This window comes from Nothobranchius furzeri, chromosome 1 (genome assembly GCF_043380555.1).
Source record: "Nothobranchius furzeri strain GRZ-AD chromosome 1, NfurGRZ-RIMD1, whole genome shotgun sequence".
In the NCBI taxonomy this organism is placed as follows: Eukaryota; Metazoa; Chordata; class Actinopteri; order Cyprinodontiformes; family Nothobranchiidae; genus Nothobranchius; species Nothobranchius furzeri.
In genome coordinates this window covers 57305710-57446929 of record NC_091741.1, presented here as the reverse complement: position 1 = coordinate 57446929, position 141220 = coordinate 57305710, and the positions used below count along the sequence as shown (strand labels likewise).

General features: G+C 41.2%; 11 protein-coding genes, 1 long non-coding RNA gene, 1 other non-coding gene and 1 pseudogene across 27 annotated transcripts in view; 9 read left to right on the top strand and 5 right to left on the bottom strand.

Moving 5' to 3' along the window:
- Positions 1–23076, bottom strand: part of sbf1 (SET binding factor 1) — a 94459-nt gene extending 71383 nt beyond the window's left edge. For 6 of the 10 annotated variants that reach the window (XM_015955938.3, XM_070549173.1, XM_070549166.1 and 3 more), the window contains exon 1: positions 22836–23076. In XM_015955938.3, coding sequence (XP_015811424.3) covers positions 22836–22890 — 55 coding nt within the window. In that variant the 5' untranslated portion in view covers positions 22891–23076. The remainder of the gene's footprint in view (positions 1–22835) is intronic. The other 4 variants (XM_070549177.1, XM_070549179.1, XM_070549185.1 and 1 more) reach the window with 1 other exon arrangement.
- Positions 23077–34049: 10973 nt separating this feature from the next.
- On the top strand, positions 34050–42766 carry adm2a (adrenomedullin 2a). The gene is made up of 3 exons (XM_015956016.3): positions 34050–34131; positions 34366–34614; positions 42208–42766. Exons 2-3 carry the CDS (start codon positions 34517–34519, stop codon positions 42614–42616), a joined length of 507 nt encoding a protein of 168 aa, XP_015811502.1. The 5' UTR covers positions 34050–34131; positions 34366–34516; the 3' UTR covers positions 42617–42766.
- Positions 42767–63033: 20267 nt separating this feature from the next.
- Positions 63034–63667, top strand: LOC107383423 (uncharacterized). Its single transcript, XM_070549158.1, has one exon. The coding sequence runs from the start codon at positions 63178–63180 to the stop codon at positions 63580–63582; it is 405 nt and encodes a 134-aa protein (XP_070405259.1). The 5' UTR covers positions 63034–63177; the 3' UTR covers positions 63583–63667.
- A 249-nt stretch (positions 63668–63916) lies between these two features.
- LOC139068832 (E3 ubiquitin-protein ligase TRIM21-like) lies at positions 63917–64779 on the top strand. The gene has a single exon (XM_070549150.1). The coding sequence runs from the start codon at positions 64015–64017 to the stop codon at positions 64651–64653; it is 639 nt and encodes a 212-aa protein (XP_070405251.1). The 5' UTR covers positions 63917–64014; the 3' UTR covers positions 64654–64779.
- Positions 64780–68663: 3884 nt separating this feature from the next.
- Positions 68664–77372, top strand: LOC107383431 (uncharacterized). Of its 4 annotated transcripts, none has more exons than XM_054739563.2 (15): positions 68664–68746; positions 69491–69557; positions 69853–69928; positions 70010–70081; positions 70336–70431; positions 70503–70723; positions 70794–70956; positions 71030–71191; positions 71394–71522; positions 71865–71969; positions 72136–72269; positions 72340–72433; positions 72662–72910; positions 73008–73142; positions 77251–77372. In XM_054739563.2, the coding sequence occupies exons 2-14, from the start codon at positions 69532–69534 to the stop codon at positions 73098–73100; spliced, it is 1620 nt and encodes a 539-aa protein (XP_054595538.2). In that variant the 5' UTR covers positions 68664–68746; positions 69491–69531; the 3' UTR covers positions 73101–73142; positions 77251–77372. The 4 variants fall into 4 exon arrangements, with proteins under 4 accessions (XP_054595538.2, XP_054595539.2, XP_054595540.2 ...); XM_054739564.2 differs by lacking the exon at positions 68664–68746 and adding an exon at positions 68856–68970 and having other exon boundaries at positions 71033–71191; XM_054739565.2 differs by lacking the exon at positions 68664–68746 and adding an exon at positions 68856–68970 and having other exon boundaries at positions 73021–73142.
- Positions 77373–78408: 1036 nt separating this feature from the next.
- Positions 78409–80738, bottom strand: LOC107383453 (E3 ubiquitin-protein ligase TRIM21-like; annotated as a pseudogene).
- A 7363-nt stretch (positions 80739–88101) lies between these two features.
- On the bottom strand, positions 88102–89789 carry LOC107383460 (uncharacterized). 2 transcript variants are annotated; one of them, XM_015956088.3, is made up of 3 exons: positions 89517–89789; positions 89149–89214; positions 88102–89059 (listed from the first exon to the last, which is right to left on the bottom strand). In XM_015956088.3, the coding sequence occupies exons 1-3, from the start codon at positions 89617–89619 to the stop codon at positions 88566–88568; spliced, it is 663 nt and encodes a 220-aa protein (XP_015811574.3). In that variant the 5' UTR covers positions 89620–89789; the 3' UTR covers positions 88102–88565. The 2 variants fall into 2 exon arrangements, with proteins under 2 accessions (XP_015811574.3, XP_054595541.2); XM_054739566.2 differs by having other exon boundaries at positions 89149–89211.
- Positions 89790–91074: 1285 nt separating this feature from the next.
- Positions 91075–104540, bottom strand: glt8d2 (glycosyltransferase 8 domain containing 2). The gene is made up of 11 exons (XM_054739567.2): positions 104405–104540; positions 98666–98709; positions 97686–97775; positions 97352–97553; positions 97158–97275; positions 96999–97083; positions 96708–96820; positions 96341–96483; positions 92817–92840; positions 91545–91657; positions 91075–91333 (listed from the first exon to the last, which is right to left on the bottom strand). Exons 2-11 carry the CDS (start codon positions 98682–98684, stop codon positions 91155–91157), a joined length of 1086 nt encoding a protein of 361 aa, XP_054595542.2. The 5' UTR covers positions 98685–98709; positions 104405–104540; the 3' UTR covers positions 91075–91154.
- A 794-nt stretch (positions 104541–105334) lies between these two features.
- ankrd16 (ankyrin repeat domain 16) lies at positions 105335–109522 on the top strand. The gene is made up of 7 exons (XM_015956124.3): positions 105335–105796; positions 106516–106736; positions 106838–106880; positions 107021–107129; positions 107208–107369; positions 108561–108639; positions 109014–109522. The coding sequence occupies exons 1-7, from the start codon at positions 105471–105473 to the stop codon at positions 109175–109177; spliced, it is 1104 nt and encodes a 367-aa protein (XP_015811610.3). The 5' UTR covers positions 105335–105470; the 3' UTR covers positions 109178–109522.
- On the top strand, positions 105928–106015 carry trnay-gua (transfer RNA tyrosine (anticodon GUA)). The gene is given in 2 exon segments: positions 105928–105964; positions 105980–106015. It is a non-coding gene; the product is annotated as a tRNA-Tyr (tRNA).
- A 310-nt stretch (positions 109523–109832) lies between the features above and the next one.
- gdi2 (GDP dissociation inhibitor 2) lies at positions 109833–122020 on the top strand. Its single transcript, XM_015956113.3, has 10 exons — positions 109833–109989; positions 117708–117815; positions 118051–118150; positions 118468–118602; positions 118685–118883; positions 118973–119104; positions 119553–119652; positions 119849–120020; positions 120684–120883; positions 121074–122020. The coding sequence occupies exons 1-10, from the start codon at positions 109945–109947 to the stop codon at positions 121224–121226; spliced, it is 1344 nt and encodes a 447-aa protein (XP_015811599.1). The 5' UTR covers positions 109833–109944; the 3' UTR covers positions 121227–122020.
- Positions 114207–115412, bottom strand: LOC139068838 (uncharacterized). The gene is made up of 2 exons (XR_011520091.1): positions 115185–115412; positions 114207–114455 (listed from the first exon to the last, which is right to left on the bottom strand). It is a non-coding gene; the product is annotated as an uncharacterized lncRNA (long non-coding RNA).
- A 289-nt stretch (positions 122021–122309) lies between the features above and the next one.
- asb13a.1 (ankyrin repeat and SOCS box containing 13a, tandem duplicate 1) lies at positions 122310–125634 on the top strand. The gene is made up of 6 exons (XM_015954447.3): positions 122310–122483; positions 123191–123378; positions 123499–123655; positions 124592–124726; positions 124823–125014; positions 125115–125634. The coding sequence occupies exons 1-6, from the start codon at positions 122441–122443 to the stop codon at positions 125306–125308; spliced, it is 909 nt and encodes a 302-aa protein (XP_015809933.2). The 5' UTR covers positions 122310–122440; the 3' UTR covers positions 125309–125634.
- Positions 125635–126275: 641 nt separating this feature from the next.
- Positions 126276–130360, top strand: LOC129162974 (ankyrin repeat and SOCS box protein 13). 2 transcript variants are annotated; one of them, XM_070549134.1, is made up of 7 exons: positions 126276–126444; positions 127222–127409; positions 127588–127744; positions 127835–127969; positions 128858–128935; positions 129227–129418; positions 129749–130360. In XM_070549134.1, the coding sequence occupies exons 1-7, from the start codon at positions 126408–126410 to the stop codon at positions 129874–129876; spliced, it is 915 nt and encodes a 304-aa protein (XP_070405235.1). In that variant the 5' UTR covers positions 126276–126407; the 3' UTR covers positions 129877–130360. The 2 variants fall into 2 exon arrangements, with proteins under 2 accessions (XP_070405235.1, XP_054595545.2); XM_054739570.2 differs by lacking the exon at positions 128858–128935 and having other exon boundaries at positions 126280–126444.
- The last annotated feature ends 10860 nt before the right edge of the window (positions 130361–141220 follow it).

Sequence of the window (141220 nt, the reverse complement as noted above, 5' to 3'; positions counted from 1 at the left end):
TCCTTTTAGTTGACACCAAATCCACCTTATCCAAATCTCCCAGTTTTTACCTTACAGTTGATGCCTCCGCTGTTTTTCCTTCCCTGTAGGTTAAGAGTCTGGGTGTCATCCTTGATACCACTCTTTCATTTCAATCCCACATCAATAGCGTCACTCGATATGCCTACTTTCACCTGCGCAATATTAATAGCCTTCGCCCCTCTCTCACGCCCCACTCTGCTTCCATACTTGTTCACAGTCTTGTCACCTCAAGAATCGACTACTGCAATTCACTCCTATTTGGTTTACCGTAAAAATCCATCCATAAGCTCCAGCTGGTCCAGAATTCTGTTGCACACATCTCTAAAACCCCTGTGAGTCACCAAATCAGCCCTGTCCTGCAATATCTTCACTGGCTTCCTGTTAAACAATGCACAGATTTCAAAATCCTTCTCCTCACATCTAAAGCTATCCATAAACATTCTCCCCCATACCTGTCTGACCTCATTCACATTATCTCTCCCATCAGTTCCCTCAGATCATCATCCTCTATCACTCTCTCTGTCCCACCTTTCCATCTCAGCACTATGGGGAGCAGAGCCTTCAGCAGCTCTGCTCCCCGTCTCTGGAATTCTCTCCCTCAAGCCATCCGTAACTCTGACTCACTCTCCTCCTTTAAATCTAGACTCAAAACCTACCTGTTTCAGACTGCATACTGCTAGTGTCACCTTTTCCATCTTCATTGATTTTATTATCTAGTTTGTATTTGTAGGCTTCTGTGTGTGATTTATGCTGTTTTTAACTTGGTTTCTTTGTTGTTATTTTATTGTTGTAAAGTGTCCTTGTGTCCCTTGAAAAGGCGCTTTTAAATAAAATGCATTATTATTATTATTATTATTATTAAATCGAGAGCTTCACATTCCAGCTCAGCTCTCTCTCCACCATGACAGACCAAAACAATGCCTGCATCACTGCAGGTGCTGCACCAATCTGCTTATCGATCTTACACTTTATATATCCCTCACTAGTAGTGAACAAGACCCCGAGATACTTAAACTTCTCTGCTTGAGGCAGGACCTCATCCCTGACCTGGAGAAGGTATTCTACCCTTTTCCGATTCAAGACTATGGCCTCAGATTTAGAGGAGCTGATTCTCATCCCAGCTGCTTCACACTCGGCTGTGAACAGCTCCAGCAAAAGCTGGACATCACGATCTGATGAAGCCAACAGGACATCATCTGCCAAAAGCAGAAACCCCCAAAACAGATCCCCTCAAGACCTTGGCTGCGCCTAGTAATAATGTCCATAAAAGTTATGGACAGAATCTGTGACAAAGGGCAGATTTGGCAGAGTCCAACTTTCACCAGAAACAAGTCAGACTTACTGCCGGCAACACAGACCAAGCTCTGACACCGGTCATACAGGGACCTAACACTAAAGCCAGTATCAAGTGGCCTGGTACGGTTCAACACCTTCTCTAAATCTACAAAACACATGTAGTTGGGCGAACTCCCACACACCCTGCAGGACCCCCCTAAGGGTATGAAGCTGGTGTGTCTTTGTCTCCTGTTTTGTAACTCCACCATATGAACAAAGGTGTTAGAACAGCAGAGGTTTCATATTGCACAGCCCTCAAAACTCTGCTAAATCTAACTAAAGATTATTGGTAAATGCACAAACAGTAAAAAGGTATAGGAAAAGGTTTTATCTGGGATAGAACTTTCTATGCATAAATCATCATAAATTAATTGTGCTACTGATCTTTTTACAGCAATTGTCTTTGAACTACAAATATTAAATCTCATGCAAAAGACAAGACAACATTTGTAAGGATGTTGCCACAAAAACCAAAACTGAGCAAACAAGCTTAGCTATTCAGGTTGATGAGAGCAGTTTTCAGGTTATTCTGCATTAAGATGTTGATTACCTTAAACAATTATTTCAAAGTACTTTGTGTGTGAGAATGTGACACAAGTGAAGCATCCTTTCAGTGATAAGAAAACAGTCAGACCTGTTATGTAACAAGATGACTTGATAGCATCAGTTTCATTTAAGGCAAAGTGTTGAACCAAAACCTGACAACTGTAGCCTCAGTTCGGTCTTTCGGCTGGCCTGGACTCTAAATTATTGTTTGCACTGGCCTCATCCAGAGAAGATGGGCTTTTCTTAATTAAAATGCTATAATGGACTTAAAGATGTGAGGAGTAGAACGCAGAACAGTTTAACACAGAGAAATAAAATGTGAGAGATTATTTTAAAAACATAATAAGGTAACCTCGCTACCATCGTAAGTTATGATTGCCTTCATGAAGCAAGTTACTGCTGGTGAAAAGTATGATCCCACCTTCTCTTACACACATTTGAATTTTATTTTATGGCAGTATGATGATCCTTAAACCTTAAATTTAAAGTTAATCTCATATAAATTGCAGCTCAAACATATTACACCAAGTACAGACAGAACAGGCACCTGCAAGGCTAACCCCGGTTTCACACTGAAAGCATCAGCGGCGCGGAACGTCACTGTTTCCAATACAATCCATTATAGTCTATGGACTGTTTCAAACAAGCAGCGATGTCACAATTTCCAGGCGCGTCCCAGAAGCGCAGCGCCGCTAAAGATAGGCTCGGGTTCTATTTTTGCCGCAAGCTTCTGGGACACATCAATTTCCGCAGTTAATACAAAGCTAGACAGGAAATCACACACTGTTTCAGTGTAAAATCCCTGGTAATTTTCTAAATAAAAGTACTGCAGTGATGCCGTTTCAAATATATGAAGCTTACGTGTAATCCAACGACTTATTTACTCACAGAATTAGTCGGAGGAAAGGAACAACACCGTATATGACATCAAACATCCATCCATCCATTTTCATCTGCTTATTCGGAGTCGGGTCGCAGGGGCAGTAGCCGAGAGGCCCAGACTTCCCTCTCCCCAGCCACTTGGGCCAGCTCCTCTGGGGAAATCCCAAGGCGTTCCCTGGCCAGGTGAGAGACACAGTCCCTTCAACGTGTCCTGGGTCTACCTTTAGGCATCCTACCAGTTGGACGTGCCTGGAAAACCTCACCAGGGAGGCATCCAGGAGGCATCCTGACCAGATGCCCGAGCCACCTCAACTGATATAAAATGTGATTTCCTTTTTTTTTTTTGGTTTAATGGCGGACTGCATAAACAAACCGTGACCTGAAGTCTAGAGGGATCTTGTGATTTAGCAAGTCCAGCGAAGAGCACAACTAGGAAGCCCGGTGTGAAAAGGGCCGCTGCAGTTTTGTGACACTGATGCTTACAGTGTGAAACTGGGGTTAAAGAATAGACAAAAGTTAACAAAGATGGATATGAAAAATATTTTAAAACAGCAGTCAAACTTTCCAGCAGGGAACTACCAACAAAAGGCAACATGAGGTGATCATTTATTGTTTGTCCTCCATCAGGTCAGACAGGATGTTTGCCTTCATCAAATAAAAGCTTACAGGTTAAAGGTTTTCTTTCAAGTGCTGGGTAACAGCTGGGTACTATGTGTGGCCCATAATATGCAAGCCGAATAAAGATAAGATAGTTTTCAGTTACAATTATGCTGTAATTTCCCTTATACTGGACTTGGTACAGAATCAATTCATTTTAATTTAGGCCTGTATGTACAATCTGGTCTAATTTATCTATTTGGGTGGCTGGCTCAGGAGTTAGGGATTTGACCTGTTGTCTGTTTCGAGGCTTCATTAAACACACGCACCTCAGTCTGAATCTACAGGGACACACAGTTTGTTGCAGCTGAATGAAAGGTGGCATTTTCTGAAAAGGAATAATGCGAGCGTTGGATTTTTAAAGCTGAAATGGCAAATCTGGAAAACAAATTAGCTAAAAACATTTTTTCATGTCTCTTAACATTCTAAAATAGGAGAGCTATAAATACATTAGAGATAAAAAAAAATGTTAAAAAAATGTAAACAGTGGTTCTCTCGCATTTGTCTAAAAACCTGTGCCAATAACATTCTTCAGACTAAAAGCAACTATTGCAGCATCTGGTTGTCGGTCTCGCTGAACCGCCACACTTCCCTAGGTCCTCCACTCATTTCACACTCACGCATTTAGCAACAGAAAACCCACTGGTGTGGTTCTCAGCTCAATGAGAGGAGGAGAAACAGTCAGCTGCTACTAGGGCTGCAACAAACGATTATTTGGATAATCGATGAATCGGATGGGATCTCGACACGATTAATCGATTAATCGGATTACATAGGGACATTTTTAAAAACTGCTAGGGAAACGTTATTTTTCTCCTTCCTTCAATTTATTAAACACATTATTAGAAAACAGTTCAATAGCAGAAAAACAACATGCCATCACCTAAATTGTCTTATAAGGTGTATAGACAGAGACCCTAAGCTACACCTATCTGTGACCTAAAATGCTTGGTCCAAGTTAAACAGCTTAAGGGCAATTCTCATCTGTTTTGTTTGATCTCATCTGTAGACATTTATTATAATTGGGGATGTCAAACAACTAATTTTTAAATGTAATCAAACATAGGCTGTGAATTAATCAAAATTAATCACTATTTCCAAAAATGACTGAAAAATACCAAATAAAACAAAAGTAAATGAATGCCATCCTCCTTGCGATGATGCCCTGGGCAACTGCCATAAAGTCACATCAAGAAATGCTGCTGATCATTCCAATGATCCCAAATAGACTCACATTAGGCCACATGAAAGCAACTGAACCCAAAAATATATTAACCAGTATATAACTACACTCTCACACAACACGCCTGCAGCAACAGTTAGGACTCCTCCCTCCCTTTTAAAAGCGTTTTCGCTTCTGAGGACATTGTGGTTGTAAAGCCACATGTTAGTAGTCTGGCCCCGGTGTGATCAACTAGTTTCTGCGGGAATGTGATGGTGGAACCGGTTCGGAGCAGCGCGAGTCCCCCCGCCTATCTAATAGCGTCGCGATTACAATTTTATAGACTTTTTTTAACGAGCTTAGGGCATGTCTAGCCTGTGTGATAATCCGGGGCTTGGGTGAATCACTTTTGAAAAGTTTTTAACTTACCCGGACACCGAGCTCTCTCCTTCCTCTCTGATGATTCTGACATGCTTGCGTTTAAGATGCTGCATCATCACCGTAGTATCCCCGTGCCATGCTAAGTCTGACCTACAAACGTTGCATGTCTTCGCCTGATTTAACTGAAAATGCTCCCAAACTTTAGAAGTTTTTACTTTTTTGGGGTCTCGCTGCTTCTGCCATGTTCCTCTTACAAACACCTGCCGGCTCTCCACCGGTCTGCGCGCAACGGCGGGCGGGAGGGGGCTTTTGGAAGAGTTGCGCAACACAACGAATCGATGACGCAATTCGTTGCCAACGCTTTTAGTAATCGATTTTCATCGAATTTATCGATTCGTTGTTGCAGCCCTAGCTGCTACCGCTTCAACTTAAGGCCAAACTACAAGAGTTCCAAAAAGAAAAACATTTGAAATCACAGACAACAAGACGTTTGGACGTAGAAAAATGCGACATGTGTTTGGCAATATCTTGTTTCCTATGGCATTGCAGATTTCCAGTTCCACTAGAAGCATCTTAAGCCTGATTTATACTTCTCCGTCTGTGTCGGTGCAGAGACACACAATGCCATAATGCGCCGGCGCAAGGGCCGTCCAACAGGCTCACAGAGGGTGATGGAGACATGCCCAAATTTTTAAACATCTGTCAAAAGTGACAGAGACCGCAAGCTTGTGATTGGTCAGAACACCGCTTTCTGTATATTCGTCACCAGCACCACGGTAGCTCCATTAAAAAGTAAACAGATATTTAGCAGCAGACCCAGAAAAGATTTAAGAACGCATGGCGAAAAAAGTCGGAAAAAATAACATTTATTCACCCGTGAGTGAAGGAGTACAAAATACGAAGCAAACGTGGAAGGAAATGATTGTAAATGTGGCTTTAGAGGTGGCGACGGCATGAAGAGGTGGAGGAGAATAAAGGACAAATTTGTCCGTGTTACAAAGTCTCTAAAATATATAAAGACCTTACTAAATACCAGGAAAATACACCATCGGGGTGCGGATTCATGAGTGTTATGGTGGCAGAATACCTCAGAAAAGCGCTACGCCCTCTGTTGTCCTCGCAGGGAATTGCTTTGCAACACTCCACTGCCTTAACAGAAGTTCAAATGTGAAAACCTTTCCGACACTCCGTGTGCGTCTCTCCGTTGCAGAGCTCACTGGGAAGTTAAAATCCAGCTTTAGGGATAGGGATGGTTACAGCTAATGGTGCATTCGCTTACTCCTCAGAACTCAAAAATTCCAATTTCTGATTGGGAAAAATCAACTGTTTGAAAATGAACGACAAAAGGAATGAAAATACACAGGAAATTTAGTTCACTGCAAAGATTTTGCTTCAGTTTAATTTGCAGTATTTAATACTACAAGGACCCACCCATCACACGATTTGTCCAGAGGGGAAAAGAGGAATAGTACATGGAGCTGGGTTTTAGTTTGTGAAACACAAACTCTTAACTTTTTCAACAGAATTGCTCGTAGCGGAGTATTAACTAGCATAGCAAACCAGAGCAGAAAAAACAGGAACCACATTTCTCACCTGTTGAGGTCGCCTTCAAAATAAAACGTTAACCCTATAGTTTACTATTCAAACCCTTACAATATGTTGGAGGTAATTTGGCCACTCTGGCTATCCGTAGAAGTTTTCTGATTACACAGGAGAAGGAGGGGTTTGGCTCGTCTCTCTGCACAAACAGGATGGAAAAACAGTACTCAGTTGACATTGAACGTCCCCAAATATTCAAAAACCAGGACGCCAAATGCCAAGTGTAGAGCAGCACATTTACCCAGAGGCTCTCAGATTGAGCCAACTTGTGAGAATGCATGTAATAACCGCTTAAAGATGGAGCAACATGTTGCTAGCATAGCGGCTAATCGCTAGCATTGCAGTTTGACCAGTTATATCGATATAAAGATATAATGTCATCTTGTATCTTGTTTAAAAATTATATCGATATTTTAAAAATATCAATGTATCGCCTAGCCCTAAGCACCGGTATCAATTCCTAGGTACCGGGAATTGGTACTGAATAGATTCAAATGTGAAAGATACCCATCCCTACTTAGGGAAGATATCTGAGTGCTACGTGACTGTCGAGTGTTTGCTTTCAAAACCTAGTTTGTTTGCAGATTCGCCATAACAGCTTTAAATACAAACTTGATATTTTTTCCCCCCACCTGAAGGGTTGTAAAATAGATTATTCCATTAATAGACAGAGGATTTGATAGAATATTTCAATGTTAAAATACTCAAAAGCTGCAGCTCTAGTTGCGGGTTCCAACCTAGGCTCGGTCTGTGTCAGTTGTGTATTGGGGCAGCAGTAGCTCAGGAGCTTGAGCAAGTTGTCCAGTAATTGGAAGGTTGCAGGTTTGATCCCAGCTCTGGTCAGAGAATTCTGCTGCTGTGTCCTTGGGCAAGACACTTAACCCATCTCGCCCGATGGTGGTGGTCGGGGAAACCGGTGGCCGTGATTGTGAGGAAGCCTCACTTCTATCTGTGTGGCCCAGGAGCTTTGGCAACAATGTAGCTTGTGTGTGTGAATGAGTAAATGTAGAAAGGACTGGGCAATAAAATTAAAAGATAAGAAAACTTTTCATTCATAGATATATGAAAACAGGTCGAAAGGCCTTGTACAGAAACAGCCAGACTGACCCGCTGCTAACAGCTAATGTTAGTGTAGTTTTAGCCTGCTGCAGGTAACAGGTTACATGGCTGGTAAAAATAAAAAAAATGAGCTCCCCCTACAGAACAAAGAGACGGAAGACACAGCGAATGACAGAGTGGACAATAAGGAACTGAACAGTTCAGCTGTTTGGACATAGCATAGCATAGCATAGCATAGTTTTTTTATATAGCACATTTAAAATGCAGCATGGGAGCTGCCCAAAGTGCTGCACAGGCTAAAACAAAACACAACCATTACAAGGAGCTAAAACAAAGGATAAAAATCTCAATCAAAAGCAGATAAAACATGATGAATACTAAGAACACATTAAAACAATGATACAACAAAACACTAAAACGAGTCACTGTCTAAAAGCCAAAGTGTAAAAGTGGGTCTTTAAACGAGATTTAAAAACCGCCAGAGATGGAGCCTGCCGAACTCCAATGGGCAATGAGTTCCATAGCTTTGGGGCAGCATGGACAAATGCTCGATCCCCCCGTGACTTGAGTCTCATCCGCGGCGTGTACAGCAGCAAAAGGTCAGCCGACCTCAACGTGCGGGTGGGCACATATGGAGTAAATTTGGCTAGTAGCTTGTAGCTACGCCACTAGTAAACAAGTGAGGGAAATGTTAGCAATATAGAAGTCTAGTTAACAGCAACTGCAATTTATTTCATTTTAAGCAGTAACAAGAAGTTAGAGGGACATTCCTGCCACAGCTGGAAAGCCAAGAAAGCACTAAAAGAAAAAACACAGCAGGTGCTCAAATTTCAAAGAATGTCCAACCAAGCGGGATTCTAGACAGAAGATGAGTGAGTGAGTCCTAGTGAGCTTGATCAGACATCCCTCAGCAGACAGAAAATCAAGACCCATCCCATGTGGCAGGATCTTAATGTGCTAAAATGTGTAAAACAGGGATTTCAACCCCTGTGTCTGATTTTCTGTCATGCGAGTGTTACGCTTATTTTCCAATCATGAAACCAGTCCTTTATCTGATGAAGACATCGGTGCTTGACGAAAAAGAAGACAGTAATTTGATAAAGCCAAATAACCGTAAAATCTTTTGCTACCTGATTACCAAGACATGACATGGTGTGCTTCATGGATCCCAGATAAAAAACAATCAGCTGTGATAAGGTCTCAGACCACAGTGATGTCAGAAATGGTGACAGCATGGAGGGACATTAGGCAGTTTTGGCTTGCTTTTAGAACCACCTAATGTCCGTTTAGTAGAACCGAAAGCAAAACTTATCTCCTCGCTGTCCATTCGTCTTTTTAGCACCTCAATCTGAGGGCTAAAATGTCTCCCCAGCCTTCTTTAGTGTCTACAGGGGCAGTCCATCAATCAATTAAACAATGCAGCTGTGTTCATGATCTAAAACATGCAGGACATGTACTGGAAGCAGACTGCTGCGCCAGGTATGTCAGATCAATTTCCTTCTAAGTCCAACTAGGGTTGTCACAGTGTGAAAACTTAACCTCACGGTTATTGTGACCAAAATTACCACGGTTTTCGGTATTATCGCTGTATTTTTTTAACGTGCTACATTTTCACACAATTAAATAAACCCTGTATGTCAGGAAATATTGTCCTCAGTTTGTGTCTAAATTTTGCCTAAAATGTGTTATTTTGTAATTATATTGTTTATTTGTTTACATTTTTTCCCTCTAGTCTTTAAAATACCAATATTTGCCCATAACTTCATATTTATTGTCTATTTGATGTCATCATTTAAAAATATTAGATCAGATGATACTCAGTACTCAAGTAGCCTTCTAATCAGATACTTTTTTTTACCCTTACTTGAGTAATAAACCCTATATCAGGAAAATATTGTCCTCGGTTTGTGTCCTTCCAGTGAGCTTTGCAGATTTGGGAAAATGTCATCAGGCAGTAATCATTGTTAAATTCATAATTATTCTCGGAGAGAGACCAACTCTTATCTGCCCCTAGGAGCCCCGTAATACATAGCGTCATTTCAATATGGGGGTGTCCGAGACACGGTTTATATGCAGGTAGCGGCGCTGCAGCTGCTTTATATAGCGACTTGTTGCATTCTCCCTCAAACCAAATCCTCGGATCACGCATTTTAGCTAAAACGCTAACGTTAGCTTGCCTTGCGTTGACTGTAGAGTTGTGGGTGATGGTCACGCAGATGTGTCATGAGATTTGAAGCGTTGCTGCCTTTCACAGACACGTTTTCTGCACGTGCTGCAAACAGGATAGCCGTCTTCTATCAACTGTCCCTGGGCATTCTTCAAATATCTAAAATATGCCCGTACTTCCCACTTTGTCTTCTTTGAGGGATAATGAATGTCCTCCTGAGCGCTGCCGTCTCCTCCTTTGGCCATTATTTCAGCTTTAGCTTCATGAAAGTTTTGGTCGTAAACAACAAAGCGCGCATGTGCCGCCAGCTACTTCAGCAGATGATACAGTGGCTGATAAGGGTCATCGCGCCTACACCGCAGCCACGGTAACCCACCGAGATAATATAGTTTTTTTTAAAACAAGACGGTTATTATTATTGTCAACTTTTTTTTACCGGGGTTTACCGCTACACCGGTTACCGTGAAAACCCTAAGTCCAACAGACTGGACCAGCACTCTGAAGTTGCACATGTGGTATTCTGGCAACAGAGAGCAGTGGGGTCTGAGTGACATTTCATTAACCCTGTAAAGGGTCACCTTAGCCCATACTGGCTCAAGAAAATTATGAAAAGTTGCAAAGTATCTCTTTAATTCTGTTATAATTTTTTTTAAACATGATGAAAAGTATTATCATTTGATATTGAATGAAACGATTAATATGCTGTCCAAAATGCATCATTTTCAATGTTCTCCTATTTCAAAGGGAAAGGTTCACAAAGAGGCTCAGACCAATGATCCACCCTGTGCCACCCTGACAAAGGCAAAGAAATCACTAGGTAGCTTTTACAAGACAGCCCCACTCCCTCTTTCATCTTTTATTCTTCTATCACAAACTGTAAATGTTTAAGAGCTACTAGCTGTCCACCATCAATGGTGTGGAAGACACCATGGGTATTTCTCAATGCCAAGGAATCTTGCCTTGATGTCTTGGTCCCGCCCCGGTTGCCTAGGAGATACGTCATCAGGAGCCGCCAAGACGTGTACCAATGTTCATGTTCTACCAAGGCGTTTGTTCTCTGTTTGTTAGCCGTTTAGCTAGCTGAGCAAGGATACACGGGAGGTGTTTTGTAGTCTAACCTTGGTCAAAAATTACTCAGAATACACCACGGTATTTTCAAAAGGATCAAAACCCGCCAGCTACTTCGGGGGCAAAGTTTAAAAGTACGTCAACTAATTAAAAATGTTTTTTTTTAGATTCATAGACGTTATCTATGGTTGGTTAGTTGCTTATTAGTTGCAGCTCCGGTGGCTAGCGGGTAGTAACTCACTTATATATTTAATTTAACAATTATATACACAATTTAAAAAGTAAAAGGCTTGTTATATATTTATACTGAAACTAATAAGTATAAAATATAATGTTATCTCCCATGTCACATGACCACCGTGGAAGACGTGGTCAAGTGATGCAAGTCTGTTCCATTTAACAGTTTACTTTGGCCATGGAAGGACAGTGTCCTTGTAAGTAAAGCACCTGAGCTCGCAAGACATCGCTTCGCAAGGCCAGGCGCCTTGACATTGAGAAACAGTCCATGGCATGGTGGAAACTTCACTAAATCATCTTCTCACAGTCCAGCAAGCTAGTAAGGACATATCTCTGTCTACTTGCAGGTTGTTTACCTTTGGAGACAGTTTAGTTCATCAGGACATACAGTAACATTTCAGTTCATATATTATAACTCTTGCAAAGTCCTGCCTGACTGGTGTTAAAATCAATACAGGGAGATCTTTAAGGCAAGGCTGCAATAACCAGCAGTGTAACTAGGGACAGTAAAGATTAAAAAGGGGTAGTCCTGCTGAAAGGAAGAACTGAGTTTAGTACATGTGCACCACCACTGCTGATGAACACACACACACACACACACACACACACACACACACACACACACACACACACACACACACACACACACACACACACACACCTACGAGTGACGTTGGATACAGGAACTAAACCGGTCATGTGACCACTGAAAAGGGCAGAGTTGAAAAACAAGCACTGTGCATCTCATGCTCTTGCTGCTGAACCGAACCACAGTTTCTCCAAACCACTGAGACACGATATTGAGCTTTCTCCATAGCAACAGAAAGCAGCTGGGGCTACAGACCTCAGTTTTGTTTCATGTTTTAAATCAAAGTTACGCACACTTTTGCAAGTTTGAAAAAAATATATATATTTAAAGATACTTTTTGCAAGCTCACTTCACTTCTCTGAAAAAATAGTTGCTCACCTTTTATAAAACAAGAATATAAATTGCATAATGCTGTACATTTAATTAATATTCCTAAATGCAATGATATTGGTGCATCGGTAGGTCCATCCTGATTCAACTTGAGCCTTGCAGTTACACCTGTTAAAAAGTACAATATAGTGAAACTCTACTTTTAACAAAAAGTAAGAACAGCATTAAAAAATGTTTTACAAATATGTAACAAGTTGAAAAGACATTTGGGTAAAAGGCACACGGTGACATCACTAAACCAAAGGTTGCCACCACACCCTGATGACGTCCTTTCTGCTGTCCAGAATCAGACATTGTGCATTTCTTGCACCGACTTGTGTATTGTTACATAAACATGGACAGAGAAGTGGTTTGGTAATGTGAGGCCGTATGAGGCCCTCTGGGATACAAAGCAGTTTCACATTGAGGCCCCTGAACTGGGTCAGGAGAAACACACAACATGGATTAATGCTGCCTAAAACCTATGGAGCTCTTCTATATTTCAACAAGCAGCAGTTGACTTTTAGCACGACATCAACTTGGTATCAAATGATGAAAAATATGATAATGTCAGCTATAATTATGAGTTAGTTCATGTTCTAAACAGACTGGCTGAGCAACACCGCCATTTAGGAGGCAAACAAAGAGTCAAAAAAGCTCCATCTGGCAACCGCCATCACCCTGGAGACAATGTGGGACATTTCTTTGTGCTAAAGCTCTTCAGCAAACTCACATCCTTCCTCTAAATCTAATGCAGCCCCCCTCACCGACCCAACTCAAGAAGAAAAGGGCTTTCCAGGAGAGGAAAAGGCCTTAGAACTGCACGGCAGCTGGAGGAAACACTTTATATAATTTTAAATTTACTCCGTTTTGAACTTCAATTTAAAAAATAAAATGTCACAGAATGTCTCCCATTTGTTACCCTAGGAGGCCATTTTAGTCTGAGTCAACAAACTCCATAAAGGTGGATCTGCCAAATCTTGCAAAACACAGACTATGGAATTCTACTTTCACAAAGCAGGGTTTCTAAATCAAGCATCAAGGATACATCTCAACCATCGTGTCATGTTAACTAAAACCACCACAACAGACAGGTTGGCTTTGCCGTCTCTGGGTACGCCTGGATGGATGGGATGTCCTGTAAGCTAAGAGATAAATATGCTTGATTCAGTCAGTTTCATCATAATTTAAGTAGAAAAAGCCCACATGCTGAGATATTAACTGGATTAGAAACACATCTACCAACTCACTCATGGCTTTATGCCTTTTGTAGACGCTTTTATCCAAAGCAACTTACAGATTAACTTAATATGCAGGTTCTTGGGCTGTGGGAGGAAACATCATCCAGAGAAAACCCACACATGCATTGAGAGAACACACAAACTACCCAGAAAGGTTGCAGTCGAGATTTGAACCTGCTATGAGCCTAGCAGGTCTCCAGCTTAAAGATGCAAAGTGCACCTCTGCTCTGTGCACTACAGGAAACAGAAGCTATGTGTAAATATTATATTTTAGTTCCCTATGCAAAATGCTTCATTAGTTATCACTTCACCCAATCATTCCACTTTCCTCTTAAATCACTCAGACTATGTGACAATGTAAAAGAAATTACAAAAGGCCCCATTACTGCTACACACTTACAGGAAGTTACATCAGCAAGCTGATTGGCTTGTTCATGATAAATGAGCTGCACTTTTATAATGTCTTTCAGAGTCAGAGGACTCCGAAGCACATTACACTACAGTGTGTTTACTCAGATGGTTCTATGATGCTCCCTGAAGGTAGAACGTCTGTGTTCATCCATGTTCAGTATCCAGAGAACTCTATAGGGGATTATTGATCTATCTGGCATTGATTGAAAACAGGGCTGCTCGATTATGGCAAAAATGATAAATCACAATTATTTTGAATGAAATTGAGATCTCGATTAAGTTGATTTTTTAAATTAATGTTGATTTCATTTATTTGGTCATAAAATTGCACAGGGCAAAATTAAAGAAAAAAAATGCCTAAAACAAGATGATCACAAAACAACTGCTGATTCCTAGTATATAAAAGTAGCCAATACACTTGCTCATAGTTTATGACCTAAAGAGTTTAGACAGAGGTTTAACCTACTTAACCTTACCTGATACAGATCAAAATACCCAACCAATATCATGAAAATACTGACAACTAGGGATGTAAGAAAATATCGATATGGCAATATATCGTGATTTTTTTCCAGCAATATTATATCGATATTCAAAAGCCGTGTATCGGAAATATTGATATGGCAATATAATGTGATATTTTTTTCCTGCGATTATTACAACGATATTCAAAAGCCGTGTATCTAATTTCTGAAAGAATTTACATGCAAACATTTGTGTATTTTCTTTTCGTTTTGTGCAATTCCATCGCCACCCGCTAGTTGGCAGCAGTGTGCAACGGGTTTTGTTTCCACCATTGAAATGTAAATCCCTCCATCATGGTTCAGATACCTCATGTTAAACATGTTACGTATCAGTTTGGACTGTTTATTGAACATTCTTACAATAAATTCAGTAAAAAAACATTGCTTGTAACGTCTGACTGAATGTATTGCAATATATCGTGATATGTCGTATCGTCTCCCCTGTATCGTGATATGTATCGTATCGCCAGAATTTCAACAATACACATCCCTACTGACAACAGGAGTTATACAGTGCATTTATAATATAAAACAAATAGAAACATATAAACGTCTATATTTTAGTGAAGTTCACAAAATGCTATTTAGTCCTGGTGCTGTAGGAGAGTGTAGAGATTTAATTATTATTTATCAGTGTGAGGAACTTATTTCAAAACTTTTTATTTACATGTCCCATCAGTTAATGTAAAATTGCCCAAGGCATTTTGTGCCACCTCTCTCCCTGCTTTGACAGCAATTGGAGGTGCGCTGCAACACACACAAACAAACACACACACTCCTGGTCTTGCTGCAAGGGGCTGCGTGTGCAGTACAGCGTGTGCCCATTTTGCCATTTTTTAGTGGCTCAGGAGTCTGTGGGTACAGTGTGTGTGTGACTCACTCCGGATCTGTGACCCATTTAATTCACCACTGACGCCTAGTGTTTTGCTAACCTGCAGGAAATATCAACAACAGTTACCCAGAAAGTAGCTAAGCTAACTAGAAATTTTTCTAGGTTGTTCATTTGGTACTTTTAGGGGGGGGGAAAAGTCAAGATGGGGGTCTGAGAAGTGGTTAGAAATAGTTGCTAAGTTGGCGACACTGTGGGAGGTGCATCTGATTTGCAACTCGGAGAAGCACAAGAGGGAGGAGCAAATAATTGGCTTGTTTTGTTTTTAAATTAATTCAAAACTCAAATCGTAACTGTGATTAAAATTCGATTAATTGAGCAGCCCTAGCTGAAAGTCCAGATATTCCCAGACAGTGCATCCTGAAACATTACACGTGCACTCTGACATTTTGTTTTTGTCCTCTCATCCAGCAAGGATGTTAGCAGTAGCTAAAGCTAGCATTGTTCTGCAGTTAGCATTAACGTGACCAACATTTATACATTTTTGATGATGAAGTGGGTTGAATCATACAGATTTAAGGTGGTGCATCTAAGCTTATGACGTGTTAAACCAGAATAACCCGTTTCTCTGTGGGCATTACAATACTTACATAGGGAAGCAAGGAAAGCAGGTCGGATATATAACAGACTTGTAAGTATGGTACATTAGACTCCACAAGCTGCCTACATTCAACAACAAGGTGAATGTGATTTTTTATTCCAGAATCCCTTTAACTGTAATATCAATCAATGGGTAAACCATTTAGTCTTCTGGTGTATGTTCTGCTTCATCACAGTCCAACCATAGATGCACAACCCAACAAAAGTGACTGACCTATAATCTGAATAACCATTAAAATCATCAGACCTATTCCTGGGAGAAGGGGCAACAGCAGGATTCGTTAAATATGCTTTAATCTGCAAATCATACCAATCCCAGACTGGGATTAATGCTGGCAAAGTATCTTAGTTTCTGGCTGGTAGAATTTTCCCCTCCTCAATAAGGATGAAAAATATTACTCACAGCAATTCTTCTGAGATTCTGATGTAATAATCATCCACAAAGTAAAACAGTTCTCAGACTAAAAAAAAATGTGACAAGACTGATTTCCCAACCTTTCACAGAAAACATCCAATTTCGCCTTGTTGATATGATCAAAGTCCAGCAAAAAGCTTTTGTTCTCTGCAGGTTTAAACACTTATCCAACAACATTATCATCTAATTAAACAGTGAACAACGTAGCAGCCATATTACATGTCTCTGGCAGCCAGCTAGACTAATCTGAACAAACCCCTTTTTCTGTAAACCAGAACCATTCCCAAAACACAGAAATCACCCCTCAGGGATTTCAGCGTTTGGAGCTGAGCGTGAGTGCCACTGACTCAGCCTTTGTCCTGGGGAGGGGGCTAAATTCCCTAGATTCCAGGGTTCCCATCAAAGCGCCATAACAGCCCCACATCCACATGAACGTTTACTCAATGGCATTAATGAATCAGACACTTCTGCTAACATGCAGTAACTCCACATAGTTATTGGTTTTCTGCTTCGGGTCGATTGTGAGGGATATTTGAGGTGTTGGTGAAGAACAGCTGTTTTAACACAGCCCACATGCATATTAAAATATTAAATAAACATTTAAAAATAGCTAGTAATCAACAAAGTTCAAGTGTTTCTCTTTTCACAAGCTCCTCTTGAAACAAACAACCCAAGACTGAAGTTAAATCCAGTATAAAGTCCTGATAATGTTTTCAATTCACATTTACAATTAGTAATAATAGTTCAATAGAAATCAAGATATTGTAAAGCAGCCGCTCTAAAGTTGACAGAATTCAATAAACGTTTTAATCTAAATGACACAGCCCACAGTCACCTCTCCTCTACATTGGAGCAGTATGAATGAGGGAATGAGGGCAGAGCTGAGGCCCTGGGGCCATTGTCTCCCTCGTTAACAACTCAGCACAGCAGATGGTTGTAACACTGTTTATACACCCCACATACTGTAGGACGCGAAGTGTTAGCATCAGTCCAGTGACGGATGTCAGTATAACCTAAATTCTTGTTTATATCTACAGGTTTATCAATGGTTAGGGATGGACAATATATCGGCATCAATATCGGTATGGCTGATGTGAATCATTTTTTAACATATCAGTATCGGTCTGTTAAATAAAACCGGGACGATGTTAACAACCAATATTTTTTCCATCTCGTCTATATTTGTTTACCTGTTTCAGAGGGTGAGAGGGATGTGTAATTGTTTAATCATGTGAACAGTGATTGTAATCTTCTCAGAAACGTAAAGGTGTGTGGTGTGTGTACATAATAATGTAAATTCAGCTTTAATAATGTTCATGTTATACAAAATTGCTGATTTTAGAAGCATTCATGTCAGTATATCGGTATCTGCAAATATCGGTTATCGGCCATTGCAGTGATATTAATATCGGATATCGATATCGGCCCTAAAATTTAATATTGGTGCATTACTATCAATTATCTATTAAGAGCCGAATAACTCCAGTTTTAACTGACACATAATATCTATGCTATCCTTCAAGCTAGCAAGACAAACAGACTTCACTTACTGGTCAGTATACTGCAAGTGGATAAAAGGTTGCCAGGGTACTTCAGCAAATACACGCAGTGTGTGTGTGTGTGTGTGTGTGTGTGTGTGTGTGTGTGTGTGTGTGTGTGTGTGTGTGTGTGTGTGTGTGTGTGTGTGTGTGTGTGTGTGTGTGTGTGTGTGTGTGTGTGTGTCACCAGCAGCAGCGCCCAAGCAGACAGGCCATCTGAGTGGCAGACGAGAGAACAGCTCAGGCCAAAAACCCACACAAATACAAGTCACATCCAAGCGCCACAACCACGGCTGAGACCCAGCATCGTTGTGTCGGCCTATGAAAGGTTGATTGTGAGGGATATTTTTGGAGGGCCTAAAAGGCAGCAGCTCTGTTCTGAACCAAGGGAGGAAGTGGCTGCCCACAGGCAGGCCCTGCTGGCAGCAGACACACTCCTCTGTCCCCCATTCACCCCATCTCTCCTTCAGACTGCGGACGTTTCTATTTCCCCTCTGAGCTTCATGTATATTCATGCCGCTATGCCTGCAGTCACATAATCTGTTGTGATTCTGCCATTTAAGCCCAAAATTAATTAATCAATACTTTCTCACATTGGACATTTCCTCTTCAGTCCAATAATAAAGTCTGAATGAAACGGCAAGAAACAGAATGTCAGCATCAATGGATGCCAACGTTCTGTTAACTGCATGTTTACAATGACATTAGTGGGTCCTAAAACTGGAAAAGGTGTTGCATACATGTCAGTAAATGTAATGTCCAAAAGTAACTAATTAGTATGCCACATTATCAACTAGAGCTATTTCATGATAAAGTTATCCAGCTGAACCTGCTGGTAAAAAAATAACTAAAGCAAAATAACTAAAGCAGTAAACAAATCAAGAAGTGATAATGCAGCATCCTGAACATAATCATCATCATCATCGCCAAGTGCTATAGGACTAAATGATAGACTAAAAATAGAGCTTTAGTCTATATTCTACGAAGAATCTACACAAAACACAGTAAATATTAAGTTTGTGGACTGACTATTAATTTGTATAAAACATTTTAATGAGGCCTTTAAAATATTTGAGTTAATTTAATAGTAAACAACTTTAACAAAGCATTGCATGTTGAACTGAAACCTGTTTCCAGAAATTTTGATGAAAATTGTCAATATGAATATTGTTATATATTTTTCTATTGAACTGTTGATAAATTACTGTTGAACCTAGTAACAAGCCACTGAATATGGATTTCTTAGGGCTTTACAACAATATCAATTCACCTGTTTGTTTTCGATCTGGCCTCTAATTACTCATCTGTCTGTCTGTCTGTCTGTGCGTGCGTGTAAAGAAGAGGCCCGCTGCCTGACCCCGGGTTTCCACCGGAGCCGTCAGCAGCACGTTACTGCAGCAGCACGTCTTGCTCGTGTAAACTGCTGCTTGGCCCTTCCCACGAGACGCGAAGCAGCAGGGGAGCAGCTGTCACCGACCGAGCACGAAGTCACACGAGTGACTTCGTCAGTAAACACAACAACAAGCAGGAGAAAACTACAACATGGCTCCAAAAGGTTTGTGTTTTATGTTCTGTCCATTTTATAATCGCCAATACGGACCTGAAAAACAAAGGAGACCGCTAGCTAGGTGATAACTTCTCACGGGGCCGCACAGTTAGCAACTTTTTTTTAAAGTAAAGCAACCGGAAGGCAGTACGTTTCTTTATTCTGAAAATCTCGGGAGCTTCTCTCCATTTCCGCGTCCGATTTCCTGTCTTTCCTTCCCCAAAAATGTCGAACTTGACCCGTTTCAGAGGCGTCGCGCGTAGAAAATAGAACCGGCGCGTAAAGGCCGCGACATGCTGCTCCTGAGACGCGGCCGACTCGCGCTGCTGACGGCTCCAGTGGAAAAGGTTCTGTTGACCTCAGCGGATCCTATCAGCAGCTATGACGTGCTGCTGCAGTAACGTGCTGCTGACGGCTCCGGTGGAAAGCAGGGGTGAGCGTCACCAAAAACAACCATCCTGCATTCTCCTCAGAGCCACAGCTTCTATATCCAGCCCCTTATAAGCAGCACACAGATGGGGGTGTGGTTTGTGTGTGTCCCACCTCAAACAGAAGCATGCAAACCAAACACACCCCTTTCCTAGTTTTCTAAAACACACAAGGGAACAATCTGGATTTTCACTCTAAACATAAGTGTCCCTCGAGTCCTCTCCCCAGCTTCCTGTTGAAGCCCCAGACTGTAATTCCAAGTGGCTGCTCCATTCCCAACATTGTAAAGCAACTGCTGTCAAAACACAGTTACACTGTGGACTTTAAGAGACCCTGGCTAGGAAGACCACGCCCTGACAACTATGGACTCTTCTCAAACCACAGGCAGCCATGTTGGGTCTAAGATCCACTAGTAGAGTGAGATTACACCCAAGTTATGAATGACGTTACCCGCCTGGCACTTTGAAGACACAAACACAAAATAAATGGGAGATCTGAGGTTGTGTATCTGGGTTAGCAAGCCAAAGTAATGACAACTATCCAGAAACAGATTTTTTATTGATGGCAACTGGAACCTTTGTAAACACCCACTGAGTTCCTGTTGGTAAATGTGCTTCAGAACAATAGATGAGCAGCACTGATGTCAGCTAAGAAACCCTGTCAGCGCCTACGCTTCTAAAACATTTTACCAACTGGCAGCAAGTTGGAGAAACTCACACACAGACACACACATGCACACACACAAACAGTAAGAGGATGCATGAAATATTTAGACACAAGCAGCAGCAACACTAATGTACAGCTGAATTCTTTGTATTATTGGGATCAAGGCCAGTTCATTTCTGGCTGCTTTAATCATTTCAGGGCTAGCACACACACACCTGCTAAGCCTTTTTCAAAACAAACTTATTTTGCATCCTCACATAATCTACTAAATATACAGAAATTATTCTGTAGCTAAAAAAACGTTAATCATCTTTTTTAATATTTTTTTTCCTTTAAAGCTAAATAGGCAAATGTGCAAAACAAGCTAGCTTTATTTTCTCATGCCTCTTAACAACAATCTAACATAGTTTATCTTTATTCTGTGAAGATAAAAAAATGAGAAAAAAATTGGAAATGGTTCTCCTGCATTTGTCTAAACACCTCAGTCAATAACACAGCTCGGTCCAAAACCAAGGATAGCACCATCCAGCTGCCTGTCTAACCCAGGGGTATGCAACTCTGGTCCTAAAGAGCCACAATCCAGCATGCTTTTTGTTGTTTCCCTGCTTCAACACAGTTGATTCACTTGTTCAGCAACTCTTCAAGCTCTGCAGAAGCCTGTTAATCAGCCGCTGATTAAAGGCAGGTGTGTTGAAACAAGGAAACAACTAAAACATGCAGGTTAGCAGCCCTCGAGGGACCAGGATTCCCCATCCCTGATCTAGTCAGAAAATAAACACAGTAGGTCTGCATCCATGGAAAGCATTTGAACTATCCTCCAAGAAGCCTGGAGGACTACTTAAAGAAATACCAAGAAGCATGGCCAAAAACATAGTGCAGTGGGTTTGAAAGAACAAAACTGGTTGTGCTAACTATTAACATTCAAGCTCATTAAAACTGAACAACTTATTTGACCTTTCCTTTTCTTTCTTTCATTTTACATATTTCAAACTAGGTCAATTTCCTTGTAAAAGTAGAAAACAGAGGTTAATGATTTAGCACAGAACATTTAAACTATATCTAGATTTGCTTCCCTCGCAGCATCCTTTTTGGAAGACATGGTAACTAACTAGTCAGCATCTCTCATCTAGGATTCAAACGTGATTAGAAATAAAGAAAATAAATTAAGCAAAGCAAGGCAGAACATTTGCAAGCTTTCAAAGCAGAATGTGCATTTATTTGGTCTTTAGAGATGATGAGGTCAGTGCTTCAAATAATTTGGTATGTTTACCACAACAAAATGCCCCAATTTAGAAATTTAATTTTGAATAAAATTCCTCTAAACAGCAAGGCAGCAGCAATCAGGCAGTGCCAACAATCATCATTAACCATAAGTGCTTGTTTTTACAGGCTATGAGTGCTTTGATCCATTAAAGCCACAGTGGCTTTAATGTCTGTTTCCCAGATGCCTTTTACAGGCTTGTGGTGCTTTGCGTTGCTTTCAAGCACTGTTGAACAGGAAGGAAAGTTTCTGCAGCGTTTGCAGTGTCCACCTTAGAGCATCCGGTGTTCAGCCCCGTCTGCAAGATGCAATAAGTGCCTTGACACAGTCGGAAAAGTGATGTGCATCATATGGGTACGAGCCAGCTCCCTCTGTTTTTAGCCACAGGGGACTTGTCATGTTACGATTTGCCACTCATGAATAAGTCATAAACCGCTCCAAATAAAAGTCTCTACCTGTGCTGCGAGTTGCACGTTGCCAAGGGATGGGCGACTTGAATTTTTCATGATTAAACGCGCTATTATACTGACCAGATCTAGGCCAAGGCTCGGGCGGCAGGGAGGGGCTCAGATAACGGTCCAAGCCCCCGTCCCATGCAACCAACGGGAACCGAACTCCGGTGCAAGGTAGGGGGACTCAGCCAGGGAGGGGAAGAGACATTAGGGTTAATCCACACAAATAAAACAGACACTCCAGGTTTGTCATAGACTTCAGGCGACTGTCCCCAACTGCTCTGGAGCCCCACTGTAGCAACAACTCATCCTAACACTCTAAGCTAAAACTTACTACTTAAAAATGGCAGCAACTGTAGTCCAGGTACAATGGGACAGTAGAGGGTCGTTTCGTTTTAACGGAGAAAATGGGTGGATAAATCCGACTTAAGTTCGCTGCCAGCCCCCCTCAGAGCTAGCTGGGCTGTTAGCTCCTAGCAAACGTTCAAGTTTGCTGTCAGCAAAGCCTGCCTGTGTTTCTACTGAAGCCTGGGTGTGCTTCCATGTTAGCCGGTGTAACGGAGCTGAGCGTTCAGCGTCTTCGCGAGTTAGCAATGCGTGACAGCACCTGGCAACAGCTACAGTAACGTGCACTAATCCCATGAGGCCTCCGCGTCCGCGGCCTAAATTTGACGCTCTAGCCGGCTGACAGCGCGTAAAGTTGGTCAGCTGTGAACGACGCCCCGACCGGTCCCCGCCTCCCTCCCGCCCCCCGATAACCCACAGCAGGACAGGCTAATTCAAGCACCCACCTCGGTTGTCGAGGTCGTATCCGACCACAACAAAGTAGTTGGCGAGTCTGGCCATCTTGGGAGCTCAAGGCGACAAGCCCTTCTCGGTAAATCCTCTTGTCTTTTTGCCGTCAATAGTCCATTTACGTGCTGCCGGGGACAAAAACATGACGGGCGACGGTAGCATCTTTCCAGCTGTACTCCGCCGCCATACTGTCAGCCTAGTCCTGACAGCCCGGAGCCCCGAGCATGCGCACTGAGGGACTTCCAAGGAGGGGCTGCTCGGTAAGAATGTCCCATGTGGGGAACCGAACCAATTAAGAGGTCAAAAGTCTGTCCAAAACCTACAATTAACCCAGTTAGGGTTGAGCAGGGCCAGCAGGACAGAGGGATGAGGTGAGGTCGAGTTTCTAAACCTTAAAAGCAAGATTATCCACAAAAGCCAGAGGAACTGTCCGGTTAGGATGCTTCTGAGAGGACTCAAACATGTCTTTCTTCTCTGAGAATAGTATACAAACTATAACAGGTTTGTTAAAAAAATTGTTTTGTATATTCAGTTAACAAATGACAGTAGTTCAAGCAAAAGAGGGGCCTTACAAGAATAAATGTTACAAATTAATATTTATTCATTCATTTCATTCAAAGAAATATGCAGATGGAATTATTTATAACATTCAGCTCAGGTGTCCAAGGGGCTCAATCTTCTGCCTGAAGGAAGAAGGGTGAATGGGTGGGGTCCAATTATTAAATCAATCAATTATATTTTATAAATTTAAAAAAATTCACCTCTGATTTTATGTTTTTGGTGTACAAATTAGTTTACGCATTTTATTGTCAGTTCTATAAAAACAAGTGGGGTGGGAAACCATGAGTTAAACGGCTGCTATCCCGATTTACAGGATTATTTATGAAAGTTTCATTATTGTGTCCTATTCATTGGTATTATTCAAAGAGCTATAACTCAGATTTATTTATCTGCATCATGAGGATTTAATTTTACCTAGTCACCTGGTGAAAGTACCCAAGTCCTCTGGTTCAAAATAATAACATTTAAGATTTTTTGAGCCCAGTCAGTCTGTTTGTAGGAAATTATTGTGTGTTTTCACCCATTAGCAAACTGTGTGGTTAAGTTCTACTGTAGTAGTTTGTGTGCTTTGTTGCTTTGATTTGAATGTCCACTTGTATAGCACCTTTCAGAGCACGTCACACAAATGTGAATTTAAACATTTGGTATATAGAGCACATGGTAAATCCACCGCTGTTTTGACTGGGTGAATTTTTAAGTATAATCCAGCATTTTTAATTCGTTTTTACAAAAGTTCAAACATTCATTCTCATTGCGAGACCTCTTTGATTCGTAAAAGATGATTTCCAGTGAGAACGGGACTGGTGACTTTGATTTTTAAAAAGAGTTAAAGATTACTGGCTGGGGTACGGCTTGAGTTGTGTCAACCAAGGCTGGGGGAATTGCTGGCACATTGCTGGAGTGTCAGCGTTGAGAGTACAGATAACATTTCAGTGGGACGTGAGGGACGGCTCACATCCGTCTGGCCTGTCCTTGACTGTCAGGACTGTAACAACCATGGGAGATATCCAGAACTTCCTGCACTTTGACCTTTGACCTAAACTACTCCCTGGTTACAAACAATACATATGTGACATTTGTCATTATAAGCTTTGTTTTTCCAACACTTAATGAAAACTCATCTTCTCTCACACATCTATTCCTGACTGAGGGCCGGGCTGATTAGAAGGCAGTCTCTGATAAACACACATCCAAAGCTGTGCTAGCAGGAGATGGGAACATTCCTGTATTAGAGCAGTATTAGGATATGTGGCCAAACAAGCTTGATACTTTCCTGGTATTTTGCAGTGATATTTTAGAATTTTTATTCATAATTGTCCATCTTTAAGTTGCAGCGTCATACCTTACCCTGTCATACCTGGTTAAAGACAGAATTCAAATCTTTTGAAAGAGTTTTAAACATTTTTTGTTGTTGTAGACAGTTAATTGTAGCATATCTGAGTAAATCTGATCATTATCCTGTCCTTCTCTGGTCTGTATACAAACCTCTTGTTAAAGGGCGCTAGAAATACTCTGAGATGGCCACAGGAAGCTGAAGGTACTCTGCAGGAATGTTTTGAAGATTCAGATTGAACGTCAGGACAGTGACGTGCTTCCCACACATCCCAGATTATCTGTGACCTCACCTGAAAATAACCTGCTTGAAAAGGAAAAAATAAGCCTTCAGGGAGGGAGAGCGAATCGTTGAAGAGCATACAGCCAGAGGTTTCATCAGGTCTGCTGCAACACAGACCACTATAGAAGATCCTTCCTGCTTTTAGCTAGAACTGGACACAAGGACTCATAGAACAAACTTCAGTATCAAATCTCTCAATAATGCATTTTTAAATTGAATTCAATGTTCTGACTTTGGAAAAAAAAAATTTAAAATTGACCAGATTGATGGACCGATGGCTGACCAAGCAGGGTCAACAACAAAGTGGAATTCTTAAAATCATGTCAGCCATAGATCAGAGATGAAGACTCATAAAATCAACTGTCAGTGTGGTGGTGAAGGTCTGATGATCTGGACCTCCAGACCTGGGCACCCTGCTGTCATTAAGTGCACCATGAACTCCTCTGAAGATCTGATTAATCTAGAGTCTAATGTGAGTCCATCTGTCTGACAGCTGAAGCTTGGACCATGCCAGTATATTGATTGATCATTGATCCCAAACACAGCAGCAAATCTACATCTGAAAAAGGGAAGCTGCTGCAACGGCCCAGCCAAAGTCCTAATCTTAATCTGTAGTGGACCTAAGATGGCTGACAACTGGACCAAAGCCATAAGGGTGGACCAAATTACAGCACGCTCATGTGAAAGACTGATGACATCATACGGAAGATGATCATTTCAAGATGGTCTGACTAGTCTGCTGTTGTATTATGAGGTGGACTTTGTTTTCATGTCTGTTTCCGCTGTTTTCCTTAACTTCTGCTAAATAATTAATGACACAGGGAAAAATGCTGTTTAAAATTTTACTAACAGAAAAATCTTTTCAGTTTTGTCCACTTCCACAACGCCTCCTTTTACCTCTCTCCCAATTAAAGCCCTGTCACATTAACTTCACCTCAGTAAAAGTCTGACCCGACCCGTTTCAGGTCTTATCTAGCACCGCCTTTTGTAATAATATACCTCTCATGAATAAAATTACATTCATATTCACCAATGCGCACTGTTCTTTTTTGGTACAGGGACTGAAAATAATCCAGAGAAATTATGCAACCACACACCTTAAAGGCACAAGTAGCAACACGTTGACTAGTGAGCAGGTAGATTCAGATTTTTTTAACACAACCAGGAAAATTATCGTTTTTCTGTTGCTGCTTGTAGCTGCACGCTTGATTCATGTCAAATACTAGAGTGCAAGTGATTGGGAAAGACTTCGTAGGACTGCTAAAGTTGGGTGACAAAACGAAGACACATACTTTTTCTTCTTCTACTACTACAACTTACTGGTGCCACTTTACAATAAGGTTCCTCTTATAAATGGAAAATAAATTGTTAATAGGTATGTTATTATTAATTTTCAATTTTTAGAAGTCATTAAATGTTCATTAAAGGGGACATATTGTGCAAAACTCGACTTTTTCATAATTTGGTTTTGCCATGTCTCTATAAACACTCCAAAGGCAAAAATAAAAAAAAATCTGTCTGTCTGTTTTCTGTTATAGTTTGGTTTTAGGGATTATGTGCCTAAAACTCATAATTTCAAAAAGTCCCCATTTGTCACATCACAAAGGGTGATAGTAGACCAGAATCACCTTTCACATGTAAGAGAGAGCTGCTGCTGCTAGAGGAGCAGCGACTCTACTCCTAACCCCTCCTGGATGTCGGAGTTTCTCAGCCTATAGCAGCCTGAATGGGGTGGGTGTGGCCGGCTCCATCTTGTTTTCTTAAAGTAACAGCCCTCAAATGACTCGTTTTGGAAGGACCTATAATGTCAAAAATAAAACTGCTGAAATTGCTTATGTGAGAAAGATTTAGTGCAAAAGAACTTCATAAACATGTTTGGTATTTATGATAGAACTATTACAACGTAAGAAACAACGCCATATGTTCCCTTTAAAGGCTTAAAAGAGGCAAAACAGACTGAATTCTTCTCAAATAGTGACTGAAATCTGTTCATATACTTATTTTATCAATTTACAATTTGGCCAGAATTGGTCAGTTTAGACTCTTTGTCTCCCTTGGTTAATGCTTAATAAACACCTATTAATGATTCATAAAGTGTTATAAATAACAATACTGTTCATTTAAAAAGGGAGCCTTAGTGTAAAGTGGTACCAAATTGTATTCAATATAATAAATAACAATCTCAGACATAAGCAGCTGTAAATCAGCAGCTATTTTATAACTGAATTGTCATCTTCTGACGGTTTTTATCTCCATGAATAAAAACAAGGAACACGTGTAAGAGACTCTTTATGTCAGCGAGTCTATATAGTTCATTTTCTGAACACATGTAGCCCAATCAGAGTATGAAGTCACTCTCAGCAGGATGCAGCAACCATGTGACTTCCTGTCAACTAACTTAGTAAAAGGAAGTGGTTTGAAGGCTTGATGCACGTCAGTGCTCTTCACAAGACTGTTCCGGTTAGCTTCCCTTCAGCTCATGTGAAGCATATTCTATGTTTCCTCTGAGCAGTGACCATACCATGTGGTGTTTTCATTTTTATAACACACACATTCAGCTGGGCTATATTGTGTCCTGTTAACACAAACTATAAAAGACGTTTATGTTTGTGCTGTAAATTGAGCTCGTCACCCTCTGCCTGCATTGAAGATGTAGCAAGATAAAGTATTAAGTCCAAACCGAGAGTAACAGAGTGTGTTTTTATTAATAACACCAAGACTGAGCAGGCAAAACGGTCCCAGCTGATACTACCTTCTGTAAAATCAAATGATAAAAGTATGCAGTCACAATTTATTATTATTATTATTAAAAGAGTGGATTTTCTACCTGACCGTCCTAATAATGACTTCATATTCCTGCAACATCTCAGTCAAGACGCAGAACATTTATCACTGAAGTATCATTGAGACTCGATCCCATGTAATCAGTAGTTGAAAATGAAACAAAATATTTATTAATATATAACTTATGCGCTGAATGGTAAAAAAAAGTTTTATAAAACTAAATAATGTTTGTGAAGAAATCCCATTTTTGACCACCATATTAAGTGTCATTTATTTTACCAAATAAAAATGCAGAAGTTGTATATGAATACCTACCTCCACTCATGACCCAGTTAGTAGTTTCACCTTTAGTAATGATCATTGAAAGGAAGTCTCTTCTGCATCAGCTTAGCATTTTTTGCTAAATTGTGAAGTGAATTCAGCCCAGACTTTCTGCTGCAGCACATTGAGATTAATGTTTGTACAGTTTCTATCTTCAACTTTGACTGATTGGTCTGGGTCATTGCAGCACTGTTTAATTTTTCTAAAGTTTCAGAACAGACCAAAATTGACTGAATCGATTCATCAACACATCTCAGTTCTGTGGATGCTTAAAAATCCCAAACCACCATCCTTCCACCACTGTGCTGACAGCTGTGTTTGGTATTCTCATAGCTGCGGTATCGCAAACATTTTCTGAACTAAATTTCTTCTTCTCTTTTCAAGTAGAGGAGCTTTTTTTCTTATAGCCATTACCCTTTTTTCAAAATTTTGCGTCTATTTGAACTATTGTGAACTCAAAGCTTTAATATAAAGATTGAGGCTGCTGCCCCTGCACCCTGACTCTGGATAAGCAGAGGAAAATGGATGGATGGACAGTTCACAACAAAAGTCACCTCAAAGTGCTGTCAGTTCCAGATTCAAGCCCACAAAGTAATTGTTTTTGAATTGCAATAAAGCTATAGTAGATTCAAAAACAGAAAATATTAAAGTTTTACATTCATTAGAAAAAAAACGCACAAGATGGAATCACTGAGTGACAGTGGAGAATAAAAGTAGTTTTTAACAGGAACAAACTTCCAGCAGAACCAGAACTGGGCTCAAAATGAGAGTTTTTCCTGTGTTGGTTGGTCAACTGAGGTCAGAAAGACAAACAGAAGGTCGGGTCAGTTGTCATGTCTGTGGAGTTAATGGCAGCATGGAGAGTAAAGAGAGCAGAGATGTGGTCAGAATAGCATAACTAAAGGGATGAGGCAGGATAAGATAGCTACCCCCAGCTTTAGTAGTCTTAAAGTAGACAGGGTGTCTGCCTCACAGACAGAAACTAGAAGCTGGTTCCACCCAAGAACTGACAGCTTCGCCTCACGCTCTACTTTTATAAACCAAGTGCTTCATTGGGAACATCTGGACCAAAAAGATCATTAGTAAAAAAAAATGGATCCTGGTTTTTAAGAGCTTTATAATTTTGACGTAAGATTTTAATTTGGTTCTGGAATGAAAAGATGCTAATTCTGGAAGAATCTGAGCTCTCATGACTCTCATCAGAACTCTGGCAGTCGTGTTCCTGATGAGCTGGAGGCCTCTGAGAGTATTTCTTTGGAATTCCTGATAACAGAGAATTCCAGTTATCAAGTCTGGAAATAATACATGACTTAACTAGACATGATTATACAATAGGAACATCACTAACTATTAATGAATAATTTATATATATATATATATATATTTAGAAATCAGAAATCCTAAAATGTCTGAATTTACCTTTTTTATCAGAAGTTGCAGTCTTTTTCTGAGAACTGATAATATGCATGCAATAATATTTGAATAAAATATTAGAGCTTCTTATAAAACTTTTGAGACTTTAATCCAATAACAGCAGAGCACACTCTCCAGGAACCTGGGTTTTTGGGATAAGTTCATGATGCACCAAGTTGACACAAGATAGGTTTACATTTGCACTCGTGATAGAATAGAAAAATCCTCTTATATTGTGTGATAGAGCTGTGTTTTTGTTATTGCTGATTGTTTAAGTTGTGCAATGTCACGCCAACCTTGACAAACATTGACTCTGATTAAGACTGACAGAAAGACCACGGCCGAATGTCGATCAGCTATGAGTCCTTCTGATTTCTGTCTGCAACCCTATTCTTCTAAGGCATATTTTGCAGAACAATCAAAAGTTAGTGATGTGTGCAGGAGGAAGCTCACTTTGTTTTAAAGTTGTAATTTCTGTCTTTTTAAATGTTTTCCACATACATGCATTTTTTATTAAAGCACCTTGAGTTCTGGGAGTTTTCAGCTGCTTGTGTTCTTCTCATCTTTCCCACAGTGAAATGTAATCCCTCATCTGTGTGAAGCCCACTCCCTGATTAGACTCTCCTCCCACACACTCACACACACGGTTTGAACTGAGACAAGCTCATACAGATCCTGTTGTACACAATCTCAAACAAACAATGTAAACAAAGTTTACTGAGGCGGTCACAAACAGCAAAAGATCCTCACAGAGATGTACAACAGGCTTGTTTGGAGTATTTTTTTTAATTCAGTGGTTTATATTCAGATGATGTTTTCAGAAACAAAGATAAACTCAGTCTGTTTTATTTATTTTGCCCAAACTGGGCTGTGTGGGAAGAACTGTCAGATTCCATTTCTAATGTTAATGCTACACATGCTTCACTAGAGGGCAGCAATCGTTAGACTTCTGCAGCCTGATGAAGTAAACTGGAATCTTTCAAAAAATAATGAGTTGATTTATTTTCAGTAACCTATACAAAAAAGAGCCCTGAAGCTCATTAAACAATAGCATCTCAAGGTGGGTAGTTTGATCTCATTTAAATGCAGCTGCTGCATCACGTGCAAAAAGGAAATCTGCATGGAAAGGGTGTAGTCCCCTTTTTGATTAGGATGTATTAATAACTTTGGCTAAAATGCTGATGGGAAAGATGGGAAATGTGTTTTTGTAATCCAAGGCAGAACCAGAACGTCTGCAGACATAAAATACAAACCCTTCTGAGCCAGATAAATGAAGCGTCCTTCCAGAGCAGGTGTTGTGTGTTTGTATATCGAGTTCTTCAGCTCAGCCGCTTCCCATCCCACCGCCTTTCCCAGGGAGCTTTCTTTGTTTTCCATCACGTCTCATTTAGCTGGAACACGATGGCATCGAGGTTCTGCTTCAGGAACATTTCACTTAACTCCTGACTGTGAAATCAATGTAAAAAAATTAGAAATCACACATCAACATGGATTGTTTTCTATCTGAGGAGCTGTGATATCATCTGGAAGTACATCCAGGTGTGGAATAGAGAGGCTGATAACAGATAAAGAACAAGTTGATGCAAAGAGTTTTTTTTATAAACATGCTGTTCACCTCCAGTGTACTCTGATCTAGAAGTCCTATAGAGAATAAAACAAAAATTATAGTTATTTGAAACAGATTTTTTGTCAAGTACTGATGTGGTTAAGCAACAAATTTCATAGTAAAATCATTGGTTTTCACAGTTATTCCATCCATCATATCCAAATTCCTATTAAGACAAGGTTGTCCCAGAGCCCTTTCCTCTAAGGCTGAGCCCAGCCAGCCCCGGATTTAGCGTCCAGGAGAGAACAGAGAACATCGCGGCTAGTAGCAACCAACAGTTAGCATTAGCAACTCCACAACTCTGCAGACTCCCTCAGGCTTGTGTTATGTAAAGAAAAAAACATCAATGCTGCAGGGCAGAGTCAGTGGTAGTCATGTTGCTGTTAGCCAATCAGAGGCGATTACCAGGTTATCACCTCTGTCTAACTTCTACTACCTGAAACAGGAGCGCCAGAAAGATAAACGCACTCACAAGGAATTAATTGTTACAAGAGACCACTGCAAATGTGTTAAAACCTGGTCTTTAAGAAAAGCACCGCAAGCCCACATTTGGAGGTGCATCCTGAAAATCCTCCGTGCATCCATTTTCCTTCACTTATCTCAGGTCGGGTCGCGAGGGCAGAAGCCTAAGCAGAGAGGCCCAGACTTCCCTCTCCCCAGCCACTTGGGCCAGCTCCTCCAGGCAAATCCTAAGACATTAGGCCAGCTGAAAGTCATAGTCCTCAGTTTTCCTTTAGGTCTCCTCCTGATTTGATGTGCCTGGAACACCTCACCAGGGAGGTGTCCAGGAGGCCTTCTAACCACTGGCTCCTCTCGGTGATATCCTGAGCTTTCCAAATCAGACATCACCCCCACCATGAATATGCACTGGGATGTTGTCCACGAGGACCAGAGACAAGGGGCAGCACTGGGAGTGAGGCTGTGAGAGCTGATTCAAAGTAAAGCAGACTTCTGAAGAAAAACCAACCTCTTACAAACATAACTGGAGACTGTTCACCATCACATGATGCTTTTGAGCTGTAATGGTGTGAGAATGGGCTTCTGCCTAATGAGGCATGCTAGCTTGCAGTTCCTCACTCTGAAATGGACCATGTCCCAGTGACAGTCATTCACAGACCCACATTATCCAACACATCAACAGAGAAAGCAGGAAGCAAGCAAGCAAGCAAGCACAAATCTCCAAGCTCTTTGATCATTTGACCGCATCCTCCCCACTTTTTCCTTTTCAGACAAGCTTCACGGCCACAAACGGAGGACCTTGGGACGTGACTGCCAGCATCACACACTACTGACTCGCGTTCGCTAATTGCCGCCTGAAACAAAAGTAACGGAGGGATCAAACCAGAGGGGACGATGGCGTCCAGGGCTTGGACAACTCTTACATAAACACTGAAGAGACCTGTTTTCTCTATAAATGAATGACGTTTTGCTGTTGGGAAATTCCTCTTGTGTCGTCACAAATCAATACGAAGACCATGGGTGAAGGTCAGGGGTAGAAACAAAACATGCAACATCCATGAAAGATTCAACACAAGGTAAACTGGTCCTCTAAGGACAGGACAAATGTAGAGGCTTCCAGTTGACTGCAACAACCCTGAAAACGTGTGTGTGTGTGTGTGTGTGTGTGTGTGTGTGTGTGTGTGTGTGTGTGTGTGTGTGTGTGTGTGTGTGTTAATCAGAAACTGCTACATCCAGTGGTATACATATAATCTGCCCTCTGGTGAAGGATTTTGTTTCTTTAATCAAATAAAACCTATCATTGAATAGTCGTAATAATCTCTATTAAAAAACTAGATTTTTTAATAGTTCAGTGGGTGCTGATTTGTTGTCATTTTATTTACATCTGCTGCCTCCTTTGGTAGTTTTCATCTACAGGAAGTGTACATCTTAAAAACTCTAGAGCTTGAGATGGTTTTTTTTTGCAACAAAAATGAAGCAAACATCACATATAGAGTGTTTTGCCTCTCGTGTCTTTCCTAATTTCTATTTCTATTGCATATTCACAGCTGAGACAAAATCAGGCGTATCTATAAGCACTACAATAAAACATTGACGGAAAGGTTGACACGGCACAAGACGGGCTCTTTATTTAAGATCTGAGTCATTAGTCAAATTAGTAAATAGCTTGTTTGAACCTGCAGCTCACCCACACACCCACTTGTTTAGGTGTATGATTTTGTGAGAAAGCATGCAAACAACTTTTTCCAGGTTTTCTACTATCTTCTGAATCATGCTGGCTGGTTCTGACTGGTTTCCTCATGTGACGATAAACCAAAATAATTGAATGAATTCATGTGTGCTGTATGTAGTTAAAAAGTGCTGTGTCTGTGAAGAGCTCCTGCATCATATCAGTGTTATACACTTGTCCGAAGGTGATAAGGACAAGGAGGCCGGCTTTACTCGAGAATTTCTCGAAAATTTGAGACGTACTTCCTGAGTGTACACATGCTGGTTTATGATAACATAAATAAGTGGGTGAGGGGGTACTTTCCACAGTTCGTAAGAACGATCTAACAGTTATGAGAACTGTTCAGGATGGCATTCAGCTAGATAATATTTAACCCTTTTATTCATAAATTATGTGATTCCAATCATGGCCTCTGGGTGGCGGTCTTTGGAATGAATCACTATGAGGTGAAGGTACCCCATCATCTCCTAGTGAGCGGCTTTATAAGATCTGACACTAAACGAGATGGTTGGTAAATAGTTAATGCCTTCAGCAAACTCTAAAAACCGTTTAAAGTTAAAAGTAAAGTCCTGATTTTAATTCAACTGATATTTAATTGTCTGTTCAAACCCCTTTTTTTTAGCTTAAATGGGATTTTAAAACTCCCTCTGATTTATCACGCAACCCTGATGTCTTCTAACTCCGCCCACTCACTATTTAAATCCAGGCCTGCACTGTTTCACACTCAGAGTTGGGCTTGACCAACAAGACTCCATTTAAAAAGACCTTTGACTGAACCTTCCCTCTATTTCCTACACGTTAAAGGTGAGAACAACCGTTTCCTTAATTAATGAGAAAGTTTTATGGAAAATATTTCATATTGCTAGATTTTCCAAAGACTTCCAGGTAACAGTCCTGTCTGCAACTGGTGCATCATGAATTGTAACAGTATTATTGGAGATTAATGAGGGTTTTTTCCCCCCACTCTGAGGAAAACGACTATATTTGCTTTTATTTGGGGAAAAACTAAAACTTTTTCCCATTTTCTTTTCTCCAAAGGTTTCACCTGGAATCTCCAGTTTGTGAAGTTTTTGTTATTTATTTATCCATCAAATAATTTCCTCCATCCGTTGCTGGGACTGAAAGCCCGTGAGGTTGTCCCCTCCTTCTCAGAGAGAGAGGGTGTAGCAGAGCTGAAGCTGACCCGGAGATGCGGTCCTTTCTCCCGCTCGCTGTGTGTTGCATCAGCCTGGTTTCCCTCCAGCAGCTGTCGGCTCTCCCGCCCGGGGAGCTACCTGACGGGAACAGGTAGGACCAGATCAGCCACGCTTTTACTATCGCTTCTGCTGATTCTGCGGCTGACGTACTAAAACAACCCATTCAAAAAGAAATCAGCCGACTCTTGATTGGCTGCTGGAAAAACTTTACGGCATTAAACAGCTGTTTGAATTGCGTTTTTGCTGTTGCTGCAGTGACCTTTAACCGCATTAGTCTGTCTGCTGCTGCTGGTTACAGATAAAAACTCGGTTTACTTTATATCCTTAAAGATTTGTTTTCTTTGATGTCATTATTTTAGAATTTAATGGCATTTTATTTAAAGTTTCTACTCAAAACCCGTTTTTACAGTCGTAGTCGATTTAAACCTTAATACGTCATATTTACCTTCCATATTTTCTATATTATATTATAAAGTCTGACTCGGTTCCTGTAACATGTGAGTCACTGATGTTTGTTATGCCGCACTGATAGAAAATTAAGAGCGCTACAAGGTCAAAGGTGTATGGGGCTCCGAGTAAAAAAAATAAAAAACAAAAGTTAACTTTTATGTGACTATTCAGAATTAAGTCTAATTATGCAAGTCAATCAAAATACACAATAAGATCTAAACACAGTGCCAAACCAAATATTAGAGTAATAAAAACCTAATTAAAAAACTGACATCTGAATATTTATAATAATTACTAAATATATTAATGATCATTTGGAATAATTTCTAAACATATTATGTCAAAAAGAAATAGTTTCACTATAATATCAAAATACATTAAAACAAAAGGAAACGTTTAGAATAAATCTATAAAGGGGATCTAAATCATTAGAAAACAACATCAATACTAGTTAAATCTAAACATTTATAATAAAATCTAAATATGTAAACATAGATTAAAATACACACACACACACACACACACACACACACACACACACACACACATTTTCCATCTTTCAGTTCTTTTTAAAACACACACATACATGAGTATAGTTACTTCAGGTAAAGTCAAATTATATACATCAAAATCTAACAAATTCTAGAAATTTAGTCTTTTCAAACTAAATATTTAACAGGCACATTCACATTGGGTGAATAAAGCCAAATATTGAAATATAGAGCTAGATCTTAAATGTAAATATTTGGAATCAGAGCAAAAACCTTGTGATGTTTCTGGAGTTTTATCATCTATGAAAGGCTGGTGCTCCTCCCTCTGCGATAGTGAAAAACTTGGCCAACTTTTGATGAGATTGTGACACAAGTTCTCACTTGAGATAAAAACTTACCTAATTTCTTCAGTTCTCAGCAAATCTTCAAACCTTGACCCAAATGTAACCATGGAAGTGTCTATTTACAGTTTAAATGTTTTGTTTTGTATTTTTCTAACCTTCCATCCCAAATCCACCCCTAAGGTACAATAGAACAGTCTTATATTCATTATCATCTTACCATCAGGCGTGGCTTATTTAATTTCCCAGGTGAGAAAACCAGTTTGTTCGTATGAATGAACCAGCCTTAAACTACTATAATGAAGCATTGTTTGGTGGCTCCTGTACATTCCCACCCTTTAGAGTGGCTGAGCCTTTTTGTTAAAAATCCTTACAGAAATTAGGCAACAGCTGAACAACCGCCATGCCACCAAAAAAACTGTTTTTCCTTCTCATTCTGATTTATGAGGGAGGTCAACCATGGATGCATCTATTTGTAGTGTTGCAATGTCAACATAGGAACTACAGTGCGAATGAATTTGAATGAGTCAGAGTAAAGGGTGCCCTCTACTGGTAAGGTTGTGCTTTACAGTGGTGTTTCAGATGTCTGGTAGTGGAAGATAGTGATGTGGAGGGGGCCAATTTGTGTAAAACACTTGGTGCTTGAGAGTCTTTGATTGTTGTTAATTATTAGATTAATAGATTTAATCCTCTGGAGGCAGGCGTTGCAGATTTGCAAAGTTAAAACCTACCTACCTGGTTACTCCACATACGTATTTCATGAGCTTTTTTAACTCAGAAGTACCCCTGAGGGACTTAGTTGTTCGTCCTTTTTTCAAAACTTATTTTGAGCCTGAGTGGGTTAACATAAGAAGTGGTTGGTTACTTACTCACTCTCGCTCATTCATCCATCCATTTTCAGCCGCTTATCTGGAGTCGGGTTAGGGTCGGGGCAGTAGCCTAAGCTGAGAGGCCCAGACTTCCCCCTACCAAGCTACTTGGGCCAGCTATTCCGGGGTAATTCCAAGGCATTCCCTGGCCAGCAGGTACACATAGTCCCTTCAGTGTGTCCTTGGTCTTTTCTTGGGTCTCCTCCCAGTTGGACGTGGCTGGAAAACCTCACCAGGGAGGCGTCCAGGAGGCATCCTTATCCCCACCTCAATTGGCTCCTCTCGACATGGAGGAGCAGCGTGTCTACTCTGAGCCTCTCCCGGATGACCAAGCTTGTCACCCTATCTCGAAGGGAGATACCCTGTGGAGAAAACTCATTTTGCCACTTGTATCTACGTATATCAACCAGTAAATAGAGAGCTTTGCCTTCCAGCTCAGCTCTCTCTTTACCACAAAAGATCGGTACAGCACCTGCATCACTGCAGACAAATGCTGTACCGATCTGCCTATCGATCTTGCGCTCCATCTTTCTCTCATTCAGATACATAAACTCCTCCACTTGAGGCAGGACCTCATCCCTGACCTGGAGAAGGCATTCTACCTTTTTCCGATTCAAGATCATGGTCTCGTATTTAGAGGAGTTGATTCTCATCCCAGCTCCAGCGAAAGCTTGAGATCACTGTCTGAAGAAGCCAACAAGACCACACCATCTGCAAAAAGCAGACCTGATCCTTAGACCACCAAGCAGATCCTCTCAACACCTTGGCTGCGCCTTGAAATCCTGTCCATAAAAGTTATGAACATAATCAGTCGCTCATCCTTACTGCTTAATCCTCAGTAAGGTCGCGTGGAACTGGCGTCTATGTCGAGCAGTCATCGGGTTCATGGATTCACGTTGGAAGAATATAAAATAAAGTCAAACACATTTGTGTCAATGATAAAGGAGAATTTTCCTCCAGCATCACAAAAATCTCTTACTCAACAGGGTGTTTATTTTCTGTCCGCTGAACATCTGCTGCTGAAACCTACACCTGCTCAGCCCTAATCCTCCAATCAGTCCCATCTTCATTGAAAAGCTCCCCAAACCCCAGTGTCAGAACCAAAGTAGGCCGGCTTTCCTTCTTTTGTGTAACCAACGAGAAACGTAAACTGGGCCTTGTTGAGTCCATCTGACATAGGTCCAAGAAAAGACACACACAAGACATCCTGAAACCACTTTGCTGACAGATAATTTTCACCAACCACCATCTTGCTCCAGAACCCTCCAAGATGCTTTTTAAGAAGCATTTCTCATAAATGCTATGTCAGTGTTTTACAAGTACATGAAATTCTCACTTGCCTTGTAGCTTCTCTGAGCACAAGATGTTCTGTTACCATCGTGCACTGACAGTAAGATAACAACAAACGTTTCTGTTCCATATTTCCTGACACTGAGTGTGTCTAAGCTTGGATGTCTGTCATTCCTTCCATGTTCTGTGCTTATTCCCTAGTCTCTATGTGTCCTGATAAGGAGATGGTAACACGTTGGACAAGAGTCCTCCAAACAAGGAGGATTGGTGTGTATGTTACCCTAGGATGCATATTGGTCATGGTCTTGATTAGGGTTGTTGCAGCTTTTGGAGAATGACATTGTTCTATGTTTCTTGTGCATGAGTTATTATAAAATATGGCTACAATTGTTATTACCTTGGCTTTAAATAAAATTTCTTACAGTATTATGTTCTAAACAAGGATTTTAGCCCAGTCTGCAAAGATCTTTAAAAACAGTGCAAAACAGTCAAACTGGTGTTGTGCGGCTTAAGCTGAAGAGGGTGAAAATGGGCACCAAGCAGGCAGAGAATTCCTCTGGGGATTAATGTCTTAGGCTTAAACTCCAACCTTTGCATCCATGAAAGAGCTGGTTTCTACTGCAGTTTGCTGTATATGGATGTAAGGGCTTACTTGTTGTGTCATTCAAAATGTGTTAAGAATGGAAAATGCAACCTGTTTGATGTAGTTTGTTTTACAGTCGTGTCGTTTCAAAGCGGATTTTTAATCGGTAATTAGAATGTGTCCGTGTCATTCTCTATAATTGATTGTGTAATTTGATAATAATCCCACTGAAGACATTATATAAACCTCTTACTGAAAACATCTGAAAAAACATTGATGCAGGAAACTTTGAAAACCAACAGTTGTGCCTTCCACAAACCTTTTTTCCATGGATGTAGGCAGGCAGCTATTGTCCACTCATTTTAAAGACCAAGTTCACTGCTAAAGCACTTTAATTATTTTTTTTAAATATGATTTTTCACTCTGCGTTTCACACGCAGGCTGAACATGAAAATAGTCTTCATTACCTATCTCCTGCATTAGCTTCTGATACAAAATAGACGGTTAAACGCTCGGATTAGAAAAGCCTGGCAGATCGACGTCACACTGAAAATTAGCATTCATGGACTCAACCATCTTGGCTCGTGATGGGGAGTGCTTTTGTTGGTTTAGGGTTAGAGTCCAGGAGAATGCAGAGCACGTCTTGGCTAGTAGAAGCTAACCGTTAGCGTTAGCAGCTCCACCACGCAGCAGAACTCGGTCAGGCTAGTGTTATTTGAATGTGAATATTGAAGAGGAAGCAGTGGTAGACTTGCATTTCTGTTAGCCAGTCCATGGCCAGATGTCCTAATTAGAAGCCACGCGACATATTCAACTTCTTCTATATCAACCATTGGCTGAAATTGTTTTTAAAAGCCAATAAATAAATAAACCAGGCACCTGTGTGGCCACCTGCCACCATTACTAGTCTGAACAAAGGACCTGAAGGACCCCAACACAGTTTTTAAAAAGTTTTGAGATTGTTTTATATTTGAAGTTCAATAAATATTATAAGATTGACTTATTTAATTTATTTTGCACACAGTGAGTGTTCAGTAGTCTTCCACAATCAATGTGCTGCTAAAACATTTATATATACATATATATATATATATATATATATATATATATATATATATATATATATATGTGTGTGTGTGTGTGTGTGTGTGTGTGTGTGTGTGTGTGTGTGTGTGTGTGTGTGTGTGTGTGTGTAGCGGCCTCAATAATCAGCTTTAGATATCGACCATCTGCAACAAAATTCTTTAATAATTGGTATCGGCATTGGTCTTAAGAAAACCATATCGATCGGCCTCTAGTCCTATATCAAGAAATAAGGCTCCAGATCCTGCTGCTTTCTGCTGTCCTGGCTCACTTCTACTTCCTGAAACAGGAGCGCGAGAGCTTTTTTCCCACAGAGATTGACCCATAAAACATTTATATTAGAAACCACTGCAGATGTGATGAAAAAAACAAGTGAAGTTGCTTTTTAAACTTTTGACCTTTGGGGTTCAACAACAGTTCTGTGGCATCATCAACACCACAGATTACAGTTGTGTCTTGTTTAAACGAGTGGAGTCAGGAGGATGTAATTCACATAAATGCTTACCAACGTTAAATTCTAACCTCAAAATAATGTCATCACTGTAATTATAGTTATAGGGATGCAAAAAGAATAACTATGCAATTTGGCTGTGTGAAATAATTTTCTTGGCAGTTATTTGCAGTAACGATGATAGGGCAGCTAGCTGCTGGGTCAGCACTTTTATAGTTTGATTCGTTTTCCTGTAACTCGCATTGTCCAGTTGGGCGTGACTCGGTGATGTGGCACCACGGCACACTGAGCGAATCCTCACCTCAGTCTGCAGCGTGGAGGTATGAAACCACTTGTTTAGTAACTGTTGAGTAGAATGTCCTCTAGGGGCCACCGTACCATCCTGGTTTAACAGATCAAAGCCTCAACATTTCTGCAGGGAATACCAAACCTACCGCCACATCTGCACAGCTTTGCCTCAGCATGAGTCAAGTCTGAGAGCTCACAGTGAAATTACACAAGCCAGCGTTTCACATGGAAAGATTTTATTTTTAGAGCTTCCGTGGTTGTCTGCCACTGGAAACCTAAATCTGCCCCTGAGAGGGGAAAAAGTTTTCTCTTTAGTCAGAAAAGCAAACGCAGACGATGCTTTGGTTAAACACCAATAGGAAAGTAGGAGCTGCAGCTGCAGCACTGCTAACTATATGATCTCCAACACTGAGCTGCAGCCGAGGCATAAACAAGATCCCATCGTCTTCAGAGGGGATGAGGGATGAAACTCGAGTCGCTTCGTTCTGCACAAACACAAACAGCACTTAACAGTTTGGTAATGAGCTGCCGGGTCAAATTGTAAAGCACATCGTTGTCAAACAAAGAACAGATGGTGAGTCTGGCAGCTGTTTGGTCACACACACCGCTCACCTTGTCCTTCTTAACGGATCATTTAGCTTTACGACTGGTCACAGAAAAAATAAACAATCCGCAGATTAATTAGGATTAGTTAAACAAGGCTGCACTGATGTTTATCCGACTACATTATAATACAGCTTGTCTCCCGTAATTCCGCTTGTTTGTTTTGTATGTCGCCGCTGAGACGTTTGGGTTCTTGCATCAGCACGACGCTGATGTCCAGTCTGGTTAGATGTTTCATGACTACTGTTTGCTAAGAAACAGCTGGCTTGTACTAAATGTTTTCATTCCTCACGTGAGAAGGCTCGGTGTATGAGAGGCTACAAACATCCATTAACTTTTATGTTCCAAATTAAGAGATGAGTGTTTTCTGCTTGTAAATGAGGACATGCGGAGGGTAGAGCTGCATTCAGACACAGCAGGTACAATTCATTTGGTTAATAAAGCTGCTTAATGTTGCTATAAGGATTCTTGCAGATTACAGCATTGGCTGCTATAGCGATAGTTAATAAAACACTTTTTATTCCTAAATTGAATGCACCACTTTATAGGCCAGAGGTCACCAGCCTTTCTGAAGCTGGAAGCTACTTTATGGGTATGGAGCTATGCAAAGAGCTACTGGTTTGATCCACAAAGTACATAAAACAAGAGATTTAGATCAAAATTCAACAAACATTTAAAAAATTCATGCATAATAAACACATTTTGATGCTTTTATTGTTAAAAAAAAGTAATTTTAAAATCCAAATTAATGGAATTGGGATAAAAAAGGCAGCAAAAGAAGAAGTAATTAGTTTTAGATTCTGCTCAGTAGCGAGTAGTGTAATTTTTAAAACAGACCTGTTGGCACCAAGTTGATGAAACCCTGTTATAAGCTTTCATCAGTTTTATAATGGTGAGTCATGAAAGTGGGACCAGATTATTAATTAACCACAGCATTACGGTTTTATCAGAGCCACAAAGGGATTATTCAGACATTTTTAAATGTGTATTTGTGCAAATCGTATAATTAATTACTAATAAAAACCCTTCTTAAAAGTTCTGTGTTTGGAGAAGAAGCTTATGTAATTGCACGGTCTAGACCAAAGTGCAATGTTGCCCTCATTGTTAACCCATTACACCACTATTCTGTTTAAATGTTCTGTTGATTACGCATCTTCTGGAAATTTGGGTTTTATTAGTGCGTCAGCTCATTTAAAAGTTGTTGTTAACCAATTACCTAATCTATTTTTTTCCAGGCTGAATGTCCTCAACAAACTCCTTGGCCAGAAAGAAAAGGTCTCTTTTTCTCCCGAAAGTGAAACTAATGACCTCACCACATCTCCACCGCTCAACCAAGAACCAGAATGGCTGCCTGGATTTCTGAGACACCCTGCATCAGGAGGGAAGACCGCCTCTTTTGGCCCTGCCTGGGCGCAGCTTGTTGAGGTTTCACAGATGAAGCAGAGGCAAAAGAGATCTCACGGCCAGACGCACTCACGAGGCGGTCACCAGTACCCTAAAAATGGCCAGCTGATGAGAGTGGGTTGTGTTCTGGGTACCTGCCAGGTCCAGAACCTCAGCCACCGTCTGTATCAGCTCATCGGCCAGAGCGGCCGAGAAGAGTCATCGCCCATCAACCCCAGGAGCCCCCATAGTTTTGGATGAGCTAGCCTAGAACGCCTGCAGCAAGTCTATCTATTCTTTTATTTAATTATTTATATCTTAATGTGTTATGTATTGTCATTGCCATGGAGATTGATGTAGTCCACAACTTAGGAGTCACTCACCTTAGAGTGTGTGGTGCCGCTGCTGTTGAAACTCACCCGATGGATTTAAAAATGGGACCAAATCTAATCTGAGATTGCCCAACATCCTGAGAAAATCACACTTTTCAAGGAAGCTCCAAAACACCCAAAAGGGCCTCAAGACGACATTCAGATCCTTTTTAGTGGAAGAGTCAGTCTCCGGCACCGTCCAGTGGCCTCGTCCTGCCAGCCAACTGACCTCTTCAGTGTTGGTTATCCTTCAGCTCCTTGATCAAACACTTGAGCCTTTAATGTGGATTATGAGCTGCACCATGAGCTGGAGCCTTTTCAACATCAGTAAATTCATAAATACCTTTTGAATAATCCAGTGAAACCCTTTTACCTTCTCATTTGTGTGGACTGTGCCATCCCTGCAACCTTTTACAAGTGTTCAGTAAAACTGGGAATTCGTTGCTCAGAATGACTTAATGTTTTACTTTACTGTGAAGAATTGCAACAAAATCAAACCACCAGAGTCAAGAGCATGGAGCGTTTTGGAAGGAACGCAGACAGAGTATCAGTTTGAGTCAGAGTGGTTTGTTGGCGGACACCGTTGGTGGAAAAGTGGACCTTGGAGCCTCAGATCACTGGTTACAGTGCTTTCACCTTTGTCTGCTGGACTGAAATATTAGCCTTTTCACGTTATTTAAAAGTTATGCCTGCAAGTCAGGACTCTGGATTTATTAAACCCGTGCCACTTAAATAGAGTCTGAGCTTTTCAGGATGTTGCTGCACAAATATGCACTCAAACAGATTCGGCTATACTTATAAAATAGTTGTTCCACCAAAGCTCAAAGAGAGTCTAAATTAGGAAGAAAATGTTATTGTCCCAATCACCTTCAGCAAATATAGAATTAAGCAGAATTTCTTTGACTGAGGTAAATTGTTTCAGTAAAACCCTCACAAAGAGCTAGAGTGCATATTTATAAATAAATGTGTTCTCCTTACTGCTGTCTTTCTGTTTTTTTGTTCTTTTTTTTACAGTTTAGTAAAAGTCTTTTGTTTACCTTACATGTTTCAGCTAGTAGCTCTAGCCATCCTCAGAGATAGCTACTAGCTTAAACATGTAACGTAACAAAGAACTTTTACTAAACTGTGTAAGAAAAGAACAAACAAAAAAGTGAATTATGGACTAAAACAAGGTATGAACGCAAAAAAGTGTTGTCTTTCTGGCCTAAGAGATGTCGAGGACTACATTTTCAGGAGTTTAACATTGAAACAAGTTTTCCTCAGCAGGTGCAGATGTAATGATGCTGTATGAGCTAACAAATGCAAAAGCCCGTTCTGTTTTACTGTTACAATGTGTGTTTTAAATGAGAGACCACTGTGACCAAAATGTTAGGTGGAACTGTGCTTTTTTTCAGATATGAGCACAAAATGCCGTAGCACCAGCAACCACAGACACCACAACATCTTGTTGGGTTCTATTCGTGTCCATCCCTGAAAATGGTGGGCAGACGACGGACTAAAAATATTTTAGTCCCATTTTTCTTTGTCTGGCCGAGGTTGATGAAAATGTGTTAAACTACACCCACAAAGGAATTGTATTTCTCTCATTTTCAAAGGTTAAAACTAGACATGGTGTACTTTAAGGTTTGTTTATAATTCTTAACAACTTATGTTTTGCTTTTAAAAGTTAGATCATCCTGACAGAGCATTGGTTTAAATTCACCAAATACCTGGTAATACTTGACAAATGGAGTGACTTTATGTGACATTATTATATATTTTTTGTCTTATTGTCTTTTCTGCCCTGGCTTTAGCCGTGAGAGGTCACATGGTGATGATAGTCAGTGATTTCTTTGGTCTTAAGTCTCATCTGTCCAAAGGCTTGCTGAGGTGAATCGTTTTATTTCCTTCTGCTGTAATGGAGCTGACTGATGTCTTGTGACGGATCATTAAAACGCTAAGAAAAAGAAATCCCTCTACTTCTTAAATATATTCCACCCACACAAAACGTGTGTGAGCAGGTGTTAGTTCTGCTGGTCTATCAGGATGCTTATCGTCTCTTGTTTGATCTGTGTTTCAGACCATTGTGCTACCCTTTTAAAAAATGTATTTCAAGTTTTGTTGTGTTTTTGAAACGTCAGGCTCTGCGTCATGTGAAGTCATGTGAGCAAACGTTTTTGAACGTCAGTACCTCGTAAAAAAAAACAGATTTCAAGGCTGTCCATCGCAAACGCTTGCAGCAATGTTTCTGTTAGCTTCTCGGCAGCCTTTTTTTTTTTGCTGATTTCACATTAGAGAGTCCCAGGATTCTTTATAGGGTCACAGGAAAGCACTTTAATGCAAAGAATATTGAAAGTTTGTGGTAACTTGAATTTTGCCCGTTGTGTTGAACTTGTGACTGACAGGATGAGGTCTCCTGCTGTAAACGTGTCTTTGAAGATGTTGGTGCACTCCATCGAGTACACCTGTGAGTAAATATTAAGTCAATGTATTTAAAGAGAATTATCTATTTAAGTATTTAAGTTATCTTTGTATGTTATATATATATATATGAATGTCACAAAATAGGATTTATCTTGTTTATTTTCACTGCTCCTTACTTGGTAGGAAAGGAGTTTTTAACTGTAGGTAAAATGTTATTATTGTTTGACCATGTCAAAAAAATAAAAATATGTACTGTAAAATGATGGAGTATAGAGTGTTTGTGCATCTAATACTTCATCACATCAGTTTTTTTTAGAGAAGATTCACATTCTCTTAAATATTCTCACATACCTTGTAAATTTTTTTACACCGCCCCCTTCTACGGTTTCATACCTTTGACCAAATTTACTCTTCCTAAATTCTCTGATGAAACCAAAGAGGGAGGTGGGATGATGCAGGGATCAGGACATGATCTGACCGCAGCCACGTCAGCAGCAGAGCTCTTCTGACGGAGCAGAGTTAATGAGTGATGGAGGGGGTTTGGTGCAAACCTGGCAGGTTATTGGTGTCTGGAGGAGGGGAGGGGAGAAGGAGGGTGAGGGAGGACAACTGGGGTCATTGCATATTATTTCACTCCCCTGGTTTTACAGGGTAAAAGTAATATGTGACATTTCTTAGAAGCAAAGTGGCTGCTGCAGCAGGAGGTTACAGTTCATCAGCATCCCTGTGGGACACCGTTATCCTATCGCAGTAGCTCTGTTGGTCAGCAACAAAATGAAAATTTTTAAAAATCTCTGTTTTATTAATACTCGACACAGACTAGCTAATATGAAATACTTTTTAACATATGTATTTAAAACCATATTGGAGACTTCTCAACATAAAACATTACTATATGTGTTTTTCACCCTCTTTCAGTCAAAGTGAAGTGAGATAAAAATGTGAATTATTCTTTTTTTATAAAAATAAATATGCTCTTCACTTTATGTAAACCTCTACAGAAGTCCAAAAACGCTAAAATAACTCGACTCGACCTTATTTTGGGGTAAATTAAAACAGAAAAAGACGCTTTACAGAAAAAGTCAATCAGCAAAGAATTTTCTGTATCAAACAAGAGAAACAGATACAAAATGCATTTTGCAAGTGAATACAGTATTTTTGCTCTGAGGACAAAAACCCAACCAAACCAACCAGGTCTTGTGTTAACTGTTGATGAGACTCACATTACTTTGTCCCACTCTTCTTTGTAAAAACATTTAAATCAAGTCACATCTGAAGCTTTTAGAGCATGAATGGCTTGTTTTAGGTCATCACCTTATTTCAGCATTCCTTTCATGTTTAGATTTTTTGAGCCGCCTCTCTGCTTCAGTTAAGGACTGAGACTGAGAACAGTATAAGTAATGTGCACCATACTATACTGTAAACATATGTATGGATTTGATGTGCAATTTACTATCTCAGTATAATGCTAATCTCATTTTACTGCCATATTTCTTTTCCCTTTTATATACTCGCTAATTACTCTTGTGGAAATGCCACTATGTGTTACTGCTGAGAAACTGAAGTTTCCAGAGGAACCTTTCCTGAGGGATTAAAAATGTAATCTCAATATGAGTCCATTGTCCTGCTGCTGCATGTACAAGTGTTATTGTGGGGCGATGGTGGCACAGGAGTTAAGTGCTCGCCCCGTAATCGGAAGGTTGCAGGTTCGAGCCCCGCTCAGTCTGTCGCTGTCGTTGTGTCCTTGGGCAAGACACTTAACCCACGTTGCCTGCTGGTGGTGGTCGGAGGGACCGGTGGCGCCTGTGCTCGGCAGCCTCACTTCTGTCAGTGCGCCCCAGGGCAGCTGTGGCTACATTGTAGTTCATCCCCACCAGCGTGTGAATGTGTGTGTGAATGGGTGAATGACTGATTGTGTTGTAAAGCGCCTTGGGGGGTTCCAGGACTCTAGAAGGCGCTATATCAAACACAGGCCATTTACCATTTTAAAGGGACAAACTGATGGTTCTCCATGTCCTTATAGGCAGCAAAGCAGCCCCAGACCATCACACTACCACCTCCATGTGTGACTCCTGGTTTGATGTTCTTTAATTCCAGATGTAACTGGATGCAGTCTCTGGGTTAATCAAGATGCATATTTTTATTTATTTAGTAAATGTGGGACAGACCTTTGCATTTTCATTTTTTTTTGGTAGAAATTCCTTTGGTTGTTTTTAAATCCCAATGAGGAGGCCACCCTCGCCCAATGCAGGGCAAAGCAACCCACTACCCCAGACCCCAACCAGAGGGCCAGCTCCCACTCCTAGCCTCCAGCCTCAGGCAGCGAACTGAGGACGGAGGTGTGAGAAGACCCATAGTCTTCCACCGCCTGCTCCAATGTGGTGTTGATGTGTGTTCATATAGAGAACATTAAAAACAGGTGGGTGGATGGGGCAGTGCAGACACCCCTCTGCCTACATTAGCTGTCGTCAGCACCCCCCCCCCACCACCACCACCACCACCACCCCCACCCCCTCGAACCCTCAGTGTCTAGATGCAGCTTAAAATTGGAGGTGGGCACCGGCACCAGAGGTGAGGCTAAATGAACAGTTCCTCCCCTCCAGGTGCCGTCACCCCCAAGGCCCTAAGTGTACATCTGTGTGGACCGTCATTAGCGAAAATGTTTACATTTTAAAATAAAATTGGGGTACAGGCTGCCATGGGATTGCAGAAATGGGAACCATCCCTGCACCCCCTGAACTTACCCATACCCCAAGACAAACCTTTGCTGACATTTTGGACTTGGAACTATTTCATAGAGGCAATTTTTGCTTCACATCACTCTCTTATTGTTTAATCATTAACTCTGACCTTAACATGGATCAGTTCTGCAGAGTTTTTATGTTTTGGGTTCTTTTGTGCTTGAATTCCAAAACCGGGCCTAGTTAGCTCTTTTAGCCTGCCTGATGTTGTCAGACCGGTTCAAATGAAATGATTTATTATTCTACGAGTTGGGAATTGATCAGGTTTGGGTTTGGCTGATGAAACTGAACTCACCTGTTCAAATCATGTTGTTTATTCAGAGGTAATTAATAATTCAATAACAGCCAGGTTAGCATTGATAGCTTTATCTTCAATACATGAAATCTTCATTTGAAAATTGAATTTTGATTTTACTTAAAATATATTTGTCTGATTTGGAGTCATTACTGATCAATAAGATTTAAGTTAAAAGCAGAAGGAATCTAGAAAGGGGCAAATATCATTTCATAGCATTACAATTTTTTATTTTCAGTGATACATTTTTATAAAAGACAGTCTTTTATGTGTTAAGCTAAAACATGGCTTCTACTTCATAAATATGTCATTCTGTCTTTCTCTAAGCCGAGAGGACAGAAAAATCTAAAGCATGCTTCTTGCTTTCTAAATTAGAACCACACATTCCTTCCATGTGTTGTGTTATCCCGTCGGCTCTAAAGTTTTATCACTGTGTAAATACTGAATACCAAGGAGTCCACCGGCGTAAGTTATGTCACGTCGTCCTGCCTGCAGCTGATGTATGTCAGCCACAAGACAGTTGTAAAAGAACATCTTTTCTCTAATTAAATTTTTCTCAAATTTACAATTAAAACCTTCAGTTGACTTGCACAGATTGTTTTTTGTCACATGTGATGAAAAAGTGAAGGATTGGTGTCAAAACCACAAGGAAGAGTAACGGCTCACTGAAGCATTGAGTCAAGTCGCGTGACTCCAGATGGCTGACTTATTGCTGAAATTTTGGACTAAGTTAAAACTTGCAGGAAGGAAAGGTAGGTCATGGAAAAAAGAAGAAAGATTCAGCAACAGTGTACACACAGAAGATTTGCTCAAACGTCTTTGCTGTGAAATTTTCCATCGCTATCAGAGAAACGCTCAGAATTTATGGTCAGTTTGTTTTTCAGCAATTACTTGAAAAAGGGAGCAGACGGTCATATCAATACTGACTTAAATAGAGCTGTGTTGCTTGTCTACTCTAATTTTGATTGATTGTTTAGATCTATAAAACAAATCAAAAACACTAGAATAGTTCATTTGTTTTAAAGGTGTGGTTGACTGAAAAAAAGCGTTTGCTTTTTCTGATTTCTGGTATCTTGTGGAACCAACTCCCAGCCTTAGTCCGTGAGGCAGACACCTTGTCTACTTTTAAGAATAGGCTTAAAACATTTTTATTTGATAGGGTCCATGGTTAAAATCTGATGTTAGCCTAGATCTGGACAAGTGGGGGAGTAGAGGGAGGTGGAGTGTACAGTCGGTAAAGACGGCTCTCCCTTGCCCTGCCTCCAACATGCCTCCATCTAAAAGGCTAGGTTATCCAGAGTTATCTCTGTAGTTATGCTGCTATAGGCTTAGACTGCTGGAGGACATACTGACCACTTTCCAAACTCTACTACTTTTTTCAACAATCTGCTCTTCAACTGTATTATTTCCTGTTATTTCAGCTGTTAACTTTATTTTTTCTCTAAGTGTTTTCCTCCCCAGAAGAAGCTACAATGATGTTCTGCTGAGCTGTGGTGGCCTCATGGAGGGGGCCATCATCTCTTGAACACTGCTGCTAACCACTTAAACTTTCTCCCTCTCCTAATAATAACTTTTTACTTTCTTTGACATTGAATGTGCTACTACTAGTTTACTCGTTTAATTATAGATTCACTAGGATAAATACAATAAAGTTTATCTCTCACCAAATAGAATATTTACTAAGAAATCTCAATGTAACCATAGAAACATTACTTGGTGTGTGTGTGTGTGTGTGTGTGTGTGTGTGTGTGTGTGTGTGTGTGTGTGTGTGTGTGTGTGTGTGTGTGTGTGTGTGTGTGTGTGTGTGTGTGTGTGTGTGTGTGTGTGTGTGTGTGTGTGTGTGTGTGAGAGAGTGCTCTGTCTCAGTGAGTCGTGGCCAGTGTTGCCAGATCCAAAATCTCACAATATCGTACAGAGAGGCCTAAATTATCGTTTTTCAGTACAAATTATCGTACATTATAAATTTGATAACAACGTTCTATAAACGACTTCTCACTCCAATATAATATAACAAAGAAGGTGTTTTATATTGCCCTGTTTAAATAAACATCTTAAAAACCAGTAATATAATGCCTATAAACGTGCAGAGTGTGTCGGCACCACTCCTCCCTTTGCGTGATTCTTGAGAACGGTGATTTCTGATACCATCTGGATGTTGCAGCAACAACAGAAAGCCTTGGTTTCATTCCCCGTAACAGGTGCAAGCCATCCTTTGAAAATAGGGTCCAACTCCCACGCAGGACGATAAACTTGTGTCCGGTGTTGCTTTGCTTTACCTTCATCCGTCCCTTCTCTGGTTTTTCTTTTAAGATTAGAAGCCATTGTCTCGTCGCTCTGTCATCCTAGCTTAGACTTAACTCGGCGCGCTCGCGGGCAAACAGCAAAAACTGGCGGGCCACTGCCACATTATATAACCTTACAGTTTCTCGCGAGAGTAGGCCCTATCGATGTGATTGTGTTATTTATTGTACAGATCCAGAGTCAGTTTTTGTAATAGACACAATAGCATATACCTGTAAGCACTGAGGTGAAATCTGACTTCAAAACAGTTTAAAATTATGTAATTGACTTGGGAAAGCCACAGCAAAAGACGGTGTTACTAGGTGCAATGTGAAATTATCGTCCATTTGAGGATTTTTGAAACTATTGATCGTACATCGTACAGAGCCCAAAATTATGGTACAAATACGATAATTATCGTACATCTGGCAACACTGGTCGTGGCAGATGGCTGCTTATACTGAGCCAGGATCCTCAGGACGTGTCATCCTGTTAAAAGGGAGTTTTCCTCTCCACTGTCGCTGCATGCTTGCTTAGTATGAGGATTGCTGTAAAGACACTGACACAAGTCAGTGACTCGATGCAATTTGCTGGGTTCCTTATATAGGAAACTTTTTTCTGATTGGCTTAATAAATTAGTAATCAGGTCCTGGACGTGGTTGCCCCTCTCAAGCTTTGCAAGTCTCGGCCTAGGAGGGAGCCTTGGCTCTCTGATGTCACACGGGCTTGTAGGCGGGCGTGTAGATCCTCTGAGAGAAAGTGGAAAAAGGATGGCCTACAGGTCTCGCGTGAGTTGTTCAGAGCATCTCTGGTTGCTTATCAGGATGCAGTGAGGGCCGCCAGAATGGCCTATTTTGCAGACATCATTGAGACAAACTCCAATAATCCTAAGATTCTCTTCAAAATGCTAAACTCAGTTCTGGTGTATCAGGAGCCTAGCACCATGTCTCCTACAGCTGCTGGAAACTCTGAAGCTTTTCACAAATTCTTTGTTGATAAAGTGTCGGGCATTAGAGCAGCTATTTCTGGTAACTCTGTTGACCCTGTTCCAGTTCATCCATCACCACCCACCCTGAGCTCCCTCAATACAGTTTCATACTCTGAGCTGAGTACGCTAGTTGCGAGGCAGAAGCCATCTGGCTCTCCACTTGATGATCTACCGCCTCGTCTCTGGAAGGCTGCCTTTCCGTGCCTTGGCCCATCACTTGGTCAGATTATCAATGGGAGCCTCAGCACAGGTGTGGTCCCAGCTGCTTTGAAAGCAGCAGTTATTCGGCCGACCCTGAAGAAACCTGGTGCTGATGTCTCTGTGATCGAAAATTACAGGCCTATCTCTACCCTGCCCTTTACATCTAAACTGCTTGAGAAAGTCGTTTATCAGCAGCTGGTCTCACATTTAGCTGACTCTGATCTGTTTGAGGTTTTTCAATCAGGGTTCAGGTCTGGCCATAGCACAGAGTCTGCTCTACTGAGGGTCCTAAATGACATCTATCTATCACTAGATCACGGAACATCTGTGCTGCTTCTGTTATTAGACCTGATAGCAGCCTTCGACACAGTTGACCATGCGATTCTACTCGATCGCTTGGAACGATGGGTTGGGATCAAAGGGTCAGCTCTGGACTGGTTTAGATCGTATCTCCAAAACAGGACATTCTGTGTTAAACTGGGTGATGTTTTTTCTTCTTGGGAGGGGCTCCGGTGGGGGGTCCCGCAGGGGTCGATCCTTGGTCCACTTTTGTTTGCCATTTATCTGCTACCTCTGGGGTCAATCTTTCGTAAACATGGCCTATCATTCCATCTGTATGCTGACGATTGCCAGATTTACTCTCCATTGTGTCAGGAGAAAGGTCACTCTATTCAGTCCTTTGTCTCCTGTGTTAATGAGGTGAAGTCTTGGCTAATGTCCAACTATCTACATCTGAATGAGGGAAAGACAGAGCTCATTGTTTTTCACCCCAACAGCAGGAATGTGGATCGTTATGCTGATCTTGGCCCTCTTTCTCCATACTCAAAACCAGTTGTTACCAGTTTGGGGGTGAAACTTGATGTAGGACTTAAATTTGATGCTCACATCAATTCTGTGATCCGGTCCAGTTTCTTTCACCTGAGACGCCTTGCTAAAATCAAGCATATGCTGTCGAGAGCCCACCTGGAGCGGGTACTGCATGCCTTTGTAATTTCTCGGCTTGACTACTGCAACTCTCTCTACGCAGGGTTGTGCCAGTCAATACTGCGTCGCCTACAGGTTGTGCAGAACAGCGCTGCCAGGTTCCTGACTGGGACCAGGAAACGGGACCACATCAGTCCAGTTCTGGCCTCCCTGCACTGGCTTCCGATTTCCTATCGCTCACAATTCAAAATACTCGTCTTTGTTTATCATTTCTTCCAGGGTGGTGCTCCCCCCTATCTGGCCACACTCCTGAACAGACATTCCCCATCACGCGCTCTGCGCTCCTCTGACCAAGGCCTGCTCGCTGTCCCTCGGTCTAGGTGTCGTACCCGTGGGGACCGGGCTTTCTCAGTCCTAGCACCGTTACTCTGGAACCAGTTGCCACCCTCAGTTAGGCTGTCCCCTTCTCTGCCAGTCTTTAAGAATCACCTAAAAACACACCTCCTCCGCTTGGCGTTTCCAGAACATGTTTGATTATGGCCCTCTATTATGTTGAATCCATTCCACAGTTTTCATTGGTACACTCAATCCATCCACTCAATCCAATTGTGTCTCACACATTTGTATTTTACCGTAATGTTTCATCTATCTTGTAATTTCCATTTTGTATTTTGTAATTTGTATTTTGTAATTTGAATTTCTTTTATTGTTGATTTATTCAGTATAATTACTTACAACTGTACAATGTTCAGCGCTTTGGGCTTCCTGACAGGGTTGCGGAAGGCGCTTTATAAATAAAGCTTTGATTGATTGATTGATTGAAATTGACCTGTATTGGAATGTTTACTATGTGAAGTGCCTTGAGACGACTCTTGTTGTGATTTGGCGCTATAAAAATAAACTTGAATTGAATTTAATTGAATTGATTACAACCAGTCACACTGAGTTTTTCATGCAGGCTGACCATGAAAATAGTTTTCTGCAGCTATCTCCTGCATTGGCTTCTGATAGAAAATAGACAATGAAATGCTAGGATTTGAAACTCCTCACAGATCTATGTCACACTGGTCTTGACTCGTGACTGGGAAGGTTGATGTTGGTTTAACGTCCAGAAAGCAACAGCAGACATCTCGGCTAGTTTAAGCTAACCATTAGCATTCGGAGCTTCACTTCATGGCAGAAGCTCCTGCAGGCTTGTGATATTTGTGGAGATAAAACATCCATGTTGCAAGTCAATTAAATTAAATTCATTTCAAGTTTATTTATATAGCGCCAAATCACGACAAGAGTGGTCTCAAGGCACTTCACATAATAAACATTCCAATTAAGGTCAGTTCATTAAGCCAATCAGTAAAAAGTTTCTTATGTAAGGAACCCAGCAAAGTGCATTGAGTCAATGACTACTGAAGTCAGTGGTAGAGTTGCGATGTTGTTATCCAATCCGGGGCGAGGTGTTCAAATATCAGGAAGTATATGTCGTATGAAGTTCAGCTGTGACTTAGGCCCATTCTCAATACTCGCACTTACACCCTTGTGCCCTTCAATTGCACATTCCCGACCAGGGGGGCAAGTGCGTAGGGTGTCCCGATTCTCATGTGCAGAAGTTGACCACACCCCCATTGCACCCTTAATCTGCACTTCACCCAAGTCCACAGCGCTGCGGACCTCGGATAAGGTTATTACCCACAATTCATTGCTGCAGGAGAAAATACTCAATTTCCTTTTCTGAAAATATGTATTTTCTAATAAAATTAGTTCATTTTAGGATGATTAGTTGATGCTCTGAATGTTTTAGACAAAGCAGCAACGAAGTAATTTTTTTTCAAATAATTGCTTTGTTGTTTGTTTGAAAGTTATTAATAAAGGTTTTTGAAAAAAGTTTCACAGCGACCAGCATCCCGTTATGCATTGCAAGGTTGCAATCGATGACGCAATGCTCCCTGTCTCAATTCGGCAATTATTTGCAAACTTGTGTACTACGCACTCGAACAAACTCTGCACACTTTCTCCAAGTGCACTTTGCTGAAGACAGCTGGGTACAGCATGAGTATTGGGCCTTTGCCTACTGAGACAGCGGTTTGTGGGCTCTTTTGTGCCCTGAGTTCTGTCTGCAAGGCATTGATTCCTTCAAGAGACCACTGCAAATGTATTGATTAAACGAGTAATGCTGCATTAGCCTGGCCTGTCAGACTCCTCCTCTGTTTACTTCTGCACAGAGAAAGGGTCTGGGAACTCTCCTATTCAAATAACCCCACCCTGTGAGAATTCTAACCGAGCCAATCAGGGCTGAGTAGCGTACGTCACACACCATAACGCCGAGTTTGTCATAAATATGGCGACTGAAGTGGTGTTCGCTGCGGCTCTTTCCTCTGTTCTAAATGACTTGAATATGTCTTTAAAACAAGTAGAAGCAACAAAAGCCTTTATTCTGAAGAAAGATGTTTGCACTGTCACCAGACTCCATTTTTGACTACAGCTAAAAAACTACAGCGTGGCAGACGTCACACACAGCGATGCTCAGTTTCTCATAAACAACGAAGACAGCGGCGGAGTTCCCTGCGGCTCTTTCCTCTGTTCTAAATGACTTGAATGTCTTTAAAACCACAACAAGTAGAAGCGCTAAAAGCCTTTCTTCTAAAAACAAAGATGTTTACGCCGTTTAAGCCTTTTTCTATTACATTTATGGCATTTCCATCTTTTTTCTGATTGGTTATTTTTGAGCTGCCTAGTTCTGCTCCTCAAGTGCCTCTCTGCCTGTGAGTTACCAGACTCTTTCTCTGTGCAGAGTTAAACAGAGGACGAGTCTGGCAGGCCAGGCCAATGCTGCACACCTTTAAATTAAAGAGCTGAAACTAAAAATCACCATATTCACCATTATTGTTATTCAATCAACTCAATGTTGAAAATTATTATATAAATAATTATGTGTGAGGACCTTTGTTTTTACAAAACAGTATTGAAACAAGCATTATTATAGTTGGATACATTGATTTTAACCCATAATGGTTACCTACTTGCATTTTGAGTCTGCAGCTCTGTCAGGAAATAGATATAAAAGGTTTTATCTAGAAACAAATGGATTTAGGGTTTTCATTGCTAACTGAAACAAAAGTAAATATAATAAGACTTTACAGAAAGTCAACCAGGGGCTGTTTAGTAACTACCCAATATTTGGATTCAGCTACATTTTTAATTAAAATCTAATCAGTTTATCCACAACATCTCAAAGTAACTTTCAGAAAGCAAGAAATCTCATTTATTTAAAACTGATTCAGGTTCAAGCCAGCTGTGTTCAGTTAATTTTTGATCAGATTCAGATGAATCACTTAACTTTAACTCAAATCCCTCATCCTGAGCAAGCACAGGAACCAGAACCAGAAGAGATGACTTTCTGCCTAGATCAGTTTAAAGTGTTAAGCCTGGAACTATCCCTTTTAGATAAGCTCTCCAAGTCTCTGACCTAAATTATATTCTGACAGTTACACAATATATTTCTGTCTTTCGTTGTGATTATTTTGTCCTCTAAGAAAAAAGTCTGTGATGTTATGAAGTTTATTAACTAAGATATTTAAATAGGAGGTTCTTCCAGGTGTGTGTGAAAACTCCAACGTTTACAGTAAAAAGTTATTTGCCTAAATTACATAAAATCTTAACAGATTCTGAGCATCCAGTGAGTTGAAACCATTCCACATATTTTACTGATAAGATAAGCAGCTTTTCCACTGCAGGTTGATGACTACTTTCATCATCCCCCCCCCCCCCCCCCCCCGGACAAAACAGGTAAAATAAGTATCAAGTTCCAGGACTTCTCAAATGCAAAGAACACAATTCAGCATCAAGTGGCACGCGAACGGTTTCGTAGCAACACAACAACGTCCCCACAACAACAAAGGTCTCAGAAACATGAAACTTTTAGCTTATTATCTCACAGACTCGAATAAACACAGCAGACCTGTGAACGGGGTGTCACACTAGAACACCACCACAGGAATACAAAGTTCTCCACAACAGCCTGCAAACGGCTCAACCTTTTCTGTACCATAAGGAGCTGAATGAGAGCAACACTAATTCACACACAAAGGCACTGCACCTAACATGATGTACAATGCTTCTTTTCATTTATAATGTGAATGCAACACAAAAAAGCCCCAAAAGAATCAAGTTAAACAGTAAATAATATACCAGTTTATCTCAGAAATAACAATGATCTACAAAAATGAAGGTGATTTAGGTCTATCTAAGTCAAATCACTGATCCAGGAGTAGCTCCAAATTAAAGAATAGAATAGAATAGAATAGCATAGCATAGCATAGAATAGAATAGAATAGAATAGAATAGAATAACCCTTTACTGTAATTGTGCTCAAAGACACAACAAAATTAAGGGTGCTCCTACTGAACCTTCTTACACTGCAAGATAAAATCACTGTCAATAAAAACACAGAAAACAAAAGAAGAAAAACAGGATATGACAAGACTTACATGACTAAAAGAATTTAAAAAGTGTGTGTGAGTGTGTGTGTCTCTGGTGGTGTGTGACCTGACTGACCTAGGGACAGCACTTGCTCAGGACGTAGAGCGGGTTGCCCAGTAATCTGAAGGCTGCAGGTTTGATCCCGACTCTGATCGGAGAATGCTGCTGTTGTGTCTTTGGGCAAGACACTTAACCCACCTTGACTGCTGGTGATGGTTGGATAGACTGGTGGTGCCAGTAGTGTTCGGCAGGCTCTGTCAGTGCGTCCCATGACGGCTGTAGCTACATCCTAACTCATCACTAGTGTGTGGATGTGTGTGTGAATGGGTGAATGACTGATTGTGCTGTGAAGCGCTTTGGGGGGTTGTAGAACCCTAAGAAGGTGCTATACAAATACAGGCCATTTACCATTTAAAGTATTTACCAGGTCAAATAAAGGGTGGGGCATGATGTGTCACCACTGATGACCTTGATTCTCTTGAGGTGGCAGGATGACTTAAAAGTTTTTAAATTTAACTTAATTAGTTTAACTTTAAAATTAAACAGTGAATCAACCAAGTCAGGAGATGCTGCTGCCCCATTTACCTCCCACCTATCTGTCTCTAGAAGTCAGGTAAAGAGGCAGCTGGAGAGACTGAACAGGAACAAGGCTGCAGGTCCAGATGGTGTCAGCCCCAGAGTACTGAAGGCCTGTGCAGAGCAGCTCTGTGGGATTCTGCAGCACCTCTTCAACCTCAGCCTGGCCCAGGAGAAGGTTCCAGTCCTGTGGAAGACATCCTGCCTTGTTCCAGTTCCAAAGAAAACTCGCCCATCAGTCAATGATGACTACAGACCGGTTGCCCTGACATCCCACATCATGGAGAGACTCCTGTTGGTCCACCTGAATAAGCAAACTAGGACATATCAGGACCCGCTGCAGTTTGCTTATCGCCATGGAGTTGGAGTTGAAGATGCCATCATCCAGCTGCTTCAACCAACCCACTGTCATCTGGACAAAACAGGCAGCACTGTGAGGGTTATGTTCTTTGATTTCTCCAGTGCATTTAACACAATTCAGTCTTATGTACTTTGCCAGAAAGTCCAGAAGACACGGGTGGGGGCCTCAACTATCGCCTGCATTAAAGACTACCTGACAAACAGACCACAGTTTGTGAGGCTGAATAACTGCACATCAAACAAGGCAATCAGTAACATTGGAGCACCACAGGGGACTGTACTCTCACCATTCCTTTTCACCCTGTACACCTCAGACTTCCAGTACAAATCAGAGACCTGTCATCTACAGAAATACTCAAATGACTCTGCAGTTGTCGGGTGTATCAGAGATGGACAGGAAGCTGAGTACAGAGAGCTGGTGGAGCGCTTTGTGGCATGGTGTGGAAACAATCATCTGACCTTGAACGTGAACAAAAAAAAGGAGATGATTTTAGACTTCAGAAGAAACAGGGTGGAGTCAAACACTGTTTCCATCATGGGAGAAGAAGTGGAGGTGGTTGAGGAATACAAATACCTTGGAGTTCACCTGGACAACAGACTGGACTGGAGAAAGAACAGCGAAGCCGTTTACAAGAAGGGACACAGCAGACTGCACTTCTTGAGGACGCTTATGTCCTTCAATGTCTGTAGCAAGATGCTGCAGATCTTCTACAAGTCTGTTGTTGAGAGTGTAATCTCTTCAGCCATCGTCTGTTGGGGTAGTAGCATCAGAAGCAGGGACCTGAAAAGGCTCAACAGCCTAATAAAAAAGGCTGGTTCTGTTCTGGGGACGACTGTGGAACCACTGGAGGAGATAATGCAAAGAAGGATTCTCCAGAGAATCAAGAAAATTATGGATAACCCTGAGCATTCTCTTCACAAGACTGTCCGACAACGGAAGAGTGTCTTCAGTCAGAGGCTTCTTCAGTTTCGCTGCAACACTGACCGCTACTGGAGATCCTTCCTGCCAACAGCCATTGTGATATACAATAACTCTTTGATGACTTGGTTATTATTATTATTCTGAGCTACTACAGCAATCAATTTCCCTCTGGGATTAATAAAGTGTTTTTGAATTGAACTGAACAGAGTTAGTAGCACAGAAGTTGTCAGTTTGAGCAACAGGACCTTAAAATCCTCTCGAACCTGATAAAGTAACCAGTGGAGAGGACCATGTTGGAGTAATGAGCTCATATCTCAGTTTTGTCAAATACAAGCAGCTGCATTTTACACCATCTGCAAACCTCTAAAACAGTTTAATAAAGTACCACCAGACTCTGTAAAGTACTCATTACAAAAAACCCACATCTGACATAAATAAATAGATCCTTCCATAGAGGTTTTAAAACATTATTCAGCAAAATTCCCCAAAAGCCATGTAGTGAATTCAACAGTCCAGGATGTGACTTCCAGCAGTAGCCATTTGCCTGAATAAGAACTGAGGTAAAGCTAATCAGGAAACAGGTGTGACTGGAACAGATTCAGTGGGAGAAAACCCGCAGATTGGCAGTAAATGTTTGGCATGTTGTATTAAATATTGCTGACCTAATCACATTAGACACCCAGAACAGCGAGCGCAGCAGTTATCGGCCAACTGAACACAGTTTGGGTTGAAGCAAGATAACAGGAGATAGTTTCAAGGTTTCCAGACACATCTGCTTCTTCCCAGTCTTTCATTTGCGTAATCCTAAACTATGTACTATTCAGCATCATACTTTACAGATATTTCTGAATTATTTGATCGTAAAGCAGTTTCAAGCTGCTCTTTTGATAAGGACAATTCAAATAGAAGAAAATGCTTCCTCAACAAAATTCCTGGTAGCAGAAATGGCTGATCATTGTCAACGTGTTGCACATCTGCAGAAAGAGCCAGTAAATAATTCCAGAAGCTAAAGTACCTACCATTCACTGAAATAAGGAACATTACTCACTGCCTTTTCTGACAGTGTTTTAGTATGATCAAGGTTTTGTAAACAGTGCCACTGTGATTCAGATTCCTTTTGTTGTAATTTCTGTGCAAAAAAGGGTACAGGAACGAAAATTTGTTGCAGCAGCGCAATGCAGAAAGTGCAAACCAGTATAAGAAGAAAGATAAAAAAAACATTTTAAACGAATATATAGTAAAAAAAAAAAGGGTACCTTAAAAATTCTACCAGAAAGCATCTTAAAAAATATATAATAATAACAGTGAGTTTAAAAAAAATGTGACATCTAAAACTTCCACAAGAGGAGTAGTGATCATGTGGAGTTCAGCTTTCTGATGGCATATGGAACAGAGCTGTTTAGGAACCCATTGGTCCTACATCCAATGCTGCAGTTTGATCTCTGGAGGTACACTAAGCAGCCTTTTATGCTGCACCCGCATGTGCAGCTACTCAAGACCAATTACATGCTACATGCAGCCAGACCAATGGTAATACAGAGGGGTGTGGGCAGGGACAACCCAAGCAGCCAATCAGCCAGTCGCACTGGCACAACAGCATTTGTTTGTTAGTAAGATTGGTGCTTTTTTTCTCCTATTGGCACAGGCCGTAACCCCCCCCCCCTCCCCCCTCAAAAGAGTTCCACAATGAACTCAAACTAACAGAACGAAAGCCACAAAAACCAGACCCACCACAAAATGAGTTAAAGACACAAACTACCACAACACACAACGGTAACGTGCACCCTATACAATATACAACAGCCACAGACAAAAAAGAACCATCACACTGAAGTTGCTACGTTGCTACATTAAAAGGACCAAGTAACAATTGATGATACCAACACAAAGTGAACTGCTGTCAAAACGAGGGGCTGCACCAAGTGGATCTCTTCCACAGTGAGTTATTAAAGTATCAGACATGGAGCCACCACAACCGCTGTAGCGATGTGCATCCATTGAAGATCCTCTAAGTTTCACTTAAACTCATTTAGTAATTCACCTAATTTGAAGACTAAATCAAAAACTCACACATGCATGCATGCACACAGGCATACGCATGGGCAAAAACAGTATCACCTGTCACTCAAAGGAGAAAAGCTGCAGCTGTATCTCTTAGAATGAAAACTAGATTATTGAAACGTTTTGCTGGTGAAACATCACAACATTACATTACACTTAGCTAACATCCTGCTCAGCTGATTATGACTCCTCTTATCCAGGCATCCCCAAATGTGGTAAATCTGACCCAGAACAGCACATGATGATGTTAGTCCATTCACCCCTCACTGGGCCACAACCCCATCTATCAGCTATCAAAAGCCTTTTTAGTCCTTTTGCTTTCTGCTTTCATAAATCATGTTGTGTTGTCAGTCGGTTCTTGCTGAGACAAGACTAAAACAGCCAGTTACCGACTTGAACAAGAAATGTAAACTTTGCACCGAAGAGTGGGTGGAACGAGAATCTGAAAGTCTTGGTGAGCCTCTCCGCTGTTGCAAAAATCCAAGCAAGGCTTCACACCAACAGAGAAGCCTGAACAGTAAAAAAAGTTGGAATAAAAGACCGCATGTAGGTTCTGGAATGGAGGCGTGAACACAGATAGGAATGTTCATGTTCTCCTTCAATCATTTTCATCAAATTTCAATGTGACTTTGGCTTCTCTGACAGCAGGAAATGCATCTGGGCTGATATTTAGAAGCCTTAAATGAACTCAGATGAGTGGATGAAAGCCAGCAGGAGATAAAAGAAACTACCGGGAAAACCTTCAGGCAACTAGCTTTAGGGAAGAACCAGGTGTGACGGTGCAGTGAGTCATGAGAGAGGTCTGGAGTAAATTCAGGAATTCTGTCTGTCCCATCCTAAAGGATCAGAGGGTGTGTTCGTGTTCTGTTAAACAGACAGGATCACTTTAGTATACAGAGTGAGTAATAGGGAGGTGGCTGGAATATAAATAACAGATAACTGAAAAATCCACAACAATACAGAAACGCATAGTTATAGATTAAGCTTTATTCTCACATTTGGAATTCCTTTAATGAAAAAGGTGGTTCTATAGGAACGTTTTGACAAAATAACTGGATGAATGTTCTTTTAATCCACCTTTGGCATTTAGAAAATACTTCAATCATTCTTTTTTCTTGTGGAATGGGTAATTTTGTCTTTAAGGTGACCTGAACAATAGAAGAGTGGCAACTTTTAAGAAATATTTCTCTGCAGACTGGATTTTATTTCCTTCTAGGCAGAAACAACAGATCCTATTGTGGGTTCAGATGTCATAGTTCCTCTACAAGTGTAATAACCAACTCAAATCCTGGCAAGCTAAGATTATCAGAAGATTATCTTAAGGTGGAGTTACTTCTTCAGCCTGATATAGTCACGTGATTTACAGTGAACAAAAGTGAAAGTTACTCAGTGACAGCAGGGCTGCAATCACGATCAACCTTTTCGGGTCAGAAACTGACATTTTTGGCATTTTCAGCAGAACAGAACATTAAGGTGGGTAGCATTTAGTGTCTTTTCCACCTACCTGGTCAGATAAAATGTGTGTTTAATGTTGCAGCTCCTCACAAATCTTTCAGAAAGACCCATAAATATTGGAATAAATCTCCTTTAGGATGTTTGGTTACTAACATTCAGGTTCAGACACAATTTTATACTGGGATGCTTTTCAAAAAACGTATCATTTTCCTTAGGAAGCATTTTTTTACTTGAAGCCAATCTGAAGGATTTTGGGACATTTTTGATCTGTTGGCTTTTATAAACTCGTCCACCAGAGGGAGGTGCAGCAAGATCGATGATGCCGAAGCACAAATTAACACGCCCAGAGGAGGACTGAAAACGTTAGAGATAAAACGGATCAGGATTTGTTATTTAAAAAAAGAAATGAATCTGCTCTGTTATTCACCAAAAAAAAAAAGAAAATATTTGCTATCTCAGTTTCTTCTAACTTTTACTTTTGCAGTCAGAGACGGCAACAGGCAGCAATCACCTCACTGAAGATCAGCTTCTGTGCTCCATCTGTTTGGACATGTTCACTGATCCTGTCACCGTGCCATGTAGACACCACTTCTGCAAGTAATGTATCACAAAGTTCTCATAATAATGAGATAGTATTATTATAAGATACTATCTCATAATTATGACATAATAATTTTTTATCTGAGTGACGGGAGTGGACTTCCATAAGAATCAGTGTCCCATCTGCAACGAGAAGTTCAGCGCCCGACCTGAGCTTCACGTCGACAACATCATGGCAGAACGTGCAGCACAGGTCAGAAGATCAGCTGTGGAGAAAGCCTGCAGCAGCTCAGAGCAACAAGTTCTGTGTGACGTCTGCACTGAGAGACAGTTGAATATCAAGGAGATCAAACAGTCAGTGAAGCTTGGCAAAGAGGATGCAGATAAAGTAAAAATAGCCGGCGCCGAGGCCTTCACTGCTCTGATCGAGTCTGTCAAGGCAAGTCTGGCTCAGTTCATCAAAACAATCGAAGGGACTCAGAGAGAAAGAGCGCAAAAGGCAGAAGGCTTCATCAAAGTGCTGGAGGAGGAAATCTCAGAGCTGATGCGAGATAGCTCTAATGTGCAGAAGCTCTCAAACATTAAAGAGCAAGTCACCCCCTACCAAAGTATTACTCCACTCCCACTTCCTGTTTGAAAAATGCAACAAATGTTGTTGCCTAGCAGACCAAAAGGGTGGAGCCGCTAACAAATACACACACACAGGCTCACAACGACATTGCGACATCCTATCGTACCAGCTAACGATCTAGGGTACCTCTTGGCCAATAGCGATGGCAGATTTAAATTCAAATGCAGTGCAGAGTTTTTACTTGACAACGTCACAGCACTGACGTTTTAGGCAGAAATTTTAAATTGTAACTAAAATGCACTAAAGTGCTAAACTATTGACTACACATGTCTGCAGCACGATTACACACATTTATATAGTTTAACAGAAAAAATAAGTTGATTTGGGGGTGACTTGCTCTTTAAAGACCACCTACAGTTCTTTCAAAGTTACAGAGGGCTAAACACAGATGTAGATTATAAAGACTGGTCTCAGGTCAGAGTTCCTTCATCACATAAGATGACTGCAAAACGTTCTGTGGCAACGCTGGTGGAGGCTCTCAGCAAAGACATGAATAACCTGTTCAACATCACTGAGCTGAAGAGGGTCCAGCAGTACGCAGTAGAAGTGAATCTCGATCCTGAAACAGCTAACGACAGTCTCATTCTGTCTGATGACAGGAAACAGGTTCACTATGGAGACATACACCAAATTATACCAGGTAATCCAAAGAGATTAGCTAATGTTGCTGTTCTTGGAAAGCAGGGTTTCTCCTCAGGGAAAGTTTATTATGAGGTTCAAGTTGAAGACAGAGAAAACTGGGAGTTAGGAGTGGTCAGAGAGCCTGTAATCGGAAACAAATGTGTCACACCAACGTCTAAGGATGGCTTTTGGATCTTGAGTTTGAGCAATAGCGGGGCATATAGAGTTTCTGCATCAGGTAACATTTACCTGAGCACAGACCCTCGGAAGGTGGGAGTGTTTGTGGGTTATGAGCAGGGTCTGGTGTCGTTTTACGATGCAGAATCTGCAGGACCAATCCATTCATTTACAAACTGCAAATTTAATGTGAAGGTCTACCCATGCCTCAACCCTGGCTATCAGAGTCAGACGACACCCTCCCCCCAATCATCTGTCCATTTGGTGCAGAGTATGTGATGGATGGATGGATGGATGGATGGATATTAGAGATCACTGAAAAACATTGGGGACAGAAATCTTATTTGAAAATAGACAAGACTAACTCCAGTGTGATTACAGTGATAGCAATGGAAAACAAAATTTCAACAATACTGTTTTTTTTTTATCTTTATTTCATTCAATAAAAAATAACACAACAGACACTAAACAATATTCATGAAAACACAATATATATTTGAATGAAAGGGAGCAGATAGAAGAAAAATCTTATTATTTCTACCCCCTTTTTAAACTTAAATATCAATTTATATTTGTGCAGTCCCTCACCAGTTCTTTCAGTCCCGTAACTGTTCACATTTGTTAATTATTATGTCCACATCAATTGTCCGTTGTCATATCCACTCAACACACGTGATTTAATGTGTAGACTGAACACTTTTAGAGTTCTTGACTCTTTCCATTCTCTGTCCAGGCAATTCCACAACTTCACACCATTCACAGATATACTCATTTCCTTCATTCTTGTTCTAAATTTAGGTTTTTTGAAGATTTCAAATCCCTTCAACGAATAAATGCTATCTCTCTTTTCAAATATATGCTGAATATTCTTTGGCAATGTACCTTTATTTGCTTTATACATTATATGCAATATTCTCCAGTTGACCAAATCATGAAATTTAATTACTTTATATTTTATAAATAATGGATTAGATGGAGCTGTACTATGAGTGTTGTCTATAATTCTCATTGCTTTTTTCTGCAAAACAAACAAAGGTTGTGTATACGTTCTATATGCAGTTCCCCAGATTTCTACACAGTAATTTAAGTATGGCAGAATCAGTGCATTGTATAGTAATAACAATCCTTCACTATTTAGTAGAAACTTTACGCTATATAATACTGCAATGGCTTTGGCCACTTTACCTTTTATATAGCCTATGTGTGATTTCCAGCTTAGAGCTTCATCAATCATTACTCCCAAAAATTTGATTTCTTTTACCCTTTGAATTTCCATGTTATCTATTTTTAATATTACGTCTATATTTTCTTTGTCATTAAATAGAATGAAATTAGTTTTTTTAAGATTAAGTGTTAATTTATTTATATCAAACCAGTTTTTAACTTTTATCAGTTCAATATTTATCACATGAGTTACTTCATTTATATCAGACCCTGAATAAAACAGTGTTGTATCATCTGCAAACAAAACAGAACCTAGTTTGTCAGACACATTTACCAAATCATTGATATACAGGTTGAACAATTTTGGTCCAAGGACCGACCCTTGTGGCACTCCATAAGCAATATTTCGTAGCTCTGATGTAATGCCATTTATCTGAACATATTGCTTTCTGTTATCTAAATAACTTCTGACCCATTGATGAGCAACCCCTCGTATTTCATACTGATATAATTTTTGCAGTAACCTTGAATGATCGATAACGTCAAAAGCTTTCTTTAAGTCAATAAAAACACTAATAAAGTATTCTCTATTGTCTATTGCTTCAGATATTTTCTCTGTTAAATCCATTATTGCCATTGTTGTTGAATGTTGGGTCCTGAATCCATACTGTTCATTATGTAAGATCATATTTTTTTCAATAAATTTATCCAACCGTGATGCAAAGACTTTTTCTAATTTAATTTAATTCTAGTTTAATTGAATAAAATAATTATGAGCTAAAGAAAATTAGCTATGTACATTTGAGACAAAAAATAGAATTAAAAATGTGAAAATAAAATGAATAAAAGTTATTTTAAAATACTTGATCTTTTGATTGAAGACACAAAAATGTCTATTTTGATGGTTTTTGAGGCTTAGTCCACACGTAGCCGGGGTTTTTTGAAAACGAATATCCGCCCCTCCAAAAACTTGCATCCACACCACCTCGTTTAAAAAAAAACTCTGTCCACACATACCCGGATAAATACGTTGTTAAGGACATGCCAGACCTGTAGGCGGCAGTACTTCCCCCGTTCTTTACCTCGTCCTTCGTCTGTGGTCTTCCGCAAGGAGCAGTAATTCCGCTTGCAAAAACAAACAAGCAGAAAGCGCTTGGACAATTGATGGATCGAGTAGTGACAGAGCGCAGCTCTGAGGGCTTCCATGATGCCGGCTAGTGTAAACACAGGTCGCACACGCGATGTCTGCATTTTTTGTCGCGGAAAGTGACGTTGCGGACCTTAAAACTCCGGTTTTGTCTGTCCACACGCAGACACCCAAAACGGAGAAAACGCAGATCTTCACTTTGGCCGGAGTTTTTAAAAAGATCCGTTTTCGTGTGAAAAAACTCCGTTTTCGTGTGGATGACAGGCCAAAACGTAGAAAAATATCTACGTTTTGGCAGATCCCCGGCTACGTGTGGACAGGGCCTAAATCTAATTTAAATGTTCATTTAACTCTGCAGAAACTCACATGTATGCAAAAGTTCATAGAATGACAAAAACTAATTACTTTGCCATAAAATAAACTTCCTCCCCAAACCCCATACTGAAGTAAGCTTGTGGACCAACATCTGAGACTGTCTTCATGATCCCACTCAAGGACTTTTGACCTTGACAGGAATGTGTCGGTGGTGGAGGTGTGTGGCATTACCAATCATAAGTGGACCAAAGTTCAACTTCAGGCTGTTGTGTGTTGTCTGACCTTTACACAGCTGTTTGGCATGAAGGCACAGAATTGAGGTGAAGAGTCAAATGATGGATGCAGGTGTGAGCAAGTGTTACAGATGAAGGATTTGGAGCTTGTTCTGCTGAAAAAGCAGAGTTGTGTTACACGTCACCACCGTTCCTGGTCTGCTGTGAGAAAAAGGCTGTGGCCTGAAGAGATGTGTGAGGCTGCACGTATGCTGCTCACAGGGCGGGAAGTGTGTGTGTGTGTGTGTGTGTGTGTGTGTGTGTGTGTGTGTGTGTGTGTGTGTGTGTGTGTGTGTGTGTCACCTCACCACCAGTCAAACAACTTTTCCACAAATCAGTTGTCTTCAGCTTGACCACATTTACTGTTGGATTTATAAATCTTTTATGCAAGCATACAGTTATAATGTACAAAATGCTTTTATGGTGATCATGATGTCACTAATTCTGGTTTTCATAGAAAATATTTTTCCTTGGAAGAGCAATCACCATAGAAATGTGTTTTTTATGATTATGTTTAACTGTTTTTTGTTGTTTGTATTGATTTTGTTAGTCTGTGTATTTCATATTTTATTTTAACATTTTTTATGGACTTTTAAATTTTAATGTATAATAAAAATATTTGTATAAAAATATGTAAATATTTGTCATCTTTATGAAATAATGCAAGTGTAATGAAACTGTTTTCAAGTAGCCCATTTATTTTTCACACTCTTCACTCCATACTTTGTTCATTTCAACCAGTAATCCTGTTTATTTGAGATAGATAGATAGATAGATAGATAGATAGATAGATAGATAGATAGATAGATAGATAGATAGATAGATAGATAGATAGATAGATAGATAGATAGATAGATAGATAGATAGATAGATAGACAGACATCCTGTTTATTTGAGACAGACAGACAGACAGACAGACAGACAGATAGATAGATAGATAGATAGATAGATAGATAGATAGATAGATAGATAGATAGATAGATAGATAGATAGATAGATAGATAGATAGATAGATAGATAGACATCCTGTTTATTTGAGACAGACAGACAGACAGACAGACAGACAGATAGATAGATAGATAGATAGATAGATAGATAGATAGATAGATAGATAGATAGCTGATAGATAGATAGATAGATAGATAGATCGATAGATCGTATGTCTATTGATGGTGAAGTTAGTGGGCGAGCGCCATCTGGCGGCGAACGCCAGCACTGAGCTGCAACGCCTGCAGCCTCCACCTGTTGAGGAGACCCTGCAGCTGCTCCAGCACTAAAAGCATCAGTCCCTCTAATAATTCCAGACTTTGACGTATAAATCAGCTGTCAGTGATCTTCCATTAAAGATAGCTCATTAGGAAAAATGTGTGACGTCATTTGAGATTCTCGTCCAATCACAGGAGAGCGCTCGCGTTCTGCGATTCAAACCGCCGGTCTCGAGCTGTTTCACTTGCCTGCAGCCGGCTCCCAACTGGTAGGATCCTATAAAACTGATGTTTTAAGTTCTAATAGGAGCACAGTTGAGCCGCGATAAACCGAAACGTAGGTTCTAGATGGTTATCCACGGCAGTAACGGTCCGATCGGGGCTTCCAGTAACTGCGCTCCTCAGGTGTTCGGCTAACTGTAGCAAACGTTAGCGTAACTGTTCTTTTGAGCAGTTTGGGTCAATAACGGATCAAGTCCAGCTACTGTTTCAGGTTTGGAGATTTTTGGGTCCTGCAGGTATTCTGCAGGTGTTGTCAGTGATGAACTTACAGGCAGTTCAGTCTGAGGTCAAATCTAAAATGCAGTTTTAGCACAGGGTTGAGTTTTTCTAGAAATAATTCTTGCATCTGAGATTCAGAAGATTAAACCGACCAAAACATGTTCAACAGGAAATCTTTCAATAATTCCAAATTATAATGTTAAAATCAGAGGATCATGCTTAGATTAGCATGTTTAGTAGAAATCTGAGTTAAAAACATTCACAAAAAATTATTTTAAACTGTCTGGTGTTAAGTCTGTGCTATAGGTGTTTTATTTTAGAGCATTAGTGTATTCGTTTGAACTAAAGTCCCTTAAAGAGCTGGAATCGTTCAGATCAAACTCCTTTTTTAGGTATTTAAAAGTAATATGTTGGAATAATTTTTCTGCACAACCGCTTAGACATAATGAGTTATAATAAACCCTTAAAATGTATTAGTAATTTTATTTTATTTTTACATCTTTGCCTGTCAGGTTGTCCTCGTAGTGGGTGAAAGGTCATCTGAGCAGCAGAAATGAGTCGCAGGAGTCACAGATCCAGGTAGACACCACTCATAATACATCTGCCCCTCTCACCTGTCTCTCACCCACTTACATGCTCACTCATTCATTTGGAGGCAGTCATTCTGTAGTGGTGTTTAAACCTTACCTGTATTTTATATTCACCATCTAGGGTCATAGAAACTCAATGAGCCTTTGTCTCATTATGACCTTGGAGAGGACATTAGCTCATCTCTGCAATTGGTTTCTAGGATGATGTCTTCAGAGGCAAATGACACACAGATGGGTCCATTTTGGACCCTAACTTTTGTTTTGATCAGTTTTTTTTTTTACAGCTCAAAGACTGGCTCCGGATATCGAGCGAGATTCTCCAGAGTTTCCCTAGAAAAGCATGACTGGACACCAGAGGAGGTAATCCTGGGTCATGATGATGATAATTAAAATGATGTTGATAGTGGTGGGGATGATGATGATAATGATCTTCATCCTCAGGATGGGAAGCTTCATCACCTGATTAAGGAGTATGGCACCAGCAGCTGGCCTGTGGTCGCGCACCATTTCAGAGTCAGTGTTTTCACATCCCCTCTGCTCAGATTACTCGAAAAACAACAAAACAAGCAAGAGGGTCTCTCTCTCTCTCTCTCTCTCTCTCTCTCTCTCTCTCTCTCTCTCTCTCTCTCTCTCTCTCTCTCTCTCTCTCTCTCTCTCTCTCTCTCTCTCTCTCTCTCTCTCTCTCTCTCTCTCTCTCTCTCTCTCTCTCTCTCTCTCTCTCTCTCTCTCTCTCTCTCTCTCTCTCTCTCTCTCTCTCTCTCTCTCAGGGACAAAGGTCACAGCTGCACTGTCAGCGCCGCTGGCAGCAGATAAAGAATCCCCAGCTGATCAAAGGTCCCTGGACTCAGAAGGAAGACCACAAAGTAAGGACTCACCTGCCGTCCAGTACTCCATTCTCACCTGTGGCACTCACATGATATCATTTCCTGTCCAGCTCACAGATCTGGTCAAAAAGTATGGCTTAAAGCGCTGGTCGCTCATTGCTAAGCAGCTCTTCACCCGAAATGGGAAGCAGTGCCGCGAACGATGGCACAACCACCTGGACCCGACGGTGAAGAAGAGCAGCTGGACTGTGGAGGAGGACCAGATCTTGTGCCAGGCCCACCGGCTGCTGGGCAACCGTTGGGCTGACATTTCCAAGCTGCTGCCTGGCAGGTGCATCATCCTGCCTGCAGGCTATAACAGGTGTGTTGAAGTGACTCACCTGCTACATATCTTTTCTCAGGACAGATAACTCCATTAAAAACCACTGGAACTCTACCTTGAAGAGGAAAGTGGAAAAGGAGGGATACCTGCACATTCTGTGCCTTCACAGCTCCTCCAGCTCCACGTCCAGACCTCCATCTCAAACCTGTGGCCCCGCGATAACAACTACCATCCCTTCCAAGGTCCCCCCCCAACCCACCCGCACTAACTTCCAGCCAGCAGTTTGATCTGATGTAACAATAATGTGTCTTCCAGCAGGCGGACAGTCTGTCCACATTGAAGGATGAGTCCAGCTTCTTCATCGATCAGAGTGTGGACAGACCTCACAGAGGCTCCACCTACCTGCACTCTAACCACGCCTCCTCCTCTTCTGGGAGTATGTGCAGGCTTGTAACATCTTCAGAGCTCACGGAGATGGTAACAGGCTTTTACTTGACCTACCTGCCCATGACTTGGGCTTTTATAATTATGAAAGTAAGCCATGTGTGGTAAAATAAGCCCTCAGTTATGTCTGTCAGGCTGCCATTCTTCCCGCTGTGTCATTTTATAGTCTCATCATCAGAACCCAGCGGCTTCAGTGTTTGTCTTCTAAAATGGTTCCGATCCATCTCGCCCACAGGACCTGGAGGAGTGGAACTGTGACTCAAGGGAAGTAACCTCACATCTTAAACCTTCCCTGGTGACCGAGTCTGACTACTCACTTAGAGACGACTCTAACCTCTCCTTCGTACACCTCAGCAGAACCTTTGTAAGACTACACAGAACACAGATGCAGTGTAATGCTGAAACAAACCTTAGATCTAAATTAATACAACTGATCAGTGGACCAGCAGCAATGGGACTGGACGTCTGGTCCTCATGGACCACAGCTTTATGTTTATGTCTAAGTGAGAAGGATCAGTCCTGATCTTAGACCTGTAGGTGTTCTGATTTTCACTCAAGGACCGGTTGGAGATCTCTGGATCATGCCACCCTGGTCTTTGACCCACAGTCTATAGAAACCCTGGAAACAAGCCTGTATGGTTACTGGGGTGGTTCTGGTCTAGATGTTGTCCAGGAGCAGGTGAAGTGAAGCCTCTGTTATCTTCAGGTTGCAGGTATGAAGGTGAAAAGTGAAAAAGGAGGTTCCTTTCTGGAGTCTTCCTCCTGGACAAGAACTGGCACCATAGAACAAGAACCACTGTCTCCTTCAGAGGTGAAGACCACCACAGACTGGTCCACACATCTCCCCAATTCCAACAGCTGATTGTTGCTGTCCTCATCTGTCTTTGTCCTCACCTTTCCTCACCTCTCCATTTTCACCTGTCCTTACTTCACTGTCCTCACTTCTCTCTTTCATTCCCTGTCCCTTCCTGTCCTAGATGATGAGTCAGTGTGGTCCAGACCAGTTGACATTCCAGTGTCCAATCCTCACCTCCACCCCCTTGTCCTTGTTGAAACATCCCTCCATCAGGCAACAGGAAGGCTGCTGTGACCACTGCAGCTTGAGCAGTAGGTGTGTCAGCTTTCTGTTTGACCCTTGACCTCTGTTAACCTTGAGCTTGACCTGAGCTGTCTGTGCCCAGGACACCTGTAGAGACCCGAGAGAAGATTCAAGCTTTGCTGATGTCAGCTCCTTCGACTCCGACACCGATGAAGATCAGGAACCATCAGAACCAGGTGAGTCTGGAGCCGGTTCAACCACACTGAGCATGTGCAGACAGTGGCACTGTCAGATGAGTCTAGCTTGTATTTAGTCACCCAGCAGAACATTATCCACTGTGTCACACTCCGTCCCCTTCCTCCCAGAAAGAACTGCCTTCAGACTTCAGACTGTGTTGGTTCTCTTTCTGACCATGCCGGAACATGAAACTGACTGTACAGGTGCTCCTGATTTCTGATCTGCAGGCGCATGGCGAGTGTCTGCTGAGCTCCATCCTGCAGAATCAGAACCAGTCCAGCTCAGTGCAGCATCAGCTGGGCCATAAGGATTCTGGGTCCCAATCCAAAGTCCCTACAGGGTCTGGTTCCGATCCGTGCTGTGAAGAGCTTGGTTGTTTTCCAATAGATGAACAGGTGGAAGTGTGGTGGACTCAGCAACCTGAACCTCACCTGGACTCGCCTGACTTTTCGACTTTCAAGATAAATCCTTTTGAGGTCAGAATCAGAACACTTTTAGAAACTTGCTGAAATTTGAATTGAGAGTCAGACCTTCTTGTGTTTGGTCCGGGTTAGAATCTTGTTCCTCCCAAAGTTTTTGTCTCCAGGCGAGTGGAGAGCTGCAGGTGGTGTTTGGGAAGACCCAAGACCAGGTGAGTCTGACAGAACAAGCCAGACTCTACTTTGAGCCGTGATCCATCTCCAGAACTTGACCCTGATCCTGCAAGTGGTGAGTCTTAAAGCTGGAGTTGGTAGTTTAATAATGTTAAAGTGGCACTTCACTGAAAAACCATGCCTGCCCAAGTCTGGCAGATCTAAGTCACTCTGTCACTTTAAAATTCATGGACTCACCCATCTTGACTCGCAACGGGGAAGGCTGTTGTTGGTTTAGCGTCCAGGAAACAGCAGCAAACGTCTCGAATCGAAGAAGCTAACTACTAGCATTAGCAACTCCAGGCCTGTTGCAAGCTTTTCAAAAGTGTGGGGGATGTTGTCTGTGCCTAAAATAATTTCATGTTATTCATCTTAGTTTAATTTCTATAATAGTGGGCAGGTGTGAATTTTAGACGTGTCACGCATGTCTCCGTTTTAAACATGTTTAAACTGTTCAGAATACAAATCCAGACTCTGTCTCGTTAGATTGGTGTAACTAAAGTTTGTACTCAATGAAACTTTAAAATTAAACCATGTTGAAAAGAAAAGGATCCGATTAAATCGTTAAATTGTCATGACGCATCCAGTCTGTCTGAGGCAGAATAGCCTCTTCAGCTCAGAAAGCACCTGTAGAGACATTTGATTACACACAAAGGTTATGTGGAGCTGAAGCGGTCAGGCCACGGCAGGTGGAATGTTCCTAGCCTACATCATGAGGTGAAATTGTTTAATTGTAACATTAATATGGTTGGTTAGACCAGTGTTTGAAGTGGAAAACACACACACACACACACACACACACACACACACACACACACACACACACACACACACACACACACAAATGCTCACACACCAATTAAAATAATGCTGATAGCATGGACTAGAAGACAGGTGATGGTTTACGTATTTAAATGATGATCAGGCTGCTGTAAAATGTAATCTCCATCCACATCCAGACAGAATTATCCTCTACTGTATTCTTTCTCTGTTTGCTCTGCTCTTGTCTGGGCTGACGTAGCTGACGGTGCGCGCGCCGCGCCTAGCGGCTGTGATGCACATTTTACACATTTGGAGAGATGGGCTGGATGCTTTGCTTTTACTGGAAGATGGATTTTTTTTTTATGTCAGAGATTTTGCCCCATGAATAACCGTAAAAACTACCGGTGTGCATGTGCCCTTATGAAAGAGTCCTACGTTGAGAGGTTAAATATTAGAAGTGCAGTTAATGCATTCTGGTGCCTATAAATGAAAAATGAATGGAAATTAAATTGTGAGTTTTTACTTCATATTTTAGAAATAAAAATGATGGGGAAAAAATTTTATGACGTCTTTTTAAACAAAATTTTCTAGCGCGACCTGCCTGCTTCAAAATGACCGTGACCCACCCAAAAATGAAAACCTGGCGCCGCGCCTGTTATAAACCTCTGCAAATTGTTCTTCTTCACTTTATCAAACTGAGTTTGTACAGCTAATGTCAAGATGTAAAACTATGAATTCAGTCGAGCTCTTCCCTCCCTCCCTCTCCTGTTTCTCCTTGAAACCCGACATCGGCTGTCGGGTTTCAAGGAGAAACAGAAGAAGGAGGGGAAGAAGGAGATGAGGCAAACAGAGTGAGTGCGAGAAACCAGACTGGTGTGGAGGTGAGCAAAACGGCTGGAAAAGTGTGGGTGTTGAAACCCCTACATCCCCCACGGGTGCGACGCCCATGAGCAACTCCACCACACTGAGGAACTCCTCCAGGCTTGTGTTATTTTGTGAAGATAAAACATCAGAATTAACGATAGAGTCACGTTGCTGTTAGCCAATCAGAGGTGAGATGTCAAAAAATCAGGAAATGAGTCGTCTGAAGCTCAACTCTGACCTGGCTCACTTCTAGTTCTTGAAGCAGGTTCACCAGAGCTTGTTTTCTCCCCCGAGTATGACTTACAAGGCATTCATACTAGATAATACTGCAACTGTATGAAACAAATATGAGTTAAGTACCACTTTAAAGTAATTTATAAATGTTTACATTTCACTATCTGATCTGTTCTAAATATATTTCCCTGAAGTCCTTCCCCTGGTCTCTATCGCCTATTGTCACTGATTCTAATGACTAATTTATATTGCCTTGACTAACTAGAGTTGCTTATTCACAAGAAGGAGCTGTCAAGCAATGATAGTGCGTCCCAGTTCCCAGCATGCACAGCGGGGTGATGCTCTGACGCTTCAGTTAGCTTAGCACCCAAACCTAGCTTGAATGCTAACTCGACATGCATTGAATTAATGTCAGTCTGTTCTGTACACTTCAAGCTAACTGTAGAAAAGGAGGGATAGGGACAAAAAGGGATCTATCTTTTGTGTATTGGGGGTGGGACAGGAGCTATAGCCTTTCACAATTTCAAATCTCCCCTTGATGACATCACACTACAGTCCCCAGCTTTAACAGACATGATTAACAGTTTGGGGTCTTTCTTGAGTCTATAGAAAAATAAACCTAAATGAACTTTGCAGGTGTGATTTTAGCTTGAGCTGACACAGTGACTGGAGTTTTAAGCCTAACACCCTCATGTAGCTATTTGTGTTGCCCCCGTGGGATGGGCACACCAATGGCCGTGTTCCAGACGAGCCAGTTCTGCGCAGCTTCGATCACCAGTGATCAGCGCGCAGTGCATGCCAGTCAGATTCGTGTCCGACTTGACGCCGACTTGCTCTGACGTCGCATCTACGTAGGCAACGATAACCTCGTGAGATCAAGGCTGCTACAGATTTTGGAGCATGGCACTGCAGTTGCTCTCCACCAGCTGCAAAACCTAGGGCATGACGGGAAACGCCTGGCTCTCACCTGATCTAAGATCTGATTGGTTCACATTCTGGTCCAAACATCTGGTGGTAGAACATGAAATGTTAGTTGGTCACATGTATTCTGTAAATCATGTAACGTTGATGATGACAACTACATAAGGCCATAAAGAGAAATGTGATTTCCTAAAAGCACACTAATCTACAGCTGATAACCTTTATTATTATTAGTCATATGTTCATTTGCACATGTCTATAATAGATGATATCCACAAGCAGTGAGAATGTGTTTCAGTTACTAACAGGCACCAGAATTTTACGCTATTATGAACGCTAACGCGATATCTTCAGCCATCGTCACCCGCAAGCTACATGTAGGGAAATCTGTCCGACTTAAACGGCGGCTTTTAGCCACTCCCCCTGCTGCGTCCGTCTGCTCTCGTCTCTTTTCCAGGCAAGGCGCTGCTCATCTCGAACAAGATCAATGTCATCAGCTACAGAGTAGTGCCTACAAATTTATGCACCTGTCTAATTTTGTTTAAACAATCATTGCACAATTTCTGTAAAACTTAGAAACTTGGTTTCACTTGTTGTTTCATATCTCCTTCTCCTATATGATATGTAAAATTGAACATTTTTATTGTAATAACCAACAATTCATGCAGGAAAGTCATGAAGATTAACAAGACTGCCCAAACTGTAGCTAAAACCGAAATGAGTCCTCAGGTGGACACCCAACAAGACCTGTTTCCTCACTCATCTTTGGGAAGATGAGCAGATTTGTCGGCTCCTAAAACCACTGAAGAGTTCAAACAGAACATAAACGCCTCAGGGAGATGGGGATAGAAAACACAACCGTCTGTGTTTGCTACAGGTAGCCCTGCCGTCAGGCAACCGGACCAATCAGAACGGAATGGTCTCACCTGGTTTGTAGCACATTGGCAATTTGAGTGAAAAGAAGCCCAAGCATCAGAAGAAACTAGAAAGGGATTTAAACTGGAAGAACCAAACTAAACCTGGGTTTGGGAAAAATACTTTTGACTCCAAAATAGTTTGATTCTGTTTTCTACTAAATAAAATCAGGATTTTTACAACTAAAGCAATATTTTTGGTTCTAAAGGGATATGGTACCATGTCCACAACCTACAGGTACATGCACACTGACAGCCTTACAGGTGTTAAGTGGGCGGGGTCAGGTGTTTTATTTCTCAGACCCTCAGTATAACAAGGATATACCCAATAACCCGCATCTGCCCTGGTGACCCCATAACCTTTAAGCCAATGATTTAAGATGTGTAGATAAGAACAGAGCTTTAGTTCAGTAGTGTAACCATAGTAACATCGGATGGAACCTTTCAAAATAAGAGCTGATTGACCTTTATGTGATTCTTATTTAACAGATTCAAGCCTCCTCCTGCTGAGCCAGCTGGTCTGGAATGGGTTTGACCTGTGACCCTGACAGTCACTCTGTTTGATTGATTTCTTTACCAATTGTTTCTGTGAAATAATTTTAATCAGCACTTTTTTGGTTTTACCTAACTTTGTGGGCTTTTATCTGATTTTACCGTCAGATTTTTACCTGATCTCGTTAGATTTCACCTGATTTTAATGTCATGGTTTGTCAGATTTTTATCTGATTTGATTGTAAAATTTTTACCAGTTTTTATTCAGAGGGTTTTGTTTACTTTTTTTTAATGTTGTTGCTTGATTTACTGAACCTCCTAGTTTCCTGTTCAGGTGAACCCATTTTTCTTGTCATGCCACAATTGATTTCTTTCTTTATGGAACACAACGACACTTTACATGAAACTTTTGCACACAGTCGACTTGGTTTTAAACCAGAGCATTTTATCTTTACTTGAATGTTTAAAAGAAAATAAGCTGCTTTTATTTTGTCTGTTATTTAACCTGCAGAACACGTGACCAGCTTTAGGCCACTGCAGCAGGAATTTGCACCTAATGGAGCTTGTTTTTATTTGTCTTCATTGTATTTTATTGTAATAAATAAATTACTGAGTCCAATAGAACAGAGTTCTGTTGTGTTTTTCTAGTTTATTAGAACCCAGGTTCTGTTTAAGATTTCCTTTGGCTCTAAAAAGACCTAACATTTAGTCCCAAACAGGAGATGGACTCTGAGATTCCTGAAGACTCTCCACCTCTAGTGGTCATCTTGAAACTGTTCAGCTTGGACATGAGCTCCTGGACCTAAGGAGTGCACCTGAATCTGGTCTAACAAAGATGGAAGGGGATGTTATTTGTCAATGCTGGATCAGAATTTCTGTTCTCAAACTGGTGCTTTTGCACCCTCTAGTGGTCATCTTGAAACTGGGGGCTGTATTGATGGGATGTCCTGGGGGAACTGATTTACTTGTGCAGATATCACCTCATGCTGGCAGTACGCTGACCCTGGTCAGACTCAAAACTACTTAAAGGCTGTAAAACAAAAGGTGAGGAAGGTAAAAATGTCTGTAGCCTCTTACACAACCCATACATAATGGGATGTTATTTAGACACAACTTCCAAACTTTTTTCCTACTTAACAAAACTAAAAGCAAAAATGAACAAGATGAGGTTTATTATGAACAAGTAAAAGCAACAATATACAGTAAATATGAGCAGAGAGAGCAGTAGCGTAATATACTAAAATGCTAAAGTTTATACTTGAGTTAATTCTCACCAACACCTAATTATTTTATGTTTTTACATTTGGTCAAACTAAACCTGGGGCTATTTACTGAGAGAAACAGCACACAGTTATATAATGTGTTAAATTCAAGAGTGATGGAACATAAATAACTAAAGATGGGAACCAAACACACAAGTTGAAGCTACTAGGTGCCCCCTAGTGGCAGGCTGCAGAAGCCAATAAAGGGTGTCACATTACACATCCTAATGTGCAGATTTAAATCCAACATCTCAGTTCATTACTGAGTTATGGAAGAAAAGCCATCCTTAAATTTTTATACATTTCAATACACTAATTTATACATTTTGAACCATCACCAAGCATCACTTGATATTTTGAGCCTAGGCCCACCCACCCCTATTCTGTGTCCATCTTGTTTTTTTGGGGTGGGGGCTTCTGTGATTTTTCAGGAGACGCTGAAACGAGTCCTGTTGTGAAGAGTTTGTGCATCATTTAGATCAGAACAAATCTATTTCTCCAAACTTTAAAAAGCTATCCACAACAGGTTACATGCTAAATGCTAATGATCTTTCCTCAATCCCATTTTAAGTAATGTGAACTTTCACTTTGATTCTCTCAGTGTTTCATTTAATTTTCTGGGCTCTAACTGGACAGATGATCAGAGGAGCAAAGTTTTGACCCTTAAAATCATAACCAGGATTGAGATATGGGTAGACATCCTCATCAAATTTACAGTCAGTAATTGAATAGATCAGTTGAGCGTTATCTACATCATAAAAAGACACCAGTTTCTCCTCATAACTCACATACACCCCCACCTTTTCAGGTGATGTGGTTACATCAATGGTGTTTTTAGAATCTGCAGCTTCATATTTGTTTTTCTCAGTCAAACGCAGAGTCCAGAAGCCATTAGATGTGTTATATTCGTAATAGTATTTTCTGGATGCAAGTTCCTTGACCACTCCTAGCACCCAGTTGTTTTTTCCTTCAGCAAGAACCTCAAAGTAAAACTTTCCAGAAGAGAATTTCTGCTTTCCAAGAACACCATTATAACATCTCCTTGGACCGTCTTTGAACTTCTGTGTGTGTCCACTTTTAACTCGTTTCCCATCTTCAGACAGGGTGACACTTTGACTTGCCGTTTCCGGATCAAGAGTCACATCCACAGCGTACTGCTGGACCCGCTTTGCTTCAACAGTGATGAACATCTTCTTTATCTCTTTATTTAACGCCACTCCCAACTGAGTCTCTGCTGCGTTGATATTCCCCACAAGCGACGAGCAAATCCTGATGTCGGACCAGTCTTTGGTGGGCACGGCGAGGATCAGAGATGAGCTGTTTTGAAGTAACTGATTGTGGTCTTTGGTGTGAAAGAGCTGCTTCATTTCAGAGCTCCTCTTCATTAATTTATTGATCTCTTCTTTAAGCTCTTTAATAAAACCTTCAGCCTGCTTCTCAGCAGTTTTCTGGCTCTCTTCGATTATTTCAATAAGCTGAACCAGAGCAGACTCAGCAGATTGAATCAGCGAGTCAAAGACCCGGATGCTGTTGGCTTTCTCTCTGTCTGTATCAACTTTGCTGAGCTTCACTGACTGGTTAACCTGCTCGATCTTTGTTTGTCTCTCCAGGATCAACTGCTGAGTGTAAGCTTCTGTCTCTTCCAGGTCTTTTTTCTTTCTTTCATACTCGTCCATAAGAGGGACAACGTTATGTCGTCTGTGATCCATTTCACAAAACTTGCAGACACACACCTGATCTGTCTTGCAGAACTTGTCCAGGGGTCTCCCATGCTTCTCACATGTTTCCAGTTTCTCCACAGGGTTGATCAGCTTGTGCTCAAGATCATCACTGATCTGGTGAAGCTCCAGGTGGGCCTCACAGTAGGACAACAGACACTGCTGGCAGGACTTCACAGCTTTCCGTTTGTTTTCAGAACAGACGTCACACAGAACTTCTTCTGACGTGGCTCCTTGTTGCTCTGAAGTGTTTTTACCCTGAACAGCATTTCTGAAGCTAGCTAGAAGTTCAGATAGAAAAGTATTGACTCCAAGCTCTGGTCTGGGATTAAAAACCTTTTGACACAAGGGACACTGACTCTTGTCATTGTTATCCCAGTGTTAGGTGATACATTCCTTGCAGAAATTGTGTCCACATGGTACGGTGACAGGATCAGTGAACACGCCGAGGCAGATGGAGCACAGAAAGTGGTCATCAGTAAGGAGAGAACTGGCTGTTGCCATTTCTAAGAAGAAAAAAAAAGAAAACAGACTTGGATTGAAACCAGTTAAATCTGATAACAAAGGCTAAATATTAAGCCCACCTGTACTGAGGCATGACTCAAGGCAACCCACAACTGTTCAATAGTTAATTTCTAGAAGCATCAAATAACTCAATAGCACCCCCTGCTGTTTAATGAGTCAGACATGAAATTGTGTCAACAGTTTTGTGACCAAACGATATTCAAATCTAGAACAAAAAATACCTGCTGCAGCAGTTTTACAACAGCTTTTAACAAACATGAAAAATGACCTGCACTTGTATAGCGCCTTTCAGAGTCAGAGGACCAAAGTGCTTTACACTACAGTGTATCATTCATCCATTCACACACACACACACACACACACACACACACACACACACACACACACACACACACACACACACACACACACACACACACACACACACACACACGTGGTGGTGATGAGATACAATGTAGCCACAGCTGCCCTGGGGCGCACTGACAGAGGCGAGGCTGCCGAGCACTGGCGCCATTCTGTGGTTGCGATTCTGAAACAATGGTTTTGGCACATTAAAGCTCAATTTGGTGCCAATTAATCTGACCAAATGTTACAGATATAAATATCGTTTAAAAGAAATTCCGTAAAACTGAATAATAACTAGTATTTTATTTATTTAGCAGTTTGTAAATAAATATATAAAAAATAATAAAAGTTATGAAAACTGTTGTCGCAGAAGGAGAAGAGTATATAAGGAGTCAGATCTGCGGCTGGGAAGCAATAAACATAATAGCAGCAGAGTTTACATTTAATAATGTTTTCAGTCTGTCTGACAGCACCAGAAGCTCACTAGCCTAGAGATCTAGACAGACCGTAGAAGCACAGTGGCTCTGCTTCACATTTATAGGATGGGTTGCCAGGCTAGCAGCTCACTGCAGGTCGGCAACATTCCTGCTTTATCAGTTGATTTTTCTGATTAGTGACGGAGTTCACACGAGACTGTTGGTTTATTAGCAAACAGCTTTAGAGATATTTACCATCACACACACAGGAATGACATCTGTAGCTTTTGACATTTTCTGTGTACACTTTGTACATTCTGGTTGTGTGAAAGCGCTACACGAATGAAGCTGAACTTGAACACATCCAACCAATAATAATTATAATCAAATTTCTGAGTTGACTTGCAACAGTTTTTTCCCAGTTCTACATACTTTATCGCCCCTAGTGTTTTCCCCCCTAGATTCAAAGTTCTGTGCACAACATGAAACGTTCCTAGTGCCTTTAAACATGAAAATACTAACACTGAATCTGTTTTGAGAAGGATCAATGAATAAATGAGTCACTTCCTATTCCTAAAGTTTTTCCTGAAGCAGGAGAGAGACCTGATAGTTTTTCAGAAGTTTGACCCACTCAATCTTAACTTTTACCTTCCTCTGCTGAGACTGCGCTTTGATTTGTTCACACATACGTTCAGTTTAAGTAATGATGGGTCCAGCAACACAACAGTGACAGTAGTCTGGCCTGCAAAGATGTTTATGATCCAGCAGGTGTCAGTAGACAAATAGTGACACAGTGTTGACCACAGACATATATCTCGATAGATGCAGCTGGGTACTCTTGGGAGATTGGACCATGTTGACACGGAATCGATACAGCTTGGGTAATGTGCCGAAACGCTTCACGAGGCTTCCGCTACCCATCACTAAGTTTAAGTAATTATTATATGTAAAGCTTGTAATACAAGAAAAAGAAAAAGCGAATTCAAGACTATCTCTTACCTCTGGATGTGGCTGCACAAACAGCAGCATGCAGACGTAGCCCCGGCCAAACACGCCCCTATGTACAAAGCATGCGTGCATGTACGAAGTCGAGAGCTTGCATGCATGTTGCAAGAGATGGAAATGACGGTTCAGGTAAAGACAGATTTATATTTTTACAACTTGTGAAGATTTTGTACTAGAAATTTGAACGTTTAAGACATAGTTTGATAGATAGCGCATTCGTAATTTTTTTCTGAAACACTTTTATATAAAATTAAGCATTATTGGCAGTGGAGGAAGACGTCATGGATGCAAATTTTTTTAATATAATTTTTAATGGGCTACATGCAAGCCTTTTGGCAAAAATAAACGTAACAATAGGCTATTTATTTGACCGTTTATGACTCCTCATCTAATAAGCAGCAAACTCACGACGGCAATGTGGTAGCCCGGAGGTATTCTACAAACACAAGAACATTGCTAATGCCTATGTATTGTTTTCACATTGTTCATGACAGCCTCTAGGTGTAAATGTCATTTTTACTAATTGCTATTTATCTTTGTCTCATTAGTGAGAGGCAGCTGATGTCCTAATGCCATGGAACTGCTCATATACATGGAGAAATTCAGAAAAGCTCTGGACTCATCTCATTGTGTGGACATTTTTTTGGGGGGGAAGGTTTTTGTTAGGCCATTAAAAGCTGTTGCTGGTTGTTTCATTTGTCTGAACTTTTTTTCTAAAGCCAAACTTTTCTGCTTTTGTGTTTACAGTATATTCTTTACAGATTAGTGTATGGTCAATATCAGTTTACTAGTCTTGTGAATTGTATACTTAATGCAAAGTATTTTAGTAATTTCTAAATCAATACATTTTGTGTCAAAGGGCCAGCAATTATTCCTGTTAACAGAATATATGAAATGCATATATACACATATAAATATGCTTAAACATTACACATCAGCAGCTTTTCACTGTAAAGAAGCTATAAAAATTCATAAATAGTAACATAAATATTAACTACTCACTCGTATGAACTTAGACCCACTGTTAGTGCCTGTAATAACAAATAGTTGAAAGTTAAATGTTGCTGTAGGAGGCGTGCTCCCAAAAGTGGAGGCTAGCGGGCTTAAATCTAACAGGGTAACTCGGAAACCATTTTCTCCTTGGATAAATGACAGCATTCAGAACTTGAAAAGACTGTGCAGGAAAACGGAACGCCTATGGAAGTCCACTAAACTCGAGGTCCATAGGCTGTACCTTAAGGACCTTATGCTTTCTCTAAATGAGCTGATAAAAAAATCCAAGTATGAATACTTCCGCAAACTGATTATCCAAAACAAGAAAAAAACCACAAGTTTTATTTGACACTATTAGCTCTATTGTGGCTCCTGCTGCGCCTCTTACACCTGTTTTCAACAAAGCAGATGCAAACAAATTCCTTAATTACTTTGTTGATAAAATTCAAAATATCAAAGACAAACTCCCATCTTTTCAGTCATGTAATGATGATATTGATGAACTTCCTGCGCACGCGTGGTCCTCTTTCTCACCTGTAACACAGGATGATATTTTAGCTTTGGTAACCACAATGAAGCCCTCTTTTTGCCTGGCTGATGTCTTACCTTGTAAACTCCTTTCAAAAGTATTTGATGCCATTGGTCCCTGGGTTACCAGAATGTTTAACCTGTCCCTTTCTTCTGGCGTTTTCCCTAGCTGTTTTAAACATGCTTTTGTGGAACCCCTACTCAAAAAATCTAATCTGGATCCAACAGATCCTAAAAATTTTAGACCGATATCAAAACTCCCTTTCCTGTCCAAAGTCTTAGAGAAAGTGGTATCTGAACAACTGGTTTCCTTCTTACAGGATCGCAATATCTTTGACAGGTTTCAGTCCGGTTTCCGTAAGCACCACTCTACGGAAACTGCGCTGCTTAAAGTGTCCAATGACATCTTGATGTCCGCAGACTCTGGGAAATGCACGGTCCTAGTTTTACTAGACCTTTCGTCCGCATTCGACACGGTTAACCATGAGATCTTGCTGAGTAGGCTCCGCGAGTTGGTTGGGTTGTCAGGTTCTGTCCTGGCGTGGTTTACGTCCTATTTATCAGGGAGAAGCCTAAGTGTCTCAGTCAACCAGATCCTGTCTGACCCAACTGATCTACGGTGTGGAGTACCCCAGGGCTCAGTTTTGGGCCCGGTTTTGTTCTTGTTGTACATCCTTCCTTTAGGAAACCTAATCCAGGAGTTTGCCGATGATGTTTCCTATCATCTCTTTGCTGATGATCTTCAGCTGTATTGTTCTTTCAAGCCTTCTGACGTTAAAAAATTGCATTCTCTATTACCTTGTTTTGAGCGAATCAAACAGTGGCTCGGTGCAAATGCCTTACGGCTGAACTCAGACAAAACTGAAGTACTGGTGATTGCCCCCGATGATGCTGTTCCAGGGATTCACCAGCAGTTAGGTGATCTGAGTTTGTCTGTAAAACCTACCCTTAGAAACCTTGGAGTTTTCTTTGACAAGGGAATGTCTCTTGAACATCACTCAAAGCAGTTAACTAGAAACTGTTTTTACCACTTGAGACAAATTTCTAAACTCAGAACAATGGTGTCTAAAGCTGATCTTGAGTTGATTATTCACGCGTTTACATCATCCCGTTTAGACTACTGTAATAGTTTATTTTCTTGTCTAAAAAAAGAGCTGTCCCGCTTACAACAAGTCCAGAATTGTGCAGCTAGAATTCTGACCCGTGACAACAGAAGGGCCCACATTACCCCCATTTTAAAAGCTCTTCATTGGCTTCCAATCACATTTCGCATAAATTTTAAAATTCTTGTGCTGACTTTCAGAGTGCTGCATGGTCTGGCTCCATTGTATGTTCGAGACATGCTCTGCCCTTACACGCCTTCTCGCAGGCTGAGATCACTGGATCAAAACCTTTTAATGGTCCCACGTACTCAGTTCAGGACACGAGGAGATCGCTCATTCCAGGCCGTCGCTCCTAGGCTCTGGAATGAGCTACCTCTGTCTTTACGCTCAGTCGACTCAGTTGATGTTTTTAAGAGCAATCTTAAAACCCATTTGTTTCTCCAGGCATTTTAAACTTAGTCTCATTCAGATAGGTTTTATTTGACACTATGTATATTGTGGCTGTATTTTACTGTATTTATATGTTGTTGCCTTTTAACTTGTGAAGCACTTTGTGACCTTTTTGTCTGTGAGAGGTGCTATAGAAATAAAGTTACTTACTTACTTACTTACTTACTTAAGGGGTTAATTAAAACGATTTCCACTAACTATTCTGATATTTAATTTTATTGCATTTAAAATAAACACTTGCACATACATTACTCACCTGCTAACTTCAGTAAGCATAGGTATGTTGTGCCTATTGTCCGGCAACTGATTATTGTACGGCAACTGATTATTTGTTGGTGGTATCTGTATTTTATAATCTCACTGGGGATGGCCATAAAGTGTGTATGCAAGAAACAAAAATAATCTCACTGGGGATGGCCAAAAAAATCCATACATTCATAATTAAACCTGGAGTCCTGTCTGTTTATACATTATTACTATTTCTTTATTTATTTTCTTTCAATTGTGTTGTTCGCTTAGCCTGGCAAGCCAGACTAAATAAATGTATTGTTTACAAACTTTGCAAAGCAAGAATTTGGTCTAGTTCACTAGGCTATTGTTCGCTGGGAGGGCCGGCGTTATTGAGCTCGGGGGTAGCTCAACAGGGGGGCGTGTTTTGTCGGGGTGGGGGGGTTGGTGGTGGGGGGGCCAGGGCATGTTTGGCCAGGGCAGGGCCGGGGCTACTTCTGCAGCTAGGTATTATTGGCACAAACGACAGATCCACACCGGAAACACTTGATTTTTTAGCAGGTCTAACTTCACTTTTCTTTGATGCTAAATAGTCCGGCACGCTGACGAGCTAATTTGCGTTTAACCGTTCTTCAAATTTCAGGTAGGACTATCACACTAGCTTTAAGCTAAAGTGTAGACGCGATATTTTCCACGAAAAATGTCGGTAGACACTGCCACATTTAACTAAACACTTATTCACAAACTTTCTACCGCGACAACTTAGCTAGTCAAGCTACACACGTCACTTACGACTACTCCAGTACACTTTGGCCTCTTCTTATTGTGACCAATGAATAAGAGTATTTTCTTGTTCTAAGTATCACTTCCTACAAGAGATTTTCACACTAAAGTAAGCAGAAAAAAACAAACTCACAAAACAAATGTTTTTCTTCTTTGGAATCGTTGAAATGTATGTTTTAAATTTTTTCAGACACAACATAACACATTTGAAACCCAATGTTACAATAAATCATTACAAATGCTTTCTATGAACATTGTCTGATAAATAGTAATCAAACTTGACATTCTTAACAACAGCTGGCAGCATCAAACTCTAAAAGACAAAATCAACAAGGTGCGATTTCATGTCATCTGACATAAATAATACAGCAACAGTTGATAAACGTTCCATGAACTGATCTGGACAATGTGGTTCATCCGGGGACACACCGGCCGCGGAAGCGCCACGAAAATGGGACCGCCTTCATTCGGTGCCCTTGTTAAGCTATTATATAGACCACATGGGCCACCGAAGCGCCGCGAATCGCCTCGCGCCGGCGCTCCAGCCTGCGCCGTGCGGCGATCATTTCGGTGTCGACTCTATTTTTTTCGCGAGCCGGGTGTGAATCGCGTCAATTCTCGCAGGAAGTCACACCCAGACATAAGAGGCAGGCCGGTAAAGTTAACAAAATAAAGCATTTCAAAATAAAATTCTGCAGTAGTCAAATGTGTTCGTAATCAGACACTGCAGAAAAACCACACGAACACGCACACACATACACACACATCGAACTTGTGTGCGTGTGTGACCACGTGAAGGGGGGTGTGGTTTTGGGTGTCTTTTCACCGGAGCAAACAGGACAGAGATGCAGAAAGTCTGAGGCAAGCAGTTAAGATGGATGACTTTAAATGAATTATGGAAGTTGAGAAACACAAGGAGCTGTACGACCCATTTACGTACCCATTTCGGAAGGAACTGCTAGGATACAGCTGCAGAATTGGAGCGGGTTCCAAGAGATTCAACTGGCAGAAACAACTCATACCATAGGTTCTCACACACACACACACACACACACACACACACACACACACACACACACACACACACACACACACACACACACACACACACACACACACACACACGTAGAGCAAAAGAGCTGAGAAAAGGCAGAGAGGAAATGGAGGACACCAAGTGTTTAAAAGAAAAACTACAGCTGAGCCGAGGCGCGCCTCGACTGGGGCGCGTCTGATGTGAACTGAGGAGCGGCGAGCAGCGGCCGAATTTCGTGAGCGATTCGCTTCTCGGCGCTTCGCGACGCTTCCACGGCCGGTGTGTCCCCGGCGTAATAAAGCAGAACTTGCTGGTAAACGTCTAAAAATGTTTACCTACATCACGTTACTACAAAAAGCCAGATTGTCTTTTCCGGAAGTGCTTCTCCTCAAGTATAGACACTAAAATGCTACAAATATATGGTTCATACTGTATACAGATAAAAGGCAAATGAGGTTATTTAGTATGCATGAAAAGTTCCTATTTGCACATCAAAGGAAATGATACAGACAGAGGCCATCTAGTTATCAGTTACAAATGAGATTTTCAGGAGACACACTATAAAGTTGAGTTAAAGTAAAAAGAATAAAACTATCTGATTTTGTTTGTCTTATTATTTAAAACACATGTATGACTTCTTACCAGAATGAGATTTTTGCTGTATTAAAATAAAATTAAAATTCAGCAGTTCCTCTAAAATGTGACCTTGACGGCAGTTTGTCTTTATCTGAGCTACTTTCTCTTTCATTTCTTCTACTTGAAGGCTCTGATTGCGAAATGCTCCTCCCCCCCAGCTGCAGCTGGTGAGGTTTTTCAGGTTTAAAAGTCCCCTTTGCTCAGCGTGCACCCCAGCCAATCAAAACACTTCTATCCAGCACAAAGACACAGTGTACGAATATGAATCACTGCTGTTTCAGCTCTCTTCATGATGAACGAACACATCTCATCAGTTTAGCAAAATATCTCCTGAATATCTCCAAACGCCTGGTAGCCTTCTCATACTTATTCCACATCTGCCCCTCCAGGTTCTTCACAGGACTGGTCAGCTTGTGCCTCATCAGGCCTGGGATTTTTACATGAGGTTCCAGGTGAGTCTTACAGTAGGAGCTCAGACACACCAGGCAGGACTTCAGAGCTTTCCTGTTGCAGACATCACAGAGAACCTTTCCTGTTTGGGCCCCTCGTTGCTCCGAGCTGCTGCTGTTTTCCTGGGCTGACTTCCGGGATGATGCGGGACTTCCCGATGTAATGGCGATGACAAAGAGTTTAGGCCTTTTGCTGAAAAACTCATGACACAGAGGACGCGCTGGCTTGAAGTTACTGTGCCAGAGTTTGTTGATGCAGATCTTGTAGGACATGTTCCCATGCATTATGGAGCACAGATCATCAGAGTGGCGAGAGCTTCCGGTCACCATGTCTGAGAAGACAAGTAAACAAAAATATGTTCACAGATCAGCATATCTTTGATTTTTCTTTAATTCTTCTGGAAAGATGACATCACATCACCTGCAGCAGAGAGGATGAACCAGGAGAAAGTGGCATCGGGGAGCTGGTGGTGCTTTTTTATAACTGCTAAAGAGAACACAGTGTCCCAGAATAACAGGTTGTTATCACAGATAACCAAGTCCATATCCCAACCCTCCAAACAGCCATCTCAAAAAGGATCCTAACTGGAGTGTTGCTCGATACCTTTCGGTTATTTGGAATTAGCATTTAAGTGTAGCGTTTTTATGCACAAAACTGACACCTAGAGATACCAGAAAGCCACAGGCAGTGCTTTGAGTAATCTGACAACTTGTTTCAAAGGAAACTAGACGGACATGTTGTCAGCCGAAGAAAACAAACAGAAAAGGCAGACATTTAATTTCTCTTACCTTCTTCTTTCTCCTCCTGGTCGTTGAAGGCCGTGCTCACTAGCTGAGTTCTGGAGCTCTGCTGCTCCTGCTGTGCAGCTTGAGCTCCGTATGAACTTTTCATCTGTTGCTCTGCAGTTCTCCAGCTCTCAAAGATACTTTTGCTTTCACTGCTTTATTGTAGATCATGTGATTGGTGGGAACTGTCTTCTCTCTGCTCAGCTGCCCCTCGTGGTTTTGACAGATCTCTACAAGTGTGTGGTGAATGACTAAAATCTGACGTTGGAGCTGAATGTGCGCTGTTATTCTGTGACAATATTTAAATAAAAACAATCAGGATGTGAAGATGAAACTGCATGTTGTGTGCTTGCTGGCATCATCATGATAAGATACCTCAACTTTTATGTATTTCAACTTTTATGGGTTTTATTTTGGAGAAAATTAGTGAAATTTGTGATTTTTACTGTTCACCACCAAAATCAGTCATGGGTAGCCCAGGCGAGAAACTCCACACGTTTCCTCATGTCTTCAGCTGTTTGTGTTGAAGCCTAAAGGTCAGCCTGACTGCTGGTGAGTAAATAAAACACAGTTTCACCCTCTTACTGAACTTCAAAGTGTAGAAAACAAAAACACCAATGCACCTGGCTGGAGGCAAATGGATTTATTGGAAAATAACTCATTAGTTGTGTTTTTTTCTTCATAAATTACAGAAATGACATTGAGTATCAATGTAATGGATTTTGAAAGGTTAAAATTCTCTAAATGACTGAAGTTTAGATTTGAGCAGGACTGAAGTTGTTAAACAGATTTATGAAATAAATAAATAAAACATGAATGTATACATTTTTATAGCAACTTTTAAGAGCGGACATTTTTGTCCTCTAAGCTCAGAACTGAGGTCAAGGGGGGACAGGGCCTCCCTGACAGTGAAGCAAGTGTCTTCTCTTCAGGATTTTGAATCAAGCCTTAAAACCTAATTTTATTGGCTAGGTTTCCCCCAACACTGACGCTGGCTTTTATATTTTTATCATTTGTTTCGCACAGTTTTTGATTGATTTCATTCGTCTACTTTTTTCTTTTACTGATTTTTAATCAACATGTTGTTTTAATACTCTGATTTCCATGTCTTGCTCAGCACCTTGGGCCTCGGCTAAGGTATGGAAGGTGCTTTATAAATAAATAAATTGAACTGAATTGAAATGAAGGTCACAAGAGAGTATAGTATTGCAGGTGGGCTGTCTGGGCCTTCCTCCTGGACCTGTAACCTCTGCATCCTGGTTATTCTTTTAGCATATTTTTTCTGATTCTATTTCCTGACCTTGTTTCATTCCTGATTTTAGTCCCTGGTCATTCTCTTGTCATTCATGAATATCCTCACTAAAACTAATCAGGACTGGTTAATTAAGTAAATAAAGAACTTTTTGGTGCTGTAAAATACAAATGTAAAGATTTTCTGAAAACTTCACCTTCACATCTTGACTCGTCTATGTGTGGAATCATAATGAAGTTGAGTCCCAACTCAAATTTTCCACAAATACACAAAACATCCCATTGGGGGGGGGGGGGGGGGGGGGGGGGGGCTTGTCCCCCCCCCCTCAAAAATCACTGTGTGCTTCATGTTTCTACCAAAAAGGTCCAATCCAGAGCCTTCTGCAGGTCTTAGCTGTCCCTTTCAGGCCGGGACAGCAAGAATCTTCCGGAGGGGTCTGGGACGAACCACCTCTCCCACAGATCCAGGTGGACAGCAGGATAATTCCACGGTTTGAACGGGCCGTTCCAGTGCAGCAAGTGAGCCTCTTGTAGGAAACCATCAGAATAGCGGGCGTCTGGACTCCAGCCTGCACACAGAAACCTGCCTAAAAACTCCTCTACTGTCATCCTAACAAACATTTGTTCCCCTCTGCTCGACTTTCCCCACATGTTCCTCACTAGTTTTGTTGGGAAATAATTAGCTCAGTTGTGTCGAATAATTGTTTTCGTTTATTTTCTTGTAAATAATTCTGATTGCTGATGTTTCTGTTCGGATGTCGTATTTGAGGATGATCTTACCCAGGTGTCGGACGTGCCATAGAGGGTCCAGCGTTGTGTATTTGTCATGAAAAACAATAAGCATGGGTGGAGTTGCCACCCCTCCTGCCATGGCGCTGCTGTAAATGTTCTTTCTGTTGGAGAAGGGGAAATGTTTCTGATCACAGGTGCAGCCAGCACAAAAAGAAAAAAAAAACCACAAAATGAAATTATTATTTAATCTCTGTGCAGCGAGGAGGCTTCAACACATGTGTCACTTTTAGATGAACTATTTCTTTCAACATTACAGCCACTTTGTGTGTTGGATTTATTCCAAATATGCCAAAAACATAATTTTCTAACTTTATTATATTTTGAAATCAACACACCCATATTTGTGCTTAAACCCAACCAGGGCTGAAGAGATTCACATTTTAACTAGGGATGCACCGATGGATCGGCATTTGATCCCAATCGGCCGATAGCGCCCCTATCGGTTTTGATCGGAGTTTTCAAAATAGATCAAAGCAGACCGATCAGCCAGACCATTTTAGATTAGGTTACATTTCCTTTATTCCCAGATTATGTAGTTTGTAGCACTCATTATAATATTGTAGAAAATTTCTGGCCAATTCACATGATCGGGATCGGTGATCGGTATTGGTGATCAGCATTCTTTGACATCGGTATCGGTGATCGGCAGCAAAAAACCTGATCGGTGCATCCCTAGTTTTAACTGGTAGGTAGAACACAGTTTTGTCTCGATAAAAAGCACGCCTTTAACTAAAAAAAACAACACAGAAAAGTATTGGAAAGATGCAATAAAAAGTCAATAGTTTACATGAATTTTACATAAGTCTTTTAATTTTGACATTATCACCATAACCTTACGTTATAAACATAACGGCCTCAAATAAACAGTAAACATGCAAATCAAAATGTCTTTGCTCGGCTTCTCCAGGAGTGGAAGTTAGAGGGTTTCGGGAGTTTTTAGGTTGTTTCATTAGTTAATCGGAAACAAAGGAGTTCTCGTTTGCTGTACCAGTAAACTTTTCCTCCAAACAAAGGCCGATCAGAGAGTAACGTAAGATGGTCGTGATTCATTTGTCCAAAATGTCCCAAAGTGAAATTATTACTGGTCTTTTTCTCAACTCAGTGTCCAGCTGGAGACAAGAACTCTAAAATCTTAATTCCCAGATTAAAAAAGACCATGGAGCATCCATTGTGGGACAGAACACAGTGATTTTCAGTATAGATTGAGCTCCTAAACTGCTGTAAAGTAAAATAAAAATAGACGTTTTCTCGTTGACCAACCTGACATTTTCCTCCATCCATTTCACTCAACCGGTTCCGGTTGAGTGAACGCTGGCGCGTCTCGCTGCCGCTGCTCGCTGGCAAACAAACTTTTTGTATTTTTTTTTCTTCTTTTTCACCCTGGTCACATCCCTGTGTCGGTGAAAACTCATTTTCACCTACCTGCTCAGCTTGCGTTCTGGTTGCACATCACCACCTCCCTGCTCCACTCCATAATGTGGTCCAGCAGGATTTCTGTGTGCCTCGCACTGGCCTGGATCATCCTGTCGCTCATTCTTCTGTCCGTGGATGGCCTTCTCCAGTACTCGGCGGCGGAGCTCTTCAACCTCCGCTTTCGCTACTCCGGATCTCCACCACCAGCTCTGTGCCTCTTCCCCGACATCACCTTCCAGCCTCGCCGTCGGTATATCCATCGGGGGTCCCGGCGGAACCTCCATCTCGACGGCTCCAAAGGAATACCCTCCTTCTGGTCCACGACTAGCCGGCGGCTACCCAGGAATACCTGCCGAGCTGCCGACTCCAGCGTGTTAGCCCGGCTGGCTAGTCGGACTAATGCTCCTGTCGCCAGGGACTTCCGCACTGCTAATTTTGGTCTTCTCAACATTCGCTCCCTCTCTGGTAAAGGACATCTCCTCCAAGATACCATCAGTGACCATAAGCTAGACTTTCTTTGTCTGAACGAAACATGGCAACAACCCAGCGATTTCTCACAACTCAATGACTGTACTCCTCCCGGATTTGTTTACCTCTCCAAACCCCGTGGGTCGGGCCGCGGCGGTGGTCTCGCGATACTGTATCGCGAGACTTGGAAGGTCCTTCCGGTAAACCTTCCGCCTCTCACCACTCTGGAATGCCTCGCCTGTCAACTCTCCGGCCCGACCCCCACAATAATTGTCACTGTTTATCGTCCCCCCAAGTTCAGCCCTGAGTTTTTAAATGAACTCTCTGCTCTTTTATCCCATCTGTCCGCCCTTTCCCCAAATGTAATTTTACTTGGTGATTTTAATATTCATATGGACAATATGGCCCTCCCCCTCAGCAAAGACTTCTCCTCATCTTTGGACAGCCTCAGTTTTCATCAATATGCCAATTTTCCCACTCACATTAAAGGTCACACCCTGGATTTAATCTGCTGCTCCGGCCTGACCCCCTCCAACTGTACAGCTGACCCGCTCCCTTTCACGGACCACTTCCTCATCTCCTTTTCTGTTCCCCTCCGTCTCTCCATCATCAAGTCACCACGTATCATTTCTTTTCGTAATATTAAGGACATTGATCTAGCCTCCCTGTCCTCCAGTTTTGCCACCTTGACCCCTAATTTGTCCTCTACTCCCGATGATCTTGTCATTCAGTACAATAACGGTCTGGTTTCTATCCTTAATTCATTTGCTCCCATCAAATCCCGCTCTGTATATTTTACTCGGTCTGCTCCATGGTTCACCCCTGCCCTTCGCTCCTTGAAAGCTACCAACCGGAGGCTTGAAAGACTCTACAAGAAAACCGGTCTCACCATCCATAAAGACTTATATTCTGCTCAGATTTCTCTCTACAAGGACTCCATCTCCCATGCCAAATCTCAGTATTACTCCGGTCTCATCTCGTCCAACTCCAGCAACACTAAAACATTATTTTCCATCATGAACAGCATTTTTCAGCCTCCCGACTCCTTACCCATCCATCTTTACTCTTCAGAAACCTGTAACTCTCTCCTTCAGTTTTTTAATGAGAAGGTCAATAGAATCCATCTCTCTTTACCTCATTCCTCCCCTCCCTCTCCTGATTTATTTGAACCCACCATTCCGTTCTCCTCCTTTGAACTTCCCCATCCCTCAGAAATATTAGACTACATCACCAAATCCAAACCTTCCACCTGTCAACTGGACCCTATTCCAACTGTTTTAGTTAAATCCTGCCTTTCTTCTCTGCTCCCTTTTATAACAGCCATTATTCATTCCTCACTATCCTCTGGTACGGTCCCATCCCTATTCAAATCCGCTTCAGTCAGCCCTATTCTAAAAAAACCTGGTTTAGATCCCAATGATTTCAATAACCTCCGTCCCATTTCCCATCTTCCCTTCATTTCCAAAGTCCTTGAGAAAACAGTTGCATCTCAGCTCCATTCACATCTCACCCGCAATAACCTTTATGAACAGTTTCAGTCTGGCTTCCGTCCCCACCACAGCACAGAAACAGCTCTCATCAAGATCACTAACGACCTACTCATTGCTGCTGATTCTGGTTTAATCTCTATCCTCATTCTCCTCGATCTGAGTGCGGCCTTTGACACCATTTCTCATCCCATCCTCCTTAATAGACTCTATTCCTTAGGCATCACTCACACCCCCCTCCGCTGGTTTCAATCTTACCTTACTGGCCGCACTCAGTTCATCCAGTTAAAATCCTTTACCTCAGAACCCTCCCCAGTCAAGTCAGGTGTGCCCCAGGGCTCTGTCCTGGGGCCCCTCCTCTTCATAGTATATCTCCTCCCTATCGGCAAAATCTTCCGCAAATTCAATATCCAGTTTCACTGCTTTGCAGATGACACCCAGCTCTACATTTCCAGTAAGCCCAACTCAACTCTCCCACCATCCTCCCTTACACTCTGCCTCTCTGAAATCAAATCATGGTTCACCTCTAATTTCCTCAAACTCAACGGCAATAAAACTGAACTTCTTCTAGTTGGCACTAACTCCACCCTCTCAACATCTGACAGCTTTTCTTTAACTATTGACAGTGCCACAGTCTCCCCCTCCCCTCACGTCAAGAGTCTGGGTGTCATTCTCGACAGCTCCCTTTCTTTTCAGGCTCACATTAATAACTTAATTCGGTCAGCATACTTCCATCTACGTTCCATAAACCGTCTTCGTCCCTCACTGACCCCTCACACTGCCGCCATTCTCGTCCACAGCCTCGTCACCTCCCGTCTCGACTATTGCAATTCACTTCTTTATGGTCTCCCCAACAAAGTCCTTCATAAACTGCAACTGGTCCAGAATTCAGCAGCCCGTATTATCACCAGAACCCCTTCCTTTCACCACATCACGCCGGTTCTCCAGCAGCTCCACTGGCTCCCAGTTAAATTCAGGTCCATCTTCAAAATTCTCCTCCATACCTTCAAAGCAATCCACAACCTCTCTCCTCCATATATCTCAGACCTTATAAGTATTCACACCCCGTCCCGTTCACTCAGATCTTCTTCTTCCATCCATCTTGCGGTTCCTTCTGCCCGTCTCGCTACCATGGGGAGCAGAGCTTTCAGCCGCTCTGCTCCTCGACTCTGGAACTCACTTCCCCCAGACATCAGGAACATCGACAGTTTTACCCTTTTCCAATCAAAACTCAAAACACATATGTTTAAATCTGCCTACAACCTCTGATTTTATTGAAATGTTTCTCTCTGTTTTTTCTTCTTTGGGTTTTATTATTGTTTTATTGTATTTTATTACGTGTTTTGTGTAAAGTGACCTTGGGTGTCCTGAAAGGCGCTTTGAAATAAAATGTATTATTATTATTATTATTATTTCTCCAGCTGTTTGGTGACCTTCTGCTTCGTCCACTCTGTGATATCGGCCACAAACACTCCAGGGTTGAAAGAGCAGTCGCTGGGGCTGATCCCCAGGTCCTTGACTTCTTGTTTCCTGTAGTCCAGGAAGCCCATGTAGGTCGTCTATAGAATGAGCTCAGATGACAAATTCATGAAATCATCCAAATCAATCAAATCAACGATACTTTATTAATCCCAGAGGGAAATTAGAGTTTCAGTACACACAATTCAGAGATCAGACACACATGCATTATATACAGTCATTACACAGAAACTTTCATTTCTCTTTAGTGTTCACACTGGAGATTAAATTTGGGCAGAATCTGCTGAATGAGCTGCTGAATAACCTGCATGCCGATGCTTCGGACCATCTCATGTGTGGAGGGAAGGTCACAGTCTGTAGCGAAAGCTGCAGCATGTCCTGCTTTCAGTTTTACGTCGTACAGATCCCTGATGTCACCTGAAAGAAACCAAATACGAATGCATTCCCAAACAAACTCTTTAGAACCATTTTCAGTGAACAACACTGAGATTCAACGTCTTGTATTTTTTATTTCAAATGTAAGTTTCCACAACGTCACAAATGAATCTCTGAAAACAGTTAAGTGACATCACAGCTCACATGTTTATGAACGTACCCTGAACGATGACATCATCGTCTAAGTAGATCACCCTCTTGTGGCTGATTCCCAGCAGAGGAAGGTAAAATCGCACAAAATTGAGCTGCAAAGCACAACTAAAATGACCACAGTTGTCCGTGAGCTGGAAGCGTGACAGATCTAGTTGACTTAACTCACTGGGTGCAGGAGCTCAGGCCGAGAAGAGTCTGGCTTCACCTTTCCTCGTAGAACCATGGGGTTAAATTCTAATATCTTATAGTGGATTGCACTCAGTTTGCTCCTTTTTACGTACGTCCTGGTGAAAAAGTACAAAGTGAAGCTCAGATATGTGATTTTTACACCACAGTGGTTCATAGGAACAAGCATCAAACCTTATGAGTTTCACAGCATCACGAAGAGTTACAACGTAGAAGAAAACACTTGTATCAGTATTACTAATGATGCTGTTGATGGTTGCCATGGTTGCACCCATCCGCTCCTCAGAAGCGCAGATCACAACAGGGACGACATTATCGTCCTCTGACTGTCCGACTGGGAGGACGTGTGCTGGACCAATAAGGCTCGTCTTGTGACCTGAGAGGGACCAGAAGGTTGCAAGCTGAGAGTCTTCCTGGGAGTGAACTCCTTCAGCTCAAAGTTACATGACATCATTTAACTCAAGTCATGAGTGTGAAAGCGTAGAGGCCAACGCCTGGTTGGATGCACCTTGTCTGGGTTGACTGGAGGCTCTCTGTAGGGTGGCATGAAGAAGCAACCACAGCAGCAGCAACAGCAGCACCAGGAGGACCTGATTGACTGAAAATGGGTGGAAATGTTCGTATTTGAGAAAGTCTAAATAGAAAAAATGACAAGGTGTCAAACTCAGAGTGAGTGCTAGAAGGTCACACGAACACAACACTGCTGGCATGACCGAGTCAAAGCCATAGCCGTGGCCAGTTCTGCCTTGATGACCCAGTCACACTAGTACATACGCTCCACCCAGAGGTCCAATATGCTTCCACCACAAAGACAAACCACCACAACCTCCCTACAGATGCTTTGTGCATGCTGAAAACCAGCTGTACCCAACCCTGGTCCTGGAACGCCATTATTCAGCATGCTTTCATTGTTTCCCTGCTCCAGCACACCTGATTTTAATCAGAGCTTCTGCAGATTCAACCATTGAATCAGGAGTTTAGGAACAGGGCAACCGCAAGGATAGTGGCTCTGCAACGACCAGGGTCAGACCTCTGCTCCACATTATGCACCTCTGTTATAATTACACACCTGAAGACCCTGCAAAGAACATCTGTATTCAGTCAGTTTCTTTTATTTGGTGCTGATCATCATGCTGCATCAAAGAGGTCTGACCTATCATAATAACTGCTAAACATCCAAAGTCTTATTTTAACTGCATGTCACTGAAACCTCACTGTCCCCAACCTAAACATCACCAATCATTTAAAATTCAAGTTTTCTAGATCAGTTAGAAATGTTCTGAATTTGCTTTTCTTTTCCTTTTGGCCTGTTAGAAAGACTCCTAAGACTTCCTAGATTTAATTTATGATGGAAACTTGGAGTTTGGACAAAGCAACAATCCAGTGAACACCAGGAGCAGATCCTCGTGTAGGTTTTTGTCCCTGATGGAGGACAAGTTCAAACACAACATCACAATGTTTTTATTATTCCAATTTAACTGTACTCACGTTTTCTCAGGAGAGGCATATTTCATATTTACTTTTAGCAGCGTCTGCGACAAGAAAGGAAGAAAAACAGAAGACGTCATTTGAGAACAGCACAGTTCAATCCGCGTTTTATCGGGAGCTTTGTCTGATAATCACAGGGACAGCATGACCCAACAGGCTGTGCTTCACATAAATCATCACACACTGTTTCTGTTAAGATCGCCACGCATGGAATCAGTGCATCTCTAACTGGCAGAAGGAAACCAACACAAACGGAGAACATGAGCTACGCTGTAAAGCCACCCACACACGTCAAATCAACAGGAGGAGAGAGGACTTTATTTATTTGGATTTACCACAGGCACGCTGAGCAGAGAGAAGTTCATATTAGAGGATTTAGCTTTGCTTTTTTCAGATGGACCCAAATTATGTTTGTCTAAATGCTCACACATCATCTTTGATGTGACCTGAAACATCATGTGAGGCTGGTTTGGCTCTGATGGTTTAGATTAAACTGGATCTGCATGAACTTTTCTGATGTAAACCACTGGTGAACCAAGACTTGGTTCAACTCCTGAAAACAACAACGGATTTATTTACGGAGGCCCTGTGAGCCTAGGAGCTGTTGTTTGGGGCTTCCTGCAGGAAATTAGTTTGGGTGAGTCACCAGAAGTAGAAAACCAGCAAATGAAACTAGACGGATGAAAACAGCTCTACTTACAGCACGATGTGCTCAAAAACCCTTGACATTGAGATGAATACTTCTCAGGAAGTGATGTCATAGTTTTCTTCCACATGATGTTTTGTGAAACACAGTCTCACTCTGTTTAAAAAATTCCCAGAATGCAATGCTAATTTAATATCTATATCACATAACATTACATTATATTATATTTATAAGTTAACTATCATGCCATACATCTGATTTTGTGAAAAAGTACATTAAAATGTGTGTATTTTTTGTTTCAGTGTAAATAAATGCACTGGGGCCATCCAAGATGGCAGCCCGCTGCTACGCCAGCTCCAATAGGCAACGCCAGTCCACGCCACGTCTATTATACGATGTCTGTGGTTTTAATGATTTAGCATGTTTTTATTTAACAGGAATTTATTACCTCCTCCTTGAACCGTCACCTTATCGTGGTGGAGGAGTTTGAGTGCCCTAATGATCCTAGGAGCTATGTTGTCTGGGGCACTTAGTGCCCCTGGTAGGGTCTCCCATGACAAATTGGTCTTAGGTGAAGGGTGAGACAAAGAATTGTTCGAAGGATCTTTCATGGCGGTTAAAACGAAGAGTCGGAGTACCCGGCCCGGAGGGTTACCGGGGTCCCACCCTGGAGCCAGGCCTGGGGTTGGGGCCCGTGAGCGAGCGCCTGGTGGCCGGGCTTTCGCCCATGGGGCCCGGCCGGGCCCAGCCCGAACCGGATACATGGGCTCGTCCAACTGTGGACCCACCACCCGCAGGAGGAACATGAAGGGTCCGGTGCAATGCGAATCGGGTGGCAGACCAAGGCGGGAGCCTTGGCGGTCCAATCCCCGGACAAGAAAACTAGTTTTTGGGACATGGAACGTCACCTCGCTGGCGGGGAAGGAGCCGGAGCTTGTGGCAGAGGTTGAGCGGTACCGGCTAGATATAGTCGGACTCACCTCGACACATTGCATTGGCTCTGGAACCCGAGACCTGGAGAGGGGTTGGACACTCTACTTTGCTGGAGTTGCTCCGGGTGAGAGGCGGAGGGCTGGGGTTGGCTTTTTGTTAGCCCCGAGACTCTCTGCCTGTGTGTTGGGGTTTACCCCGGGGGACAAGAGGGTAGCTTCCTTGCGCCTTCGGGTCGGGGAACGGGTCTTGACTGTTGTTTGTGCTTATGGGCCAAATATCAGTTCAGAGTACCCACCCTTTTTGGAGTCCCTGGGACGAGTGCTAGATAGTGCTCCATCAGGGGACTCCATTGTCCTGCTGGGGGACTTCAATGCTCACGTGGGCAATGACAGCTTGACCTGGAGGGGTGTGATTGGGAGGAACGGCCCACCTAATCAGAACTCGAGCGGTGTTTTGTTATTGGACTTCTGTGCAAGCCGCAGTTTGGCCATAACGAACACCATGTTCGAACATAAGGATGCCCACCGGTACACTTGGTACCAGGGCAGCCTAGGTCACAGGTCGATGATAGATTTTGTAGTCGTATCATCTGACCTGCGGCCGTATGTTTTGGACACCCGAGTGAAGAGAGGGGCGGAGCTGTCAACTGATCACCACCTGGTGGTGAGTTGGATCAGATGGCAAGGGAACATGCCGCGTAGACCTGGCAGACCCAAACGCATAGTGAGGGTCTGCTGGGAACGCCTGGCAGAAGAACCTGTCAAGACGGTCTTCAACTCCCACCTCCGGCAGAGCTTTGACCACGTTCCGAGAGCAGTGGGGGACATTGAGTCCGAGTGGGCCTTGTTCCACTCTGCGATTGTCGAGGCGGCTGTTGCTAGCTGTGGTCGTAAGGTGGCCGGTGCCAGTCGTGGTGGCAACCCCCGTACCCGCTGGTGGACACCAGAGGTTCGGGGAGCCGTCAGGCTGAAGAAGGAGGCCTACAGGGCGTGGCTGGTCTGTGGGTCTCCGGAGGCAGCAGACAGGTACCGGATAGCCAAGCGGGGTGCAGCAGTGGCAGTTGCCGAGGCAAAATCTCAGGCGTGGGAGGAGTTTGGTGAGGCCATGGAGAAAGACTATCGATCGGCTCCAAAGAGGTTCTGGCAAACTGTCCGGCGCCTCAGGAGAGGAAGGCAGCAACTCGCTCACACTGTTTACAGTGGGGATGGGGAGCTGCTGACGTCAACTGAGGCTATAGTCGGACGGTGGAAGGAATACTTTGAGGAGCTCCTCAATCCCACCAATGCGCATTCCGAGGAGGAACCAGAGCTGGGAGGCCTGGGGATGGACTGTCCGATCTCGGGGGCAGAAGTTGCTGAGGTAGTCAAACAACTACACAGCGGCGGAGACCCGGGGGCGGATGAGGTTCGTCCTGGGTATCTCAAGGCTATGGATGTTGTAGGGCTGTCATGGTTGACACGTCTCTACAACATTGCGTGGTCATCGGGGGCAGTTCCTAGGGAGTGGCAGACCGGGGTGGTGGTCCCCATCTTTAAGAAGGGTGACCTGAGGGTGTGTTCCAACTATAGGGGGATCACACTCCTCAGCCTCCCTGGAAAGGTCTACTCCAAGGTACTGGAGAGGAGGGTCCGATCGATAGTTGAATCTCAGATAGAGGAGGAGCAATGTGGTTTTCGTCCTGGCCGTGGAACTGTGGACCAGCTCTATACCCTTGCAAGGGTGATGGAGGGGGCATGGGAGTTTGCCCAACCAATCCACATGTGCTTTGTGGATTTGGAGAAGGCTTATGACCGTGTCCCCAGGGGCACCCTGTGGGGGACGCTCCAGGAGTATGGGGTGGGTGGCTTTCTGTTAAGGGCCATTCAGTCCCTTTACCAGAGGAGCGTGAGTTTGGTCCGCATAGCCGGTAGTAAGTCGGACCTGTTCCCAGTGAGGGTTGGACTCCGCCAGGGCTGCCCTTTGTCACCGGTTCTGTTCATCACTTTTATGGACAGAATTTCTAGACGCAGCCGTGGTGTGGAGTGTGTCGAGTTTGGTGGCAGGAGAATCTCGTCTCTGCTTTTTGCGGATGATGTGGTCCTCATAGCTTCATCCAGCTCTGACCTTCAGCTCTTGCTGGGTAGGTTCGCGGCCGAATGTGAAGCGGCTGGGATGAGGATCAGCACCTCCAAATCTGAGACCATGGTTCTCGACCGGAAAAGGGTGGCTTGCCACCTCCAGGTCGGGGAAGAGGTCCTACCTCAAGTGGAGGAGTTTAAGTATCACGGGGTCTTGTTCACGAGTGAGGGTAGGAGGGATCGGGAGATCGACAGGCGGATTGGTTCGGCGTCTGCAGTGATGCGGACGCTGAGCCGATCTGTCGTGGGGAAGAGGGAGCTGAGCCAGAAAGCCAGGCTCTCGATTTACCAGTCGATCTACGTCCCAATCCTCACCTATGGTCATGAGCTTTGGGTAATGACCGAAAGAACGAGATTGCGGATACAAGCAGCCGAAATGAGTTTCCTCCATAGGGTGGCCGGGCTCAGCCTTAGAGATAGGGTGAGGAGCTCGGACATTCGGGAGGGACTCGGAGTAGAACCGCTGCCCCTCCGGATCGAAAGGAGCCAGTTGAGTTGGTTTGGGCATCTGGTCAGGATGCCTCCTGGACGCCTCCCCGGGGAGGTGTTTCGGGCATGTCCTGCCGGCAGAAGGCCCCCGGGTCGACCCAGGACACGTTGGAGAGGTTACATCTCCAATCTGGTCCGGGAACGCCTTGGGGTCCTGCCGGAGGAGCTGGTGGACAAGGCCGGGGAGAGGACGGCCTGGAGCTCCCTAGTTGGGATGCTGCCCCCGCGACCCGGACCCGGACACGGATAAGCGGAGGAAGACGAAGACGAAGACAAAGGAATTTATTACTGTGTAGCGATTACAAGCAGTTCATGCAGCCTTCTCCTCTCTACGGGCTTCAGAAGACTCAGAAAAAGACATTTTATTATTTATTATTTACATACTCTGGGAATGTCTTTTAGTTTTTAAGAGCAAATAGTGTTCATGTTGTTACTCCGTGATTGTAAAAAAAAATCAGACTTTCCATCACAGAAATAAAGAACAAAGAGCATTTTGCTGTAAACAGGACAGAGAATTCCTCTGGAGGATTCTGCTTTTCCAGAAAACCCAGTTTCTTGCCAAATGCATCAAAACACACAGCTTTAATATATTTGATTGCTGACATTAATTCATCCTAAAGTCCCGTTTTGACTGTGACAAACTGTGGTTTGTGATCTGACCTTAATGAAGTAATTCAGCCACTGGCAAACACATGTGGCCTTTTCTCTCCGGACCATTTCCTTCCTGGCTGGTGGCAGGCCTAATCCGAGGAATCTCTTTGCCTTCCAGCATTTATAACTTCTACATATTTCAAGTGATCAAAACTCTAATCTCACTTCCTCTGTCACCTTTCGTGGAGTCAGTCGAGCGTTTAGTAGTTTACGTAAAACCACTCTTGAGTGTTAAAACCACAAAAAGTAAAACAGCTGAGACTTTATACGTGACACATTCTCCTCTTCTACCATGCTGCAGAGTGTCAGAAGTCAGTAGAACGGAAACAGGATGTGCAGCGGTGCAGTGCATACTTCAGCTTGTTAGTCGTCCTTTAGAGGAGCTAAAACACTAGAAGCTGTTTTGTTTTAAAAAAATTATTCTACCCTCTGGATCATCCCTGTTTTACATTGGTTCAACTCACTCTGTAATGGTGTATTCCTGTTCTTTGTACTTTTTTTTTCTTTTAAAAAACATTAGACACAAACATCCCTCTGCTCTTGTCAGATGAGTCTTTTATGTTTGCTTTAGTCTGATGGTGGAGAGGGGGGTCAGGAGCCCAAATGATGACAAAGACAGGAAGTAACCATGGTCTAGGAGAATAATCCCCAGTTTAAGAGTTGGTTAGTGAGCTTTCTCAGTCTAGAACATGCTTGGGCTGTTTCAGTTTAACTGTGGCTGCAAGCAAAAGACAGCAGATTAAAAAGATTAAGTTTCTTTGCTCAACAAGTTTTTCATTTAGGACGCATCGTGTAGTATTTATCACATAAAAATCCGGTTAAAGTTAAGTTACGTTAGAGTGTTTTCTAGTGTAACCATGCAGATGTTCTCCTTAGGTTTAACACAATTTGAGACATACTCACCAGAAAAAGACGGGTATTCTTTGTCTTATCCCTGGGTTTCACAGTCCATGTTGTAAAATTGTGAAACACATGAGAATAACTCATGCAAACAACCCAGCTTAGCCTCCCTCTTTTTCTTTTCTCCCCTTCCTCCAACCAGATGTGACTCCTCTAGTTCACCAGGGTTCTACTCCTCACTGTCATGCAGCCAGAGACTGGATTTTCTTTTCTTCTGCTGTGTCAGTATGAGCTGCTCTCTATGAAACAATTTACATTTGTATCAGCAACAGCTGTGAGCTGGAACCATAGGCTGGAACCTAAAATGAGAGCTGATTGTAAAACAAAATTTTAAATCTGTAAAAAAGCTATTTTAAAATGTGTTTATTTCCTAAATCTGTATTGAGCAAATTAACAAAGGGGCAAATGTGTTTAGTTAAAAGCACATTCATTACAATATGGTAGATTTAACAATATAACAGCCTTTAAATTTAAACACAGAGAGAATAAAAACACCTTATAGAACAGACTTTTTGTGATGCACTGTCCTTAACTTGTTAACAGTTTTGAACAGTTTTTCAGCAATGCAATAAACACTAGGTTTCCTACAATCCATCACTGATTGAAACAACAAGCTATCTAAGGTTTGTATTTCTGGAGCCATTTGCGTTACCTTCAAATGTACACACCTTATTTAAAGCTTTAGCTTATCTTGCTATTTAAAAGTTTGTCATGGATTGTCTTTCAAGTTTTTTGCAAACATTTTTTGCAGGATTTATCTTCCCTGGTATTGTAACGCATGAAACATTTTCTGCTTTTAATAATAATGTTTGCGCCATTATAAACAAATCACAGCTAAATCCACAAGCAAATTATTTTCTCTTTGACTATATTTAAATTATTTAGAGAAGAATTTTACTTTTTATTCCCAGAGTAAGGAGCGCCGTGTAACGTCATGGTCGGCCATCTAATTTCTTCCGCTGCTCTCCTGCTTGTAAACACTTCCATCCAGCGTGTCCTCGACAGTTTCTGTCAATTTGCTCAGTAAAACACCTCATGGTCCAGCAGTAGGGTTTTAAACCCGAGCAGAATGGATGAAAACACCTTAAAGTTGCTGGTGAAACTCACTCAGGAGGGACGGCTGAGCTGTCTGGAGAAGCAGATTAAATTGCTGGGCTCATCTGTAATCAGCGAACACTTCGGGCGGTCAGGAGACACCCTACTGCACTACGCTGCTAGACACGGACATTTAGACGTCGTGGAATATTTTATAAAGCAGCTTGGCGCTAATGTGGAAGTGTATAACAACGATTATAAGAGACCGCTGCACGAAGCTGCCTCCATGGGCCACAAGGAGTGTGTCAATTATCTGCTCCGGGAACGAGCCGTGGTGGACAGCTTAAAAAAAGCAGACTGGTGAGAATTAAAAGAATAATGAAATAAAAAAGTAGCAATTTAATAAGAAAAGTGAAAGCTATAGAAAGCATTATGCCACTTTAACAACATTTCCCTTATAGGACGACTGTGCGGCAGCATGCCACAAGTTCCCTTCGATAGCTCAGTTGGTAGAGCGGAGGACTGTAGAGGCTTGACGCTGAAATCCTTAGGTCGCTGGTTCGAATCCGGCTCGAAGGAGAACAAATATTTTTGTTTAACATGAACATTTTATAAATTGTTGAATGATGTCACATACGTACAAACATTTTTATTGGGACTACTCGTACATTTCTATTTGAATACTTTATGTTAAATATTCGTTAAAATTGATTACATTTTCTTAATTTATGAGATTTATGTAAGGTTTTTCACACCTTCACTATCTTGTGTAAATAAAGCTGATATATTTCTGTATTTTCCACTTTTACATATATTTATTTTACATTATTATTATTATTATTATTATTATTATCCCTTTTATTATAGGTCTTTTCCCCATACTTTTTAAAACTGTTATCTTCTTTATGTCCATGTGTCACTGCTGGAAGTGGAAACTCCTGAGGGATTAATGAAGTTCTATCTGAATATCTGGTTTAATAACATGCAAGAAAAAACCCCATCTGTATTAGTTTAGTAATCAAACTTCTGGCTTTCACCAACTACACTTAACCAAATTAATTCTGCATCTTCTCTCCCAGGACTCCTCTCATGATGGCGTGCACGCGGAGGAACCTCGATGTGATTCAGGAGCTGCTGTCCCATGGTGCAGACCCAGGTCTGAGAAACAAAGATGGCTGGAATTCCTTCCACATCGCCTGCAGGGAGGGTGATCCTCTGGTCATCGAGCACCTGCTTCTTGCAGCACCAGACATCTGGAGGACTAAGAGCAAAACGGGTAGAACACCACTGCACACAGCAGGTGAAGCATCCTCATGAGCATTTAGAACAGTTTGCAAAGTATAAATTGATTGCCAAGAAGAGTTTAATCTAAAATCTAGATGTTATCTGCTTTTTATCCAGCAATGCACGGCTGTGAAGAGGTTGTTAGAATCTTATTGGAGAGGTAGGTTTAAAATGTATTATTATTATTATGCCTAATTTCTATTTTCCTCGGGTTGGCTAGAGACTTGTGCACGGCAATCCATGTCGCAGTAAGAGACTATAAATCCAGAGTGTTTTATTACACAACTGGTTCATTTCCAGATGTGGCTACACCCCAGATGACACAGACAGCTGTGGAGTCACCCCTTTCATGGATGCTGTTAGGAATGGGCATGTCTCTGTGGCCAGGCTGCTGTTGGAGAAACACCAGGTGGGACAAAGCGTCAGTTATATTTAAGTGCTTTTGTAAACATTCACATGCTTTTTTCACCTGACCTATGTCTGGCAGGCATCTCCTTTAGCAGCTGATGTGCTCGGGGCTCAGCCTGTGCACCAGGTCGCCGTCACTGGCCACTTGGAGGCCCTGAGATTTTTGGTGCAGGAACTTGGAGTTGACGTGAACCAGAGAGCCACTGGCATCCAGCTCACTGCCCTGCACTACGCAGCAAAGGTTTCGACAGTGTTTGTGTTATTTTATGTGTTGTTTACCACTGCAGATTGCCTGTGATTCCATTTTCCTGTATTAGTATTTCCTGTTTGAACTGTTTGAATGCCTTTAGAAAATGTCATGTTAATATTTTAGGTCATAATGTTTGTTGGATGTTCAACAGTGGGCAGGAAGCTCAAGGATTATTCAGTATGATAATGAGGGGTTAATTAGACTTAAGCATACATTTCATAAACAGAGAAAATTAACTAAACATTAATTAATTATGTAGAGTAAGGATGAGATTAAATAAGATTAGGGTTCTTCCTGCTCCTTTAGAACATTTACATATTAATAACTTGTCACAGTATTGACAAGTATAAAGCCATGCCATTCTATGCAACTTTTTCATTTTAAAAATCATTTTCTTGAGCCAGTGTGTGCTCAAAAAAATCCTGAAATGTCATTCAGACCCCCACCGCCTTGTGTGGCCAGAATATCGCACTTGCAGCTTCAGAGTGCCGGTCCGGTCCCTGTTGAAGTGGAGCTGACATGCCTGGCGCTGCAGTATGCTTCCAGCACCTTTCCCGTTTGTTTTAGATCACAAACACAGCTGATGTGTTTGATGTAGTGATGGACTGCTCCTGTTGGCACTGAGGAAGGCTGAGGAGACGTTTCAGCAGTTAGATTAAAGAGGAGCTAAAATGCTGTTAATCAAAAGTCTAAAACAGTGATTTGAGCCTCTAAAAAGCATTAAGAAATTTCCAGGAGCGCTGATACAAGCTTATTTGAGACCCCAGAATCAGCCTTGCTCTGAAAATAGCTGTTTACCCTTTTTAATCTATACTTCTCTCTGTGTTTAAAAGCACAGCGAGATAAGTTTCACTTTCGCTTTGACTAACGGACACTAGAGGGTGCTAAAAGCAAGCCAAACTGCAAAGTATTTCTATACTATTGTTCTTGTCATCATTATGTTTTGAGTTTTTGGTTGGTTTTTATTATTCTGCTATGCTATACTCTGCTACTCGTTGGTTTTTATTCCAGATGTTCAAATAAAAACCTTTTCTATTTGTAGGAGTTGAAAATAAAATATGTGAGAGGCAGGTGATGATTATTGTGGCAAAAACAAAAGTTCTATGACTTTGGGATCCTCCTATAAGTGATTCTACGATAACTACAGTTTAATCATAATAAAAGCTGTATTTATTTGTTCAGGAGGGTCACACATCTATGATAAAAACGCTGCTGGAACTGGGAGCAGATCTATTTGTTCAGGACACGAAGGGACGGACTGGTAAGTGTGTTCATTTATATCATATTTAATCACACTTTAACGTCCTTAAAGCTTTAGAATATTTCATGCAGGTTTCTCGTCAAGAAAACTGTTCAAATTTTGGAACTCTCGTCACCATGTTTACAGAAACTGTAGCCATAATTAATATTTCTTCAGAATTGTACAATTCAACAATTCATTAAAATCGGAAAATCAACTTCGGATGAGCATTTATTCATGTCGTCATCAAAACAAAACCACTTGAGACTACAGCAAACAACCGCTTTGTGTTAGATTTGTACCTGAATAGAATATAATTTAGAGATTTCGTCTTAGAAAAAGTAAATAAATGTTTACTTCCCTGCTGTATTGTTTTTTTCTTTTCTTTCTGTTAGCTCTTCACATGGCTTGCATTGGGCAGCACGCAGAGGCGGTCAGGATGCTGCTGATGCTCGGTCTCAAAGACTCAGAGGACGCGTGTGGCACAAGAGCACAGCAACTGGCCAGGAAACCAGCCGTGGTGGAAGCGTTCACATGTAGCCCGACAGTTTCATCATGAGTTCAAACCAACACACTTGAAACTGCTTATTCACAATTAGTTTAAGAAAATCAGCAGTAATGCTTTTTATTTAACTTGAATTGGGTCAGCTTGGTTAGTTTTAAGCAACGCCTCATGTCCAGGTTTAGATTGAGTGTGCAAAAATAAATTTACTGTTATCAGAGCATTTAGTTGATGGTTGATACCTTCCATAATGCCGGTACAGCTCATCAGAAACCTGAAACACAAAATGTAAACAAATATTTATAGGAAGACTGATAATTTTTATTTATTTTGCAGGCTGTCATCATGTTGTTTTGTGTTAGTGGACTGTTTCAAAAACTGAATAAACTTTGGCTAAGAGTTGTTTTGTCTCCTATAATGGGTTATAGTTTTTACCTTTTAACATTTGACTTTCTGACTGGCCAACTAGAGACCAGCTCCATTGTTATTGGGGTTATTTAACAGGTGTGTCAATCATGGATGTGGTTCAAACAGGCAAATCAAATGAAATAGCCTATTGATGTAAAATTAAAAGCAAGTTTGGGTGATATTGACTTTAAACAACTGGAAAAAAGAACGGTGCCTTATCTACTTATGCGGTATTTTACGTCCTTGTTGCACCTCAGCTGTTTAAAGTAGGCCCGAACGTGCGCCTCTTCAGTGACTGACGGCCGTAGGCCCCTCCCAGCAGCGCCTGACGCTAAACCGCAGCCCCGTCTTGTTTTCAGCCCAACGGAGCTCCATTTTCTTCTTACCCGATATCCAGGAGATTCAAGGCTTTGAAAATGAATGAAGAATACGACGTGATCGTTCTGGGCACCGGGCTAACGGTAAGAATGTGGCCAACAATGACATATGCAGCATACACGTAATCTGAGCCCGGATACCAGCGCAGTAATCGTTTGACAGCTTGGCTTTGAGCTAACTGGGCCTAACAGGCTGGGCTAACGCTAACTCGCTAGCTTAGCCGCTAACCAGAGTGGGCAACAACATGGAATGGACAGAGCTAGCACAGTGCTAGCACTTTAGCTCGAGGAGAAGATCAACTAAACCACCTGGAAACTTGCACAAGACCAGTCCCAACGTATGCTTACAAATTAAGAAAATAATATTTTGACTTTAGTCCACTCTTTCGTTCCACTTCTCATTATAACTACAGCACCACTTTTAAATAACTATCCAGTCACAACGAGATTATAGGGCGGATAAATCCGCTAGTTAGCTAAATAATTAGCCTGCTAACGATTCAAGAGCGACTTTTTTTAAACTTCCGAGAATTTTTACACGGATTTTGATAACAAGATATCCGAGTATGTCACGCTAACATCGTTTTATCAGCTTTTTGCACTTAACATGTAACATTTTCCTTTTTATGCGTTAGCTCGATGGACTTCAAAACTTTAGCTCTACAATTGTACATGCTTAATTTATCTATCAGTCAGCAAAGTGGTATAAGCCTGTGCTTTTATTAATTTGAATAAAGCCGCTAAAACGATTTATCGTTAACAAAATCCCGGGATTATTTTCAGTTGGTGCTATCCGCACGTTAGTTGTGGATTACCTTAAATTTATTTTTTCTTCGATATGATTAATATGAATCATCTTCTCTCAATTAGGATAGTTTAGTATTCCATGTAGTGGGCATCACTATGGTTGGTGTTTCCCTAACTGATCGTTGCCAACTTAGGCCACAGTTTTATAGAGAGAGTTTTACTTCCCGACTTGCTGGTTTTATTTGACTGAAAACAAGTCGTAGATCCCGTGATTGTTTTTATTGCAGGTCAGTGGGCAGATTCGTGTCAAATCGGAGGAGCAAAATGATAAAATATGAGACTCTTTAATCTCTTGAACGTTTTGGTACAATTCAAATGCTGCTAATTTAGGTTTCTGCCTATGCTTGTTCAGCAAGCAAAACAGAAAGCAAGCAAATCGACAACAAACCCTAACCCAAAAAACGGAAGGTGTAGCTGGATGGGTGAAGTGCAGACACTGAGAAGTGTTGGATGACTTTGGTGGGATATTTAAGCCCAGTTTTGGGTGTGGCCTTGCCAAGAGTGGAAGTGAATGTATGCAGCATGTACTATGAAGCCCAGCCCTTCGGTTCTGGTTTCCAGCAAACTGATCATAATTTAAACCAAAATAATGTTTAATGGCTCGTTAATGTTCAGTCTTCTATCAGTGATTTCACTTCTGCCCTCCTCTTTTTGCATCCCACTAATAATTAGATGCAGTAATTTAAGGTCGCTCATAGGGGTCAATTAAATAAAAGTTCATAAGAAAAGCTGCACTGTGAAGGTTTTAGTAAAGTAGAACTCTCAATAACAACAATGAAACAAGTTTTACTCATTTTACATTTGTAGTTACTACTTGGCTGAATGGAAATCACTTTAAAATTCTGAATAATTTTGGACCTTACTTTATTCAGTTTTTATTGGATTACATGACATTTGATTCATGTTGTCAAGTATTTGCACAAACTACTGAAATTTGTTTTATAAGAAAGTAAATATTCAGAGTTCATGTTTTATAGGGACTTATGAAAACAGCTGTTTAATTATTGTGCGTTAAAATGTATACTGATAGTTTTATGCAGACGTGATAATGCAATCGTAAAGCAAAAATCTCTGGTGTATTGAAATAATCTTGTGCAATACCACGTGAGAACAATCACCATCAAATGAATGATTAAGTAACACAACACTTGTCTTTCATTTTACCATAAAAGTAATAGTTCCACATCTAGTTAGTTAAGATAAAAGTCAGTCAACTGGGTTTATGCTTCCTGCCCGATGCACTCTCCTGATGTAGGGGATCCACATTCTGTTGGGAAAAACTGGTGCCGTGGCTGCTGCCATCAATCAACTACTGCTGAGGCAGATGGCTCACCTGATGGCGTGTCATTCAATACCTAACCCATCTGAACTCAGCCTAGTGTTTACTTATGCTGTTTTTTTAGGTTGTGTGTGTTTGTGTGTGTGCCTGGGAAATGGGTTGTGGGATTGGGGATATATATATATTTTTTTTCTTTTTTTTTGTGTGTAAGTGATGGAAATATAGGTTATATGGGGTCATTTTAATCTGTAAAGCACTTTGAGCTGCATGTTCTTTTGTATGAAAAGTGCTATACAAATAAAATAAAGCTTGATTGAAAACTACATTAGCATGACACCAGAAAAAAAAACCCATTCAGTCAAAAATGTCATTGACTTGTGTTTTTGATTTAACTTGGCTATTACCATAACTTCAGTTTAAGCATGGGCTCCAGTTGACCACAACTTCTCTTTATGCAGTTTTATTGTTGGATTGTTTTACTTCAGGTTTAAGTATTACTTTGCGGACTTAAATGTTTTATTCATGTTGTGACTCTAGTTGTTAAAACGTATGGGCCACCATACTAATCAAACCAGATGTCTTATTAGAAATGGACGCATGCAGTGCATGTGATGTTAATAAGTAAACACATCAGAGAACTTTGTAATTGGCTCTAAAATGCTAAACGCTACATTTTGACCCAAGGATCTGTATCTCATAAGTTGTTTTTAGTTTAAACATAAATCTCACTTATGTTTGCTTTTATGTCCTGTTTTCATTTGGCTTCTTTTTTTCTGCCTAAAACTTGTTTATCCTCCCCTTTCAATCTCAGCCTTGAAAACTGGATAGCTGTGATGGTAGGGGTCATCACTACAGTTGGTTAACAAAACATATTCAACAAATAGTGGCTCGTTGCATAATTTGTTTATGTTCTAAGGCTTTTTAAAAATTAAATGAAATATCTAAAAAGTGGCCATAATGTTGGCTAGGAAATCTGGAAATTTGAAAATGAGAAACTTGATTTAATAAACAGAAAAAGTGTGAAATCTAATCTCTGTATGAATAACAGAGAATGCAGAACAACTGAGGGGTGCTTTGTTTGTTTGTGCTGCTGTTGAATTCTGTTCTCTATAAATACAAAAAACACAACTTGATTGATTTTTTTCCAGTGTAACCATTCACTGCACAATTTATTTTTACACATACTTCTTGTTTGTTGTATGCTTCATGCTAACTTTCAGCCAGTCACGAACTTGCTGATAGAATCCTCTCTAAGCTATTTGCCTTTGGGGAAGGGCCAGTAAGAGCTTTTACCAGTATAACCTTCCGAAGGCAGCAAGAGTTCAAGGACTTGATAGTTTATTTTGAAATGCCTGCACATTAAAGGTTCAGCTTCTCACATTGAACACTTGTATACTTTAAACAACACATTTATTTAATTAACTTAAAATATAACCAATTACAAATTTAGCTTTAAATATACTATTCACTTTAAATACCGTATTAACCCGAAGAAAGGACGACCTAGATTATAAGATGAGCCCCCTTTCCAAGACTAATCTTCATGAACAATACTATTTTACTACAAAATTTCAGAACTTTGATGACTTGTGAAATCAAAAGTCAAATGAGGCTTTTATTCAGATGCCCTCTGCCTCGCTGTACTCACTCACTCTCATTCTCACTCATGCTGCTGTGGGGTGTACCATCAGATTGCTACACCCGCCGACTTCTCACAGAACGTCATCCTCACTGCTGTCCAATGCATCCATGCATATAATGTTTCAGTAAACAGTCCAAACATGAGGCATCTGAAACATAATAGAGGAATTTACATTTCAGTGGTGGAAAGAAAACTCACTGCACACTACTGCCAACTAGTGGTCAGCCTTTAAATTGCACCAAAAGAAAAGAAAATGCACACGTTTGCATGTAAATTCTTCCAATAAATGGATGCATGGCTTTTGAATATCAATACAATATTGCTGGAAAAAATATCACTATATATTGCCATATCGATATTTTTGATACACAGCTTTTGAATATCGATATATCACTGAAAAAGTTACCCAGATATATTGCCATATCTAGGGCTGCAACTAACGATTATTTTCATAATCGATTAATCTGTCGATTATTTTTTCGATTAATCGATTAATCGGTTTGTTATTGTTTAGCTATTTAACCTATACAAGTGATGGATGCATTTCAGTTAAGAAAAAAAAACATAAGAGAATTGTGCAGTTGACTGCAATCTATTTTATTGCACATGAACACAGTCAGCAGTATAAAATGAGCTAAACAGTGCAAAATATCAGTCCAGAATAATTTTTTAGCATTAGCTGGAAGCCTGCTCCTTCCACCATGGATAGTGGCCTCATGTCTTTTACCAGCATGTTTAGAATAGAGTTTGTAAGTGGTATGAATTGCTGGGGGGTGAGTGTCTCTTTCCCCATGTAGTTGTCCATCGTTGCTTGTTTTTTTTCTGCATAAGAAACACAAATAGACTGAAATAAGTACACATATAAAATAAAGCAGCACACACACTACAACACTAAATCAATATTATATTATTTGAATTAATTAACAATATACAGTGATCATTTATTTTGAGGGTTACGTTCTACAAAATAGCCCGCAACAGGAGATATTCAGAAAAAAAGTCTAATTTTTTTACTATTAAAAAGCTCTAAGTAAGAAGCTCATGAGGTTTTTACTTTGAGTCGGGAGTGTTTAAATTAGCTAGAAAAATGTGAAAAATGATTATTTTGTGTAATACTGTTTAAGAAACATGATAAAAATGTGTTGTGAGGCGTTTTACAGCGTTAGATAGTAAAACAGCCTTTTAATAGTAAAAAAATGACTTTTTCTGAATTTCTCCTGTATTTAAAAATTGAAAGCGTACAACTATGCCGCGTTATATTCACCTGGACACAGCTCGTCTGTATATTTTTCACCGCGGAGTTGTCCTTTTTTGAATGAGAAACATAGTTATGGGTTTGTGCCGTTTTTCTCTTAACTAGAACATTCTTATAAACAGACGTGCTAAATTTGGCAAGCGCATGATTCACAACACGGAGGAGATTCACGATTGCATCTAGTCAATCAGAAGTAGAACACCGTAGACTGACGCGGCAAAAAAACATGTTTAACATCCACTATAACGAACTCAGCTAAAACACTAAGTCCAGCTTGTTTATTTTCTGTTACTTACCGGGCTGGCTCTTCCAAATGACGGCTCACTTGACCGCGGTGCTCTTCCTCAGCCCCCACGTTTTCGTCTCAAATGTTCACTTAGGGACGTCGTGCTTCCGTGCCATGCTAGATGGTTTTTGCATATTTTGCCTTTTCAATGCATCTAGTGAAGTGCTCCCATACTCGTGAGGTTTTTGTCCGGGGTTTCTCTAAAATTTTGTCGCTTCTATTTTTCTTCCGTATTTCCTCTTGTTCCGCCATCTCTCACAGCAAGATGAGCGTCAGTAACGTGATACGTCATGAAAACCGAGGGCACTCATTGGCTCATTTCTTCTTCTACGGCTCCACTGGTAGATCAGTGGCTCATTACTGCCACACACTGGCGGCAAATTTAACAGCTTGTAACCGATGTCAGATTGTGGTAAAAATAGACTTTATGCGGTAAAATATGATTATTAAACAACTAATCGATGACTAAAAAAGTTGTTAACTATTTTAATAATCGATTATAATCGATTAAATCGATTAGTTGTTTCAGCTCTAGCCATATCGATATTTTCTTACATCCCTAGTATCCATGTTGAGCTCTGATCACATAATAATTTGATTACTCCATTATTATATTATAGCTCTGATGTCTATGTAGGGGTTAGGTTAATGTTGCTCTTGTTTAAAAACATCCTACTTGTTATGACACTGAATGTAATTTTAGATGGCTCCTTATTTGTGGTCAGTGATATGTTGTACTTGTAAATTTTAATAAGTGGCCCAGAAGTCCAGTCTTAGGTTAGGTTGGTGCACCATTAAGAGATCAAAGTTGGGCTGGGCGATAAATCAATTTATCGTTGTCAACATTTCTGACTCTTATTGAGATAATTTTTCCCATTTTTACTGGGCCATATCGCCCAACCCTAGATCAAAGTAACATGACTTTTCATTTTTAGTGTGAACCAAGTGGAAACCTTCTGCAGTTCTAGATGAATGAGGACCTGTTATTGGACTTTTTCACCTATCTGGTTCCAGATTTGAACCGGTGATGGGATTGGCTTAACACCAGTACTGGTATGTACTTACTACTGGGCCAGAGAAAGAAACTACTCTTGTAAGGAATGGGAGGCCGGCTCAAAGAGAAGCAACAATCTATGAAAGTGTTTGCTTCTCTCTGGCTCTTGCTTACACAAAATACTCAACTTTTACTTTAATACGATGACAGATTAGCAGGAATTACACAAGCTCTGTCTTCCTGCAGTTTTTTGGTTTATTTTTGTCCGTTGCATAATTAAAAACACCAACTAGCCTCACAGATAAAACTTTTAAGTAATAAAGGCATCTTAAAATATATTTTCAAAACGATAACATTGTTCATTACCAGTGTGTTTTATGGTCCTGCTTGAGACATCAGCTGTAACTCCAGTTTGCAGCAGCATGTTCAGATTCTGATCAGACGAGTGCGTTCACAAACACCAGCTGTTTCACACAGAATTTCTAAGCTACACTAGTGATTAAGTTTATAATTTGATCTATCGTTGCTTCAGGATTCTCTTGACATCTAAAACCGATAACTTACAGATCGAAGTTGGAACCAATTCTAGTGCTGCGACCAGTTTAGTGGAGAAGCCCTACTATTACGGCACGTGGGATCTGAACTCCTGATGCGTTAAAGCACAAGGGTTTCCAGCAGTGTCTTGACTTTTCCATTGGATAGGGAACATTCATATCCTCATACAGACTCTTCATAGTCTTTATTTTGGAGGATGGAAAGCATTTAAACGTCAACAAAATTGAACATTGGTCGTAGCTTCCTACCAGGATTGTCATAAAAGGATAACTTAACCAGCAGCTGGAATGTGTAAAAGGAGCGGGAGCAGCCTGTAAGTCAGTCTTGATCATGTGACGCAAACTTTAAGACGGGGTTTAACGAGGTTAACTTGCATTATGGGGAAAAATACCAAGAGGGACCAAACAAGGCACTTCCTGCACCGTCTGTTAAAGTAAACCAGAACATAAACTTGCTCCGTTTGTTTCTTCTAGTAAGAGTCAGAGTAACAAGTTGAACTGCATGCCTTTTGTGTTTTTAAACTCTTGTTAAATAGTAAAGCTTGTTTTAAAGTTTGCAGTTGCATGAAACTGACTTCATTCACATAATTCCACAAATGTGGAGTAATCGCTTTAAAGTGTTAAATGAGCAGAAGTTCTCAGCAACATAAAATGTGTCCATTTTACTCACCCTGCTTTAATTCTCCCTGCTCCATTAAAAAGCTTCTGATCTGAAGGGTTTAACATGAATGGAACACTGGAGTCTGTCTTTTTCTAATGATTTTAATTCTAAATAAATTTTCAACAATTGAATAGAAATAGCCCCCAAAAGTTCATGAATTATGAAACATTTGAGCTCTCTCAGGCGGAGTTGGTCACGGGCCAAGATCACTGAAAAGTAATAAGGAACAAATAGTGTGATCACAGACACATTTATGTCTTGCATCTATTCAACAAGGCGGAAGCAGTTGGAACAAAAAATCATTTATTTTCTCCCTCCCACCAGGAATGCATTTTATCGGGCATCATGTCTGTGAAGGGGAAGAAGGTTCTCCACATGGATCGCAACTCGTACTACGGCGCTGAGAGCGCTTCCATCACGCCTCTCGACGATGTAAGTCATCTTTAATACATCCCATCGGTTCTGTGTCTACAAGAAAACACCGCAGATGTAGGATTTCTGTTTGTTGGGTTTAAAATCCAGATGAATTCAGTGTTTAGCTTTTATCTGCGCCTCTTGTGACAGTGGTGTTCTCTGATAATGGGGGTCTCGTTAAGCCTGTTAAAGTAAATGTCTTTGTTCAGTTTCTGATTGTGGATCAAACCAGGAGTTGTGCTCTTCCCTACAGCTCTTCAAGCGCTTCAACATTCCTGGAGAACTTCCTGCCTCTATGGGAAAAGGCCGGGACTGGAATGTGGACCTCATCCCAAAGTTCCTCATGGCAAATGGTACTCTTCAGTCACAAGTGTCTCCTCCTGCTTCAGTTGTCTTAGATATGTCAGCTTGGTGCAGACTTACTACATTGTTACCTTCGTATCTGCATTAAAGTGTTTTACTTAAAAAAAAAATAATTTTTCTCCAGCCCTTTGGTGTTTTGTTTAGACAGAGATTGTTTTATTATCTATGAAATCTCAGCCTCTGTTTAGAAATGTGTGTGTGTGTGTGTGTGTGTGTGTGTGTGTGTGTGTGTGTGTGTGTGTGTGTGTGTGTGTGTGTGTGTGTGTGTGTGTGTGTGTGTGTGTGTGTGTGTGTGTGTGTGTTTCAGGTCAGCTGGTGCGCATGTTGCTGATCACACAGGTCACTCGCTACCTGGATTTTAAAGTGATTGAAGGCAGTTATGTCTACAAAGGAGGGAAAATCTATAAAGTCCCCTCGACTGAGACCGAGGCTCTGTCATCTAGTAAGTTTAGTCAAACGTGAAACTATTTTTCTCTCACATCAGGCAGCGAGTTTCTCTGAATCCTGGCTCTTCTCCTTTGCAGGCCTCATGGGATTGTTCGAGAAGAGGCGCTTCAGAAAGTTCTTGATCTTTGTTGCCAACTTTGACGAAAACGATCCCAAGACTATGGAAGGTGTTGACCCCAAAACCACGACGATGAGGGCCATTTTCCAGAAGTTCAGCCTGGGACAGGAAGTTATTGACTTCACTGGTCACTCCCTGGCCCTGTACCGCACAGACGAGTCAGTGGTCCTTACAGACTTTATAGTCGTATGATTCCTGCCTGGCGGCTCCTGTGGTTTAAAGCTGGTCTTCGTTTCTCCTTCCTCAGCTACCTGGACAAACCTTGTCTCGATGCGATAAACAGGATAAAGCTTTACAGTGAGTCTCTAGCCAGATATGGCAAGAGTCCTTACCTCTACCCTCTGTACGGGCTTGGAGAACTGCCACAAGGCTTTGCCAGGTATGACTCTTGCTCACCTGTATGCCACGAGACGCATCATTTTTGTTCAATTAGAATTTTTATGAACCATATAAGAATGTCCTCTTGAACTGGCTTTTACTATGCTATGTTCTTTATTAGTGCCTAGGAGATGAGACAGGTTTGTTATTCCTCCCTTTTAGTAGTAATATGTTTGTTAGTGGAGGTTCCTCTCCTACAGAGGAAGTTCTCTTTTTAGACACTAAAATGTAAGCAAACATGTCTGAGAACATATTGTGGTCACAAAGGAACATAAATGCGTCCTCATTGATGATGCGAGACGACATTTAATCACTCAGAGGTTATATTCTGCATTTTGGTCAACAGCAAATGTTCAAAGTCTACCCTGTAAAGGAGCTGGTGCTGCTGCCATCAGCATTTTCAACAAGGCGTCAGGTGTGATGGGTGTTCTGGTCTGCTTCCTTCCCAGGCTGAGTGCTATCTATGGGGGGACATACATGTTGAACAAGCCCATTGAGGAGATTGTGATGGAGAACGGGAAGGTGGTGGGAGTCAAGTCTGAGGGAGAGGTGAGCAAACTGTTGCAGGGAGTCGCCAGCTTCCTGCTTTTGGCTTGAAGCGACAGCTGAAAGGTTTACTTATAAAATATAATGGCTAATCTTTAGCTAATTTACTGTGCTGTTGCACGTGTTTGGCTTGTAATAGTGTATTATTCTACCATCAGCTAAAATCGTTTGACACTTCGGCTGTGTTTTATCATCACAGATTGCCAAATGCAAACAGCTGATCTGCGACCCCAGCTATCTTATGGATCGAGCAAAAAAAGTGGGTCAGGTGATCAGAGTCATCTGTATCTTGAGTCATCCCATTGCCAACACTGGTGACATCAACTCCTGCCAGATCATCATCCCTCAGAATCAGGTCAACAGGAAGCATGGTGAGTGCTCAGCAGAATCCCTGCATGTGTGTGCAAGTGTTGTTGGAAGTCACTTTTCCTCTTTGTGCAAAAAAAAAAAGCTGTGATGTGTTTGAGGTTTGATTGCAATGAAACAAGTTTTGTTTCTGCAACCATTGCTTTCAGAAAAATACCTGACTCTGGGGAAACAAGACTTTTATTTTACAGGCAACTGTTTTTTAAAAATGTAATTTTTTGTTTTTTCCAGATTGCTGTTGCCGATACTGGCAACTTTAAATTAGATTTTCTGGTCTTTCATTTGCAATGTTTATTATTAGTCAAAGCTAATGCAAAAGTTATGTTAGGCCACCAGGGGGTGCTAAAACTTGACAACAAATGTTATAAATGTAAATTTATTTTTTTTAGTACAATAAAATGTGGCATAATTTATTTTGAAGCATCTTAAAAGCTTTAGGAGAAAAAATTGTCACATGTAAGATTTCCAAATACTGTAGATGATACTTGGGTGTACTGGCCCTTAACCTGGGTCCTACTCCTGCTGTTCCACGTGTACAGCCGTTTGTGCCTGGGCCGGTTTTCCAGCCACACAGACAGAAACTGCATGTTAAGTAGATACCTAATATTGATGCTGCATCTTCTAGTGCCCATTGGAGGCACTGACGTAGTTTTTCTCCCCCCCCCCAGACATCTACGTTTGTATGATCTCCTTTGCTCACAACGTGGCAGCAGCGGGAAAATACATTGCAATTGCCAGCACCACAGTGGAGACGAATGACCCAGAGAAGGAGGTCAAGCCAGCCCTGGACCTACTGGAACCCATTGAGCAGAAGTTTGTCAGCATTAGTGACCTGTATGAGCCTACTGACTTGGGCACAGAAAGCCAGGTACGTTTGGTACTTTACCATAACAGTAATATTTGTCATGTGCACTGCATCAGTGATTAACTAAAAACAAGAAGTTACACAAGGTTTTTTCTTTTTGGTTAATTTTTTTTGTTTAAACTTTTATAAGCAATTAAAGGCATCTGTTTCTTTATCAGAAATGATGAGTCTTAACATTTATTTCCCTTTTTAGATCTTCATCTCCCGCTCATACGATGCCACAACTCACTTCGAGACCACCTGCGATGACATCAAGGACATCTACCGCAGGATGACTGGCTCAGACTTTGACTTTGCAGAGATGGAGCGCAAAAAGCAGGACATCTTCGGTGACGCTGCGGAGTAAAGACGACGCATCCCCACTATTCCAGATTATCAGAGGAAAATCTAAAAAAATAGAAAAATCTACACAAATATGTACCCACCCATGGGCTAACCAGATAATCCAATACATGGTCTGCCCTTTGAAGAAGTTTTTGATCTATAGAGGGATGATAGTGTTGTTGGATCGGGTTCAGGGAGAGATCAGTGCTTTTTTTCAGATCACATTCAGGTGAATATTGCACTAAACTGAGGTTTATGCTTAATTAGAAAATATCCTATATTCTTGCGAGTCCTATTAAGATGATGCATAGTCCAAAAATGCCAAACCACAAGAGAAGTCATTCTCAATGAAATTGTAAACATGCTGGAGGGTGCATTTTTCTGTCTCTGTTCAGGAATTGCAAGATGTAAAATGTCTTCAGAAACGAACGTTAATTCCTCCAGGTGTGTTTCTATGTCACGTTGGGAAAAATGGCTTGGCTTTGTCCTTTTTGTATTAAATCATGTGAGGCATGGAGTGTTTCTTGCAGGGTGTGGTAATTTCAGCTAAAACAGGCCATTGCACCACATTCATATAGTCAGACTTTGTGAAATGACGTGGTTTAGTGTGTGTTCTTGGCTTTTTCATGTATTCTTTTTAAACTTTACTGAATATTGTCATACCCTGGCACTGCCATGACAGTATACTGTAAGCCAAGCCATAGTGGTGTCTGTGTTTGATTTTAAATGACCTGAACCTGTTAACAAAATGAGTTACTATTGCAACAGGGGGAGCACATTAGTTTATGTATTTTACTAAAATGATGTGAGATCCAAGCAGAGGGCAAGTGTGGTTCACTGTAATTGCTGAAGAAGGACCAAATATGTACTGGAGCAGTGTTGAACTGATGAAAGCCCTGTCGTGTTATCGCTTTTGAACAACTGGAAAGAAAAATAAAGATCTTGGGCTGGAATGATTCCTGTACTGCAAAGTAAAAAAAAGACAAAAAAACCCCACTTGTTTTATTTTAGTTCAAACTACTTTTGTATGTGCGTGTGCAGAAAAAAATCAAAAACCAGTCCTCACGCACTTGGCTTTAGGTGGCCCTTCATACTACATTTCCCACATTCCCCTGCGGGACAGTAGCGTGTGTTTTGAGACATTGTGAGATGTTTTCGCAAGGTTGCATCTCGCGAACACGCTGGTGCGCCGTCTAGAGCAGTATCCCAGGACAAGTTGTCCCAGGACAGAATGCCATGGCGGTGACTGCAGCACGTCGCTCGAGTCTTGGTGATCTCGGTGAGCCTCGAAATGTGCACGAACGGCCTACCGATGAAGCGTGAGCTAGCACATTATCAATGCACAGTAGCTAGTGTAGCAAACTGACAGGTCGTTGTCAACGGTTAGCGATACTCTTAGCCAAACCGTACAGTACAAACGCAGTAAATGTAATTAATTCATGATTGAGGTTGGCTACCTTTAAAGACTTCAACCCCACGTGTTGGAGCGGATGGACTTAGCCGTCATAATTACGTATGCAGTTTACACCGATAGGCTTGTAAATGAAGCGTAACGTTACGTAATTAGATTTCTGTTTACGATCTCGTGCTTTTATGCCCCCCGAAATCAGCAGGCGGCAATGTCATATGAGGCCATAGCCATGTATATAAACCATAGACTGTACATACATATATACAAGTATCTGTGGATTTCCCCATAACGAGTCGCGCATGCGCAATTACTGCCCAAGTGTCGAGCGTCAATTACGCATGTGCTGGGAAAACAGCGAAACATAAAATAAAATGACGCATAGATTTTTTGAGAGGCACACAAACCATTGTAATTAGAAAATAGAAAAATAAAACTTCCATTAAAAACAATCTTTTAGAGTCAGACCATGGATATAAAAAACTGCTAAACCTTTGACATTGACTGTGTCTCCTGCTGCAACCTGTCAACATTACTGTTATGTTGAAGATCTGTCGCCCTGCTAATGTGTTTGTAAGGTTTCTGGGCAGACCGGACTGCTCTGCATGAGGCAGCGTCTCATGGTAGAGCTCTGCAGCTGAAGCAGCTCTTAGAAGGTGGGGCCTCTGTTAATGTAGTGACTGTGGACAACATCACTCCATTGCATGAAGCCTGCATACAAGCTCACCCAAACTGTGCCAGACTGCTGCTGCAGGCTGGAGCTCAGGTCAGTTTGGTTTCCATTGTGGATCAAACACTTGAACATGTGTCTAAGCTGTGTGTGGGGAGTGAAAAATGCCAGAAAAAATTGTAAGAAACAATCAAGTCTTCTCACTGGTTCTTTCAGGTAGATGTACGAACCATTCATGGCAGCACTCCTCTTTGTAACGCTTGTGCATCTGGTAGCTTAGAGTGTGCAAAGATGCTGTTAGAATACGGAGCCAAAGTCAACCCATCTCTTACAGCCCTTACTGCATCACCTCTCCATGAAGCCTGCATACAAGGTAAATATTTAAAGGTATAACAGGACATGTTTTTCATGCTGACCAAGCAAGCTATTTTTTGATTAAACACAATTCAAATGTCCAACCCCCTTTCCTCTCCTAGGCTTCCCCTCCAGAATACAAAAAGGCACAATGCTTGGGTTCTGTTTGACCTTTTTAACCTGTTGTTAGCACCTTTTCTGCAATAATTCCTAACACGATGCACCTACATATCCGTATAACAATTTAGAATGCTAGCTAATATAGTGTGGTGTTTTTATGGTGGCAAACAGCTTTTAGCTTTCTTGGTTTATTGACTTCAAATTCACAGCAGCTCATCACCATCAACAATTTGGGAAAACTTCCCGAAAAACAGGTCAAAACTTTCAGAACCCACGCCAACCCTCCTCAGACTCCCTCTACCCCCTAGAAGAGCTCTCCTCATACACACGTGCTGCCAACGCAACAAAATGACAGCTCTGCCAGCTGGCAAAAGACTGGCTGCATACACAGAAAACAGGTCCGTCACCTAAACTTTTTTCAACAAAAAAGAAACAAACTCTAAAGTCATGTAAAAACGTTGCAAATGGAGCAGGACATTCAGTCTATTACACTAGTCAGCCTGGCTCCAGCTACACTTCCTGTTCAGCTGCTCCGAGCCGAAAACGCTCAATTCGTGCACTTAGAGGGGTATGTACAGAGTGGGGAGGGACCGTCAGAGGGCAGTTTGGTAGCTGGGTTATGATCCAATCAATAAGAACAAGACATTCACCATGAGGTTTTTACAGGATTGTACATCTCAGAGGCGTTTAACATTATTTTATTTTCTGACAAAACATTTGTTTATTGGTTGTCATCGGGTTTGTGAAGAGAAAAGCATCACCCACTCTACCTTAATGCGCCAAAACTAAGTACAATTATGACTTTTTTGTTAATTAATAGTGACTTTCTTCATAGGTAGTGTTGAATTGGTGAGGTTGATGATAGCCAGCGGTGCCAAGCTGGAGGCCTTTGATGTCCACTTCGGCCCACCGCTTCACATAGCATGTGCTAAGGGACATTTGGATTGTGTCAAGGAGCTTCTAATGGCTGGTCAGTACAAATTATGCACGTCACAAACTCAAGATGGAACTTTCATCCTTCCGGATGACTCAGATGTGTTAATTGTGACTTCTTGGCTTCACACAGGTGCTAATGTGAACTCAGTGAAGTTCCACGAGACTGCTTTGCACCACGCAGCTCGAGTCGACGTGGTTGATATGATTGAGCTGTTGGTTGAATTCGGAGCTAACGTGTATGCCAGCGACAACCTTGGAAAAAAGCCTGCAGACTACACAACACCTGAGTCTCCCTCTCACTCCTACCTTCAGTTCTATGAAAGTAACTTGTTCTTTTGCTACTCGACTACTATTACAAACTACAGTTGTTTTAATCTCTTTTTTTTTTGGAAAAATTTTAACTAACCGTCTTTTCTTGACAGAAAATTCTTTGAGCCTTCAGCAGCTTTGCAGGATTTCTGTGAGGACGATGCTGGGCACCCGAGCATCAGAGGCCATAGGCCAGCTAAATCTGTCCTATCGTATTCACAACTACCTCCAGTTCCATCATCAGCCCACCATACAGCTGACTCAGGAATCAACTGGGGTTTTAAAGAAGAGAAAAAAATATTTCTAAAATCTTAATATAAACCACCTTTATGTAACAAGGTAAAATAATATCACATATTTATTGATGTATTTATTTTATTGTGTGATTTGTTTTTGTAACAAACCCCAATTCACAAAGACTCACAGAGCTCAAAGATTCATACCAGATGTTAAAAAGAGCCAGATGTTTCTTGCCCCATATTCTCACTAGCTATAGCTGGTTTAAAAGGGGAATCTAAGCATAATTAGTTGGGTAAATAATAGCATCATCATATATGATTGTGTTCTTCCAGTTTAGCACATTGATTGCTTCTGTGTATGAAATGATCTATACAAATAAAGTTGCCTTGCCTAGCTGCCTTGTCTCATTACTCTCTTGGCAAAGAAACAAAACAAAAAACTTGTAACGAAGGGAGATTTTCACTTTGTGTTTTTTCCCAATATTTAAAATAATTCATATAATTAAAGAAAACCACATTTTATTCAAGTTTCAAATGTATCATCAACCAGAGATAATGTAATGAGAATATAATGAAATTGTCATTCAGTGTACATTCCTGAAATTTAAAATTTGCACAATTTTAAAGGGAAAAAAATTAAAATAATTAGAAAGTTCATAAAGAAACTGATGTAGCCCATCATTTGAAGCCCAATTACTCACTCAGGGGCAGTCCCAACGTGTCTGTTGGCCTTTTCTTACTGCAGGTTTTTTAAATTGCATAACTTTAAGCCATATAATGTTTAAAATGATATGATGTCTATTAATATTGATTCATTTTGAAAAAAAAATAATTATGCAAATAAGACAGAAATAGGTTCACAAGGCAGGTCACCAAAACATTAGAATGTCCGTGGAGCTGTTTTATTCTTTTATCATTTTTCATATTATGTAGCATTAAAATTTTGATGTATTATTTGTTAATCCTATGATAATAGTATTTTCCCATGTCTGTTTTCAATTCATTATGATTTATCCATAAAAACTACAACTACCAGAATGCCTCGCGCTTCTGTTGTGTCATGTGACACATGCATCAAGCAGACAGCGAGGACGCGGCTGTTTACAAACTGCTGGTCCTTCGCTGACTAAAATCTGCGATAGAAAGGAACAAAGCCACACGTTGGAAATGGAAAGTTCACATTCGTATTACTTTGGAGACATCGGTGAGTTACAAGCACACGATGACATGACTTTTGGGCCCTTTTAAAAATCTTGACTCGGTTTTACGAACGACGTGTTTGGCTAACCTGCTGCTAGCTTCAGCTAGCTAGTGCTAGCTCAGCTGTCAGAGCGGCAGAAGGTAAATGTGGATTTCAACAAAGTGCATTTTTTTTATTTCATAAGATCAGTAGTGATATTGTTTTTTGCTCGATCAGTTTGGTCTCGTTTGAATATTTGAAGTGTTTGGTGGGCTTCCTATTAGGCTGCTTATTAGCATTTATGCAGCATTGAACAAAAATGTTTTTAAATAAAATAAATTCGTGTAGAAGCAGCATTATTTTAACATTAGTAGATTATTTCAAGAATTTATTTTCAATAAGAAGATGTTATACTAGCATTTTCTCATTTAAATGAGGTAAATGTAGAATAACTTGTGGTTAAAAGTAAGGTTGTTTTAAGTTTGTCTTGTTATATTAACATGCTATGTTTTCTGATCATCAGGATGTTGAAATTCTTATATATTCAAAACCACTTTATTACATTCACCTTGATGGTACCAGCATGAAGTCCTTTTTGCTTTAATTCTTCCTTTCATAGATTCAACGGTGATCTTTTAAGGAGCCAATGAGGTGATGCTAAAATTGTAGAATTCTGAACCCTGTTTCTGGCAGCAGCATTCTGGATCAGCTGGAAGAATTAGGCTAATTTAGGCTGTTTTTTCTGCATTACACATTTAAAAAGTGTTTCTCTAAAAGTGTGTTGGTGTGTTTGACTTGTAGGCTGCTGGGCTGAGAGAACGGAGGTGCACAAAGCAGCTTCCCTTGGCCAGACCTCTCATCTGCAGCACCTCATCCAAGGTGGAGCTTCAGTCAATGTGGTGGCTGTGGACTCGATCACACCCCTGCATGAGGCTTGTCTTCAGGGTCAGGCTCAGTGTGTGCGGTTGCTGCTGGACGCTGGAGCACAGGTGAAGCAGGGGGCAGACTGGAACACAAAGGGAACAGAAATGCAAAATTGTCTTGTTTCATTTCACTTTTGACAAATAGGCTGTTGCATATCTATGCCAATAGTTCTTGAAGCTATTGGCTTAGAAAGGTGTAGAATGTTTAGCTATCTTTACTCTAATATCTTCCAATTAATTTTAGGTGGATGCTAGAAATGTGGATGGAAGTACCCCGCTGTGTGACGCCTGCTCATCTGGGAGTTTGGAGTGTGTGAAGCTTTTATTAGAGCACGGTGCTAAAGCCAACCCCGCCCTCACCTCTCGCACAGCCTCCCCCCTCCACGAGGCCTGCATGGGAGGTGAGTGCTTCACACTGATTGTTCTGACCACTAAAGTCCCATTTTGTGAAGCAAACACGGTGACTCTTAATTCTGTGGTTTCATTTTCAGGTAACTCAGACTGCGTGAGGCTGCTTATTACTATGGGTGCCTGTCTCGAGGCGTATGACCTTTACTATGGGACTCCACTGCATGTGGCGTGTGTTAACGAGCGCACGGACTGTGTTAAAGTTCTGCTCAATGCAGGCGAGTGTCGACACAGAGCACAATCAGAGATTAGGTCAGTTTAACGTCAACAGAATAAAATAAGACATGTAGGCCAGGGGATCACTGACCTGGTGCCCATGAGTACCCCAGGAACCTTTTACGGTGCCCCCCAGGTTCTAAAATAACACAACTTACAAGTGAACAAAGACATCACATTTCCTTTGTTGTTTTTAAAATCACACTTGTGTTGATGTTACAGTTGAAAATGACCATAGTGTTTAAAAAAAACATTAACACGGAAAAACTTTTTGCTTAAATCTTAATAAGATGATGATGGTGCAGTTTTACACGGCCATCATTGAGTCCATCCTCACCTCCATCACTGTGTGGTACGCTGGAGCCACAGTGAGGGACAAACATAGACTGCAGCGCATTGTGCGCTCTGCTGAGAAGGTGATTGGCTGCAGCCTTCCATCTCTCCAGGACCTGTACGTCTCCAGAACTCGGGGGCGTGCAGGTCGGATAGCAGCTGACCCTTCGCACCCGGGTCACAGTCTTTTTGAGCCGCTCCCCTCAGGCAGGAGGTTACGGTCCATCCGGACCAGAACCTCCCGCCATAAGAACAGCTTCTTTCCATCTGCCGTTAGACTTGTGAACAGATTATAAACACACAACCATGCTCGTCTTCTGTACTCGACACAAAGTCACGTTATCGGCCATGTTACCATTACCTGCCATTTTTTATAGCTGAAAGTTTTATTCTAGTTTATTTTTTATTATATTTTATTCTATTTTTAATCTTATTGTTCATGTTATATGGAGCACATTAGTACCAAAGCAAGTTCCTAGTTTGTGAATTGTTTGTTCACTGACAAAGGCAATAAACCTTTTCTGATTCTGACTCTGATTCTGATCTACCCTAGGAAGGTGGTAGAGAGGCACTGCTGTTAGCCAATCAGAGGTGCGATATCCCAAATCAGGAAAGAATATGGATTCTTCTATTAAGTAAGCTTGGCTCTCTGAATGAAAACATTAATGGCTTTTAAAAAGGCCAAGCAAACTTTATTTATAAAGCACTTCAGACAACCAAACTGGTCCAAAGCGCCAAAAAGATCCGTGAACAATTAAAGCTCATGAGATAAAAAGACGAGGCAAATAAAACTGCTTTATAAACAAAATGTGTTAAAAATCTAGAAACTGATCATACAAATCTTTAAAGCTCTCTCAAGAAATCTCCAGGCAAAAAAAAGCTACGTTTTCCTTCCTCAAAGTAAACAGGCTTGTATTTGTGTTCAGGTGCTAAAGTCAATGCCGCCAGGCTACACGAGACTCCCCTGCACCACGCAGCTAAAGCTATGAGACACGACATGGTGGAGTTACTGGTGGAGTTTGGGGCCAACATCTATGCCAGAGATCAGCACAACAGGAAACCCGTGGACTACACCACACCAGGCTCTCTGTCTGCAACCTGCCTGGAGTTTTATGAAAGTAAGTTTTGACCAAAGTCTGGGAGACTTAGAAAATACGTCCATTCATAGCTGTTGGAGGTGCAGTGTTAGTATAGGACCAGTAGGTGGCAGGCAAGGATAGTTTCTGACACCCATTCCTTCCTTAATTCCTTAATTCTCTCAACTGCGTTCATATATTAAAGACCAGTTTCACCGAGAAACCTTTTTTTTATACTTATTCGTTTTCAAATATCAACCTAAAATAACACGATGGATCTCACACTGTCTATTTCACATATGTGTTAGCAAAACATCAAGGAAGAAAGACATGAGAAATGATGTTAGGCCTGTTTTCCTGATTATTTTGTAGCTACTCCTATGAGTCTGCAGCAACTCAGCAGGTTGGCAGTGAGGAGGACGCTGGGTACCACGGCTCTAAAGGTCATCGCTCAGCTGGACGTGCCAAAGCTCATCATTGGCTACCTGTGCTATCAGTGAAGCTCGTCACCTGCAAGGAGAAAAAGAGCAGAGCTTGACGACCAGAGTCTGTGTGGAAACGCTGCTGATGTGTGCTGACAAGCATCATCGTGCCTAGCACAGCATCTTCACACAGGCTGCTGTTCAAAAGTGACTTTATAAACGTGTTTGTTTATAAAGAAACACAACTTAAGCACTTTAACTGTTTCCAAGTAACACAACAGGAATATTTTAGTCTTAAATCTTAATTTGGACTTCTGTTGAATTCCAATTTTCTAAGTGTTAATAATAACTCGTAACCACTTTGGTCAAAGGGGAACAACGTGCCCTGCAGGGAGAAAAGAGAGAGTCCCCTCCCAAGGACCCATTTTTAAAATGTATTTGTTAAAGTGAAAATAGAGGATAGTCACTCTTGAGAAGCACAACATGTCCTACTGATTTAGAAATGTAACCCTGGTGTATCCCGAGGAAGAGGGACTAATTAAAATCTGTTTTCCTTTTCTAAGTTGGTCACTTTTGTCTCTGCTGTGGACATTTCTCCAGGTTTTACACTTAAAAGTTAATTACTACAAATGACTCAAACCTGCTACACTTTATTGGTGTAAATCTGCCAGCATATAATATAATTACATGTTTGCTTTGTGACCCTGACAAAGAGATGGAACAGATAAACAAGAGCAACGTGTACATGTACAGGTGAAACTCGGACAAATTAGAATATGGTTCAAAAGTTCATTTATTTCAGTTATTCACTTTGAAAGATGAAACTAATATATGGGACAGACTCATTCCATGCAAAGCCAGGTATTTGAAGCCTTTATTCATAACTAATGATTATGGCTCACAGCTTATGAAAAGCCCACATTCAAAATCTCAATTAGAATAATTTGAAAAGGTTCAATATTCTAGATTTTAAGTGTCACGCTTTATTCAGCTAATGCATTCAAAACGCCTGCAAAGGGTTCCTGAGCCTTTAGATCAGTGGTCCTCAACAGGCGGCCCGCGGGCCCCCTCTTTGTGGCCCCTGAACCCCACATGTAACCTCACCCCCCCAGGACGGTGGGCGAATGGGAGGTGCGCTGTCGCATAGAGGGTGTTAATGAACAGCCAGCAACAACCCCCCCATCACACAGCCGAGCCGGAGGGAAAGGGACAGGTGTTGTCCTTTCTATTGTAAGCTTGTGTCTCAGTCTGGATGACTGACATGGACTTTGCACCATTCTCCTTTTTTAGAGTTCCACCTGTACTTCTCTACTAGTAATTTCACCTGTTAGTTTTCATAAGACCTTTCATGTTTTACTGCAGGCGTCTTCAAATTTCTGGTTGTATGCATTTTCTCAATTTTAGGTCAGTAAAAGCCGAATGAATGATTTAATAAATCTTACATTTAAACAAAAAAACAAACAAAAAAAAAAGACAAAAACAAGTCAGTTACTGGGCCTAAGTATTCATTTACGTATTAATTGGTGGTTAATATCAGACTACCATTGGACTTGTGATTGATGTTTAACACCATTCTCCCACTAGACTGGTGTCCAAACTGGCAGACCTGGCACTTATCTTTCACATGGATCCTGGACCTGTTGTCAGGTTTCCCTCAGAGGGTCAGGCTGGGCCCTCTACCTCATCACTTCTTCAAATTAAAGGGATCCTAGGCAACTTTTTCATTTTCAAAATAATTTTCTTGAGCCTGAACGTGCTAACATAACCCTTTACAGTGTTGATGAAATGTTAGTCAGACTCCCACCGCCCTCTGTGTCCAGGATACCACACTTGCAACATCAGAGTACCGGTCTGGACTGTTGGACTTGGAGCTGACATACCTGGAGCTGCAGTCTGGCTCAGGCATGTTTCCTGCATGTTTTAGATCATGAACGCTACTGATTTGTTTACACAGTAATGAAAGCTGAAGAGACATTTCAGCTGTTAGGTTAAGGTGTTAAAAAGACAAACGCACGGTGAGGACATACATTTTGCTTTTGGTTCTACTAAATGGACACTAGGGGGTGCTAAAAGCAGCCACAACTGCCACAGGTCTGTGTAAGTAGCCCTCAGCAATCCTTAACCCCCCTCCTAGACTAGTAACATGTTTATAAAGCCTGCTGATGGAACTACAGTGGTCGGGATTATAGAGGAAACACTGCAATATCTAAGGCACTAGCTTCACTGTCACTGGACTTCAGGAAACACAAAGCAAATGTCTAGCCACCCATCAGCCCTTCTTTATGGTCCAGTGTTCAGGTATCTGGGCCCTGAGTTGGTGGATGACTAGACACGGTGCTGCTAATGTAGGCAGAGAAGAGAAAGCATGTTCTGAGAATTCTTAGAAAGCACCACTTCCTCCCAAATCCAGCTCATCACCTTCTATCACTGCTTCATCAAGAGTGTGGTTTGTCTATCACATTGTTGTGGCAGTAGGAAACATCTAGCTGTCTCCTTCCCTCCATGGGATCAAGCAAACCAAAGTCCTTTTCTTCCAGCTTTTCCGATCAGGCAAGAGACGCAGTAAAAACCAGGACACACACACACGCACGCACGCACGCACGCACGCACGCACACGCACACACACACACACACACACACACACACACACACACACACACACACACACACACACACAATACCCATGTTTCTATGTGCAATAAATCCTGACAAATCCAGTGAACATTTTGGTATGTTTTCTATGTGTGTGATTTTTGTATCTATTTTCTGTGCTTCACCCTGCTTTGATTGCACCTATAATTTCAGTGATTTATTTATTTTTTGTTCTGGGTGATGATAAACAATAATAAAAAAAAAGATCTGAGAAGTGAGTTGAACTCTTTGTACCCCTATTTCACATAAATATCCATCATCCACGTGCAAATTACAGACATAAGCTTTCAGGATTTTTGTGTGTTTGAAGTTCACTCCATCCTGGAGCTGCCAGCAGGCACAATTAAACTTAATTCAACAGCCGTCATGCAGATCTGCACCTGTGTGTTAACATTTTGCAGGACAAAACTGTGCCAAGCAGCACTTAAAGCCAACGGTTGCTGTTTTCAACCCTCCGTCCAACTCTCTCTGTTCGCTCTCCAGATGTGGCTGTCGGCCCAGGCGTGCCTGGGCTGCATGTGCCCGACCCCAGTATGTCTGCAGCACCTCACAAACCCAAGTTTTACTCACCAAAAACTAAATTCCTGGAAGCTTTCATCATTATAACATGTTCAGACTATTAGTCAAAACTGGGAAGAGTAAAATCTCAGCTTGTAAATAAATCATTACGTTTCCCTTAAGGCTGGTTGAAATGTCTGACTGTGAAGCAGATGGATCTTAAAGTGTGCTTGGTAGAAAACACTGCAGTTCATCAAAAGGGACTGAAAATAACAGAATGGAAATAATGTCCAGGTATTCTGGCACATGTTCCCCGTTCCATTGGAGGGCAGCAACTCCTGTTTTCCCTTCTTTTCTAAATGCTGCTGGAAACCAGAATGTTTCTACTAAGGAACACTTTCAACTTTATAAATCCAGTTCCTTCTCCTTCATATCGTTAATCCCAAGAGGACAAAAAGAAAGAGTAAGATCTTTCTATACGTCTTCATTAACATAAGGAGGCTGAATGTTCTCTTCTAAATGGCTAAAAAACTAAAGTGTACTACCAGCTTTCAATCATTTGGGTGCTGGGACGTAATTTGGGGGGGGGACGGGTGGGACATGTCCCCCCCACTTTTTCAAAAGGCAGTTTTGGTCCCCTGCACTTTTTTCCGTCCAAAAACAATATTACGCTCCATTAAATGGATTTGGTTAAGCACTAGGACCGAAACGGAAACCGGTTTCCTATTAGACCCGCCCAAAAGCTAATCTATTGGCTCTGCTGATACTTGCTAACGTATTATTGGCTGTTGCTGCTGTCACTCAAGTTGTAAACAGTCAGAACGTGCTCACGTTGTTTTGCTAGTTTGGAGCCGCTAGGGAACACCGGTACTGAGTCACATCGTCAACTAGACGCTGTGTAATATCAGCTCAGCTCAGCTTCCATTACATAACATTTGAATAAGTGTTCATTTGTGGGTTTTTGGTAGTTAGGCACAGCCAGGCGGCAGCATGTCAAGAAAACGAAAAGTGATAAGAGACTTCTTTCAAAGTCAAAACGTAAGTTGGAACATGTGACACCCCTGCATTAAGCTCAGACTCACCTCCTCCTTCACAAACATACTCAAAACTAACTTTTACAAACTAATCTCCTCCACATAACTGACTCCTCTGACACAATTTATTCGTATTATTATAATTATTGTTTTATTATTATTACTAGTAGTAGTAGAAGTGTAACTTCAAAACTTTTATCATTTAACTTTATTGTAAACGTATCTATTGCAATGTATATGTTCACATTAAAAAGCTCTGAAAAATGAACAGTATCATCATCGTCAACAGATTTTTTAAGCTTAATGTCAAAGATGTACACTTTTCATTAGATTTATCTTATTTTTTCCATTTATTTTTTGTGTGTTGAAATGCAACAACTGTTTAAACACTGTTAAGGGAAAAAACATATTTAATATGTTTTTATACACTCAAATGTTAGGGTGATGATCATGTGTAAAACATTAGTTCAGCATGTCCTCTAACACAGCAAATGAACAAACGGCCAGATCTCAGGAGGGACCGTTTATGTATAAATAATTTTTATACTTTTGACTAGGCCTGGGAAAGTAACACATTTTGCTGGACGATATTTTGTCCAACAAATTGTTGATGATAAACGATATCATTGTCAACATTATCTAGACCAAAATAACCACTAATATAATGTTAATATATCATAATAATGCAAGTACACCTTTTAAAATGCAACAAAGAAACCTTCATTTAACATTGAAATGTCCAGAACCAGAACTTCTAAATGAATAAAAATAACAAACAAAAATTCAATAAAAAAGGAATCTCACTCCCTGTTAGAAAATGTTGCACCAAAAACAATAAAAAAAAGACCCAAAACAATAAATACAATGGCCTATCCATTGTCAACAGCCAAAACTGCACTTCAATAATGATAATAAATAAAAATAATAATAGAGTTGTACATTTTTTAACTTTGATATATATAAATATATATATAAATATATATATATATATATATATATATATATATATATATATATATTGAGGATGGAAAAATTATTGAGATGGGCACGTGACGTGTCAAGGGGTCTTTACATAACACCCCCCACCCCAAATCCGCATAAGCCTGCTGTGTCCCCCCCACTTCTGAAATCAAAATTTCGTCCCTGTTTGGGTGACTGTTCTTGGGTGGGTTCTTGTTATCTGAATCTGACACCCTGGTAGCCTTGAGCTGCAAGCAACTAAAATCCCCACGAAGGAATGCAGACAGATGCTGAGAAAACCCGACCTGTCCTGCAGGTGCATACATGATCCATAATTTAAGGTCTTTTAAATCAAAGCTGCAGCCATCTACAATACAACTCGTTTTTTTGACTAGCAAAATAAATAAAACTAATCCCAAACATGTTGTTGGGATTAAAACTAAAATGCAAAATTTTCAGGAATTCTGTAGAATTTTTTTTAGATGTCTGTAAAAGTGATTGCTTTGTGCTGTGCTACAATATGTGCCCCCGTCCCAGAGAGCCCAGTGCAATTTGAATTATCAAGAGCAGATTGAAGGGATGTATTTGCATCTCCTTCAACTGTGTATGGTGGACTGCAGCGGCGAGTATGTCATGTTGTTTGTAGCCAATAGCATAAGGAGACAGTTTGAAAGACAACTGTAGGACCCCCCCCCCCCCCCCCAACTATCAGTCAATGGATTGTGGCCAGACTATATATTCACATACAGTACAGTACATTGGTAGATTCTCACTGAAGGCATCAAAACTATGAATGAACACATAGTTATGTAGTTAACCGAAAAAGGTGAAATACTGAAAACACGTTTTATCTTTTATTTTCTTCAAAATAGCCACCCTTTGCTCTGATTGCTGCTTTGTACACTCTTGGCGTTCTCTCAATGAGCTTCAAGAGGAAGTCACCTGAAATGTTTTTTTTAACAGTCCTGAAGCAGTTCCCAGGCGTGTTTAGCACTTGTTGGCACCTTTGTAAATGGTCATGAAAATAAAAAAACACATTGAATGAGAAGGTGGGTCCAAACTTTTGGCATGCACTGTATGGCTTGCCAGAATAATGAAGTGGTCCATGTCAATCTAACTCTTTTACTAGACTCACTCATGGAGTTCCTCAAGGTTCAGTCCAATACTCTATATTTTCTTCCAATGGGTCAAATTATTATACATCACGCCAATACAGTTCCCATTGTTATATTGATTCACCCAGTTATTTTTATTCGTGAAGCCTGATTTGTCTAATTAATTAATCAAACAAATGTCCTGTGTTTCACCAATTTTTAGGGGAATAAGTATCTTGAGGACTCTCAGTAGCCTTTTTCTAATTAAGACAACAAACATGTTTTGATGGTTGGACCTGAGCTTTGAAACAAATTGTGTAGTTATCAACTTACTGAAAATGGCACTAACTTCATTTTTGCATCATTATGGATCCAGATTTGTCCTTAAAGAGCAAGTCACCCCCAAATCAACTTTTTTCCCCCAATAAACTATATAAATGCTGTCTAATCATGCTGTAGACATGTGCAGTCAATACTTTTGCACTTTAGTGCATTTTAGTAAAAATTTTAATTTTCTGCCTAATTCTGTCAGTGTTGTGCCGTTGTCAGGTAAAAACTCTGCACTGCATTTGAATTTAAATCTGCCATCGCTATTGGCTAAGAGGTACCCAAGAACGTTAGCTGGTACCATGTGATGAGTCTTATGTTACAGATCTTATTGCTCCGTATGTCCTCAGTTGACAACTGGCCAAACTATCCTGTCCTCTCAGATTCCGGGTGGCCGAGGCAAAAGGACATTCATTCTGAGCTCGGATCTGGAGTTTTCTTCTTGTATAAAAGGAGTTTTCCTCGTTCAAGACCAACATAAGCATGTCAGTAAGAATGAAAATAAAAGTAATAAAGTCATCACATAAAAACAATAGTATCAAAAATTCTGAGTTGTTCTTAAACTGTTTAATTATTCCATAAATCAGGAGTGTGTTTGGATTTGAGACCTTCTTGTGTTCCACAAAAAGCCTAATATTGTTGAGGATCCTGTACATATGATGATGCCAACTTTGGTGTTTCAAGTTCACGTTTTCTTGTTCCTGTTGTGAAACGAGAAGCAGCATTGATACGTGTTTGAGGCTAAAGCAGGATCTGATCCCTTATGTCAAAGGTTTAACTTTTTCAGTATATATTCTAATTGTTTTATTGCGTACTTATTTTTAAAATCTAATGATCTATTTCTAATTAAATTTGTACTTTGGGCAGCAAGTAAGAATTCTGTTATAGAGGAAACAAATTTCCCTACAGTGCATACGACTTTAAAGCTTGGACTCGTGAATGTTTTTATCTGCAAAAACGTGCTTTAGAAAACGTCGCTTTACTTTTAATCCTGTGACATACTTGCCTGGTACAGTTTAAGGAACTGGGGACCATTAGCTAAAACCAGTGTGCAGATGTGCACCAGCAGGCGCATTTGCACCTTCTCTCCACTAGATGGTGCCAAAGGTAAATACATCATTCACAAACCAGGTGATAGTGGTGCTTAATCAGGCTACTTTAGGCTTGTGAAAGAAACAGGTTGTTCTCCTTTAACTTTGTGGACAATTATTCAACCCAGTTATTATCTTCACATCTGTATGAAGGGAATCAGAGTTTTCTCTTTGTTCCATTAAAAGGGGAAAAGCTCTGGGCATCAAAACAAGGAAAGAAACAACAAAGAGATGTTAGCAGATCATGGAGTTGATGTGCTTAGCAGGCAGGAAGCAGCAGGCTTCTGTTTGGGACTGAAAGATAAACATAGAGCTGAATGCTGTGATGGTCCAACGCTGCACTCCCCCACAAGACCGCCCTGAAATGAGCCACAGATGTGAAACACCACAGTAGAGACAGGTTCCACAGAGATGCGAAGAGACAAGGCACGTAAAAGTTTACTATGTGAATCTCAAATTGTGAGTAAATATGGGCTGGAGGAGTGAAGTCTGAGACCCATCCCTCCTCTAACAGCCTTACACTGGTGATGTGGTGTGTGTGTGTGTGTGTGTGTGTGTGTGTGTGTGTTCTTCCAGGAAGCAGCAGCTCTTAGCATTTGTTTGCTTCCAGCTTGTGACACGTTTTATTGCAACAGCCCACTGCTGTGCTGTCAGCTATCTGATTCTAGCTGGACCCTGGCTTTGACCAAACACCTCCAAGTTTGGCTTTTATTTACATTTGTAAAGAACAGAAGATTTTTGTCTTTTTAATGTGCAACAGCTTTAATGTTTGATCATCAAAGATGTTGGATAAGAGGCTGATCAAAGGAAAAGGCGCCTATGGCCAGATTCAGATTGTTTCCAGAATTGATGCTTATTGTATCTCACATCAACAGCTGATCCACATCAAATAATGTTTTTTTCTCCGAACTTTTTTATTTTTTATGAGAAGAGAACATTTCTATACAAGAATATTTTTATTTAAAGACTATCAGCCTCTGATAACTTGCATCTAAGTTCCAGCAGGAAACACAAAGATCATCCTAGACTCACACAGATATGTTATACCCACACAGAGCCAGGGCCTCTATGGAGTTATATTACGGTGTTGGCCTTTTGCACAGTAATCCCCAGAATACACTTCAGACATGTAGCTTAGAATCAGGGGAAAAGAGCTAAACATTTAAACAATTAGCGCTCCACATTCATAAGATAACAAACTAAAACTGCATTTGTGAGAGGATTATTGTGAAAAGAAGATGACTTTGCCAGGGAATATTTAGCATATTTTGCAGATTAAAGCTTGATCAGTGAGTTTTAGTCCAACTTTGATTGTGGTTGTTCTGCAGCTCACATGAATAACCAGGTTTCTCTGAAACTTCTGTTCCTGCTGTGGCCTTTTTCACTTTGTGCGGCGAGATCAGACACTAACGAGTGCTAATTGCTCCAACCTGCTTGATGCTTGCACTCATGGGCATGTTTGCACCAGCATGTAATTAGTGCTGTTTGCTTTGTGAATCTGAGAGGGAGCAGATTGTTTAAAGGTGCTAAGCAGCAATAGTAAATTTGCCTGTTAGGCTTCAATTAGAAAAGACTTTGATTTTAATCTGGAATTAGTATTTGAGTTTATGTGTCATAATCTAATTATTTTTTCTTGATTTCTCAATGTTTTCTTGACACGTTGGCTGTTTGACTTAAAAAATGTGACATCAACTTTTGACTTTACCCAAAAAAATGTTCTACCATTTTACCTGAATTTTAAATTTGTATTTTTAAAGAGCCAATGTGTAGTTTTTTCTGTTAATCTCTAGACATATCCATCGAAATGCTGTTGTACAGTTATTGAAAAATATTGGTGGCTTTGTAACATATAACCATACAAATCAGGTCTAAAATACATGGGAGTGGGTCTAAGGGTGTTTCTCAATGTCAAGGTGCCTGGCCTCGCAAGGCGATGTGCCAGGCACCTTGCGTTCGAGGACACTGTCCTTCCTTGGTCAAAGAAAACGGTTAAATGGAACAGACTTGCATCCTGTCATGTGACACGGGAGATAACTCTTTATACGTATACGTTTCAATATAAATATATAACGAGCCTTTTACTTTTCAAATTGTGTACATATTTGTTAAATTAAACATGTAAGCGAGTTACTACCAGCTAGCCACCGAAGCTGCAACTACAAAGCAAATAACCAACCATAGATAACTTCTTTGGATCTAAAAGAAACATTCCAGATATCGGCCCAATACCTACAATTAGTTGACTTACATTTAAACTTGAAAATTTCCCTCGAAGTAGCTGCCGGCTTCTGATTTGTCATCATTTTGAAAATACTGCTGTGTATTGTGGTAAATTTTTGACCAAGGCAAGGCTACAAGACACCTCCCGTGCAGGGCCAGATTAAAACTTTGTTGTACCCTGGGCAACAATATTAAAGGGCCCCATCATCACGACCCAAGGATCACCATAATATGGTCACATACAGAATATTTCACTGTAATATGCAGTAAATATACTCAAAACTTGAATACCTGACATCACGTAACCCGCTCAGGGTAACCTTTGACCCACCTCGTGTGGACTGACCAATGAGGAGAGGGTCTTAACTTGAGGCCCTCTCTTCATTGGTCAGTCTGCATGAGACTGACTCTCAACTGACGTTCAGTCATAGGCAGCGAAGCGTTTGTGCAGTGCAAAAGCTCGGGTGGACAGTTTGTAGAATATAGGGTGACCATATTTCCATTTCCAAAAAAGAGGACACGGGATCTGTGCCTATGACGTCACACTATGGCAACGCCACACAAACCACGTTGGGACCCATTTTTTTGTGAGAACTAAATTAATATCAGATTCTGCCAATAAAAGGACTCTAAAACAATTCACATGTAAATAATTTACATATTTATTGCAAAATCTCATTTTTCTGCTTTAGTGCTGCAACAAGGTTTTATTAATAAGACATTATTATACTTTTTGTTTTACTACAGCATCGGTAAGCTTCCTGTGCACAGATTATTAAGGATGCTTGTTTCAGTTGTGAGATTAGACGATAGGATCAATGAAAAAATAAGTTGTCACACATGGAAACTTTCAGAGAATCCACAAATAGTGGCTTTCAGATGGTTTTGTTACTTTTTGCAAGTTTAGAAAAGCAACAGATGAAACAACATGTGTGATAATTTAGTTCTTCATCTGATAATATTAGAACATGTCAGTCATGTCTGAGGAGCTTTTATAAACACTGTATAACTAATACTCCTGGACAGGGTATAAAGTACACAGAGGCTTCTGGGGAGCCCAGTTATGGGGGGGTGGAGGTGGGTGGGGTCATTTTGCCTTGGCCCCCAAAATGTCTTGAAACGGCCCTGGGTGTGTGACTGAGTTTTGAAGGTGCTGAATTGTATCAGATGTATAAATATTACATGTGTGTAACTTATTGTTTTATACAGGTAAAAACACGTAGTGGAGACAAATCTACCTACATTTTACTTTTCAACACTTGGTTTTGTTTTCTTGTTTTCATTTAACTATTTCCTGTCCTGTCTGTCTCTCATCTTCCTGCATCTCCTCTAAACTCTCCAGAAAAACTGCTGCCTGGATTTTTACTTTTTCACCTCATCAGTTACTTTTGAGCAGATCAAAGGGATCTCCTGACCGCAAAGCGGAGAGCGCGTTTCGATGCTGCGGCAGTGAGGTGAAATCACCGCAGCACAGGTGATGAGCTCCGCAGTAGCAGAGCGCTTCAGGCACAAATAAGACAGAAAGTAGAGAACATGTGCGGACATG

Bases quoted from the DNA above. Each gene is read 5' to 3' on its own strand.
- adm2a (XM_015956016.3), top strand. From the start codon at position 34,517: ATGCGGTCCTTTCTCCCGCTCGCTGTGTGTTGCATCAGCCTGGTTTCC. The intron at 34,615-42,207 runs GTAGGACCAGAT...ATTTTTTTCCAG, and splicing joins GAGCTACCTGACGGGAACAG to GCTGAATGTCCTCAACAAAC.
- LOC107383423 (XM_070549158.1), top strand. From the start codon at position 63,178: ATGGCAGAACGTGCAGCACAGGTCAGAAGATCAGCTGTGGAGAAAGCC.
- LOC139068832 (XM_070549150.1), top strand. From the start codon at position 64,015: ATGACTGCAAAACGTTCTGTGGCAACGCTGGTGGAGGCTCTCAGCAAA.
- LOC107383431 (XM_054739563.2), top strand. From the start codon at position 69,532: ATGAGTCGCAGGAGTCACAGATCCAG. The intron at 69,929-70,009 runs GTAATCCTGGGT...CTTCATCCTCAG, and splicing joins ATGACTGGACACCAGAGGAG to GATGGGAAGCTTCATCACCT. The intron at 71,970-72,135 runs GTGAAGACCACC...TTCCTGTCCTAG, and splicing joins AACCACTGTCTCCTTCAGAG to ATGATGAGTCAGTGTGGTCC.
- LOC107383460 (XM_015956088.3), bottom strand. From the start codon at position 89,619: ATGAAAAGTTCATACGGAGCTCAAGCTGCACAGCAGGAGCAGCAGAGC. The intron at 89,215-89,516 runs GTAAGAGAAATT...TGTTCTCTTTAG, and splicing joins CCAGGAGGAGAAAGAAGAAG to CAGTTATAAAAAAGCACCAC. The intron at 89,060-89,148 runs GTGATGTGATGT...TTGTCTTCTCAG, and splicing joins GTTCATCCTCTCTGCTGCAG to ACATGGTGACCGGAAGCTCT.
- glt8d2 (XM_054739567.2), bottom strand. The intron at 97,084-97,157 runs GTGAGTTAAGTC...TGTGCTTTGCAG, and splicing joins GGCCTGAGCTCCTGCACCCA to CTCAATTTTGTGCGATTTTA. The intron at 92,841-96,340 runs GAAATAATAATA...AACCGGTTGAGT, and splicing joins AAGGTCACCAAACAGCTGGA to GAAATGGATGGAGGAAAATG.
- ankrd16 (XM_015956124.3), top strand. From the start codon at position 105,471: ATGGATGAAAACACCTTAAAGTTGCTGGTGAAACTCACTCAGGAGGGA. The intron at 106,737-106,837 runs GTGAAGCATCCT...CTTTTTATCCAG, and splicing joins AACACCACTGCACACAGCAG to CAATGCACGGCTGTGAAGAG. The intron at 108,640-109,013 runs GTAAGTGTGTTC...TCTTTCTGTTAG, and splicing joins GGACACGAAGGGACGGACTG to CTCTTCACATGGCTTGCATT.
- gdi2 (XM_015956113.3), top strand. From the start codon at position 109,945: ATGAATGAAGAATACGACGTGATCGTTCTGGGCACCGGGCTAACG. The intron at 118,151-118,467 runs GTACTCTTCAGT...TGTGTGTTTCAG, and splicing joins AAAGTTCCTCATGGCAAATG to GTCAGCTGGTGCGCATGTTG. The intron at 120,021-120,683 runs GTGAGTGCTCAG...CCCCCCCCCCAG, and splicing joins TCAGGTCAACAGGAAGCATG to ACATCTACGTTTGTATGATC.
- asb13a.1 (XM_015954447.3), top strand. From the start codon at position 122,441: ATGGCGGTGACTGCAGCACGTCGCTCGAGTCTTGGTGATCTCG. The intron at 123,656-124,591 runs GTAAATATTTAA...CTTTCTTCATAG, and splicing joins CCATGAAGCCTGCATACAAG to GTAGTGTTGAATTGGTGAGG. The intron at 125,015-125,114 runs GTAACTTGTTCT...TTTTCTTGACAG, and splicing joins CTACCTTCAGTTCTATGAAA to AAAATTCTTTGAGCCTTCAG.
- LOC129162974 (XM_070549134.1), top strand. From the start codon at position 126,408: ATGGAAAGTTCACATTCGTATTACTTTGGAGACATCG. The intron at 126,445-127,221 runs GTGAGTTACAAG...TTTGACTTGTAG, and splicing joins GTATTACTTTGGAGACATCG to GCTGCTGGGCTGAGAGAACG. The intron at 129,419-129,748 runs GTAAGTTTTGAC...ATTATTTTGTAG, and splicing joins CTGCCTGGAGTTTTATGAAA to CTACTCCTATGAGTCTGCAG.